The sequence below is a fragment of the Erpetoichthys calabaricus genome, chromosome 1 (genome assembly GCF_900747795.2).
Source record: "Erpetoichthys calabaricus chromosome 1, fErpCal1.3, whole genome shotgun sequence".
Lineage (NCBI taxonomy): Eukaryota > Metazoa > Chordata > Cladistia > Polypteriformes > Polypteridae > Erpetoichthys > Erpetoichthys calabaricus.
In genome coordinates, this window is record NC_041394.2 from 32206446 (window position 1) to 32336469 (window position 130024).

General features: G+C 41.4%; 1 protein-coding gene across 2 annotated transcripts; it reads left to right on the plus strand.

The window, feature by feature from the left end:
- Window positions 1–30014: 30014 nt before the first annotated feature.
- On the plus strand, window positions 30015–120668 carry xgb (x globin). Of its 2 annotated transcripts, none has more exons than XM_028797398.2 (5): window positions 30015–30943; window positions 91641–91748; window positions 95874–95994; window positions 98670–98750; window positions 119268–120668. In XM_028797398.2, exons 1-5 carry the CDS (start codon window positions 30684–30686, stop codon window positions 119412–119414), a joined length of 717 nt encoding a protein of 238 aa, XP_028653231.2. In that variant the 5' UTR covers window positions 30015–30683; the 3' UTR covers window positions 119415–120668. The 2 variants fall into 2 exon arrangements, with proteins under 2 accessions (XP_028653231.2, XP_028653241.2); XM_028797408.2 differs by lacking the exon at window positions 30015–30943 and adding an exon at window positions 56933–57008.
- Window positions 120669–130024: the final 9356 nt, after the last annotated feature.

Genomic DNA, 130024 nt, shown 5'->3' on the forward strand with positions numbered 1-130024 from the left:
AAAAGAGTGACGACAGAAGGACAACAACAGACGGAGTGATGTCTGAGATCAAAACAAGTGTGACCATTTCATCTGGATGTTTGAGAACGTAAGTTATGAAGAAACCAATCACTAAATCAAAAGCCACCAAGGACAACATCCACACTTTGACATTTATGATGTTTAGTAAGCTTTTCCAAGACTGTTTATATCCAGATTTTGTTATCTATTTTATTTTCTAATATATTTCTTTATTTGTTATTGGTATACATTAATAAATACCATGTTGGTTTTTTTTATATATATTCTATATTTTGAATTTTATCTAGAGTGGTACAAAACACTTGAGCAACTGTGGTAAAAGAAAGACATTGTTTGGCTGATAAGTGACATGTGACCAAAAGAGTTGCACTTTTATTTGTGTCACGAAGACCCTTGCATGTTTGTTATTAATTGTGATAGTGAGTCCCTATGTAAAGACTCTAATGCAGAATATTGGGGGATGACTGGCAATTGGTGCCACTTGAGACTTTGTCAGGATAGGACTGCTGTGTGTTTGTGTGTGTATCTGTGTGTGCGTTAATCTTCAAGAGCAAGAGTAGAAGAACCTAGTAAACATACCTAGTGCAAGTGCTGTGCTGGACCCCTTCCCAGCCAGGATGCTGCAATGGAAGGACAGAATGGAAGAAGGCACAACCCGGCTAGCAGGAGACTGAAGTAAAAAGGATAAATTAATGGATAATGTTGGGGAGTTGGTACATCAAGGACAGTTCCTCCCTCAGTACAGTAGATGGCAGTGCTCCGCTGACATGGACCCAGTAAGGACACCCACAGGGAAGTATGGGAGTCATGGTCCTGAGGGACAAACTTGTCAGTGTCCTTGGGGGTGCTGCAGGGAGAGCGACTCCCTGCTTTAGGAGGCTTCTATCTGACCAGAAAGTGTTTCCATCAGGCTATTGAAAGCACTCCCAGGTTTGACATACAGTAAAAGCAAGTCGTCTGTCTGGTCAGGAGGTAGAAGGCAAAGCTCACCTGGAGGAGGAGGAAAAGGAGGAGTATCTATTGGAAGATTGTGGAAATGGTTTGTATACAAGGTATTTTAATAATAATAATAATAATTAATTACATTTATATAGCGCTTTTCTCAGTACTCAAAGCAATTTCCACACAGGGAGGAACCGGGAAGCGAACCCACAATCTTCCACAGTCTCTTTACTGCAAAGCAGCAGCACTACCACTGCGCTTTTGTGAAAATAAAACCGTTATTGTGCACTTGGGACTGTTTAGTGTGGTGTGTTTGGGGTTTTGGGGCTCAGGGGTGCCCCCTGTCTTTTACACTAGTAAGTTTCACAGATTTCATGATAATAGACAGCCAAAGCCTAATAGACTTGTCAAACTAAATAGGAGTGAAGTGTATTCTGGGAATGCTGAAAGGTAAAGAAAGACTGTAGAAGGTTTTATATATCCAAAATTTGCAGCTTTGTGCAGTTATTGGTATCCTTGGGAATGAACTTTGAACTGTCTTCTGTTTTGAGAAACTGTAAAAGAGCCGGCCGCTTAGCTAGTGGACAGTAAGCCAGGTGTGTGTGTTTAATTTGGGCAAGAAGGAGGACAAAGAGTGGCTATCTTTTTATTAGAACATTTTTCAGTAAAACTCTCAGTTAAGTTTACAGTTCAGCCTTTAGGTTAGTTTTAGTTCAGTTTGTACTTTGTTGCAAGAATGGAGTGTTTGGTTGCTGCCTTTCTGAGACTGATAGAAGAGTCACGAACATTTAAACAGAGCTTGCTTTCTACTTCACTGGTAGACACTTTTTGAGGAGCTCTGTCTCCATCATGAAACCTTTCATTTCGCTTTTCGAATACGCATAGATAGTCAATAGCTAAGGAAATAAGCCACTTGGGATATGTCATCTGGGCCTGAATTAAGATTGCATGAACCCATCTAGGTAATTTGTGTATTGTTTATATTTGCTTTTATTGGTTATTATGCAAATAAAAATCATTTTTAAGTAAACTCAGTCTCTCTCACTGATTAATGACTACTAACGTAGCTGAGTGCCGTTGACCACTATTTGCCTGGCTGCACTCTCTTAAGACCTCATAGGATGCTTTGTAAATTCCTCAGTTGGTAGTAAGCTTGGCTGAAGTAAAGATGTAATAATAAAAGACAGCCCCAGTCAGCAAGCAGTCTGCCATTAGAGGTCCCTAGGGTTGAATATGTGGGGTACAATAAGGACAGTGAAACAGGTTTATGGTTACAGATAACAATTACATGGTTGATTTTGACATTTTCTCTTATCCCTCATTATGAAAACAACCTAAGTGGTCATATTGGTACCTTTTCTGTTAGGTGCACATCAGAGATGATCTGAAAATATGATAAAACACTTCTGGACAAGGAGTCCCCAGCAGGAAAGGGCAGCAGAAGACTTGGAGTGACCCCAGTAAGGCCAGTGGATGTGCTGGCAGTAAGCTGACATGGAGTTAAGATGAAAGGTTACCACCAGAATGGAGCAAGTCTTGCAAACAGAGAGGGGCCCCAGAAAGGCCAGAGAAAGACCAACACTAGACAAATATCCACAGAGAACGTGTCTGAAATTCTCAGAGGGTTGGTGACATTTCAGTTAAAGCTGAGCTGTTTGATCTACCCAGGTGACACTTCATTTAGAGTCCCAATACAGCCATGGGTTAGATGATATGTACAGTAGGTGAGCTCAATAACTTTCTGGTTATCCAAGTTTGTGGATAGAAACCTTAATTAGTTCAAATGCATTTTTGTTCATTGATTTCCTGGTTAAAAACTCTGTGCTTCATTTTTTTGACTTTTGATGTTTTAGGCTTGAAAACAGATCCATCCATCCATCCATTTTCCAACCCGCTGAATCCGAACACAGGGTCACGGGGGTCTGCTGGAGCCAATCCCAGCCAACACAGGGCACAAGGCAGGGAACCAATCCCGGGCAGGGTGCCAACCCACCGCAGGACAACAGATCGAATTGGGTTTTTGGTTTACAAACCTTGCATGACTTTTGATAAAATGTCTTCTCCTGATCCTTGTTCATAAAAATCTGCTTCAATTCTCTCTGAAGCAAAATATTAAAATGGTGGTGCATGGCAGCTGTTACAATCTCCAATATTTACATTTTTGATGCTCGGTCTAGCGACTGCTCACAACTATTCTGCATTTATTATGGGGTTTTGATATACAGAGAATTTGATTTCTGTTTTTGTGTTTATTTCCAGAATATTTGCCTATATTCTAATTTTATTTTTGTCACAGGTAACACCATTTTAAGAACATTTTGTTGACCATTTTCATGGAAACCCATCCCAGAATTCCTAAGACATACTCATTAGTGACATCAAATAAGTGATGGTGTAGAGATCAGTCCTTTCAGTACTGGGTTATCCCACCTTGATGGTGTGATGGGGGGGCTTGGCTATTACCTGGCCAGGACACCAGCTGAATGGAAGGAATGAGGGAGAGAGCACTGGCATGGCACTACCTTACCCTGTGATGCTAGAGGGCAGCCCTTCTGGGCAGCTGTGCCACCATGGATTCCTGCAGGGCACACTGGGAGTTGGAGTGTGGCAAAGCCCTGTTGGGTATTGTGGGGGCTGCCAGGGGGAGCTGCAGAGCCCTATAAGGGCCTTTCACCACACCTGGGAGTGATTCCAGGTTTGATTAATGAGTTACCTGGAACACTCCCAGGGTCTCCCTAAAAGGAGCTGCCTCACTCCATTTGGAAAGCAAGAGTCGGGAGGAAGAGGGACGAAACTTGCCAAGAGGAGGAGAGGAGGTGGACGACAAGGATAGAAGAAGAAGAAGAAGAAGAAGAAGAAGAAGAAGAAGAAGAAGAAGAAGAAGAAGAAGGACTTTGCATTTGGTGCTTATATACTGTGCTGTTGTGGGGAGGGAGGGAGACGCGCTTCCCTTTCGTAAATAAAGGTGTGCTGTGCTGTACTCATGTCGCTGCCTGTCTGTGTTGGGGTTGTAAGTAGCTGGAGTACCCCTGGTTTCCACAACGAATAATAAACCATTACTTAGTGACAATCTTAACTGTCATTTTGGATCTCTGGTCTCGAATCCTCACTTTCATCCTTTGACTTTGAAATTCTAGTCGTGTTTAGGCCTCCCTTTGATTTGTGGTTCTGAGCTCAGCCCATTCTGGTCATTTTCATGGTTTCTCCTCTGCCTCTCTTTGGGCTGAAGAGTAGCTCGTTATGTGAACATTTAACTGATTCGCAAAGAAACCAAGAACATTACAGGAAAGGTCTCTAATAAGAGTAGACTTTGTGCTATATTTCCTGACTATGACTTCTGTTTTTGTGTTTCAGCTTTGATGATAATAACTTTTCTGGTAACAAACTCTTGACTCTTTCTGACTATTTTACCTTTCCCATTTACTCTCTCCATTTATGTACTGCCTGAACCAAACAGAATGATTTGTTGTAAAGGACCAGAAGACAAAATATAGTCAAGACACGCAATGTTCGTTAATCTGAAACCAATCCTATTTTTCACCAAAACAAAAGGATAAAACCAAAATCATGTTCAAAAGTCAGAAAGAAAGATGCCTTTTTAAACGATTTTATTTAACTTGACTCCTCTGTCTGTTTGTCTGGGTCAAATAATACAATAATCCGTCATTACCGATGTAATTATGAAACAAATTTCGATGTAATCAATGGTTATGCGATTCTAATTAACACATACACACAGAGAATTATAGTGCGATATAGGAGCATACAAGTGAGTGACACATCGGATTGCAACCATTTGCCTCTTCCAGTGAGTGGAGTGGGTAAATATACGTGCCGGCTGTACTTGTTTACTCTTAGCTACTCTTAGGAGTAGCCTTGATGATCACGGTGGCAAGTTTTGCCATAAGCCTGCCATTCTGTCGTCAATGTTGTTTTTTGCAGCAACCGAGTGCTAAGAGCCTGAACAGAAAAAAAGAGACCAAATTAAATTCTTTTTAGTATTCAAATAGTTCTTCAAAGAAGATATGTTATGTAATACTTTTAAAGAAGCTTCCCGATCATGAAAAATGATTAAAGAAAAATCATTTGCAAAATGCTCAAAAACTAAAAAGTAAAAATTTGAATATATAAAAGAAATTTGTAAGTAAAACAATTTTATTTACTTTAGTTATAAATGCACTAAAAAGAAAGAAGGGGTAATTATTGACTCTGACCTAAATTTTAACTCACATATTAATCAGATTACTAGGACAGCATTTTTCACTTAAGAAATATAGCAAAAGTTAGACCTCTTATAACATTGCAAATGCTGAGAAATTAGCTCACACTTTTGTTTTCAGTTGACTAGATTACTGTAACTCACTCCTCTCAGGACGACCCAAAAAAGACATCAATCGAGTGCAACGAGTGCAGAATGGAGCTGCTAGAATCTTAACTAGGAAAAGAAAATCCGATCACATCTCTCCAGTTTTGATGTCATTTCATTGGTTACCTGTGTCATTTAGAATTGACTTTAAAATCCTGCTTATAGTTTACAAAGCCTTAAATAATCTCACTCCATCTTATATTTTGGAATGTCTTACACCTTACACTCCATATTGTAACCTTAGATCAGTGAAAGGCAACCTTTTTCGAGTTGCGGCGCACTAAGTCCAAAAATTTTCTTTCGCGGCGTACCTGGGGGACTGCCCATTAATAAAGTCATGACGACACAATCTTTGAACAATCGCCAATAAAAAAAGTTAATTTTACAAAGTTTGAAAGACATTTTATTAATAAAGGAATCAAAGGATAAATCTTAAATTTAATTAATGTGAACATTGAGATTGTTTTTCAGCACATATGAGATTGATGCGAGGATCGATTTTCGAAAGACAGACGCGCATTTCCTTGTCGATCATTTGAAGTCTCTCACGTTTCTTAGACTTCTTTTCTGTAAGTGTTGAAAAACCTTGCTCACAGAGATAAGAGCTTCCAAAAGTTCAAAAACACTAGCAATTTAAATATTTTACAAAAATTTTCACAGCGCCCCAAGAAAATTCCACGGTGCACCAATGCGCCGCAGCGCACCAGTTGCCCAACAGTGCCTTAGATCTTCAAATGAGTGTCTGCTTAGAATTCCAAGAGCTAAACTTAAAAGAAGTGGTGAGGCGGCCTTCTGCTGTTATGCACCTAAAATCTGGAATAGCAAACCAATAGAAACTTGTTAGGCTAATACAGTGGCGAGTTTTGCCGTAAGCTGTCGTCAATATTATTTTTTTCGCAATGACCGAGCACTAATCCCATAAGAGCCCGAACAGAAACATAGAGAAACATAGAGACCAAAATATAATTCTTCTTAGTGTTCAAATAATTCTGCAGAAAAGATATATTATGTAATACTTTTAAAGAAGCTTGAAAATGCGTGAAAAATGATTAAAGAAAAATCATTTGCAAAATACTTAAAAATTAAAAAGTAAAAAATAAAATATATAAAAAAAGTTTGTAATTAAAATGATTTTGTTTACTTTAGTTAAAAAATCAAAATATAATTCTTTCTTTTATCACAATTTTCATGGTTATATGTGACTAAATAAAATCGTTAATTACTTCAATCAATTAATAGAATAGCTACTTTCATCATAAAATATATAAAAAAACAACCACATTGTAATTCCCCACCAAGCTAAGCAAGTTTCAAAAATTGTTTGAATCAATTAATTTATGTGCGCCCCACGATTTTATTTAGTCACATATAACCATGAAAATTATGGTTAAAGAAAAAAATTATTTTTTGCTTTTTAGTGCATTTATAACTGTAACTAAAGTAAATAAAATAGATTTACTTACAAAAATGTTTTTACATATTTTATTTTTTTAAGCCAGAAAATTTAAAGTAATTATCAACAATAAGTTCACTGGTTTTCATCCAATCTTGTGTGAATCAGAAGTTAAAACAGCAATCTTTAAATTGTCGCATCGACTACATCATCATCATCATCATGCCATCTGATGAATTGGGTGAAACATTGTCTAGGCAATGAACAATTCAAAATCCACAAAGTAGCTATTCCTGTTGCCCACTCAAAATAGTGTTAAAAGATAATGTAAATAACAGTGAACTTTTGATTGAAGTCTTTGGGTAAAAACCAAACTGCAGAAATTGATTTCTTGGGTCTGGAAAGCCCCGAAAAAAACATCCATTATCATTTTATAAACGTGCACAGAAAATTTGAAGAAAGAGTCTAATCATAATGCTTTACTGGCCATCACATTTGCTTTCATAAATTCTTCACTTGCGACCTTCCAGTATTGATTACAACCCTGAAGGCACACTGGAGGGATGGCCTGTTGCTCCTCACATGGTGTCAGGTCATGCCAGCCATCTTATTTAGAAGCGAACTGCCTTACCCTTTGTTTTAAATTTAAACTGATTTACAGGCAAATGAGTTTTGGTTATAGGTTTTGATTTCTCTAATTTCTTTGTTTCAGATGCTAATTTCTTACACCTTGGTGAACTGACCCCCTTCTCTGCTAAGACTCTTGTTCTTGATTTGCCCATAAAAGACCCCCATCCAACTCTATTTACATATACTGTCTAACTCAGTCCCGTTTAATGGAATAATTGCCTTGATCTCAACATCTGCAAATTATTCTGGGCACTCAACACACATCCAGTGTTTATTGTCCCCTAGAGACCCCTGCATTCCCATACTGGCACATCCAGGACCCTTTGTATTGGGCATTGTGGTTCTTTCTCTTTATTTTGTAATCTCCTGTCTGACGTGTGGCTGCGCTAAGCCACCCTGCCCCACAAACCTTTTGCCAGGTGGCACCCACTTTTTTGTTCCCTCTTTATTTTACATTGAGTGTCATGTATCTGCAAGCCTAACTCTTTGAATTCTCTCCAGGGTTAGGATCTCCGGCCCTATTTTCATATCCAAACTGGCTGTGGACATATCTCAATTGCAATGAGACAGCTGAAGTTTTCCATTTAACACATCTTAGTAGAGTGCAATTGTAAGCACAGAAGAAAGGACAAAGTGTTTCATAATGTGAAAAGAAATAAATTAAAGTTGGAATTGGAACAGTGAAAGTGTGGCATTTGTGAAAATAAGATGTCAAGTCCTTCGTGTGGGCATTGGCCTAGCTGTTTGTACAAGCTGTGAATTAAAGCAAGATGTGGTAGACTTGGTAGAGTAATTAACTTGTTGAATGAATTTGATTTGCTATGAAGCCACAGTGCAACACACCAACCCTTTCTTACACACACAAACACATCTGCTTCATTTATTACTGTAGATGGCAGAATGCCTGAAAGTTCCTGTTGCATATAACAGTATGTTCTTGATCTCCATCATATTCTGCACCTAGTCTGACTTTCTGAGGACATAAATAGATTGTCAGGTGTGAGGCGTCTTTTCATTTTCTTAACACATATTTTTAGTTGGGTTGCTGAAAGGCAACACAAATACTAACCATGGATGGAGTTTCAACACATTACACTCAAATACTTACTCACAGCAGTTAATTTGAACCTGCCTTTCAACACTTGAACATGGAGAGAACATACAAACTGCACAAGGAAAGCTTGGCTAGAAAGGTTGTGTGAAGAATTCAGGAGTAATTATTGACTCTGACCTAAATTTTAAATCACATATCAAACAGATCACTAGGACAGCATTTTTCACTTAAGAAATATAGCGAAAATTAGACCTCTTATAACATTGCAAGATGCTGAGAAATTAGTTCACACTTTGTTTTCAGTCGACTAGATTACTGTAACACACTCCTCTCAGGACCAACGAAAAAAAAGACATCAATCGATTGTAACAAGTGCAGAGTGGAGCTACTAGAATCTTAACTAAATCTGAGCACATCTCTCCAGTTCTGATGTCACTACACTGGTTACCTGTGTCATTTAGAATTGACTTTAAAATACTGCTGATGGTTTATAAAGCTTGAAATAATCTCACTCCATCTTATATTTCAGAATGACTTTCACCTTACACTCCAAATCGTAACCTTAGATCTTCAAATGAGTGTCTGCTTATAATTCCAAGAGCTAAACTTAAAAGAAGTGCTGAGGTGGCCTTCTGCTGTTATGCACCTAAAATCTGGAAAAGTTTACCGATAGAAATTTGCCAGGCTAATACAGTGGAGCATTTTAAAAAACTGCTAAATTCATTACAACACATTTAACATGGCTTTCTTACAGCTTCATTTTAGTGTAACCCTGATATTCTGTATATGCATTTAATTATCATTATCATTCATGGTGGCTCTGTAATCCGTACTAACCCCTACTTTCTCTGCTGTTCTTTTTTAGATTAGATGACTTTTAATATGAAATTATCTAAAGGCAGCTTACGCACACCTTATAGTAAAATGAATCCATATCTGAGCCCACATGATCCACATTTGGGCATCTCATCTATGTTTGTTCCACCTGATGTTGATGTTGCTCCTAAACAGGCTGACAGAAGACCATCAGGGACTTGATTAGATTGGGCGTAACAGAAAGTGAATTTTGCTTTGATGAATTCACATATTTGTCTCTACATGATTTAACAAATGCTAGCTTGCTATTGCCAAATGCGTGAACAGTGATGTATGTGCAGACACATGTGTCACTTTCGTTATTCATCGTCCTCGATGAGCACGCTAGGAGTCATCCCTTAGCACAGGGGTGGGCAAAGTCATTCCTGGAGGGCTGCAGTGGCTGCGGGTTTTTGTTCCAACCCAGTTGCTTAATTAGAAAACAATCCTTGCCAATAATTACATTTCATGGCTTATTAGTGCTTTAACTCTGCTATGTCAAGTCATTCTCATATCCTAGATTTTTTTTCCATTCTGAGGATATCATCCAAATACTTAGAAGTGTAAAACGGATGGGTAATTCTCAATCCTTCACTTTTTTCTCTTCTCTTTCCTTCCAAGTATTTAATTAAACCAAATAGTGCACGATAAATACACACAGGTGTAAAGGGTAACAAGCAAAATGGAGAACTGCTGGTTTCTTTTGTCATTTGCATCTTATTGCAAATTAAAAACAGAGAATGCAGCTGTTTAAGACTTAAATAAGCAATAAGGGTTCAAAATCTTAATGAGGGAGACAACTAAAATGAAGCAGAAGTGTTTCTAGAGCAATAAGTGCTTCTTATTAATCAACTGGGTTGGAACAAAAACCTGCAGCCACTGTGGCCCTCCAGGAATGACTTTGCCCACCCCTGCCTTAGCAGGAGGCTGGCTTGGAGATGGATACAGAATGACAGCTCACAAAATCGTCTTCATATCAATGGACTATGTGTCACTTTCCTGACAAATGAGGCTCCATTCTTCATCACTGATTTCCCATCAGCAGCATCAAAATGTTATTAGCAGGTGGAGATGTGTAAAGACAGCTGTTGCAATGCTGACAACGTTATGTCAATCAGGTTATTGAAGAAATGGCGAAAAAAAGTTCAGTGTTATTGAGACTATCAGGTATGAAAAACGACCCTCTCACTCCCACCATCCAGATGCTTAGGGGGCTTTGTTGTCCTCAGTGCAGCACAGATAAATGGTGGCTACCCTCAACTGTGGCTTCAGAATCAAGTGGCTGGAGCTGTTTAGATCTGTTCTGCAAAATCAAAATTGGAACAAAATCCAAAGAGCAGGAGACAAGTAGATGATGCAAAATGGGCAAGTCTTGTTGAGCGCTGTGCAGCCCATAGATATAACTCAAAAATGTCATATTAACCGCTGTTCCTATTAGCAGTGGCACATCTTTGTGCCTGCCATATTGGAGCAGTCCAGTTCCTTTTTAAACTCATGGTCATGTGTGATAACAGATGGAGCAATGATGTAACTTTATTATTTCTTAATCGATTTTCACAAAATTTGTTTTGTCATTATGATTAGACATACCAACATGTGTAAGAAAGAGATATAGCCAACAGCCGAAAATATAGCCTATAGCAAATTTTATAATTTACGTTGGATATTATTACAAGGTTTTATTATTAATACCTGAAAGAACCAGTCATCATGTCAGATATAATAAATACTAGGAGGCTTTGCCCCCTGCTCACTTCACTTGCCCACCCTCTACCTCCTCAGCCCCCTGGGGCGCCCTACACACCACCACATCGCATCTCTGCCTCTCGCGTTGTGAGGAGGGGGGCTGAACGCACGCTAAGAAGATGTGGTCGCTCCTCCGAAACCCCCTCTTAAACGGTGATACAATGGGAAGCAAATGCATTTTTTTTTCACCTCCTCTTTGTTCGATCACCTGGCTTGCTGCTGCTGCCGTGCTGCGTGTTCTGCATGTCGCGCTGTGCGTCGATCATTTAAAAGCCTGTACAGCAGCTGTCCTTTTGTCTCACTGTCTTGTTTCGCAGGATGTTAAAGTGTCTCTGAGAAAATCACGTCTCGTCTCATTCCAAGCCTTCCAAGATTTTTTTTAATAATAGAGAGAAATAAATAAATACTAATACTATTGTTTATCAAAAGACACACACAGATAATAGTGTGATCCCTCTTCAGCCTTTCAAAACAGGTAGCTCTAATACATAGTACACATTATAATGATAATAACAATAATAATTCAAAGATAGTGGCAGATCATAAAAAAAATGTTACAAAAGTAATTAAAATGAACATTGGTTGAAATAAAATCCTGATCTGCCATTTGGAGAAAACTCTTTTTAATAATTGTCTTTCAGGTTACATGAAGTGATTTCACTATCCATGCTATGACCTGTGCTAGTTTATGTACTGCTTCTTATTAATTTTAGCACGATAAGCCTAAAATGGAATAATGCCAAATTGTATAAAACAGTATCACATAACTATAATACATGTTGTTCTTGATCTGTGTCCAATAAATAAATAAATAAATAAAAATGTTGTATGTACAGGTACTGTCATGCTTGTGCACCAGAGAATTGCCCTTCAGGCTCACCTGAGGTATGTAATACCACTCTGGGACAAGAAGGGGCGCTGTCGCTAACAGCATTGTCTCTTATCTCCCTCCAAGTGCCAAGAAGATGTCCAATGAGGACAATTAAGAGAAGCCACGCCCCTTCCAGCCCAGACACCCCAGGAATGTGGTGTCACTTTTTGGACTAAAGCAACTAGGGGTACAAAACTCTGCCAAAAGCCTGACCCTAGACTTACAAAGCCCAAGTGAGACATTAACATAGGAGACTGACTATTCCTTTTGTTTTGTAATATGCCAAAGAGCACTTCATTCCTTTTGTGTTTTGTTTTTTTTTGTCAGTATTAAATGACAAATGGCAAGGCTGGAATCCCAGCATTCTGTGGGACTCATCATAGTACCAAAGCATTAAAATAGCATAATGTCATAAAACCCATGCTCCCAAATTCAAAATGTTATTTTCTTTTATTGGAAACTCGAGCATTAGATCAGCAGGGCAGAGACATACTTTCATAAGTTTGGGATGAGTTGTTGCTAAACCCTCAGAGATAGATAGATAGATAGATAGATAGATAGATAGATAGATAGATAGATAGATAGATAGATAGATAGATAGATAGATAGATAGATAGATAGATAGATAGATAGATAGATAGATAGATAGATAGATAGATGAACTCCTGGGGTCAGTTGATGTGGCCTGCAAAACTTCAAGTCCTTCTGATGATTTTTGCTGAAAACATCTATTGGTTTACTCTTCATCATGAAGGTGTCACTTTCTACACAAAATATGGTCCCAAAATGGCCTCCAAACGAGGACCAAAAACAGGAGGAACTTCAAAAGGCTTAATATCTTCCATAACTGGACATTAACTCAAGTCAAACAGAATACTTTATAACAGAATTGTTGGCATCACCTTCCTGCCTAGGGTTGTCTCCAGGCCTGTGTTTTAGTTTGCCCAGGTAGGTTGTGACTTTCCTAGATCTTAAAATGACATTAAGCTGGTTTAATAATTTTAAGTCAAACAGAATACTTTATAACGTTTTTTTTTTGTACTGGTGAGTCAGGAGAAAAAAAAGAAAAACATAATTTCAAAACCTGATTTCAGTATCTTACATATATCTTGTCTATTTTATTTAAATGTACAGTTATGGTTGAATGACTTCACAATGACTAACAGTGTTGTGTTGTGCAAGTTCACACTTCACATTAACTAGCTCAAAGTTCAGTTTACACAGATTAAAATGAATAAATTCATGTTCCTAGTTCATCATTTTAGTTTTGAACTAGTTCATGTTCAGTTCATTTTATATTTTTTAAGGAGTGAGAATAAATAACCCATGAATTTACTTTTTCAATGTTGCACGGCTTATATTAGGCTATTAAAGTGTTCTTGAATAAAATACAGTAATTATGAAGACTTTTTTATTTAAATACACTTTATTGAGTTATATCCAACAACAAACATCCATCCATTTTCCAACCCGCTGAATCCAAACACAGGGTCACGGGGGTCTGCTGGAGCCAATCCCAGCCAACACAGGGCACAAGGCAGGAACCAATCCCAGGCAGGGTGCCAACCCACCGCAGGACACACATAAACACACCCACACACCAAGCACACACTAGGGCCAATTTAGAATCGCCAATCCACCTAACCTGCATGTCTTTGGACTGTGGGAGGAAACCGGAGCGCCCGGAGGAAACCCACGCAGACACGGGGAGAACATGCAAACTCCATGCAGGGTGGACCCGGGAAGCGAACCCGGGTCTCCTAACTGCGAGGCAACAACAAACACATATAACCATATATTCTAATATCCTCCCGGTCAAAAAAGAAATTAAATAGATGCAAGTATACGTATAAATTACCGCTCTATTTCCAACCGTGTGACACAAATGATGACGGTAGAACCAGCGTGTAGGTGAACTAACTCATTACACCGCCGGTCAAAATTCACATCACATATTGCATGTGCAACGGGGAAAAATATAAAGTGGCCTCGAAAAGTGCAACGTTTTCCTAAAAGCGAAAGCAGAGCATCATCGCGTGCTCTTGTCAGTGGGGGTGCAGCTTAAGTACAAGCAGGCAGACACAGACAGAGCCTATTTGATTTTACATTATTTTTTCCGAATACAAATAAATGGCAAACAATTCATAAGAAATAAATATTCGTAAAAATCCACTATTTGTGCTTATCGGATTCGGCTCCACCCCGACATTACAGGGTAAGGTAAAACGTTTAATCTGGACCTAAACCAGATGCTGAATGTCACATAAACTGAACTCATTCATGTTCAAGTTCTTCACTTGCCAATACGTTACGTTAAGTTCACAGTTCTTAGAAAATTGAGCTTGATCAATGAACGCACTCTTTTGAACTCGTTTATGCACAACGCTGATGACCAATAGAAATGTTGATTAGAAAGTCTGAGCAGGTAGTCTAAACATAACCCCATCAAATATCCTAGAAACAAGATGTTTTGTTAATATTATGTCATAATAATGAGACATCACACTGATAAAGGGTTGGAGCAGCCACCCGTATAATATGGTATCCTGGCTGCTAAGTTATTTCTTCAAATAAAGAACACAGTTGTGCATAATACAGAGTCCAAAACAAGACTGACACATAGGGGAAACGGTTAGACTTTTAAAGGGGAAGACAGGAAGTGAGGTCGTATGGGTCTGCCTCAGGATCATCGGCCATTGGTTCAAGCCCGGAGGTGACATCACAGGGGCCGGAGCCGGTAAGGTCTTCTTCCATTGGCTCGGTCCCGGAAGTGACGTCATGAGATCCAGGTGAGATCTCCCGGGAATGGTCTACAGGCAAGGGAAAAAAAGAATCAGTGCACTCTGCCACATCCCGGCATGCCTCAGAACTTCCTTCCCTCGAGCCCTTTAGCTGCCTCCCATGCACACGTGTGTGACAATTAATAATATGTAATTATACTTGATAGAGATAAAACGGCGCACACAACTGTATCAGAAATGCAAAAAAATTTTACTTACATCCACACAACAAATAATGAATCTTATATATAATTCACCAGCCTCCTCACTCACTCACTCACTCACTCACTCACTCACTCACTCACTCACTCACTCACTCACATCCGTCCGAAGCTGAAGGCGCAGTCGCCTTCTGCGCAGCTGCCTGAAAAACCTTACGAGACCGACCGGATTTACAGCCCGAAAATTCAAAGAGAAAGGCGACTTCAATTAAAGCTCTAGAGGCCTGAAAGCTGATTTCGACTACAGCTCGAGGCCTAATTACGCATTCATTCAATACACCTATATCAGGTTTGTGGTGCTTATATTTATTACTATTCCACTCGTGCCTGTTTCATCTTACGTTGTCGAAACGGGCTCTTTAACTAGTCTTTAATAAATATTATCTTATTTATAAATTTATAAAAGCTAAGATATCAATATATTGTTGATTTTGCCTTTATTATAGGATGACACAGTTAACTAGGCAGTGCTGGTAACAGAAAAAAACAACTTGTAATAATCTTTAAACACACATAAAAGAGCTCTCAGCGGTTTGAACAGATCCTTTCCTGTCATGTCTTCAGGTTTCTCCTCACCTTGCATTTACTGGCTGTGCAGTTTGAAGATTGATGCGCCTTTAAAATGAGATGTCAATTGCTCCAAGATGTCCAGTCTACTATCGTGCCTGCCTGAAGCATCTGTGTGTGTGTGTGTGTGTGTGTCTATAGTTGTTTTACAAATCTACTGCAGTAGCAGAACCACAATATGCAGCCATTTTTCAATTTAAAATGAATTCACAGCCAGGTCACTAGTGGCTTGGTGGCCTGATGGTTAGCACTGCTACTTCACAGCTCCTTAAGCCCATGTTTGAGTCCCAGCTTGGTCTCTAGCTGTGTTGTGTTTGCACCTTCGCCCTGCCTCCTTGTGGCCGGTTTCTCTCATTTTTCACTTTCATATATCATAAGCATGTTTGCTGGATTGACTATTAACTTATTTATGAATGATTGTTGGCATCATCCCTACTGCCCAGGGTTGTCTCCAGACCTGTGTTTTAGTTTGCCCAGGTAGGTTGTAACTTTCCTAGATCTTAAAATGACATTAAGCTGGTTTAATAATTTTAAATAGATCACAGTTGTCCAATATATTGCAAACCCACACATTTCCATTTGTAAGACTCTGGCATACAATTCCAATTTTTAAATGAATTTATAAGGTTCTTAGTGTCAGGTGCACAGAATACACTGAAATTCTCAACCAATGTGTTGCCACTCTCCATCTCCATGATCAGGGAGTATGACCATCTCATCTTGAAATTTCTGTCTTCCTTACTTGAAAAATCTCAGATCACACTTCTCATTAAAAGACAAACAGAAATTGGAAATCTGACATTTCAGATGTTGAAACTGCTGCTCATGAACAGTCTTTGACAGAGACGTCAGTGCCAACATCTGCCTCTGTACTCAGTGACCTTCAAAGGGTCAAAAAACTTCTTTATTTAATAAGTTGTAAGCACAGAGCATTAAAAATGTTGCTTTTAGATTGTTTAATTTAGCTCAAGGTCATGCATGACTCGGATTGTTTCCATTCTGAAATTATAATCATGTCCTCTCATTCCCCCAGTGGCCCATTTAGTGCCCTGGCTTTACTGCACTGCCATCTTTAAATATATTTCAAGTAGATTTTTATTTGATTTGTATTCCAAGGACATCCAATGAACAGAAATTCCTCCCATCCATCTAAATTTAAGCATACTTACTGCTATTCAGCGTGTCCTGTAGTGGTGAGAGACAAGAGAAAGAGCCAGGCTTGATGGGTCATCAGTCCATTGCAGTCAAAGGAAACTAATAGGACAGAACTGCATGGAATTCTATTAAGGCAACCATCTGAAAGTCACTACACAACATAACTGTCATGCTAAGCTGGAGGTCACGTTAACATTTATTAATTATAAGGAGGAAAAGACATAACCAAAGGGCAGGAAAAGATTAAATACCAGAGGATCACAAGCACAGCAACCAAAACCAAAAGAGGAGACAAGAATCAGAGCCAAAAGGCCAGCAATGACATGGAAAGTGGTAAGCGCACAAGTTTTTCAAAATAAAGGTTTTAGGAATCCCCTCCTTTAACCACCACCTTATTGTGGTGGAGGGGTTTGCGTGTCCCAATGATCCTAGGAGCTCTGTTGTCCGGGGCTTTATGCCCCTGGTAGGGCCACCCAAGGCAAACTGGTCCTAGGTGAGGGATGAGACAAAGAGCGGTTAAACAAAACCTCCTATGATGAAAAACAATTTTGGACGGCGTTTTCCCTTGCCTGGACGCGGGTCACCGGGGCCACACTCTGGAGCCAGGCCTGGAGGTGGGGCTCGATGGCGAGCGCCTGGTGGCCGGGCCTGCACCCATGGGGCTCGGCCGGGCACAGCCCGAAGAGGCAACGTGGGTCCCCCTTCCCATGGGCTCACCACCTATGGGAGGGGCCAAGGAGGTCGGGTGCAGTGTGAGTTGGGTGGTGGCCGAAGGCGGGGACCTTGGCGGTCCGATCCTCGGCTACAGAAGCTGGCTCTTGGGACGTGGAATGTCACCTCTCTGAAGGGGAAGGAGCCTGAGCTAGTGCGCGAAGTTGAGAGGTTCCGGCTAGATATAGTCGGACTCACATCGACACACAGCTTGGACTCTGGAACCAATCTCCTTGAGAGGGGCTGGACTCTGTACCACTCTGGAGTTGCCCCCGGTGAGAGGCGCCGAGCGGGTGTGGGTATACTTATTGCCCCCCAACTTGGAGCCTGTACACTGGGGTTTACCCCGGTGGACAAGAGGGTAGCCTCCCTTCACCTTCGGGTGGGAGGACGGGTCCTAACTGTTGTTTGTGCGTATGCACCGAACAGCAGTTCAGAGTACCCACCCTTTTTGGAGTCCCTGGAGGGGGGTGCTAGAGGGCATACCTTCTGGGGACTCCCTCGTTCTGCTGGGAGACTTCAATGCTCACGTGGGGCAATGACAGTGAGACCTGGAAGGGCGTGATTGGGAGGAATGGCCCCCCCCGATCTGAACCCGAGCGGTGTTTTGTTATTGGACTTCTGTGCTCATCACGGATTGTCCATAACGAACACCATGTTCAAGCATAGGGGTGTTCATATGTGCACTTGGCACCAGGACACCCTAGGCCTCAGTTCGATGATTGACTTTGTGGTCATGTCGTCGGACTTGCGGCCACATGTCTTGGACACTCGGGTGAAGAGAGGGGCGGAGCTGTCAACTGATCACCACCTGGTGGTGAGTTGGCTTCGATGGTGGGGGAGGATGCCGGTCAGGCGTGGTAGGCCCAAACATGTTGTGAGGGTCTGCTGGGAACGTCTGGCAGAGCCCCCTGTCAGAAGTAGCTTCAACTCCCACCTCCGGCAGAATTTCGACCACATGCCGAGGGAGGTGGGGGACATTGAGTCCGAATGGGCCATGTTCCGTGCCTCTATTGTTGAGGCAGCTGACTGGACTGGTCGGTGCCTGTCGTGGCGGCAATCCCCGAACCCGTTGGTGGACACCGGCGGTGAAGGATGCCGTCAAGCTGAAGAAGGAGTCCTACAGGACCCTTTTGTCCTGTGGGACCCTGGAGGCAGCTGATAGGTACCGGCAGGCCAAGCGGAATGCGGCTTTGGTGGTTACTGAGGCAAAAACTCGGGCGTGGGAGGAGTTTGGGGAGGCCATGGAGAACGACTTTCGGACGGCTTCGAGGAGATTCTGGTCCACTATCCGGCGTCTCAGGAAGGGGAAGCAGTGCAGTGTCAACACTGTATATGGTGGGGATGGTGCGCTGCTGACCTCGACTCGGGACGTTGTGGGTCGGTGGGGGGAGTACTTCGAAGACCTCCTCAATCCCATTAACATGCCTTCCAATGTGGAAGCAGAGCCTGGGGACTCAGAGGTGGGCTCCCCCATCTCTGGGACTGAGGTCACTGAGGTGGTCAAAAAACTCCTTGGTGGCAGGGCCCCGGGGGTGGATGAGATACGCCCGGAGTTCCTCAAGGCTCTGGATGTTGTAGGACTGTCTTGGTTGACACGCCTCTGCAACATCGCATGGACATCAGGGACAGTGCCTCTGGATTGGCAGACTGGGGTGGTAGTCCCCCTCTTTAAGAAGGGGGATCGGAGGGTGTGTTCCAACTACAGAGGGATCACACTCCTCAGCCTCCCTGGAAAAGTCTATTCAGGGGTCCTGGAGAGGAGGGTCCGTCGGATAGTCGAGCCTCGGATTCAGGAGGAACAGTGTGGTTTTCATCCTGGTCGCGGAACAGTGGACCAGCTCTATACCCTTAGCAGGGTTCTGGAGGGTGTATGGGAGTTTGCCCAACCAGTCTACATGTGTTTTGTGGACTTGGAAAAGGCATTCGACCGTGTCCCTCGGGGAATCCTGTGGGGGGTACTCCGAGAGTATGGGGTACAGGCCCCCCTGATAAGGGCTGTTCGGTCCCTGTACGATCAGTGCCAGAGCTTGGTCCGCATTGCCGGCAGTAAGTCGAACCCATTTCCAGTGAGAGTTGGACTCCGCCAGGGCTGCCCTTTGTCACTGATTCTGTTCATAACTTTTATGGACAGAATTTCTAGGCGCAGCCAGGGCGTTGAGGGGGTCCGGTTTGGTGGGCTCAGGATTGGGTCACTGCTTTTTGCAGATGATGTTGTCCTGTTTGCTTCATCAGGCCGTGATCTTCAACTCTCTCTGGATCGGTTCGTAGCCGAGTGTGAAGCGGCTGGGATGAGAATCAGCACCTCCAAATCCGAGACCATGGTCCTCAGCCGGAAAAGGGTGGAGTGCCCTGTCAGGGTTGGTAGCGAGATCCTGCCTCAAGTGGAGGAGTTCAAGTATCTCGGGGTCTTGTTCACGAGTGAGGGAAGAATGGAGCGTGAGATCGACAGGCGGATCGGTGCGGCATCCTCAGTAATGCGGGCTCTGCATCGGTCTGTCGTGGTGAAAAAGGAGCTGAGCCGCAAGGCGAAGCTCTCAATTTACCAGTCGATCTATGTTCCTACCCTCACCTATGGTCATGAGCTATGGGTAGTGACCGAAAGAACGAGATCGCGAATACAAGCAGCTGAAATGAGTTTCCTCCGCAGGGTGTCTGGGCTTTCCCTTAAAGATAGGGTGAGAAGCTCAGTCATCCGGGAGGGGCTCAGAGTAGAGCCGCTGCTCCTCCTCATCGAGAGGAGTCAGATGAGGTGGCTCGGGCATCTGATCAGGATGCCTCCTGGACGCCTCCCTGGTGAGGTGTTCCGGGCACGTCTAACTGGGAGGAGGCCCCCGGGGAAGACCCAGGACACGTTGGAGGGACTATGTCTCTCGACTGGCCTGGGAACGCCTTGGCATTCTCCCGGAAGAGCTAGAAGAAGTGGCCGGGGAGAGGGAAGTCTGGGCATCTCTGCTCAAGCTGCTGCCCCCGCGACCTGACCTCGGATAAGCGGGAGACAATGGATGGATGGATGGATGGTTTTAGGAATCCATGAACTTGGATAAAGAAGTCAGCAAAAGGTGACTTTCTTATTCTGTCACATCGTAAGCAATGTGTCATGACCGTCCAGGGCATGCCCTTTACAATGTGGAAGCGGTCCTACTGAAGGGACTACAAAATGGCACCTCCCGAGAATAAGCAAACATGACAGCGAAAATGGCCCAAATATGAAATGAAATTGAAATTACATTCTGTCAGGCACTTGTGCCTAGAGGACAATTTAAGGGCTCTGATGATGGTAATTCTCTGCTGCTCCAGGGGTTGGCGCTCTATAATAATGCATTTTCTTTTCCTCCCTTTGCAAGCCAGAAGATTGAAGGCTTTTCCACTGCTAACATCACTTCCAGTGTCCATCCGCCTGGACCCGCCTCTTCCTGTTGGAAACAATCATAACGGCAGTCAGAACTCCAAATCTCAGAAAAGACATTTCTGCAATGCTTGTTAATCAAGTTTTTTTTTTTATTTCAATTATACAGGGTGTTTCAAGAATGAGTCAAAGACATCATGAAGGTTTGGGACAACCACCCGTGTATTGTTCCAAGGCTGCAAAATAGGTGTAAATTAGAACAGAGATGTTCAGAGATATGAGTCCAAACCAGGACTGAGAGTATGGCAGCAAAGATGGTGTCATTATTAGGCAGTACAGGAAGTGACGTCATCGGCACCGGAACCAGAAGTGATGCCATCAGAGGCATAGACATAGAATTACTAGATGCCGCATGACCAGCAGCATCGTATGTCAACGTTGCCGTGATATTGCGAGTGGCACTGCTGTAGAGTGAAGTAACAGATAAAGGTGCCTCACACATGTGCTTTTTGGGATTGTACAAACCGCTGTACTCTCCAAACCAGATCCCGGGGGATTACATTTCATAGGTAGGGCTGAACAATTATTTTGGTTATATTTGGCCATTAGAAAATCCCATTTTATAATCTTAACTTTAGCTACGGCAGGTTAAGCTAGCAAAGCTATGTATTTATGTGCTCAAGTGAGCCTCCAAACAACGTTTTGGCTAAACGTATTTAGTCACTAACTATGTAGATTGTTGTTAGCTGTTAACATTTCTCAAACGTTGAAGGTTTCCCAAAGAAATCCACCTAAGGAAGCAGTGGGAGGTAGCCCTTAGACATTTTGAGAAAGCTGTCCTATGATGTGTGCCGTGCTAGTTTGGTAACAGATGCTGTACCGGCCTCATATGATGAAAGCTACCACCTCCTCACATTAAAAAATAAAGGAGATTTGATGATTCCTTCTGAGGGTCCAGTCAAGGTGGTCAAAGTAGCTAAGCGTGTTATCTGACAGTCGACATTAAGACAAGCTGTCAGTGGATCTTTGATCAATCAGTTTGTTCGGGCTGAGATTGGTTCAGATGACGTGTTTTTTCTCAAGGAGCACATTGAGGAAACACAGTTTGAAATTGACAACCTTCATTTTATGCTCATGTCTTTAGTTGTGTCTGTCTTCCACAAACTAAGGCTGCACCATATTGCCAGACTGAATACTCTCAAATTACAGAGTGGCAACACACGGAAACAGTTCTGTTTCAAGGATTGAAGATCCTATCCTGTATATATTTAAGTAACCACATTGTGTGTGTGTGTGAGAGAGAGAGAGATTGAGAGAGGAATGAGTGAAATGTTTTCAAAAATTATTAAGTCAATTTGTATACAATAAAATTGTTTCTTTTTGTTACTGAGTGTATCATTTCACTGATAAAAGAAAGACCAGACTGTCAGTTGCAGTCTTACTATTTTGACTTTCAGACATTGGTCAAGTTTTTGTCTCAATAATAATAATAATAATAATAATAATAATAATAATAATGGGCGGCATAGTGGCGCAGTGGGTAGCGTTGCTGCCTCTCAGTTGGGTGTTCTGGGGACCTGGGTTCGCTTTCCGGGTACTCCCTGCGTGGGTTTCCTCCGGGTGCTCCGGTTTCCTCCCACAGTCCAAAGACATGCAGGTTAGGTGGATTGGTGATTCTAAATTGGCCTTGGTGTGTGGGTGTGTTTGTGTGTGTCCTGTGGTGGGTTGGCACCCTGCCCGGGATTGGTTCCTGCCTTGTGCCCTGTGTTGGCTGGGATTGGCTCCAGCAGACCCCCGTGACCCTGTGTTCGGATTCAGCGGGTTGGAAGATGGATGGATAATAATAATAATAATACATTTTATTTAATAGGTGCCTTTATTAGCATCCAAGGTCACCTTACAATAAAATTAAAAAACATTAATAAAATTAAAACAAGAGAATGATAAATCAAAAAGCAATAATTAGCAAACAAACAAAGATAACTGGCAGTAACAGTGCAAAATTCATAATTGTTATGCCAGTTTGAAAAGATAAGTTTTGAGGGTAGTTTTAAATTGTGTTATTGAATTGAGCTGACGAATATGAAAGGGAAGAGAATTCCCGAGTTGAGGAGCACAACGAGAGATACTCGAGCTCCCATAGAACTGAGTTTGATGTGCGGTACAGAAAGTCGAGCTGCAGATGAGGATCTGAGTGAGCGAGAGGAGTGCAAGTCTGGAGGAGATCAGTGAGGTTGTGGAGAGCTTTAAATGTTAAGAGCGGTATTTTATATTGTATTCAGTACTGAACAGGGAGCCAGTGAAGTTGAGAGAGAAGAGGTGTAATGTGTTCAGTGGATTTAGAACAGCAGGATATTATTCTGGCGGCAGAATTTTGAAGAAGTTGTAAGCAATGGATAAGTTTTTGTGGGATGCCAGATAGAATTGCATTACAGTAATCTATACATGAGGTGACTCGGGCATTAACCAATACTTCAGTACTGTGTTGTGTAAGAAAAGGACGAAGTCTAGAAATGTTTCCGAGATGGAAGAAGACAGTCTGAGCAATGTTACTTATATGGGAGGAATTATTTAATAATAATATTAATTATTATTATTTAATAATTGCCATTATTAGTGTATAAATTGATATAAATAATTGCATTTAAATGAATCACCAAAATCTGTTGTATGTAAACGATACTGTTTTAAATGTTATTGTTTCTTCCTCAGAGAGCCCGGTTTCCACATCTACCTGTATTAGTTTAAATGGCACTTTTGCCACTCGCAATATGGAGGATGCGCTGACGTATCGCGTCGACTGGGCAACACAGTGAATGTGGCGTCTATCTATATATGTCTATGATCGGAGGTGCCAAATCTGGAAGTGACGTTATCATCGATGCCAGAAATGGAAGTAATGTCATTGGAGGCACAAACACCAGAAGTGATGTCATCGTAGGCGCTGGAGCCAGAAGTGATGTCATCAGAGGTGCCGGAAGTGGAAGTGACGTCATCAGAGACGCAGGAAGCGAGTGGGATTTCCTGAGAAAGATCTGCAAGTAACTGAGAGAGACGGTCAATGCACCCTGCCGCCCCCTGGCTGGCATAGAATTATTATTACTCAGGCCCTTTAGCTGCTCCTACTCGCACATGTGTGACAAGGGTTTGCCTATTAGTGGCCCAACCCTTCATATTGTTTCTGTCTTGTTCTTACAATACATAATGAAAGACTGATATCAAAAATGGATTCTTTTAAAAAAGAAAATGCTAACTTTTACAAGTAGCAAAAGTTTACACCGGGTGTTACAGACTCAAATCAAATGCATGTTTTTATTATATAGTAGTAATAATAATAATAATAGCAGCTCACTACTCAAAATGAGGAGAACCCCCACTCAAACCCACAACCTTTTGATTAGGGGGCAGCAGTTCTTACCTCTGCACCAGCCAAGCAGACACGTCAATTTTGTGTAAATTGATATCTGGGCTTGAGTTTTTACTCATTGACAGCAACATGTAAATTGAATGATTTCTTCTTCTTTGGTTATATTCTTGAATAAAAGTGCAATTGTTTTGTTATATCTTTTGTAAACGTGTTTATTTGATATTTGGACTTCTGTCTTCACACATTATACACTTCACATCAGCATTTTGTCATTATTACTATAACATGATAAAAGTTTCTGTTTTAGTTAAGTGTTCGACATTTCCTGTCATCCTACATTTACTCAAATCATTGTAGACACGCAACACACATGAAACGGATGTATTCCAAATAATCATAGTATTTACCCTTTTCAATTCCAGACACCTCACGCCCAGATTAACAGACTTGAGCTGCGTCGGTTGCAGATGGGATAGCAGGCTGCTTGCTGCCAGTGTGATTGACACACTTGCAAAACAAAGATGCTGATGAAGTGTTGCAAAGGAATTTAAGGTGGCCCAGCACTACGACTTTTGTCATAGGCTTCATGGATTCTAGTGTTAAAGTTATGACATCCTTAACAAATTATTTTAAAAAACTAACAGGAATAGCATAAAAGCCTTAAAAATAATAATTGAAACATAACATTTGTAGAAATAAAAAGGGGAAAATAGGGTCACCATAGGACTAAGTAGTAAGCAAACATTAATTAACAGATCTATGTATAAACCCTCCATGGTAAGCTTATGTTTTGCTGGCTAGTTCCGAACAAGGCCACTAGATTCACCCCAAGGTGTTTTCTTCACCTCAGTTATGTCCGACATTAACGAGTAACTCACTACTTCGTGCTGGCAACACAAGCTCTTTTTTTCTGTAAGCGTATGTTAATCTTAGCTGCAGTGAGCTGAAACTCTCTTAAGCTATCCAGAGGTGGTCTCTTGTTTGTGATTCATGTATTTAATTATATAATGTAGAATCTTGAATAACAAGAGTTTGTAAGTAATGGCAACAGACAAGTTTTACAATCCCCCTGCGTATCACCACCAACAATATAATCAAAGTGGCAGCTTTCACAAATCAAAAAAAAAATGTAACAATCTTGTCCCACAAGTGCATCACACAATTCCAATAACCACACAAGCAATAAAGAAAACACCTTAAATGGAGGAGCACCCGCAGTAGGGTAGCATAGCATGGTGCCACACAAGATTGGGCAAAAGAGACGGGCACTCTTCCTAAAAATCAAACCTGTCTGAATAAATCCAGCAAAAGGGTAAAAAAAGACTGCAATAGGCAAGACAGCCAAAGTGGAGGCAGACGCATGTTCCTCGGCTCACAAATTTTGAAGTAATGGCCTGCTTTTTGGAATCAAAATGCACACAAAATGTAAAGAATTTTAATGGTTCAGGTGATTGATAGCTGAGCTGCCAATCTTTTAACTGTCAAAAGACCACTGAACTGTTCAGATCAGTAAAAGAGAACATTTTTGTGAAGTGGGTGGTTTTCTTTTTTCTCTCAGGCAAAAAACAGGTTTTGGTGGAGAGCTTGGGGTTATGCCCAGCCGGGACGCCTGGAAGGACCGGGAGAGGGACCATATCTCCCCTGGGCCACGAGAGGGCAGTCACCCTGATCTGTTTGGGGGCCACGGGACCCGAGCATGGAAGTTCAACCTTATGGGGCCCGTGGCCACCAAAAGGGGGAGCCCAGAGGATTGTGGAGCCCTGGATGGCAGCACTTCTGCCACACCCGGACGTGCTGCCAGAAGGAATTCCAGGTACAACCAAAGTGCTTCCAGGTGCTCATGCGGCACTTCCACCACACCAGGAAGTGCCACCAGAAGATCGTTACAGAGCACCTGGAGCACATCTGGGTGGATATAAAAGAGGCCGCCTCCCTCTAGTAGACAAGTTGGAGTCGGGAGGAAGGAGACGGAGCTTGTGAGGAGGGGAGTAGAGGCGAGAGAAGATAAGGAGAAGGAGAAGAAGAAGAGAGACTATTGGGGTTTGTGCACTACATTGTGAGTGCAGGTGTGTTCAGAGAAATAAACGTGTGTGTTTTTGGACATTTGATTTCTGTGCCCAGGGGCTGTCTTTCTACAAGGTAAAAAATAAATGTCAAAGCCAATAGATGAGGGGCAATAGGCACTCTTTGTGGAGATCAGGGCGATAAATAAAAAGGCAAATTTTGTGAATAATTCTATTACAGGTTATTGTGAAGGCTGTCAAAAGGACGTTGATGTTTACCTGTTTTGCAGAAGCGTCACCTGCTTTGAAGATTAAACTGCTTTGTATCTCATCAACACACAATATTGTGATAACAAAAATGTCTGCTTCCTTGGAAAATGTTTGTGTCTGCCTCATTTAAAAATTAACGTGTTCTGGGGAAACTGGTTTCTAATCAGCATATACTGTAGTGGTATATGCACTTCTTCATAGCTGACAACAATACTCTTTTTAACCAACGGAAATGTGTTTACACTATTGATATGCAAAGGAAGTTGATATTTACCATTGTTTAATCAATTGTCATGTAGGCCGAGATTAAGCAGTTATATATTACTGAGCAGTGGGTGGTGTTCGGATGGTGTGAAGAGAGAAAGAGCACGAGCAGAAGGGATGGAGCAAATCCAGAGGATGGTATGAGGGCGCAGATGGTGTAGGAGAAAGGTGGTCCACCAAGAATGTTGTCAAGGTCACACTCACTGACCGCTGGGGCTTGCAGGCAGATGTACCTGATAAGACACGAGGTACATGGACGGTGACACCTGCCTCCAGGGAGGAAGAGACCAGAGAGACGCATGGTCCAGCGAGAGAGGGAAGACTCATGAGAGACTGAGCGAAGCTGGCAGACAAGAAGCAAGACTTCTGTTGGGAAACAAGCATTCAGTGAATAGAATGTGACACAGTATGGAAGACCAAGTGCTGTGTTAACACAGTGTGCAACTTGGACTTCGCACCACCAAAGGTTATATCCTCCATTGTTATCTTTTAAAGGACTTTTAAAATGTGGACTGTGTGTTCTTTTTTTAAAGGTTTTTCCGCCTGATATATTTAAATTCTTACGTACTTTTATCTTCTTGGTGGATTTTAGACTGTCTGGTGTAATACAAGTTACTGTTGTTTTTCCTAAATTTGCTGCCGTGTCTTTCATTGTGTGTTTCCTCACCGCCCAATTTAAAGAAACCTGTATACTATTATCTTTAAAGTTCAAGAGTTCTCAGACTCTTAGTAAAAATGGAGGGCATACTCGGATATTTAAACTGTGTTAGGTTAGATTACCTATAAGTGTGACACAGACACCCGTTACACAAAGAATGAAGTGGACTATTCAAATATTTTACTCAGAACAACATAAGAAGTCTGAGAAGCAAAACAAGCTTTGTTCTTCTTACCTAGCACTTGGGTGGAACATACCTTTAAAAATCCACGTCTTACACTCTCATTTATATTTTTTTCCCATTAAAACATGAGAACAGTCTCTGCTGAACATGAGGAGTGACTCCATTAGGACATTACTGAAACGGGAAGATGTTACAGTGGAAAGTGGAGTGAGTCTATGTAAGTAGACATCAGTTGGTCATTCCATCTTCAAAGGATCATAACAGAGTAATTATAATAGGGCTCCAATATTGATTAAACAACAGATTGACAGGTATAAGTTATGTCCCCTTATGCATTACTTGTACTCCATGATGTAGCCTAGTTAGCAGAAGTTGCACCCTAGAGTCTGTACCTGATGTGTGTGGTTTGAGAGGCAGCAGGAATTATGGCTGTCATCCGAATGAAAGTGGAGAGCCTTCTTGGCCATAGTCTGACAGGAGCAGCCATCTTAGTCATAGTCCCAAAAGGGCTGGCCAGCTTTGGAAGCCAAGGCCGAACTTGGGCTGTAAGCTTAAGTCAGCTATGGGGTGGATCAGACATCCTTGTTCTAGGTGACTACAGCGTGTGCATGGACAGACAGTACAGAGAGCATGAGTGACCCACCCAGAAGGAGGATGTAAAAGAAGACTTGAAAGAGAATCTACTACACTCCCAAGGAGCCTGGCAGTTTTGGTGGTGCAGCTCACATACACCTGCATCCTTTTCCCACATAAGAAAGTCCACCCGTACCCATCTACGTGAACCATCCCACTTCTAAAATGATTCACAAGGAGAAAAGATAGCAAGGTGCCATAAAACACAGGTGACTGTGTGCAGAGGGTGCAGACCTATAAACATCTGGGAGTGCAGCTGGGTGATAAATTAGACTGGACTGCCAATACTGACGCTCTGTGCAAGACAAGACAGAGCCGACTATACTTCCTTAGAAGGCTGGAGTCCTTCAACATCTGCAATAAGATGCTGCAGATGTTCTATCAGACGGTTGTGGCGAGCGCCCTCTTCTACGCGGTGGTGTGCTGGGGAGACAGCATTAAGAAGAGGGACACCTCACGCCTGGACAAACTGGTGAGGAAGGCAGGCTCTATTGTAGGCATGGAGCTAGACAGTTTGACATCTGTGGCAGAGCGACGGGCGCTGAGCAGGCTCCTGTCAATTATGGAGAATCCACTGCATCCACTTAAACAGTATCATCTCCAGACAGAGGAGCAGCTTCAGCGACAGGGGGGTAAACGTTGACATTATATAAAGTTATTGTCTGTTATACCTGCATTGTCATCACTCTTTAATTTAATATTTTCTTTATCAGTATGCTGCTGCTGGAGTATGTGAATTTCCCCTTGGGATTAATAAAGTATCTATCTATCTATCTATCTATCTATCTATCTATCTATCTATCTATCTATCTATCTATCTATCTATCTATCTATCTATCTATCTATCTATCTATCTATCTATCTATCTATCTATCTATCTATCTAAAAACAACAACTTTATTGAAAGATTCAAGGACACATGCCTACATCCCCCCCCCCCCCCCCCCCCCCTTCATAGGAAAGCCCACCCATACTCACCTACCCAAACCATACTATTCATAAAACGATTCAAGAGAAATAAAACTACTAAGTGTTTTTGTAAGTAATAATTATATTGAAAACAAATACAGTACATGTGGAGTTTGCATGTTATCCCCATGTCTGTGTGGGCTTCCTCCGGGTGCTCCGGTTTCCTCGCACAGTCCAAAGACGTGTAGGTTAGGTGCATTGGCGATCCTAACTTTTCCCTAGTGTGTGCTTGGTGTGTGTGTGTGTGTGTGTGTATGTACTGCGGGGGCTAGCGCCCTGCCCGGGATTTGTTCCTGCCTTGTGCCCTGTGCTGGCTGGGATTGGCTCCAGCCAATCCCCGTGACCCTGTAGTTAGGATATAGCGGGTTGGAAGATGACTGACTGGCTGATGATGACTGACAATTACACGTGTAATTTATCATTTTTACAACTCTAAATATTTTTTCTCTGTTTTTTTAACCTTCACTTCTCAAAAACTGGAAACTGAATGTGACAGAGCAAATATGTTGTTAGATTTGCATTCAACACCCTTAAATCTATAAAGAACAGTTAATATCTTTGATGAGAAAATGAAGAGAAGCATGTGTAAATTATTTAAGAAGGGCATGGAAGCATTTCCCTGAACCCCTTATTGCAGTCAAGGCCGGGGGAGCAGGCGCCTATCATGACAACTTAAAGAACTCAATAGGTGTCAATCCTCGCTAGCAACCAGCCCAGACCAAACACACACCTACAGGGCCAACTTAGATTTATTAAACTACACAAGTCTTGGAAAACCACGCATTAAGGAAAATTTTAAATGAGAGCAGAGAGGACGTGCCAACTCCACGCAGACCTGGATCAGTGAGGGATAAGCGCTAATGGCTGAGTCACCCTGCCATCAATAAGCTCCATAAATCCACATAAAAGTTCTCAAGTATGCAGTCTTTTTTAACAAAGCAAATATTTCTAAATCAAATGCTTTGAACCAAAGATATGTGAGAGCAGAATTTGTAGATAATGTCAGTCTGGAGCTTCTGCATTGCGCTTACAAAGCCTTGAGCGGTCCAAGAGGTTTTTCTCCAATCCATCGGGCTTTAGAGTGTGCTGATGGGATACATGTGCTCTTTAAAAGTGAATCACCGAGGAGATTCATCTTTACTTTTATCACCAGAAGCGAGTGTCACCGAAAGTAAAACAATCCTATGAGATGAGAAAAAGAGGAGCGATTTGAACTTCCAACGAAAACGAAAAGCGTTGTCAACAATCTCCGGCAGAAAGCTGCGCCCTCCTTCCCAAGCGGAGTTCGTGTGTGCCTTTAAAAGTGTGGATTGATGGTTTAATATCTGCGAGACTGGCACAGCCTCCTGGGTGTGTGCGTGTGTTCCATGGGGGGTGTCGAGGCAATGGAGTAAAACGTGCGCTCTCTCTTCACGTCCGCGTCCGTCTTCTCCTGCAGTCGACTTCGCGGTCGCATTTGGATTCTTAATTAATTAAAGGTTACAGAAAGAAAAGAAAAATACATCTTAACGTGATTCTAAATAGGAATATTACTACTGTTTTCCTTCGAATAGTCAAGGTGCTGTTTGGACGAATGTCTCGTTGCTTTCATTGGCGTCCATAGAGGATCGATATCTCTTTCTTAATTATTTTTGATAAATTCCGACTCGATTTCTTCTCCTCGTTGGATTGGTCATGGGCTGTGCGCTCTCTGGGACTGGAGTGAATCTGAGTAAAGCTGCGCCAGAATCGAATGCAGCAGGAGTAGCTGGTAGTCACTGCGATTCAGAACCCGCACTCGTCTCCGGGACCGAGTCTGAAAGCGTGGACGGGACGATGGCTCGTTCCAAACAGGAACCTTTCCCCTTGTCGGAGGCTCAGAAGGAGCTGATCCGGGAATCCTGGACAATATTACACCAAGATATAGCCCGAGTCGGAATCATCATGTTTATACGGTAAGACGAGTGATTATTCGAGCGTGGGGAAAAACAACAGTTTTGCAAGTGAACGTGTATTCTGTAGGATCAGATGTAACGGCTGAAATGTTATCAAAGAAGTGATTATAACCGTTATTTTATAAAATCAACTATATATGATTTTGTTATTTAATAAAGGTGTATAATGTTTAAAATGTCCTCACAGGTGGCGCAGTGGTAGTGCTGCTGCTTTACAGTGGAAGATTGTGGGTTCGCTTCCCGGTTCCTCCCTGTGTGGATAGCGCTTTGAGTACTAAGAAAAGTGCTATATAAATGTAATGAATTATTATTATTAAAGAATGCTTACGGTATTAGGCATTTTCAAGCTCATCCAAATTAAAGGTGGCGGCTTGGGACCCGGCAGGAATCGGGACAAGGCAGGGACCATCCCATGTTAGGGCGAAATCTCCAGTTAGACCCCAATGGTGTATTCTCTTGCTCGAAGCTAATTTAGAACCTCCAGTATAGGTTTTATTATCCATTTGTCGTTGCAAATTAAAGCAGGCACGCGTTATCACCTGCTTTCTGGTTTGATTCTCTTTTCGTAAAAGCACTTCACATATCGACATTGCATAGTGTGACAACTCAACCGTTCAATGGCTCAACAATTTCGTCTGTTGTGTGAAATGGAACATTTGACAGTTATACCGAAAGCTGTTTTGATCTACGTGACGCTGCAGACGAAAATTCTAGTTATTTCCTGCGCTGCATCCTCCAAATATCATTTTTAAAATCTGCTTTTTGTAAAGGTTTTGGGGATTCGGAGCATATCCAGGCAGCATTGGCTATAAGGCGTGGACGGACGCAAGGCGCACAAACCCACTCACATCTTCAGTACGAATTGGAACCGGCAATTGGAGTTCGAAGAAAAGGAGTTTGAACAGTGGGAAGAAGCCCATGCAAACATCTGGAAGACCCTATAGATTTGTACTGCTGCTGGGGTTTTAAGCGCCACCGCTCGCTCCCTATTCAGCAAATGCTTTATATGTCAGCGCAGAGCGCGAGATTTGAGACCACCCATCAGCAAAATTCTCAAAACATTCATTGCTAGTTTACAGTCACGGAAGTGAGACCCTCCCCCTAACCGCCCCCCACCTTTGGAAATGCCAGCTTGAACATACAGCGTCAACCCCGGCAGGTTTATGTATCGTTTTATTTCTTTTTTAACAGCTGAAGTTTACTATAAGTGTACATCCATTCACTCAGCGAAGCATTGACTAATCTGCGGTGCTCAGTGCGCGAAACGAAAATTTAAGGAGCACACCGCGGCCGCGAGTCAGGAACGAAGTCTGTCAGGGGTTTAGCAGGAGCGACAGGGGCAGCTAGGGTGTCACTTGGGGAAATTGTATTTACATGCATGTGTATACACGTGTGTATTTATTTGAAAATGAGAATAATGATGTTCACTTGCTCAGCCGAGGGGGCGTGTAGCTGCCCTGCAGTGGAAAGTGAGGAAGCGGAAACTTTGACCAGCTTAAAACAAACTGATCGCATTGTGCGAGTGCCTCACTTCTAGCTTTTTTTTGTCTTCAGGTGGTTCCTGTTGGGCAGAATCGCTTAAATGTGGAAGCTCTTTGTCACTTTGAGTTGTTGAGATCGATATTTAGGCCTACAGATACCGTCCATTGACAACTCGTGCTGCCTCTCGATTTACAGCATCTTCGATCCATTAGGCGACTCAGGCAGCAGCTTAGGGTGCCTTTTATGAAAGTTAAGGACAATGAGCGGCATCGCTCCTCGAAGTGGAATGGTGAACGCGCGCGCTATGAACACCGAGGGGCGCCGTTTTGGTAACAAAAAGGACGCGCGACAGCCTACGTCTCCATCCCCCCGAAACCTTCTTCCTTCCAAAGTGGGCTTCGACCGGCACATTGGTTCCTGCTTTGCAGCCAATGCTGCCGAAATAGGCTGCGACTTCCTGCGACGCTGCTGTGGAGTGCACGAATTTGAAAATGAACGAATGGCTTTACCTTTCTAATCTATCTATCTATCTATCTATCTATCTATCTATCTATCTATCTATCTATCTATCTATCTATCTATCTATCTATCTATTGGCTCAAAAATGTAAAAAAGTTTCCTTCCTTTTGAGTGACAAGATAACCGTGACTTTTAGGGTGCTTGTATTACTGATACTTAACAATAGCTTAACAAATTATTTGTTTGATCCTAATAAACCTGATTTTCAAAACTGAGTTGCTTTCCAATCGGCCCGTTTGAATTTGGGGCGTATCCGTCAGTGTCTCCTCCACTAGACAGGCACAGTGCTGCTCACAGTTTACTTCGCAGCATGTTTTGAACCTGTTGACTGCATTCTTTAATTAAAACAGCGTATACGTTCCATTCTTCTTTTATTTTCTGGTTGGTAACACCAAAGGCTATGCATAGGTGGCTTATTAAAAAACAGACATCTTTAACCTCTTTCCCTCTGCAAGCTGCTGGCTCCATGGTTGCACCGCTGCGGGAACTGAAACTTCACGAGAAACTGAAACTCCAAAAGATGTAGATAAGCCTACACAATCCTGCACCTCTGCACCCGTGTCAGGTACTCCAAACCTCTGCCTTCAACAAAATATACAGTCCGGTCTGCCTGACTTAAATATGGATAGCCCATCCCGGCCCATTTTAATTAATTATCCCAAGCGCGTATTTCGGAAAGACACTCAGATGTTTTAGTGCAAGCTGGTATCAGTCTCGACCATGGCTTGAATTTTCTGTTGTCCGTGATGGCAGCTTTTGCTTTGCCTGCCACATATTTAGTGTTTCCAATTCGGACCGTGAGGACATATTCACCAAACAACATCCATCCATTTTCCAACCCGCTGAATCCAAACACAGGGTCACAGGGGTCTGCTGGAGCCAATCCCAGCCAACACAGGGCACAAGGCAGGAACCAATCCTGGGCAGGGTGCCAACCCACCGCAGGACACACACAAACACACCCACACACCAAGCACACACTAGCGCCAATTTAGAATCACCAATCCACCTAACCGGCATGTCTTTGGACTGTGGGAGGAAACCGGAGCGCCCGGAGGAAACCCACGCAGACACGGGGAGAACATGCAAACTCCACACAGGGAGGACCCGTGAAGCAAACCCAGGTCTCCTAACTGCGAGGCAGCAACACCACCGTGCCGCCCTCACCAAACACGGCTACACTAATTGGAAAAAAGCTCTAGAAAAAGACGGTGGCGACTTCCACAAACATGCGTCTAGTATCCCGCACGTCAGAGCCATGTCTGCATCACAGCACTCATCATTGGTGTGTCTCCAGCTGCATGCGAAAGCTCTTTCTCTACTTTGAACCGCATTCATATTCCACTCCGCCGAACAATGCTGCATTCAAGGAAGAGAAATTTAGTCATTCTGGCACATGAGAAAAACATCACAGAAAATCTAGACATGAATGAATTTATTTCAGAATTTGCCAAGAGTAACTGCAGACTGGTCCTCAGGGCCGGATTTTCCTATTGGCTAACTAGGCTTCAGCCTAGGGCCTCAAGATCAAGAGGGGCCTAGATTCAAATTGTTAGCAAAATTAAAATTACACTATTGTAAAAACAGTGAACACTAAAACACTGAACCGAAAATACGGAGAAATTCTACGCATATGACTAATAAACAAACATAAAAATGTATTGGTTAAGATCAACGCGTTAATTTTCCACACAGGTTAGTACCAATCACAACATGTTTCATTTAACATATTGATATATATCACAGTAATGATGTATTTTATTATCTCTCATGTAATTTACAAACTTAAAAATGGAAGGTGAAAGGGCCTCATAAGTGGAATAGCCTAGGGCCTCTTTTCATATAAATCCGGCCCTGCTAGTCCTGTAGATAATATCCAGGTTAAACACTGGAAACTGATGTCCTATAGCCTCCCATGACTACAATAAGCCACATTTCTGTTCTTGCTCTCATATGTTGTATACATTTGACTTTATTGATATTTACCTTGTAGATGTAGTTCTATATTTGTTCACAAAAAATAATAATACAAGTTCCATTGCCTCTGTTAATTTTATTGAACAATAGGTTATGATTTATGCCACAATGTTTGCTTTTATATGTTATATAAAACTATGTTGTTATTATTATTTGACCCCCCTACAAAAATTGGGATGGATGGATATTTTTTTGCCAATGCCCCCCCATGACAAGCCAAATGCCCACCCACACATGATGTTCTGGTCACACCTCTGATATGTATCCTCACAATCTTGTTGCAGGGCGGTTTATAGTTCCTCACAAAAGTGTCCTGATTACTATAATTAACTGGGCCCTGTCCGTTCTCAGTAATATAAATAACATTTTGAGAAATGACACGTTGCTGCATCCTTTTTGGCGCACATGAAGGACTGTACAGTAGGACGATGTCAGCGGCCACCGGGTGATTTTAGATAGCATTGCCGAAGGCCCCTCGGGGAGTTGTATCGGCCACCGCCCGTTCGTTTCTTCAGGAGGCGCTTGTTTGTTGCCGCGGGTTTGGAGGCGGCAACATAGGGACGTGCAATAAAAGTTTTAAAGACTGCTTTTTAAAAAAAATTTGGCTGCTTTTCTTGTCGGCTGAGATGCAGTTGATCAGGCATAGGAAGCCATGAGCAGGAGTCGGGAGGTGTACGTGAGCGTATAATAACGGCGTCTAGGTGAACAGGTGAGAGTTCACGCACGTGCGGTTAACTCCCTGGTTTAAAGGGGCACGGGACGCGTGACAGGGGAATGGATGACCAGTTCCTTTGTCAGCTGGTTGCTAGAGGAACTTATAAAAGAAGTAGAACCTGTCAGAGATTGAATGTGCTGGGAGTGCAGCAGCCAGATGGAACAATAATCGGGCGGGAGCTTTTTCACATTTTTTTTTTTTTTTTGCTTGAGATTGTGCAATTTTAGTATGTTTTATAAGCTACTGGGTTTATCTTTCATCGTTTTGCCAAATGTACTTTTTGGGACTATTTTAGCAATTTATTGCACAATAAAATGCATCTTTTTCGTCAAATTGCACCTCTGCATTTGCCTCTCTTATTGTTCTACTGGCCTCTGGCCCTCCATCAAGGACCTGGGGTCTGTCAGTTTTATCTGTTAAGGATCTGACAGGCGCACAGCCTTACACCTCCTGACGTAAATCTTCATCTGGTGTTTGTAAAGTATAAAAAAAAATGTATGAAACTTCATTTCAAGCTGAAAAATGAAATGAATGCTGGAAAGTCAGTGTTTCAGCATTTCCCATCGTGTATGTGAGGTGAGGAACTGGTGAGGAAAAGGAAGAAAGAAAAAAAAAGGCGCACCTGCAGTCCAAATCAATTTAGTCTGGCCTGGCAACAAGTCTCCAGCTGTAATGAAATGACAAAGAAGTAAACCACACCATCACCTACATAACTGAACACATGCATTTGGTTGAACACACAGTAGAATGGAACAATTTCAAAGTGATTAATACAGGAAAATCATGATGGCAGGTTCAGGCTTCCGAGATGGATATTGTTTCCGTACTCGACCAAGGGGCCATCATAAGAGGCAAATGGTTGGAGATGGCCTCCTGGTGACATGGTTTCCCCCTGTATGTTGGGTGGCATCATCCATTGGGTGGAGCTTCCACTTGTGCACTCAAAGGGCAGTATGGGAGCTGTTGGAATACTTGCGTACTGTCATGGTGAGCTGCCAGACTGGTGGCAGTCTGAATTGTTATGTATTTTATATTAAATTGCTGTTTTTGTTAGTTTTGACTTATCATTTTTCTTATTTTAATGTTACCTGTCCTCTTTAGTTAAAGGACAAGTATCTGTGTGTCCATCCAGTTGCCATGGATCTGTCATTCCAACAGGTGGCACATCACACATATTTGTAGTAAAATATGCATTGCAGTTGTCATTCCACTATCAGCACATCAAAAACATTAACATTGCTTTTATTAATCCCAGGTCAAAGGACATATAACAGAGGCACTGCATTTGTCATTCCAACAGATGGTGCATCATAAACATTTGTAGTAATAAAATGCATTGCATTTGTCATTCCAATAGACAGCACATCAAAACATTAGCATTGCTTTTATTAATCCCAGTTCAAAGGACATATAACAGTGGCACTGCATTTGTCATTCCAACAGATGGTGCATCATAAACATTTAAAGTACAAAATGCACTGCATTTGTCATTCCAACAGATGGTGCATCATAAACATTTGTAGTAATAAAATGTATTGCATTTGTCATTCCAATAGACAGCACATCAAAAACATTAGCATTGCTTTTATTAATCCTAGGTCAAAGGACATATAACAGTGGCACTGCATTTATCATTTCAACAGATGGTGCATCATAAACATTTGTAGTAATAAAATGCATTGCATTTGTCATTCCAATAGACAGAACATCAAAAACATTAGCATTGCTTTTATTAATCCTAGGTCAAAGGACATATAACAGTGGCACTGCATTTGTCATTCCAACAGATGGTGCATCATAAACATTTGTAGTAATAAAATGCATTGCATTTGTCATTCCAATAGACAGCACATCAAAAACATTCGCATTGCTGTTATTAATCCCAGGTCAAAGGACATATAACAGTGGCACTGCATTTGTCTTTCCAACAGATGGTGCATCATAAACATTTGTAGTAAAAAATGCACTGCATTTGTCATTCCAACAGATGGTGCATCATTAACATTTGTAGTAATAAAATGTATTGCATTTGTCAATCCAATAGACAGCACATCAAAAACATTAGCGTTGCTTTTATGAATCTCAGGCCAAATGGCATATAACAGAGACACTGCGTTTGTCATTCCAACTCATGGCATATCACAAACATTTTTAAAAATGTATTTTCATTTTTATGATGTGCCATCTGTTAGAATGACAAATGCAATGCATTTTATTACTCTATGCATTACAAAAAACATTCCAATAGCTGTTGGACTATAAATGTTAACACTTAGGTACATTGATTATTTAGATTTCAACCCATTTTAGACAGATAGCACAGCTAGTATACAGGGGTGGGCAAAAGTAGTGTTGTGAGTATGCGAAACACAGAGTTTATTCTTGTATTATTGTTTATTTATGAATGATTGTATTATTTATTTGTATTATTTGTCATCTTCTTCTTCTTAATAATAATAACAATAATAATATTGTTATTATTATGTATTCTTTCTTATGATTTATCTTTTAGATAATGATGGCTGGTAATAACCATTTACAAGATTGTACCTAATTGCACTGTGCCATTGTGAGATTCTTTTGAGTTAATAAAGTTAATAAAGGTATTTGTAATAATCATAGCCTGCATGTCTTTTTCCATACAAACAAGTGTAAACCTGCTATTGCCCACCCCTGAATATAAAATGTTATTTGTTTGGCTGACTCCTTTATCCAAGGTGACTAACAACATTTTTAATACAATTGGTTGCATTTCTTTTTGCTTTTCCAATTGGAGCACAACAGGCAGGTCAAGTGACTTGCTCACAGTCACATAGAGGCGTGACATAGTGGTCACGCCTCTGGCAAACATGAGGCAAACTGCAGTATCTGATTACGTGATAGGAAGAAGGAGTAAGACAGCCCTGGCATCTGCTGAGTGTCAAGCCGCTGGCAGCAAAGCAATCTGCTGGTATTCATGAACTACTGGTGCTGGGACCTCAATCTTGGGAGGTCCAAGTGTTTTTTAGTTTCTGTTGATTTTCTTCATCATTTGCTATTTGTGCGCTGTCCTTTTACATTTGTGTATGTTCCATGTTCTTAGTGGGGGAGTTCCTCCCCAGCAGGTGGGGCCGCCCTGACATAATTGTACCCGAGCCCTCCGTTTGGCTATTAAAGTCAGAGAAACAGGAGCTTGAGCAGCTGTTTTGAGTGTTTTGTATGAGTAATGGCTATTTTATTAGTTTGCATTTGCCAATTGTATTTTGATATTTGGACTAGTAGATTAGGACCACTTAGGGAACTCCTATTGCCTCCCTTTTGCTTTGTGCATTCTTTTTAAACTCTGATTTTTCACAAATAAATATCTTTAATTTATTAAGATCCTTTGTTGTCTACTTGGTCACAAGCTGGAGTTTTTGCTCGGTTCTTCCTCTTGTGAGGCATTTCGCGACATTAAGTATTTTTTTAAATTTTGTTACTCGGTTTCCCTAACTTGGTGCCTAGTCAGGCAGATGCCTAAAATGGTAGTTGGGAGTAAGCTGGACTGAGTGAGCCCCTTCTGAGCAGACCATGGAACGTCCAGACCTACTCTTCTGGAGCGTTTTGCAGGTCTAGACTCATTTTATGACTGATCAACTCTACTAGAGAAGTTCCAATGTTGCTGTAGCAGCAGTAATGTCAGATTTTAAAAAAGAACTGATCCATCTTCCCCAGGTGAGTCAGAGTCACAAGACAAATGGGTGAAAAGTGTCCGGGTCTATGGTGGATCAGAGTAGGTGAGTAGTATGGCTCAGACCTTGAGAGTGTATGTATGCGAGAGGAAAACCATGCAGCTGTGGAGTATGCAATGGAGGAATTGGCTCATTGCTTGGTCACCTGTGGGAGAGCAGTCGGCACAGCCATCCATCATGGGTGCTCCACAGATCATTTAGTGCACTTTTCCTCTCACAAAGTGTATATAAGGTTTGAGTGGGTTAGAAGGAAGGGTGGAAAGAAAGATGGCAGAAGATAAAACTGAGGAAGAAGCAAGAAAAAAAGAGAGAGCAGGATCAGGTGATTGGGTCAGTGGAACAAAGAGCAGGCAAAGCTGCTAGAATGTCCCATGGTGGAGTGAGGGGCAGATCACTCCTGCTGAATATAAGAGCAGGTGCAATCTGAGAGTCCTGTGCTGACCAAGGTGGCAGAAGGATGGAGACAGACTGAGTGTGTCCCAACGGGTACCAAAGGAGGTGACTGGAACAAAAGTGAAATGGTGGGCCGCGTTCAACAGTGTCTCCATCCTGCTGTGAGACCCAGAGTGTGGGCAGTGGAGATGAGAGTGAGAGAAAGAGAACTGGGATTAGAAAGAAGGAGCAAATGCTGATTTTTTTTCTGATTTTAAATATTTATCGCATTTCTTTATTGGTTTTATCTTCACTGCGCTATTTTATGGTCTATTTATTGAACCGATTCTTACTGGGCACCATTTTCATTTAATAAACACACGTTGCACTATTTGTACCTTAAGACTTGTGCTGTGTGTTGTCATTTGTCCTAGCCCATCCTCAGTTATGGCTATCGACGGCCCAGGAAGTGGAACAAGCCATGGCTGTGGGCACTGGGAGAAAGAAAGAAAGAAAGAAAGAAAGAAAGAAAGAAAGAAAGAAAGAAAGAAAGAAAGAAAGAAAGAAAGAAAGAAAGAAAGAAAGAAAGAAAGAAAGAAAGAAAGAAAGAAAGAAAGAAACTTTGTATTTAATGTGGAGAAACCTGTATCAAGGTATTTCTTAAAATGGGTTTCCTGAACTAAAAAATTGTGTATTTGTAGTTGAGTCAAGACTTTTAGGCTTTGAGGCGCCCCTTAGTGGCCACAGAAGATATGTCCATTGATATTACAGTAATCCCTCACTTATCGCGGGAGATAGGTTCCAAGGCCGACCGCGATAACTGAATTTCCGCGAAGTAGGGACACCATATTTATTTAATTATTTAACGTGTATTTGGACATTTTTAAACCCTCCCTGTATTGTTTACAACCCACCCTTTACTCTATTAATAACAGGGACAACTGCTAAGCAATATGAAATCGGTAGATAAGTTTACACTTACTGTATAGCGAAGTACACGTAGCTATATATGACGTGATGATGGTGATGAATATGCTGCGCAGTAAAAATGATGACGATTGAAGGTGATAATCCCCTGAATGCAGTAGCAAGAGCACGTTAATGTTGAATGAGTGAGATGAGACTTCCTGGTTGGTTAATGCAGCACTCCGTCGCTGAGCCAATCAGCAGCACACAGGAACTTAACTGCGTGCTCTGATTGGATAGCTTCTCAGCCATCCGCCAATAGCATCTCTTGTATGAAATCAACTGGGCAAACCAACTGAGGAAGCAAATACCAGAAGTAAAAAGACGCATTGTCTGCAGAAACCCGGGAAGCAGCGAAAAGTCCGCGTTATATATTTAGATATGCTTACATATAAAATCCGCAAAGTCGTGAATCCGCGAAAAGTGAACCGTGAAGTAGCGAGGGATTACTGTATAACTTGAGATCTGGACAGCTAAGCATGGAGGTGAGGTAAAGAAAAACCTGAGTCAGTGGCATTCCTGACAAAAATAAAACTCTGGAGGATTCAAAGTTAGTCAGAGAAAAGTCATAGGCCATATCACTCTTCTGATGACCCTGGCAAACCGGTCAGCCACCCTATCATGGGCATTTTACAACAGTGTAAGTGTGTGATGTAAAGACTAAAGCGCCTGTCAAATGACACGGCATTTCCAGTGATTTTCAGTCGTAGCCTTCATTTACATAACCTTTGTGACCATCGGTTGTAGAGTGTGACATTCCCAGTGGCTCAGTCATAGCCTTCTGTGACTCAGCATGACAAAAACCAAGCTAAGTCATAAGAGTGAGCTCTTGTAACAACCAGTGAGTGCTCAGGCAGAAGCACAATGCAGGAAGTAAAGCGTCTTTTTCGGATTACGTGCGATTTATACCTCAAAAGAAAAGGCAGAAAGACTTGTCAAGACATCACCTGAAGTCATTATACCAGGAAAATGTTGTAGGTCCACTGGCACCATCAGGCAGCATATTAATTGACTGCCAAAATGCAGAGACTGAAAGTAACACAGCACTCATGTAATTTATTATTTCTTAGTCGTGAGATTTGATGTCTTCAAGGCAACGAGATTAATCAGCTGCAATCACTAAGTTTGCCGAGCTTTCCAACTCAAATTCATGCAGTGTGCCAGCCTAATAGGAAGATTAAATCCTTGGATCCCAAGACACCCACCATCAGTTGTATCGTTTGTGGTTTTCTGAAAACAGCTAAGAAACTGTTGCGCGGTGAATAGTGCAGTCTATTTACGTTTCCTAAAAGTTTAAAAGTTTAACTTTTAAATCCAAGTATGCATCCAATTTCTGTGCCCATTTTTTTTTTCACGAAAGCCAAAGCTGTCTTAGCAGCATTGTGTAAAGAGTAGGAATTCATGTTTGCCAGTCTCTGCATATAAATGAATGTCCTGGAGGACATGGAATAGCAGCCATCCCGGCCAGGATGAATGGTTTTATTACCTAGTCAAGAGGCCCTCATAATAGATGGTACCCACGGATGGATGGGCATTCTGGGCTGGAATTGTGTGTGTACCCTTTCCCAGTCAGGATAATATAATGGATGGACAGAAGGAGACCACCTTCCACGGCCATGAGCTCCCCTAGCATAATGCGTGGTATCATCCTTCAAGTGAATCACAATTTCCCGGTCAAGATGTTATAATGGATGGACAGGATGAAACCACTTTCTGCGGCCATGTGTTCCCCTTGCCTGATGGGTGGCAGCATCCTTCTGGTGAACCACAATTTCCCTGTTGGGATATCATAATGGATGGACAGGAGGAGACCACCTCCCATGGCCATGTGCTCTCCTAACATGATGTGTGTTAGCATCCCTCTGGTGGATGTCCCATGTGTACAAAAGCAAGACAACTGCAGTCCTGATGGGTGGCCCTGCTGTGTTTCTTGGGAGCCACCAGGGGGAGTTGTGGAAAGGAGGATTTTTGATTTTAGTAGGGTTCTGGACATGCTTCCAGATTGCAATATGGTGGCACTAGAAGCCCTTCCAGACCTGGTTTAAAAGAAGCTGCTCCGTCTCACCCAAGCAAGTTGGAATCATGAGAGGAGAAGGAAAAGAAATAAAGGAAGTATCATTTATAGTGGAAGATCCTGTGTAAGGTATTTCTTTAAAATAAACAGTTGTTTGAACCTGGGACTTGAGTCTGTGTAGCTGTTTTGGGGGTTTAGGGGTATGAGATGCCCCCAACAGGTTACACTATAGTTCTGTTGAACATAAGAAACTTTACATACTGTATATTAGGAGTCCATTTAGCCCATCATGATTGTTTGTTCAGGTATGAGCGACACTGTCCCCAATATCTCATCCAGATTCTTCTAATAAGTTGTCAGGTTTCTGCTTCAGCTGCATGCCTTGGTCATTTCTTCTAGATTTCCATAACTCTTTGCATAAAGAAATGCTTCCTGGTTTCGATCCAAAATGCACTTCTCCTTAATGTCCACTGGCGTCCTCAAATACGTGATTCACAATTTAGATGAAAGAAATCTGCTGGATCTACTTTATCGATGCCTTTGAAGATTTTGTAGACCTGGATTAGATCCCCATACTGTCTGCTCTGCTTGAGGATAAACAGATTTAATTCTCTGAGCCAATCAGAGTAGGACATGCCCATATAGTCCTGGGATGAACCTGTTCGCTCTCCTTGGGGTGGTGCTCAGTAAAGAAAGGATGCTTGTTCATTTTATTTATCCATCTGATTTCTGAACCTATTTTACTCAATACAAGTTGGTAGGGAGCAGGGGTTCTGTTTCCTGTGTAAGAAAACCAGATTGGACAAGATAAAGAGTTGGGACACCAGCCTGATGAACTCCATTTAATAGGCCAGCCTAATAGATGTAACAACACCAGCAAATTAGATGTTACACGGCCCTCTGCTGTACCACTGCCTACACTTGAAGAAGATAAAGTTGTTTGCCCATAGACTGGATGAGGGTTGCTAGGTCAGTCAGTTCTATTATGGATCCAGCCCAATTTCCTCCCGACTACACCAATGCAAGAGAACCAGACTGGACAAGATGAAGGGTTTGGGCAGCACCCTGGTGAACCCCATTTAACAGGCAAGCCTATTAGATGAAGTAAAACCAGAAAACAGTAAATAAGATGATGTGGGGCATCATAGGTCTGTTGTTCTCAAATAAATCACACCTGGACTAAGAGTCCAATTTCACCAGCTGTGACTCCCGGTGGTTGCTGTTTTTATATTCTGTTCGAGGAAGAAGCTTTAAAACATTAGAGCAAATGCTGTCAATGTTCTTTCATATGATCATCCTCTCTTCTGAGGGTAAAAAGGAAGAAGGAGTTATTAACAGCACAGACCCATGGTGAAGAGGTGAATACATTCTATATAAGACCTCTGAAGATGCCCCCTAAAAGCATGTGACAGACACCTGAAATATATAGCTAGGTTAAGTCATAAATCGAATGGGATGTCAGCCCACCAGAAGGCACAGCTATATACACAAACATACTCGTCCCATACCCTGCCAGTTCAGTGCCAATGACCAATCTGAAATCCCATCCTGTAAATTTGGAACACCCCAAGAAAACCTAAATGAAAAATGGAGGGAGAATCGACTCGTGCTGTCAAGATAATGTAAAGAATTGTCATGTCAAACCCTGTCTAAAAGTGCCTCTGCCTAAACCTGTCAGGGGTATTGCAGTTGTTAGAACTTTTATCGCATAGTTCCTGAGTCCTGGGTCCAAATCCTGATGCACACATTTCCTGTATGAAGATTGCACAGTCTCTTTGTGCTCTTCATTGCCTCCCACATGGATTTAAACACATGAATAACAGGTTGATTGTTAAGTTTGAGTTGCCTATTATGACTGAAATGTGTGTGAATGTGCCCTATGATGGGCAAGTGCTCCAACAGATGTAGTAATAAAATGCATTATTACAAATGTTTCTGATGCGGCATCTGTTGGAATTATGAAAGCAATGAATATGTCTCTGTTATATGCCATTTGGTATGGGATTCGTAAAAGCAGTATTAATGTTTGTGACCCACCATCTGTTAGAATGATAAATGCAATGCATTTTATCACTACAAATGTTTGTAATGTGCCATCTGTTGGAATGACAGAGATAAAGCAACTGGATGGACACACATATTCACAGGCACTTATCCTTTCATTAGCCACAGTATGTGTTGAAGACAGGTAATAGAAAATAATATATATATATATATATATATATATATATATATATATATATATATATATATATATATATATATATATTTGCCATCTCTTGTCCAACATGTACCTTCAGCATTGTACCTTTCCTTTGTATTTGTGAGCATGTGAAAGTCTCTTCACCGGCGCTCCCTTTCTCGAGCGCGTTCCCATACAGCCTGCTTCTCAGACTCATTATTTTCAAGACACTTTTCTCACCTCCTGTCTGGCTTTATACGTGCCATCTTTGAAGGTGACAAACTTAGCATGACATTACAGGCTTGCATTTATAGTAGTTTTAATCACGTTGAAGTTTAGAAAGTTTAGTATGGATATTACAGTGGTAACACAGAACTGTCATTCATATCTATCTATCTATCTATCTATCTATCTATCTATCTATCTATCTATCTATCTATCTATCTATCTATCTATCTATCTATCTATCTATCTATCTATCTATCTATCTATCTATCTATCTATCTATCTATCTATCTATCTATCTATCTATCTATCTGATAAGTATTTATGTAACCTTAATAGACAACAGATAACAATCAAGCTATTCCTGCTGCTTTACCTTCTTGTATCCATTTGCTAAGCCCATCCAATACAATGTTTAAGGCTTCAGGAGACCTAAGCCTGTCTAAACAACATAGGAGATCCATTGGGGTGCCAGTTCCCCCAAAGAGACTACCTCACTGGGTCAGTGTAAATCTGCCTCCAAATCTAGCAGGGTGGCATGATGTCACATTGATTAGCAGTATTGTCTCATAGAGCCACCATCTTGGATTCATGATCTGTGTGCAGCTGTCACGTGTGTGCCATTTGCAAGCTCTCCTTGTCTCTGTGTGGGCTTGTTTGGTTTTCTTAGTAACAATTCTGATTTAACAGGATGCAATGATTTTACAAGACATGACAAGTCCATTATGTTGTGTGTAGGCCTTTGGAGACTCCAATGTCCACCCACAGCCTGAAGACATGCTGTCAAATTGATTGGCAAATCTAAAACAGTCCAATGTGCGTGGGTGTGCACTATTTATGATGCATTGACATTTTGTTTTGACTTGCTTCCAAGATGGAAGGATGTATTTAGGCCAACCACCCATCCACTTGTCTGCTGCTTTGCTTCTTCTTTATTTGAGAGCACATGGCCTGATGCTGGGGATGAGGCACATGCATGTTCTTCCTTCTTTCCGGTGGGTTTGTTTGCAGACACTCACATTCCTCCTACAGCCTAACACTCATTTATTTGGGATAACTTGCGCTTTTGTCCTCGTCCCACATGAGCCTAACGGTTAATGGACTGGCAGCTCATCCAGGGCTGGCTCCTGACTGGTAGTGCCAATGTTAGAGGAAATGTCTCCAGAATTCTTTAACCATGTAAGATGCAAAGGAAAAATTGATGGATATGTATAACGATGGGTAATTTTATTTCTTTGTCAAATAGATACTTATTGTATATATTTATTGAGAAACGAATATTACAAATAAATGATCCTGTGTGCCGGATAACATACTGATAAACTTAACATTCTTGAACTCATTATAATGGCCTCCTGACTGGGAAAGGTACCAATAACCGACATTGGATGCCAATCCACCCAAATAAGAGACCATCTGTCCCGGCGAGGATGCCAGCCAATCTGTGTTGTCTATGACAATAGGTATATAATAAAACGTGTAACAATAGTAACATTGCAGTTGGAATATTTATTTATATAGTTAGTTAGTTAATGAGCCTCTGAAGAAGCCAGATTTTCCTGTGGGGACAAATACAGTTGTATCCAAATCTAAATCTAAATGAGCACTGCTATGGGTGTCTGATTAATGCCCATTTAATTCTTTGATGTTAACCCTTGGTTCTGAAGAAAAGAATATTCTTAAAGTTGATGATTTGCATATATTTAAAGAGACCATAAAGCATGTATGAGAACATTATAAATTCTGATGCGCATTAGTATAGTAAGGATTAAACAATAAAAAGCCCTCGCTTGCCTATTTTATTATTTTTTTTCTTTGCAACTGCTAAGCTTAAAAACTTCAGTCAAAGACATTGTATACTTTTAGAGGACGAAACTGGCCATTGTTTTAAGAAATGCAGCCATTGAGGTTTTGGCCATGAGAGAAAACCAGATAAGCCGTTTGCTTCCATTTGCAGCGGCTGGGCCTCTGCCTCCCTGTCTGTTTGCCTGGACAGGTGATGACAAGTCAAGGAAAATGCGTTATTGTTTTAGGGGCACAACTGCCCCAACTTCTAGCCTAATATCTCATGTGTGGGTCTGCCTGATTCCGACTTAATGGTAGGAATCGATTGATAAATAAGTTTTTGACACCTGCACAGGGTATGAAGTAGTGATGGCAGTTTCAGTCAGGTGATGGTCATTAAGTAATGATGGGAAAAGTCAGAAGGAGGAGAGTGTTTTGCATAAGTGATCATAATTGTAATAAATGTAAGTTTCCTGAGTTTGCTAATTGCTCATTTCATTTCATTTCGGTCTGTGTATGCATCACACAATAAAACTGGATTTTGCTACCTTCATGAAACTCCATGCGCCTTCTTTGAGCAGCAACAGTTCCAGGAATTGAAAGTCTCAAAGAATCCTTTACTTGCAGCCCTTGCTGAATAAACTGTAGGTTGTTATTTTCAGGAAAACAGTCTTATAAATGTAAAGAAGACAGGTGTCATGGATGAGCTGGTGTCCGAGCTGGAATGGACTGTGTTTCCTTACCTGGCTCGGGAACCAGTATAATGGATGATCCAAGGGGATGGAAGAGCATTCTGATGATGGTGCCTTGCATTTCCTTCCTCAATTGAGTACGGCCAATGCAAAGGATGGTTTTGAAGGACGGGTGAGGGAGGCAATAATCAAGGATGGACAACCATAGGGGTGGGTAAGCATCCCGAGCAGGATGGGTCCGGTTCCCTGCAGTAGTTGAAAATCAGGGATAACTGATGGACAGAGAGAGACTGCGCCCCAAGACTGGGTGTTCCCCCAATATGTTAGATGGCAGCTTTTCCTGTAATACTGAAGTTGTAGTTTTGGAGGACAGATCTATAGGGGTCCCTGAGGGCCACCAGAGGGTGCTGCTGGAAGAGGATGCCCTTGTTTTATGGAGGTGCAATATTGTGGTAATGGAAGTACTCCTGGATAACCCGTTCAAGTAGGAGTCAGGAGATGAGGAGGGTAATGTTTCCCCGAGGAGGACTGAAGAAGGAAAAGGTGATTTGTGCTTGTGATGGGACTGTGGTAGGAGGAAGACTGGAAAGGTATTTTTGTGAAATAAAGAATATGTCATTTGACCACAGGACTTGTGTATTGTGTAGTAGGGTCTGCGGTTTGAGGTCTGAGATCGACCCTACTGGCCACAAAGGTCAGAGATATGAGGATTTTGTGTTAACTCTTTAAAGAAACCAAAAGGCCAAAAATGCATTTACGTGGAGTGTTCTTTGATTCATTCATCGAGCGCACCATTTTTGTGTCTTCCTATTGTTTGCCTGGATGTCTTCTGTTGATTCTGGTTATTCCTATTATGTCTGGTGAAAATGGAAGTGTTGGTCAATGTGGCTCTTTTCTGTCTACAGATTGATGCCAAGAATCCTGACACACATGAACTAGAATGAATGACTTGAGGACGAGCTTGAGGCTTAAATCACCAAAGTCTATCGGGTTTTCTCCTTGTAATTCACAGCACTGTTAACAAGACAGAGATATCTCAACAACTGGCCCCCATGGACATTTGTGTTCAGCTCATCTTTCCTTTTTCTTTTTTATTTAATGATGGTGATTCTGAGCGAGGCCAGTAACGCACATCTGCGTGTGGGGGTTTGATGACTGGAATTGTAGCACAACAAGCAAATCTGCATTTCATCAACAGATGTCTGATTATTTTTAAAGTGAGGAATAAAAATCTTTCAGCGTATTCTGCAGCACTTACATGTTCTAAGCTATTTTAGGCCTTGCTAGTGCAGTTAGAAAGTTTATTGTCGAAAATAAATTAAGAATTTAAATAAACCAACATTAAACCACATTTTGCTTTTAGCGGAACAAAGATGAAGATGATAAAGGATAAGGGAAGATGATAACACGAGCTGATAGCAGGCTTAGTGTAAACACACGCTGTTTGCTGTTTGATTTAAGCAGGAAGGTCTTGTTTGCAGTAAACTGTCTGCATGCATGACTTGTTGAAGGTACGTGAGAATATGGACCCAAATGTTCAAGTAGGAAGCAGCCAAACGGCAACAGAATATCCTCAGTGAGGTCTTCAGGGCGGATTTCCTTCGACATGTCGACGGCACTCGAGAGTAAGAGAGAGAAAGAGTCAGGAATAAAGAAAGGGAGGTGGGTAAGAAATAAAAGAAATGATATCTGGGGAATTAATTTCCACATATGGCCTTGGGAAAGAGAGAGACATAACGTTCTAGGAAGAGGGAGAGAAACAGAGAGACAGAGGCTGCGTCCACATTACTACATTTTTATTTTAAAACGAAGATATTAGTCTCAGTTTTCACTTTTCATCCGATTTATCCCAGCATTTTTAACCCCTGAAAATGTAGACTCTTGAAATGCTAATTGGTTTGTTACTTTTACATAGCCCTTCACTAATTAGATCCTCCTCCTTACATTTCCTCAGTTGCTTTGTTCGCCTTTGTGAGTGTGTGTGTGTGTTTGTGTTACTGTTTTTTCTTGGTAGAGTAATATTTTACTCTACTTTCCCCTTTTGTATTATTATTATGTAGCCTGGAGAAAGCATATGACAGGGTGCCTCGAGAGGAGTTGTGGTATTATATGAGGAAGTTGGGAGTGGCAGAGAAGTATGTAAGAGTTGTACAAGATATGTACGAGGGAAGTGTGACAGAGGTGAGGTCTGCGGTGGGAGAGACGGATGCATTCAAGGTGGAGGTGGGATTACATCAGGGATCGGCTCTGAGCCCTTTCTTATTTGCAATGGTGATGGACAGGTTGACAGACGAGATTAAACAGGAGTCCCCGTGGACTATGATGTTTGCTGATGACATTGTGATCTGTAGCGATAGTAGGGAGCAGGTTGAGGAGACCCTGGAGAGGTGGAGATATGCTCTAGAGAGGAGAGGAATGAAGGTCAGTAGGAACAAGACAGAATGCATGTGTGTAAATGAGAGGGAGGTCAGTGGAATGGTGGGGATGCAGGGAGTAGAGTTGGCGAAGGTGGATGAGTTTAAATACTTGGGATCAACAGTACAGAGTAATGGGAATTGTGGAAGAGAGGTGAAAAGGAGTTCAGGCAGGGTAGAATGGGTGGAGAAAAGTGTCAGGAGTAATTTGTGACAGACGGATATCAGCAAGAGTGAAAGGGAAGGTCTACAGGACGGTAGTGAGACCAGTTATGTTATATGGGTTGGAGACGGTGGCACTGACCAGAAAGCAGGAGACAGAGCTGGAGGTGGCAGAGTTAAAGATGCTAAGATTTGCATTGGGTGTGACGAGGATGGATAGGATTAGAAATGAGGACATTAGAGGGTCAGCTCAAGTTGGACGGTTAGGAGACAAAGTCAGAGAGGCGAGATTGCGTTGGTTTGGACATGTGCAGAGGAGAGATGCTGGGTATATTGGGAGAAGGATGCTAAGGATAGAGCTGCCAGGGAAGAGGAAAAGAGGAAGGCCTAAGAGAAGGTTTATGGATGTGGTGAGAGAGGATATGCAGGTGATGGGTGTAACAGAGCAAGATGCAGAGGACAGAAAGATATGGAAGAAGATGATCCACTGTGGCAACCCCTAACGGGAGCAGCCGAAAGAAGAAGAGTATATAGCCTTTGTCAAATCTCCCAGACTTACCACTGTTTCTAAGATATTGTACCATATAACTTCTCCCCACCTTACCTTCTACATTTATAACATCAGGCAATTAGGTGTAGTAAAAGACAAGCAGGGGTTAAGTTACAATTTACTATTATTGATAATCTTCAAAAATAATAACAATATGCAAAGTATATTTGAATATTGGCAACCATACAACATGATAAATGGTGATGTGTAGTTTCAGGCGGCCCACAGACTTCTCATTTTTGATCAGCTTTCTTCAGAACAGGCCGCATGCCTGTCTCAATATGGCTGCCGAGCTGTGCTCTTCATTGTGTTGTCCTTTTCAGTTCATGGTGTGTGAGATGCTCTTTCATCAGATGTTTGTAAGAGAGAGATGGGGGTAAAGCAAGCAAATTTATAGATTTTCTGTCCACACCCTACAGCCCTTATGGCGTCATGGTACTTAAAGGCTTCTGATAAGAGCCAATTCCAAACAGCCATACTTCAGACCAATGGAGAGACAGAATACCGTCACACCTGCCCTCAAAACCATGTGTTAAGGTGAAGCCTGCCAGCTTGACAGTCCTGTGGGGGTTGATTGAGAGAATCTTGCAGAGAATCACTTGCTAAACTTGTTTGAGGCACTTCATAAAATTCACTATCCTGACTTAGTCCTAGGGGGGTAAACATGAATGCTTTTCACTAATGTAACACTAATATTATGTTGCTTTGCCTAAGTTACAAATAACAACATACAAAACATTTATCAACTTGTATGCAAAATTTCACACCACAACACTTACTCTCAATAACAATTCCACTGCATTATCTGTCCAAACAAAATCTTTCTTTCTTTCTTTCTTTCTTTCTTTCTTTCTTTCTTTCTTTCTTTCTTTCTTTCTTTCTTTCTTTCTTTCTTTCTTTCTTTCTTTCTTTCTTTCTTTCTTTCTTTCTTTCTTTCTTTCTTTCTTTCTTTATTGTATCTGCTATTGCTGCCAACCAGCACTTCAGAAGAAGTCATCCACCTGCAGCTAAGCATGTTCAGGTCCCACCAATACTTGGATGGGAGACCATCTAGGAAAAGCTTGGGTTGCTGTTGGAAGAGGTACTGGTGAGGCCAATGGGGGGCGCTTATCCTTTTGTTTGTGCAGTGATGGGAACACTGTGCTGTAAAAACTGCCAATATCCTGCGGATGAGACATAAAACTGAGCTCCTGACTGTCAGGTTTCATCCAGCATTTTCTCCCTGGCTGGCGTTCACAGTTGTGTTTTTTGTTTGTGGTGTCTGTAGTACTAGCGTGTTGTATCGTGTTAGCCATTATGGATGCAATGAGAAGTCAAGCAAAATGACAACCTGTCATTGGCTAACTGAACAGATTACAATAAGCGAGGTTTCGAGGCAGCTTAGGCCCCTTCTTCAGGCAACTTGATTACAACCTGATTGCAAGTTGATTACAAACTTACTCGAGACTTTGCATATTGTAATCTGTTCAGTTAGCCAATGACAGGTGTCATTTTGCTTGACTTCTCATTGTTTGTAGTGTGTAATTTCATATCATTTATTTGTATTGATATTTCTTTTATTTATAATGTACATTTTAGTTTGGGTTCGTTTGTAAGTGAAAGTGGCCGTGATTATGCCCCTTGTGTTTTGTGGGTGGTTCCCCAAGGGGTGGGGCCACCTGCCAATCACCATCAGGAACGGCAGTCCACCCTATTTTATGGGAGGGCGTTCCATTGTTACTGATGGTTCCTTTCAGACACACGAGGGAATGGAGTGTTTCTTGTGTTTACTGTGCCTTTTGCCTTGCTTTGTGCTCTGGTATATGACAACAGTTATGGATTCTGTATTGGAACTGTGTATATTGTTTTTAAACCTCTGCTCTGTCTTGACAATGATTTCTGGATTCTGTTTTAGGTCTTTGTTTACTGTGTAGATTCTTGCCTCTCTGTAGTGTGCAATTTTTGAAAGCGTTTTGGGACTTGTGCTTGTGGGACTCCCACAGTCACGACACTGACTCTCTATGGCCCATGGGTATCTTTCGTAAAGAGTAGGGTGTTTCCTGATGTCCTGGCAAAATTACCCACAACAGCCTAGTCATTCTGGCCTCCTCACCACCTCCCATTTCTAATTGGCTAACTATCTCTTAACTCTTCATCACCTAATAACTAAGGTGTGGTGAGCATACTGGAGCAAAATGGCTGCCAACACATCATCCAAGTGTACGCTGTACATTGGTGGTGGTTGAAGAGGCTCCGCTCCTCTATGTGTAGCACTAAGAGTTTCTTGAAAAGCAGTATATGGATGCAATGTCTTCTTCTGTTTTCTGTTTTCAAGCTAAAAATGAATTGCTTTTATGGAGGACACTTCCTCTTTCCATTTCCACCGATGCACACATGCCTAGTGTACGTGAACATCTATCTGATGTTCATGTTCAGTCATTTTAGATACTTTGTAAACAACAAGGCTAGCGTGGAGAGAGTCTGTTTTATTTTAAAATGTCATCTATATATATACAATTCTTTTCGCGTTTGAAACGGAAATTACATATGACCACAGAGGAACAGGAAAAACATTCTTAATAAACCTGATTCTTGCCTAGAGAGCGAATGGTGACATAGCTCTGGCTGTAGCGTTATGGGGAATCGCTTCTACATTATTAGATGGAGGCCGTACAGCACATTCGGCATTGCAATTACCATTAAACCTCGCTCATGACGAAAATCCAATTTGCAACATACGCAAGGGCTCTGGAAAGGCAAAAGTCTTGCAACATTCAAAGATAATAGTTTGGGATGAGTGCACCATGGCACATAAAAGAGCTTATGAAGCCTTGAACCGAACAATGCAAGATCTCAGAGCTCCTAGCAAAATAATAAACTGTTGTTTTACTCGCAGGAGGGTTACTCCACGAGGGACACCAGCGTATGAACTCAACGCATGTTTAAAATCTATGCTTCTCCCACAGTCAGTTATATGTCGCGTGTTCTGCATCCTGAGCAGCTCTTATTTACTCCACCCTAGCGGCCCGCTGCTTCTCTTTCGTCGGCATCTTTTCGCGTTAAAACTGATTAAGTTAGTTTTTGTGTTGCAATTACTTAGTACATTTTCTTTAACCTTTCACTTAATCTGGCACTTAAGTCTTCAATCTGCCTCAAGAATGATTAGCGAAGGTGGTAGGGAATGAGAACAGCGCCCGTACACATGCGCCGCACGGCCGCCCTGCTGCACGCTGCCGAGAGTTGATTCTACAATAAAATAAAATTAAAATAAAAATAATAATAAAAAACATTACCCCGAAAGTGGATAGTAGACATGACGTAGTATATGTGTACCAAATTTCAGGACAATAGGTGAAACGGTTTGCCAGCTACAGGTGATTTAAAATCCTGGACAGACAAACGAATAGCCACAGTAGCGTATTATAGAAGAAGATTTTACTGTTTAATAATTTATATTTATATGCAATGTGCTTCTTATTTATTACTTCATATTCTCATATGATAATGATGTTAATAATGTTGTTTAAATTGATTTCTGTGTTAATGTAAGTGCTCTTTATTTGTTGAAAAATAAAATTGGCAATTAACAAACTTATTTTATAAATACTACACTTTATTTTTTTCCCTTGCACTCAGTGAGTGAAGCCACTGGGTAATCAGCTAGTCATTAAATAAAAACGTAGTAGTGTGGACATGGCCAGCAAGATAAACAAAGAGAAAGAGAGACACAAAATAAGAGGGTCAAAAAGACTCGAACTGAAAGTGCTTCCGTGTAAACATACAACACGTGTTGAAGTTGAAACAGAAACCTTGACAACCTTTGAGAAGGATCAGGATGAAGTATTGGGACAACTTAGGAATTAGCAGAACAAACAGGCTTAATGGATTAAACGGTCTTCTTTCATTTGTCAATTTTTTTATATTTCTAGTTACTTGTGCAATTTCTGTGGTAATCATAGACTTGAAAGCATGTAGAAAGACAACCATCTTCTACCATCACAGTTCATGTGGTGTACACACATGGGTGCTTAATGCCCATTTAGTTATGTGGGAGCCCAAGGCAGTCTGACTGAAGAATATTACAACAACAGTTTATTTCTTGTGTAGCACAAAATCACACAGGGAACGCCACAATGGGCTTTAATTTGCCCTGTTTTTTGACAGCCCCCCAGCCTTGAATCCCTAGACCAGGGGGGTCAAACTCCAGTCCTGGAGGGCCACAGTGGATGCAAGTTTTCATTCTAACCCTTTTCCTAATCAGTGACTAGTTTTCACTGCTAATTCACTTGTTTTCATTTTAGTAGTCCTGGTTTTAAGGATTCAGCCCTCTGAACTGATTCTGTTCTTCATTAAATGACAGCCAATCAGAAATGAGATGTGAAATGAGCCAACAGATGACCAGCTAAACTAGGGCTTCAAAATCCAACCAATTTCACTCCAACCAGTTTCTAAATGAGAAGCTGATTCTTGCTGTTAATTAAACCCATTATTTAATTACTTCACTTGTTCCTGTTCTTATTTTGGCACAGCAGACATTTCCAAAAGTGTTGATTTTCGGTAGTGCATTTACATATCTATCTACCTATTGTGGACACTAGGGGGCACTTTTGCTCCTCAAACCCAGCACACAGGCACTGAGAATACCAGGGGTGTCCAACTCCAGTCCTGGAGTGCCACAGTGGCTGCAGGTTTTCATTCTCTTTTCTTAATCAGTGACCAGTTTTCACAGCTAATTAAATAATTCTTCCCTTTATTTTAATAGTGCTAGTTTTAAAGATTCAGCCCTCTGAACTGATTCATTTCTTCATTAAATGACAGCCAATCAGAAATGAGATGTGAAACGAGCCACCAAATGACCAACTAAATTGGGATTTCAAACTCCAAGCAGTTTCACTCTCACCAGTTTCTTAATGAGAAGCCACAACTCACAGGTGGCACAGAGGTAGTGCTGCTGCTTTGCAGTAAGGAGATTGTGGGTTTGCTTCCCGGTTCCTCCCTGTGTGGATAGCGCTTTGAGTACTGAGAAAAGCGCTATATAAATGTAATGAATTATTATTAAGCCAAATCTTGCTGTTAATTAAACCCGCTATTTATTTCCATGGCTTGCTTCTGCTCTCATTCTGCCACAGCAGACATTTCCAAAACTGTTGATTTTTCATTTTTTTCTAAAAATATTGTCACAATGTTTCAGTGACCTGATAGACCAACTTTATTGAGACCTTCATCTTTCTTTATTTTCAGATATTGTGTGATGGGCACGGGTGAGCTGGTCATGTGGCGGCTTGTTTGGTGTCTCATTATTGTTTGGCTGATAATTAGGGAAAGAGAAACAACAAAGAGGCCCCAGTAAAGTTAATTAAAATTAAGGCAAAAGAAATTAATTAGCAATAAAAACTGGTCACTAATGAAAAAGATGTTTAGAATGGAAAACCTACAGCCACTATGGCCCTCCAGGACTGGAGTTTGACACCCCTGGCCTAAACCATTAAAACACACCCTGGCTTTTAGGTCCTAATTTGGGTACCAAGCCAATAAAAGATTCTCTGTTGTTGTCATCTCTATCCTTCAGAATTCATCGGTGCATTAATTGAAGTCACACTTTTCATACCCTGCAGCGGCGGGATGTATGTTACCAGTATGCTTTAAACATGCCACATTAGCTCCAGGCTTAATTTAAAATGGAGGTAATTTACTGTCATCTGGAAAGGGGGTGGGGGGGTTAAGGGGAAAGAGACAAGATGTGATTTAACAGTCTCGTTGTCGTTGAAGCATTTACTTATAATAACTTTCATGCAAATTGATCCACTTTACTTGTACCAGGGCTGTAATCAGTGGAAAGATTAGGAAAGATGAATAGAAGCAATTTGTGTTATGAAGCAATTGTCGGCAACTGTGTGAAGTACCAGAAACTGCTTATCAAGTTACCTGAGGTGCAAGTCTGCCATCCCATGCTGATGTTCCAAAGTGTACGATGGAAATGTCACATATCAGACCTACATTTCATTCCGCCTTTAGCATTTCAGTGTCTTGAATGGGGCTGGAAGAACAGCTGGAGGTCTGTCGTGTCATGTTCACTACAATCTAAGCACATTGAAAGTCACATGGAGGGAAACAGGGTTAAGAAATCAATGTAGTTGTGGCATGCTGTCTGTCTGCCTGTTCAGGGGTTGTCTCTGCTTTGCTCCAGATGCTGGCTTAGATGGACTCCAGCTTGCCCCATGACCTTGCTCGGTGAATGGAATAGATGGATGGACAAGATGTTTGTCTTGTGCTCACAGACAATAAAATGGATGAACAGATGGTGTCAGGCAGACATGTACTGTAAGTAATGCAGTTCTTAGAGATTTTCACCAAAAAACTGCTTTACATTTTCACATTCCATTTTGACATCTGGTTACGTAGACTGGACAAAAGAAAGATGAAAGCAGCTGGCAGCATGGTTTAAAGTGGACCTGGAGACGGCAGACAAGCAACTGTAGTATAAAAGTGTGACTGGAATTGATGGACACTAATAAGGAAAAAAAAATCGGGAGTGGTCTCCCCTAGACTTTCTCGTATACTCAGATATGGGCATGGATATGTGAGGAGTAAACCACAAGACAATGATTATATTTTTATATTATGCACATTAAAGAACCATCAACAACAAATCAAATCAAAATTAATAATATATTGAACAATTATTATAAAAGTAAAGTTGCAGCGGCATGAAAAAAAGGTAAAGAACCACTTCCGGTATACAGAAATAGCCCAAAAGTTGATAGAAATCTATGTTTTGTAACTAATACTTGCAAAATTTGGTTGATCTAAGTGAAAGTGTACTCAAGTTATAATGTTTACATACACACACATACACACACACACACACACACGCACACACACAGACTTGATTCCAAAAATGTGAGGTCTAAAACATCAAGATTCATTAAAATCTCGAAGTGGAATTTTTGGGGGATTCCAATACTTTCCCTATACGTCGTACATATGGGGTACAAAATCTGTACATTTTGGTTTATATTTCCATTATAGTTTGCTCAAGACAAAACAAGAGATGAACAGAATTCAGAACACATCAAAGCATATCGTCTTCCCAGTTGCACCTCACTTTTAAAACAGTTGATCCAACAAAGAAAGGAAGACATACTGGTGCCTAATGCTATTGATTAGTTTATAACCTGGGCATCTGGGACAACAAGTAGCTAAATTGGTTTACAGCCTGGGAAAGGAAGACATGCCAGTAGGTATTAAGCAACATCAAAAAAAAGTTTTATTGTTTGGGAAAACAGACAGTGAATTCATTTATCATATTGACAACCAGCCAATCAGAATATCCAACAATCACATCTTGCAAAACCCCCCAGTATAATTTTATAATAGATATGCCTCGTCTGAAAAGTGACATAGGAGGGAGGAAGAAGAAGGAACGAAGAAGTCAGGAGAAGGGAACAGAGCGACGTCAGAAGAGGACGCCGGCATCATGCAGCTGTTTCCATCTGATCATCAGTAAAGCATATAATGAACAACCACAGGTGCTAGATCACGGGCCACCTGTGACATCTTTACTTTTTCGTAAGCTTTTTCTAAAGACTATATATATCCAGACTTTACTACCAGTCCTATTTTCTATTATTCTTTGTTCTACTGGTATTATTATTCCTGTAATAAATACCACACTGATTTTAACTTTCTATTCTTTGTTTTAATGTCTAAAGTGATTGAAGTAATAAGGTAGATTTCTTTGAGCACCTGGTGCAGCTGGAGGCTTGCCATTACCTCTGTGCTGCGAGATTTATTAAGGCTGTGGGTGAGAGCTCCACCTAATAGTAGGGAACATTATGTAAAGTAAGGCATTCTTGGCTAATAAATGGCCTATAGTCAAGGATGATGAGCCTTTGTATGTTAAAATGTATTCTTGGAGGCCAAAAGTAATATTTAGGTCGGAGGTATCTTTAAAACATTGAATGTTGTTCGTGCCGATAATAAGTAAGTCTCTTGAAGTGCTGAGGGAGTGACAGGCTGTGTTATTGCAAAGGTACTTGTGTGGTTTAAAGTGCTAGAGGTTAACCAGCTGTGTGTGTGTCATTCATAGGGCACTGTTGAGTTTCTGTGTGTATGCGTATAGTTATGTATGCGTGTGTTAATCTTAAGGACCAACCCGGTAATGAATCTGATGAGTACACTTACCCCTAGGTAAAGGGTAAATAGAGGGAAATATCATGATAATACAGTATACAAGAAAGTAACAAGATCACAGATTGACAAGGTGAAAAAGCAAAATGCAAAGCAAGAGTGGCACAAAAACCCACAAAATAAAATCAGAAAAATGCTAACATGATAGCCTTCTGAGAGACATTTTTGATGATCGACATCAAAATGGTTGCTTTTACCATTGTGTATTAGCTAAGTGCTTGTCAGATGATATTAAAGGACCATAGCCAAGCATGACTGAGCTCAAAATGCACCCCAGCAACTGTCACACTCACTTCTTCATCCCGGCCCTTTTAACCACTTGCTACACACAGTTCATCATGCCCAGTGCATGTGCAACACTCTTAGTCGCCCTGTCTTTAATTTAGCAAGTTATTCATTCTAACTCATCAGGTGATGAAGAGTTAGAAATAAACACAAAGCAAATGTAAAAAAAGCGTTGGGGCCCCAGCCAAGAAATTCATTTTAGCATGGTGCATTTGAGAGTCGATCATCAAAACCAGTAATAAAACACACTTGCAAAGCAAGATAAGCAAAACATAAAGTAATTATAGATGCTCATTTGCACATTTTGCTTTGTTTTCAGAATATCTTAACACATGCATTCATGCAGATTTTATATGAAGACAAATAAAGTCACAGGTTGGAGTGGATGGACCTGTGATGTGTTCCCACCAGTGATTCCTTTATTCCAATTGTGTTAATGAGAAGTCAAGCAAAATGATACCTTTTATTGGCTAACTAAAAAGATTACAATATGCAAGCTTTCGAGGCAACTCAGGCCCCTTCTTCAGGCAAGATGTAATCAATAAGAAAATGAAGTAGGGGCCTGAGTTGCCTCGAAAGCTTGCATATTGTAATCTTTTTAGTTAGCCAATAAAAGGTGTCATTTTGCTTGACTTCTCATTACATCCATAATGGCTAACACAGTACAACACCCTAGTACTCCTAATCGTGTTAGAAGGCCCAACGTTTGCTCTATCTAAAGTGATTTCTTTGATTTCATTAGCCCCAGAACAGCATACTGACTAACAAAATCATATCTTTATTAATTTTTTTGTTTATTTGCCACTGAAATGATCCTCTCTGCACTTCCCCTCCCAAACAGACACCCACATCCATGTCTGTATTTAAAACTGGGCACCTGCTGTATGAGTCATTTCTTGGTGTTTGCAAATAGTCTGTTTATAAAAAATAATATAAAAATTGGAATGACAATGAAGGCAAGTGATATTGTGCACACCATACACACATTCTAGGAATTTAGGTTGATAATTTGAATAGACTTATTTAGGAACATTTCCATATATACTGTGTATATATATATATATATATATATATATATATATATATATATATATATATACTATATATATATATATATATATATATATGGTTGAAATAGTTTACTGTCAAATAAATGCAAAGAGTCCGCGACACGTGTTTCGCCCTCATTCTGGGCTCCTCAGGCGTACAAACTCCACTGCACTCCCTCTCGGGAATCGAACCTCGGAGCCAGAGGCGATGCCCCTAACGTTGCGCCACGGCGTGTGGTTTGTTTATTTGACAGCATGTAGATCGGGGTAATTACATTATATATATATATTATAATATATGTGTATATATATATATATATATATGTATATATATACCTATATATATAATATATTATATATATATATATATAAATATATCCATCCATCCATCCATTCATTTTCCAACCCGCTATATCCTAAGTACAGGGTCACAGGGGTCTGCTGGAGCCAATCCCAGCCAACATAGGGCACAAGGCAAGAAACAAACCCCGGGTAGGGTGCCAGCCCACTGCAGGACACACACAAACACACCCACACACCAAGCACACACTAGGGCCAATTCAGAATCGCCAATCCACCTAACCTGCATGTCTTTGGACTGTGTTACAGCCTTATTCCAAAATGGATTAAATTTATTTTTTACCTCAGAATTTTACACACAACACCCCATAATGACAACGTGAAAAAGTTTACTTGAGATTTTTGCAAATTTATTAAAAATAAAAAAAATTGAGAAAGCACACGTACATAAGTATTCACAGCCTTTGCCATGAAGCTCAAAATTGAGCTCAGGTACATACTGTTTCCCCTGATCATCCTTGAGATGTTTCTGGAGCTTCATTGGAGTCCACCTGTGGTAAATTCAGTTGATTGGACATGATTTGGAAAGGCACACGCCTGTCTATATAAGGTCCCACAGTTGACAGTTCATGTCAGAGCACAAACCAAGCATAAAGTCAAAGGAATTGTCTGTAGACCTCTGAGACAGGATTGTCTCGAGGCACAAATCTGGGGAAGGTTACAGAAAAATTTCTGCTGCTATGAAGGTCCCAATGAACACAGTGGCCTCCATCATCCGTAAGTGGAAGAAGTTTGAAACCACCAGGACTCTTCCTAGAGCTGGCCGGCCATCTAAACTGAGCGATCGGGGGAGAAGGGCCTTAGTCAGGGAGGTCACTAAGAACCCGATGGTCACTCTGTCAGAGCTCCAGAGGTCCTCTGTGGTGAGAGGAGAACCTTCCAGAAGGACAACCATCTCTGCAGCAATCCACCAATCAGGCCTGTATGGTAGAGTGGCCAGACGGAAGCCACTCCTTAGTAAAAGGCACATGGCAGCCCACCTGGAGTTTGCCAAAAGGCACCTGAAGGACTCTCAGACCATGAGAAAGAAAATTCTCTGGTCTGATGAGACAAAGATTGAACTCTTTGGTGTGAATGTCAGGCATCACGTTTGGAGGAAACCAGGTACCGCTCATCACCAGGCCAATACCATCCCTACAATGAAGCATGGTGGTGGCAGCATCATGCTGTGGGGATGTTTTTCAGCGGCAGGAACTGGGAGACTAGTCAGGATAAAGGGAAAGATGACTGCAGCAATGTACAGAGACATCCTGGATGAAAACCTGCTCCAGAGCACTCTTGACCTCAGACTGGGGCGACGGTTCATCTTTCAGCAGGACAACGACCCTAAGCACACAGCCAAGATATCAAAGGAGTGGCTTCAGGACAACTCTGTGAATGTCCTTGAGTGGCCCAGCCAGAGCCTAGACTTGAATCTGATTGAACATCTCTGGAGAGATCTTAAAATGGCTGTGCACCGACGCTTCCCATCCAACCTGATGGAGCTTGAGAGGTGCTGCAAAGAGGAATGGGTGAAACTGGCCAAGGATAGGTGTGCCAAGCTTGTGGCATCATATTCAAAAAGACTTGAGGCTGTAATTGCTGCAAAGGTGCATCGACAAAGTATTGAGCAAAGGCTGTGAATACTTATGTACATGGGATTTCTCAGTTTTTTTATTTTTAATAAATTTGCAAAAACCTCAAATAAACTTTTTCATGTTGTCATTATGGGGTGTTGTGTGTAGAATTCTGAGGAAAAAAATGAATTTAATCCATTTTGGAATAAGGCTGTAACATAACAAAAGGTGGAAAAAGTGATGCGCTGTGAATACTTTCCGGATGCACTGTATATGTATATATCACATCTGTTTGCCAAACCAAATCTTAAGCCAGACATTTGCATTTGAGTGAGAAGGCTCTGAACAATACGAATTCCCAATATAAAGTCAAACTAATTATTAACCCTTCGCTACTCGCACCATTTCACATCTCACATGGACTCACAAGGGTGTATTTTATGCACCACTGTTAAAATGGCTATTTATATGCACTCTGTAAGATTATAATATAGAATATTGCAATCATTTTAAATTGTACACATTTTAAATGTAATTTAATACCATATTACTTAACAGTATGACACAGTCAGGACTATCTTAAAATAAATCTGATCCATTTCTCCACTGCTCATTCGTCACCGGTCACACTTTCGTCCACTGCAGGATTTGTAAATATATCACATTTTACTTCAGTTGTTGAATGTTCTCTGTAGAGAAAGCCATTACAAAAAGACCATCTCATCGTTATCTTACATTCCTAAGTACCCGTGCGGTGTATCAAATGTACCGTATGGAACTTGCGACTGTGCATCCACTCATAAAACCAACTGGGGGCACGCTGGATAGAAACCACTGCAACGCTGTACTTGTAGCGAAATAAGCTGAGGATAGATGGCAGATGCTGCCGGTAGGTTCAAGTAAAAGGACATTGGACAAAAATAACTGAGATAGTAGTTAAGGGTTTATTAAGTCTTGGTTATTTAATGAAGCATTAATGTCAAAAGAGTGTACATTAAACAAATGACTGGGACACTGATGCTGTAAGTTACTGAGTTAGTGCCTAATGAGAAGTCAGTGCTGCTATGGGCAGACATCCGGCAATACAAGAGACAAACTAACATCAGCAGAACAAGGAACAGCACAAAAACACCACCAGACAATAAACACATTAAACGCTTTGAACTAGGGCTGCAGCTAACAATTACTTAGATAATCGATTAATCTGGTGATTATTTTGTTGATCATTTGATTAGTTTGATTTTTTTTAAAATTGAACTTTCACCCAATAAAGAGGTTTGTATAAAATTTTCAGAAATATATTTTTTAAAAATGAACTACTGGTAGATATTAATAAAATAGATATAGGTTTTATATAACATTTATATAATAATACATTAAAAATAAACAGTAATAAATAGAAATAAAATACTTCGTAGCCTTTCTGGCTCTGGTTGTGCAATGAACACACACTCAAAATTTCCTTAAAAACACAACAGCTTTCAAAGATGTAACTAAACTTGCAGTTTGGCTTATGTATTCAGAATCAGAAAAAAACAACACTTCATAATTAAACATTTAATTTACGTTTTTTTTTTCAGTTTCTGTGAAAGTGATGGTTTACTGGCAAAGCATACTGTATATACACACACAGAGTTTTAGAACACCTCAGATTTTCCTGTTTTTCATCAAATGTACTCAGATGAAATAAAATGAATTTAAAGTTTAGGTTAGCAAAAACTGAAAAAGGAGAATACTGCAGATGGGCCTTCTTCTTCAGGGAACAACTAATAGGTTACAACCTACAGATGTTCTGCAGCTATTATAATAAATTAAACCTTGCAAGTTGAAGGACACAATTTGCACAGGTGTCCAGACTTCTGTTGATTACTTAAAATCTCTCAGTCTGTCTTAAAGCAGAGTTGGAACAGACTGTGTTAGTACACCCTCTGAAGTACCATATTACACTGTATAATGGCAAGAAAATGGCAATTAAGAAATTAACTGAGACAGAGAATTATTACCCTTAAAAGTGTAGCCTTTCATTTAAAGAATCTGCAAAAAACTATCAAGTGTCAGTGAGGACAGCAGTGTCTTGCACAATCTAAAGGCAATTGGAAACTGAATGAAACTCTGATAGAAAGATCTGGCAGACCCAATGTCACAACCCAATTAGAAGACCAGTTTCTGAGGGTCACCAGCTTGTGTTATAACAGGCCCTTCACAACATAACAGCTTCAAGCACAGCTTGCACAGTGCAGGTCGAAAACAGTAAGCCTCAGTTTCTAATGTGAAGAGGAGATTCTGTGCTGCAGGTTTGACAGGACGAGTGGCAGTAAGAAAGCCATTCCTCAAAGGACAAAACAGGGTCTTGAAATACCGGCTGTGGACTACTGCTGACTGGACAAACTGAGGTACTGTATATACTCGCAGATACGTTCTCCCGCGAATAAGTCGGGACTTGATTTTATTGTATAATTTCTGGTATTTTATAATGTCAGTCGTATAAGTCGAATGCAGAAAACTCACACTACTGATCCAAGAGATTATGATATGCTAACGCCCACCTGAGAGAGTAACTTTTTCCATGTGGGTGCGGCAATGCAATTTATCAACGTGTGCTCCTAACCTCTCGCTCTCTGCCTCTATTGTGCCCAAACTTTTCCAAAGCAGTGTTTGCACTGATTTGTGTTTTTTGTATCTCACACCTTCACAGACCTTAATCATAAGAGCATCCCTTATCTACGATGAAGCGTTTCATCAGAAGACAATATAAAGCTGGTGTTAAATTAAACGTCACTGAAGTAGAGAAAGAAATTGGTAACTGCGCTGCTGCAACAAAATTCAATTCGTCTGAGAAACTGATGTGAGATTGGAGGAAGCAAGAAGATGTAAAAAAAAAAGTGCTGCATTTTTGATCAGGCGTATAAGTCAGGGTCTGATTTTATGATCGATTTTTCAGGTTTCAAGACCCGAGTTATATGTGAGCATATATGGTATTCTAAAACTTCTGAATGGTAGTGTTTCTGTATATATATACTGTATATACTTCTCAAAATAATTAAAGGAACACTTTGAAAACACATCAGATCTCAATGGGAAAAAAAATCCTGCTGGATATCTCTACTGATATGGACTGATATGGTAATGTGTTAGGAATGAAAGGAAGCCACATCTTTTGATGAAATGAAAATGATCAACTTACAGAGGGCTGAATTCAAACACACCCCTTAAATCAAAGTGAAAAAATGATGCGTCAAGCTAGTCCATTTTGCCGAAATTTCATTGCTGCAACTCCAAATTGTACTCAGTAGTTTGTATGGCCCCCATATGCTTGTATGCATGCCTGACATCATCGGGAGTGCATGCTCCTAATGAGAAGACAGATGGTGTCCTGAAGTATCTCCTCCCAAATCTGGACCAGGGCATCACTGAGCTCCTGGACAGTCTGAGGTGCAACCTGGTGGCGTCAGACTGACCAAAACATAATGTCCCAGAGGTGTCCTATTGGATTTAGGTCAGGCAAGCAGAGCGTGGTAGCCAGTCAATGGTATCAGTTCCTTGGCCCTCCAGGAACTGCCTGCATATTCTCACCACATGAGGCTGGGCATTGTCGTGCACCAGGACCCAGGACACACTGCACAAGTATAGGGTATGACAATGGGTTCAAGTGATATTCATCCCTAATGGCAGTAAAGATGCTGTTGTCTAGCCTGTAAAGATCTGCGCGTTCCTCCATGGATATGCCTCCCCAGACCATCACTGACCCACCACCAAATAGGTCATGCTGAACGATGTTACAGGCAGCATAACGTTCTCCATGGCTTCTCCAGACCCTTTCAAATCTGTCACATGTGCTCAGAGTGAACCTGCTCTCATCTGTGAGAAGCCCAGGGCTTCTATCTATAGATAGATAGATATATATATGTTTTGGAAAAATGCTATGAGACCTAAAATAAGCTCCAAAGAGCATTAAAGGCACAACCAGGGAGGCCATAAAAGGCAATGGCAGTCCAAGGCAAACAAGGGGCTATCACAAATCCAGGGATAAAGTCAAAGACAGAGCATTAGGTAAAAATATCAAAAAAGAATAATCACAGAAAAACTCACTACTACCATGAGCACAAACAATGAACTGCAAGGGACTGTGGGCTTTCCTCAGCCTTTAAAGAGCTGAGGGCAGTGCAATGTGGTGATGGGCAGGTGGTCTCGCCTTTTGGGGAAACACCCACAAACCACAAGGAATACCGCAGAGGGAACCTTGAAGATAAGAAACTAAATGAACACAATATTAAAATAAAAACGAAAAATCAATGAGTGTTATAGAGTTCAGAACATCTATTGCAAGTAGAAATTGGAAGTTTTTGGTTTTGTGGATTTTGCTCCAGTTTTCTCAATTTTATTTTTGGAAATTCCTCCTTGCCCTGCTTTCCTTCAGGCCAGAAGGTTGTCATTTTCCCTCCCTAGAAGGAATTTTTTTAAGTATTTAAAGTATTTCTGATATGTTAAACCCTGAGCCCTGTTTTGAATCTTGAAGGCCTTGAATTCTGCCTTTTGAGATTGGGGTCAGGCTGCCTTTTTCTAGACAGATGAGTGAAGTAATGGTCAGATATTTGTTGATTCTGAGATCTGTTCATCTCTTTTATGTTGCTGCATCAAAATGTTTCAGACCTGCTGTAGTAGGTCATTTAAGTTCTGTGTATCAACTCTCATCTAAATGAACATGTTCCTGCCTGAGTTTATTTATGTGTTCAGCTATAAAACATCGCTGCTGCCATCCTTCCTTGGCCATTGATTTTGCCAGAACGGCAAATGGCTTGGCAGAAGAATAGGCCAGGAAACTAGCCATCCAGCAATGCACTCACGTATCTGCCTGAAAAGAAGTGTTTATAAAAATAGCCGCCAATTAAAATCATTGTGCTATTTTATGCATATACTGGTGAGTGTGTTTTCAAAATACACTTCCTTCGATCTATTCCCTTTGCTTACTGCCTCCAATTTTTGGTTGCAAGGTTTACTAAAATAAAAGTGCTATTTGGAACTGTTGCTCCTGGATTAATCCTTTGAAGAGAACAGTTCTATGGTATCTCTTGTTTTAGCTGACTTTCACAATATTTCAGATTTTAAGTCCCTTAAAAACCCATACTATTATCTGCCAATACTGCTTCTTTGAGTCGATACTTCCATCTATTCATCCATCCATTCATTTTTCCATTAATACGTAATGCAAGAATATGTAAGTGAGCCCTTGGGAATTACTCTGGATTTCTGTATTGATTACTAATAAAATGTCATCTGATCTTCATCTAAGTCACAATTACAGACAAACACAATCTGACTAAACTAATTCCACACAAATAGGACTAATCATGTGTTTATTGAACACGTTGAGTAAATAAGAATAAAAGTTTAAAAACCTGTGGGTTTCCAAGGCCAAAGACCACCCAGACCCTCTTGGCGATGCTCTCCTTGTTATCTTACATCAAATCTATTTCTTTTCTTGATCAGCCTGGTACATACTGTATGTTAGAGCACTATTTCTGGATTTTTCTTCAGCGTTCAATATCATCTAGCCTCACATACTGATTGGAAAACTGAATAGTATGAATGTAAACCCAATTGTCACATTAATGGATTCACGACTTTCTTTTAATTAATTCACATACAGTCAAGGTACAGGACGCTTTTCAAAAGTCATTCATTCGAATACAGAGAGCCCGCAGGGGTGTGTCTTATCACCATTACTCTGTACACAAGTGACCTGAGACAGAACAGTGACGACTGACTGCTCCATTATCAAATATTCTGAAGACATCATGCTTATAGGAGGCATATCTGGGGAGGATGAGTCACTATCTAAATCAAGTGGACTGTATGGTAAACTGGTGCAATAAGAACTGTCTTGTTCTGAATGTACAAAAGACCATCCATCCATCCATCCATCCATTTTCCAACCCGCTGAATCCAGACACAGGGTCACAGGGATCTGCTGGAGCCAATCCCAGCCAACACAGGGCACAAGGCAGGAAACAATCCTGGGCAGGGTGCCAACCCACCGCAGGACACACACAAACACACCCACACACCAAGCACACACTAGGGCAAATTTAGAATCGCCAATCCACCTAACCTGCATGTCTTTGGACTGTGGGATGAAACCGGAGTGCCCGGAGGAAACCCACGCAGACACGGGGAGAACATGCAAACTCCACGCAGGGAGGACCCGGGAATTGAACCCAGGTCCCCAGATCTCCCAACTGCGAGGCAGAAGCGCTACCCACTGCGCCACCGTGCCGCCCACAAAAGACCAAAGAAATGATATTTGATTTTAAGAGACAGAAATCTGTATGGTCACCTATTGTTGTTTTGGGGAGGAGGTAGAAATAGTGATGGAATATAAATACTGCAAGGAATGGCCGGCAGTTTATCCTGGCCAGGACGCCCCAGTAATGGAAGGATGGGGGAAGGCAGCTTATCAAGGACACTGCCTCCCCCAGGACGATAGATGACACCTTCCCTGGGCTGCAGTGGTGCCCCGGATGCCCACAGGGCACTGTGGGACTTGTAGTTTGGCAACACAGCCCTGCTAGGTACCGTGGGTGTCCCCAGTAGACGCTGCAGGGAGACTGTGGATTCCCTACTGTTTACATATCCTGGAATTACTTCAGAGTCACGGAGATGGAAGCACAGAATGAAGAAATTACAAGTTCTCCATTTGACCTGAAAGTGTTGGCAAGTGATGTGGATGGAAGGACAGAAGCTCTTCCGGGTCAAGGACTATTTAAAGGACTTCTGTGAACCCAGCAAGCGAGCCGGAGTTGGGAGGTAGATGACAGAGCTTGCTGGGAGGTGTGGAGGAGAGAGAAAATTGTATACTTATTATTGTAATTATTATTACTACTTGCCTGTGTATGGTGGTTGGGGTGCTATTACAGAAAAGGAACAAATTATAAACCTTTTTGTGCTTTTACCTGGTGTCCTGGACGTTTGTCTGTTGGGTTAGAGGAGCAACAGCACCCTCTAGTGTCACAATACTTAGGAACTAAGTTAGATAACAATCTTGACTGGAATGCAAATACAGTGGAACCTCGGTTTGCGAGCATAATTTATTCTGGAAACGTGCTTGCAATCCAAAGCACTCGTATATCAAAGCGAATTTCCCCATAAGAAATAATGGAAACTCAGATGATTCGTTCCACAACCCAAAACTATTCATATAAAAATGATTAATACAAAATATAAAGTAAAAATACATAAAACAAATTAACCTGCACTTTACCTTTGAAAAGAATCATGGCTGGTGTGAGTGAGTTTCTAAACTCTTGTGTGATTCCACCCAATGGGCCTCACAAGTGGCGCAGTGGTAGTGCTGCTGCTTTGCAGTAAGGAGACTGTGGAAGATTGTGGGTTTGCTTCCCGGTTCCTCCCTGTGTGGATAGTGCTTTGAGTACTGAGAAAAGTGCTATATAAATGTAATGAATTATTATTATTATTAACGGGACGACACGCGGAATAGCGTCCCGAAGCAACCGCAGGCTCCCAGCGCTGTAGCAGTTCGCCGTGAAATGCGAATCCGAAAAGATCACGGACATGCTATAAGCGCCTGCCATTGATGGGCGATACAAGGAACAAGGAACATTATAAATGCGCAGGGCACAGTACTACTTGGCCACGACCCTGCCTGACTGCTGTGTCTGTGTATAGGTTAGTGGCAGATCCCGCTACAATAAATAACCGCGCTGTTGCTGTTTCAAGCTGAAAAAACCTGGTGTCACCAAAGACATGCAGGTTAGGTGCATTGGCAATCCTAAATTGTCCCTAGTGTGTGCTTGATGTGTGTGTGTGTATGTGTGTGTGTGTGTGTGCCCTGCAGGATTTGTTCCTGCCTTGCACCCTGTGTTGGCTGGGATTAGCTCCAGCAGACCCCCGTGACCCTGTGGTAGGATATAGCAGGTTGGAAGATGACTGAGTGACTGACTCACCTTCGTGTTTTGGGGTGCAAGACTCACACGTTACAACACACACACGTGGTCACAATGCTATAGTAAACAGTATACGCTCGTACGGATGTTGACTATATGAGTGAGGCACGTTGACTGAGCCCGAGAATGGGAGACGATTGCCCACAGAGAGAGAAAAACCATCATCTCAGTTATGATCACGTGACACTCGGCAGACAAAGTGTATATGTATTACTCGTATTGCAAGACCTCGCTCGTTTATCAAGTCAAAATTTATTAAAAATTTTAGCTCGTCTTGCAAAACACTTTCAAACCAAGTTACTCGCAATCCAAGGTTCCACTGTATTTTAAAAAAATATTCTCTAAATGCAATCATCGTTTATTTCTCCTCCGTAAACTCAAACTATTTAAAGTAGACAAGGACCACATGTTGTCTGTTATCACTTTCTGTTTCATTGCCTGGTTTAGTGGTCTAACAAACCAAAATTTTAAAAAGCTCCAGCAGATTACTAAGCCTGCAGTTAAAGTTATTGGGACTGATGGAGATGCTCTGGCAAGTGTGTGTCAGAGGGCAATGCTAAAGAAACTGGAAATCATCTCAATTGACGACAGACAATCATTAACTTCAGTAAATCGGGAAGGATAGTCGCTTTGAAAACTCACACAAATCGCTCCAGAAATTCCTTTCTTCCCAGCACCATGCGACTTTTTAATAAGGAATATCGGAGAAAATAATTGTGGATTGATATGTATCTGTGACGATGTGAGTTCAGCTCCATGCTTCCACTTCACTTTTGGGAGCCCTTGAACCCGACACCGTCGGTAATGTCACCGGATGAGCAGGACAATGAATACATCACAATGAAGCAAGGGGAAGGTGCAAAGTGCATAAGTGTTTTTATTAAAAACAACAAAACCAAATCAGTGTCCAAAACAGTGCAGTGCTACTAAAAGCCAATAAATAAATAATACATTAAAAACTGGGTGAAACAGTGGAGGTTAAAATCCAATAAATATTTCCATTAAAAGCAAGGTTAAAACAATAGCTGCAAGCAGTCATTTAAAAGCAAGACCCGGTGCCTTCTTCTACTGGTGGCTCCCCTGCTTCTCTCATCCGGGCTGTGCACCAGGGGAGTCATCCTACCTGCAGCTGACCTTCTTCCTCTACTGGTCTGGAGGCCTTTCGGTCTCTGGCTCCGTAGGGCTCTACCAGGCCGAGACTTGGGTTCCCCAGCGACCAGGGTGCTCACGCTGGGGCTTCCATCTCTTAAGCCTCCGACTCTCACTGCCTTCTGCGGCCTTACGTGGTGAGCTAACCTCCTTTCGGTCACTCCTGCTCCTCACAAGCGCTCAGCAGGAGTGACCACTACTTCCTGCCCCCGAGTGCCGGCCAAACACTCTACTAGGGCTCTTCTCCCAGCTGCCTGTTATTATACAGCGAGCCCGCTTTCACTCACTCTCTCTCTCTCGTGCACCGGCTTTCAGCTTCCAGCTTTCTACTTCTGCTTCTGTCCCTAACCTCTGTTCTCTTTCTCGTTTTTATCTCCCTCCTCCAAGCTCACGCTCCTACTAAATATAATGGGGATGTGGCTCAGGTGTGGCAATTAGCAGCTCCAGGCAGCAATTGCGGATGTGGACGATTCCTCACCTGTGCACATAAGTGAGGAAATGCCTGCAGCACGTCGTGTCCAACAACCGCTCTGGCCACACTACCATGACCCTCTATAAGCCGTGAGTGTGGCGATTATCTATTTAAAACTGGCCTTTTTTCTAAGCTGCGGACCCGCTATACCACAGTATCCTGTAACAATTTGTGGTATGTTTTTCTTGTGTACTGTGACTATATTCTAGCTTCATCCAACTTCCAAAAGACATGCATGTCTGATTGATGAAGTCCTAACCTTCTTAGCTCCTCTTAGGACCATCTCTGGCACCTTATTACTTGAACATGGATAACTAACAGTGCAAGTAATGCCTAGCAGCCCAAACCTGGCCGGGCTTAACAAGAGAAGGAAGGATGAGGAAAGAAAGCTTCCTTAGGGTACTGCCTCCCCCAGAATGCTAGGTGGCAGCTCTCCTGGATTGCAGTGGTGCTCTGGATTGCAACAGGGAATCTTGGGACTTGCAGTTCTTTACCTCAGCCCTGTTTGGATGCCATGGGTGCCAGAAGGGGGATCTGCAAAGAATGAGAAGCCAGGATTTCTGCCTTACCCAGAAGTGTCTACAGACCATGTGGGCGAAAGAGCAGAAGCACTTTGGCCAACATAAAAGGACTTGCTGACCTCAGAGACAAGAGCCAGATTTTTGTGGAAGGTGGACAAAACCTGCTGGGACGAGCGGAGGAGGCAAAGACCAGAAGTGAAAGAAAGAAGAGTCATTGTGTGCTGTACTATTCTTGTTCCTGTGGCTGTGGTGGTGGGAAACGCTGGTGTGAAGAGTTTCCCACACAATAAAAAGGCTCTTGTGTGCTTTTAACTTGTGCCCTGTGTCTGTTGCGGTGGGTTTGAGGAGCTGGAGCCCCCCAAGTTCCATTGCCTCTGTAAGTTCCATTTTCTTGTTTTGTTTTCCATTTCCATTTGTCTCATCAATTGGCAGAACTGATCAATACACAGGGAAAGAGGGGAACATTTATTTCAGACCACCTTAAAAATTAAATAAAGACACTGCTATGTCAGATAACCTCAAGTTCCAGGCTGTACAAACTGGCAGGAGGTACAGGTAGTGGTTTCTTTAAAAGGTGGTCTTCATTTTATTTTCATGATTCAAACGAAAAAAAGACACATGCCTACCAGGTCAGCTTTTTGACATGCAAATGTACTTTTTGATGTGCACAAAGCTGAATCAAAAGCCAAAGATGCTTTTGTGAAGAGGCCTATTTTTATCCCACGCATTTCATTTCTTCTCTCGATCGGGGCTGAGAAGATTGCAAATAATGGCAACCGTTTGCTGCTGTTCCCTTGAAGATCTGTGCATAATTCACTTTTTTTTCACTCCCTTTTCTTTTTATTTTTTCAAGTCGTTGGAAATGATCCCACTGTGCCATCCTGAGGCTCCCTCTGCACAACAAAAGCATTTCTTTGCCTAAATGATGGCGTGTTCACTTAAGGAAATCTGTATAATGGGGTCGCTTCTACTTCAGCAATTGCAAGATACAGCAGGACACTGTGGTGTGTGTGTAGACTAGCACACTTGTCAAATTATAAACTTGGAAAGGAGCTAAAGAGAGGAAATTCTCTAGTGTGCCTCCTCTGTTCTTAGTTTCTGACTCAAATAGTAATCTGTGAAATGCCATGATACGCCAATCTGTGGTACAAAACCAAGAAAAGCACTTTAGAGTCACTCCAAGCACAACACGTGTGCTATTCAATGTTCTCTTATTTCTGAAGGGAGTGATGAATCCCCTCAAAATGATTTGGTGTGTGGCAGTACTCAGGGGTCTTCGATGGAGTGGCGTCCTAACCAAGTCTGTTTCCTACTGTGTGATTAGTGCTGTCCAGATAGGCTTCAGCTTACCATTGATGCTGAATTGATGTAAGATGGCTTAATAATCTATTAAGGGATGTATTGTGCCTTAAGTGATAAATACTTGACCTAACTGCCTTATACTGTTCAAAATCTCCTTATTATTGTGTGGTGGACATATTTCTCTAAAACTGCATGGTGGCCAGCACTATTTGACAATATGGACCTATGAACCTATGATAGAGAAAACGCTGTCTGTCCTCCTTAACCAAGATAGGGCCTTAGTGGTTCTTTCCCAGATCGCCATATTTCCTCTTAGAAGCCAGGGTGAGCATTTTAGTGCCTTATGAAGTTGTTTCTCCAATTTACCATTCCCAAGCACCGATTACACTTAATAGGATCACCACCAGAGCTGGGTCTAGGATTTCTGCTGCCCTAGGCAAAGTTGTAAATGGCACTCCATCAACCCCTTTGCTTTGAGAGGAATCATCACTGCCAGTCCTGCACACTGAGACCTGGAGACAGGACTGGGGACAGCAAAAGTATTTATGACATCAAATTCACAATTTGAGAATGCTGAGTTATAGCAATGTCTGTTTATAAGACTGTCTCAGAAAAATACAATCTTGATGGGTGCCATTTCAGAAAACAAGTAGGGTTTAGGATATATTTGGGGTCTGTACTTATTTCTTTAAACATACCGTATCTGTAAAGAAACTTTATAGTTACTGCTGAACCTATTTGTTACTCTCTACAGTTAAATATTTAAACCACTAGAAAAACGTGTGCCATTTGATGATGGTGACATTCTACATTTTTTTTTTATTAAGATATTACCATAAAATATATCCATCCATCTTCCAAGACGCTGAATCTGAACACAGGGGTCTGCTGGAGCCAACCCCAGCCAGCAAGGCAGGGAACCAGTCCCGGGCAGGGCACCAACCCACCGCAGGACACACACACCAAGCACACACCAGGGATAATTTAGAATCACCAATGCACCTAACCTGCATGTGTTTGGACTGTGGGAGGAAACCCACGCAGACACGGGGAGAACATGCAAACTCCACGCAGGCAGGACCCAGGAAGTGAACCCAGGTCTCCTAACTGCAAGGCAGCAGCGCTACCCACTGCGCCACCCACCATAAAATATATGTCATTTAAATTAATAAAATAAATTGAAAACTTAGCATAATTGCAGTATAGCAGATCCACAGCTCAGATTAAAAAGGCCAGTTTTTAAATAGATAATCACCACACTCGTGGCTTAAAGAGGGGGAGTTGTAGTGTGGTTCCTGGATGCTGCGTGATGCGGGTGTTTCCTTGCTTGTAATTGAAGCTGGGAGCAGCTAATCACCACACCTGAACCATGTCCCCATTATATATAGTAGAAGCATGAGTGCGGAAGGGGGAGAAAGAAAAAGTGAACAGTGGTTAAGGGAAAAGAAAGCAGCTGGAAGCAAAGGAGCCCGTGTGTGAGGGAATAAATGAGTGAGCGAGCAAGAGTGGGCTCACTGTAAGAAAGAAGGCAGCTGGGCAGTGAGCCTTAGTGGGGTGTTTGGCCGGCACCTGGGGTAGTGGTCAATCCCGCCGAGCATTAGTGAAGAGCGGGAGTGACCGGAAGGAGGATGGCTCGCCGTATTTGGCCCCAGCGTGAGCGCCCTGGTCACTGGAGAGCCCAAGTCACGGTCTGGTGGAGCCCACTGGAGCCAGGGATCGGAAAGGCAAACAGACCAGCAGAAGGCAGAGAAGGTCAGCTGCAGGTAGAGTGACTCCCCAGGTCCATACCCTGGATGGGAGTAGCAGGGGAGTCGCCAGCAGAAAGAAGGCACCGGGCTTTGTTTTTAAAAGGACTGCTTCCAGACATTGTTTTAAACACTTTTTTAACTGGATTTATTTATTGGATTTTAACCTCCACATTTTTCAATTGTTTTTAATGGATTATTTATTTATTGCACTTATGCACTGCACTTGTTTTTGAACACATTGTTTTTGGTTTTGTTTTAAATAAAAGCACTTTGCACATTTTGCACCATCCCATTGCTTCGTTGTTGATGTCTTCACTGTCCAGCTCATCCGGTTACATTACCGACGGTGTCGGGTTCAAGAGCTACCCAGAAGCCAGATGGGAGCATGGAGGTGAACCTGCATCGTCACAATAATGGCAACATTCAGTAAAACTGAGAATATAATGATTATGTTTAAATAGGAATCTTTACCCACAATTCCTATTTACTGTATGCTCATGGGGCGGCACGGTGGCGCAGTGGTCCTCCCTGCGTGGAGTTTGCATGTTCTCCCCGTGTCTGCGTGGGTTTCTTCTGGACACTCCGGTTTCATCCCACAGTCCAAAGACATGCAGGTTAGGTGCATTGGCGATTCTAAATTGGCCCTAGTGTGTGCTTGGTGTGTTTGTGTGTGTCCTGTGGTAGGTTGGCACCCTGCCCGGGATTGGTTCCTGCCTTGTGCCCTGTGTTGGCTGGGATTGGCTCCAGCAGACCCCCGTGACCCTGTGTTCGGATTCAGCGGGTTGGAAAATGGATGGATGGATGTATGCTCATGTATGCACATAATGCAATCTTCCTATCCAAAAACACAGAGCCCAGAGTGAATCTCACAAATAATGGTGAGCAACAGAGGAAGATATTTGCTAAGTTTTAACACAAGTTTTAACGTTTGTCCATTTGTGAGACAATCATAGTTTGGGTTAAATCAGCTTTTAGCAATTTACGCAAGAGCTACAGTCCTGTTCCTGTTTTGATCGTTTAATTTTATTTCACCAAATCTCTTCTATGCTACAGTTTAAGAATTATTATTGGCATCATCATCATTGTTGTTGTTTTTCATGTTATTGTTGGACTCTGTAGGTCATCAGATGTTAAGACCGGATATCTCTAATATGCAAAAATAATAAACAATATAATCGAATATTCGCTTTGAGTTCAAGTGTTCATAGGTTTGTATTGTTTAAAAAAATGTTGCGTTGCCCAGAGCCGTTTCTGGGCAACAGATTGTGGTGTGCATAGAACAGACAGTGCAAGTGCTGCTGAGGTGCACAAAATAAACATTTCTTTGTGTTCTGGTCCAGTCCAGACAAATATTTCTAAACAAAATAAAGATAGGAATCTCTACATGGAGTTGCAGTAATGTGTCCTGACCCTAGACACTTGCCTAGACTGCCTATGCCCTGACAACCACCATCTAGTGGTAGTACATATACTCCATACTCACTTGGTCTGACACATACGCTATAATGGAGAATAACCACTAGTAGCTGAGGTTCTCTTTTGTGTTCATATGAAATACTTATGAATGCTTTGAAATCACTTTGGTCCGTAGCCTCCTGTCTCAGGTTTTTAGAGTTCAAAATACACAAATATGAGAGGATTGTCAAGAACTAGGAGTCCCAAAACATGTAAGTCCTAAACACACTTCTGAAAATAGGGGGATGAATCCTGTCAAAAACCCTGTCTAGATACAAAAAGGGCTACACAGAATTGTTATAAAATAAAAAGGCTTATTTCCAGAAACTGCCCGCTGATGAAGAGATACAAATGAATTTTAAGGTGGGCCAGGATTACGAGTTTTTTCGTAGGCTTCAGGGATTCTAGTGTTAAAGTTCTTCATTCTTCTTGCACTGTGCTAATTAAGCCTCAGTCACAGCAGAAGACTGCCTTTGCGCCATCCTCTATACAAAAAATGCCTTCAGTGGTATGTAACATCAGGAGCATATTGTTCAATGGCTTGTCGGCATATTCTCCATTTCAATTAAAATCTTCTGGAACCGACTTCCAAATCCAGTCAAAATATTTCCTTGGCTCCATCTCTTACAAACACCCATTTCACATATCTTAAGAGCTTGCTAGCACTTACACTAGTGCCAAAGTGATGAGAATGCCCAAAACAAATAGACGAGAGTCTGTCACTGGAGCCAGGGTGTAAGCAATGTCTCTGGCAGAGTTCAGCTGCAGCTGTGCTTCATACACTTGTTGCCTCTTCACTTCTATACAATTGGCTGTGTGATGCCAGAAGAAATCTCAGTTCAAATCCAGCCCAGGGACCTCCATTTAGATCAGTGTTTCTCAATCTTTTTGGTTGTCACATCCCACTTTTCTTCCATATCAATTTCTTTGTGACCCATCAAGGTGGCGTATGATCGTTAGAAGTATTCCTTGGTGAATTGAGCATGATTGTCAGAATGATTGGTCATCCTAGGTGATTTGAGGGGTTTGAGGTTGAGCTAATAGTTGGAATCTCAGTTCAAATTCTGCTAAGGGGCCTCTATTTAGATCAGTGTTTCTCAACCATGTCTTTTATGTCAGTATCTTTGTGACCCATCAAGGAGGGGTGTGAACCTCAGAAGCACCTCATGGTGAATTGAGCATGATCGTCAAAGCAATTGGTCCCCCTTGGTGATTTGAGTATGATCATCAGAGCAAGGTTGAGAAAAGTTTGAGGGTGAGTCAATTGTTGGAATCTCACTTCAAATTCTGCCCCAGGGCCTCCACTTACGTATACTGTGTCAGAGTTTCTCAACCTTTCTGATGTTGTGACCCATGCTCTTCTGTGTTGGTTTCTTCATGATCCATGAAGGAGGGGTGTGATCATCAGAAGGGTGAACTGAGCACAAGTGGTTTGTTACCCTTGGTGAATTGAGTGTGATCATCAGAAAAGGGGGGTCGAACTAATTGTTGGAGCAGCGACCCACAATGACGTAACAAGGTGGAGGAATGGGCAATGCAGAATTAACTAAATCGTTACTGAGGGATTTGGTCAACATACAGGCTCGGTATATTTCTGGCAGATGAAATGTAATGTAAGTAAACGTAAAATATTACATGTGGAAAAAACTTTCATTTATGGCGGGCAGATGAGAAAGCAGAACAATTCTTTATTTGCACACAAGTATGCACAAATGTCTCAATCTATGGAGTGAGCAATCAATAATACAATTCATTTGCTTTTCTGCTTTTCTACTACCATTACCTCATCTAATACATCACATCATCTGACTCATAATATGCATAGCTTTATTATTTCATCCAATTAACTAGTGCCACCAATTTCCATCAATCTTCTCCAGATATTTGTGTTTCTTCTTGTAGTCTAAAGTAACGCTGATGGTCAACTGTAACACAGTACTTTTTTGAGTGTGTCTTTTAGGGAGCCCTGCCACTGACTGATTTTCTTCTGAAGTAAGAACTCTGCTGTCGGGCAAAGCAGACAGCCATGAAGTTATTAAAACAAAGTTTATAGCCAGGTTACAGTCAAGTGCCAAACAATGGCACAGTTCACTAACCAAAAGCAAATTCAAAAATAACATGCTGCCGAATATCAAAGAAAAAACCCTCATAATATTAATGCAAATCTGGAAACTTGGGCAATGAAAGATGGGCAATGCTGACCTTTATACTGTCACACTAGTCGCCTCACTGGCTATCACCTCCCATTGTCATGGGGTAGCAACGTGCAGTAGCTCAAAACTGCAGTGCCGATAAGGAGAACAAATCAATGGTGCTCCGAGACTCCAAATATTTTTAAGATACAAAAAATTACACAACCTGGAGATGCAATACATCCATGTTTCCCTGAACATGTCCTCTTTATAGGTGCCTGTCCAGGCATCCAGATGGATTTTACAAAATTCTCAGTTTGTCTGGAATTTGCAGCCGATCGTTCCCAACCAGGCTGACTTTTTTTCACCTACCATATTATTTGTAATGAATATCAGATAAACCTGCAATGGACATGCCACTCTTATATGGAGAAAAACTGCAGGGGGTACAGTCTTTTTTTATTTCTGTATCCTCTTCTTTTGGCTCAGGAAATATAGTAAGCCTAGAAAACCTATTGCAGAAACAAAATGAACATACACAGAAATTCAAAAATTGAAGAAAAAAAAAGTAATGGAAATATGTGCAATAATGATGGAGAAAATTAAAAGCTGTTTATATGCATGACAACAATCCGATGTACAGTACTGATGGGTAGCATGCTGGGTTGGTGGTGTCCATGTAAGTGTAACTTATTGTTGTGCTACCATCTTCACTTGTAATTCATTTCATTTTCCCATGCACACCGTTGTGATGCATTGATTGTCTGATTATTTCATATCTTGAGCTCCTATTTTCAGTTTTATAAGAAATGTAATGCTCCCATAAATACTGTGGGTGTTTTATCTTAGCAAGATAGGAAGGAGTTTTATGAAAAGGTCTGGGAGATGAAGACATGGTCAAAAATAACAAGCTGGGTTCAAAATATCAAAATGTCTTTCCAATCTTTCATCAATCCAGTTCATTAACCAAAAATCAAAGTTCCAAAATACAAAGCAGAGGATCAAAAAGCCAGTAAATGCAGAAACAAAAATAATAGTACAAAAAATGGGTTTAGTTTGTCCAATGTTGATTAAAGTGCATTCTTATGTGGTGTGGAAAGCATACCCCCGGTCACAGACAGACAGACACCAGAATGTCCAAAACACACTTCTTTTATTTCTTTCCGCACCACAATGCCTTCCTCCTCACACTCTTTCTCTTTCTCACCGCCTCTCCCTTCCTCACAAGCTTCGTCTCCTTCCTCCCAACTCTGGCTCTTCTTCTGGAGGGAGGCGCTCCCTTAAATACTGACCCGGATGAGCTCCAGGTGCTCCCCTTGATGACACTTCCTGGTGTGGCGGAAGAGTCCAGAGAGTCCCTGGAAGCACTCTGGGAATTCTTCCGGCAGCACTTCCTGGTGTGGCGGAAGTGCTGCCATCCAGGACTTCACGACTGTCTGGGCACCCCCTGGCGGTGACCACATCCTCCGGTAGGGATGAATGTACCAACTCCGGTCCAGTGGCCCATAAGCAGACCCGGGCGGCTGCCCCCTCGTGGCCCAGGGGAGGTATTGTCCTTCACGGGGACCATCCAGGCGTCCCGGCTGGGTAGGGTCTTCATCCATCTGGGACAGTGGTAATTAAAATACCATTTCAGATTGTGATGTCAAATGTCCAGAGTCTCATGCGAGAATCACCAGACTTAGAATATGGTAGCACCTATACAAAAACAAAACAGAGTTATAAAATAACAAAAATGAAAAACTTAATAAAAGGACTATAAAACCAAAATGAAAGCAGAAATTAATTCCTCAGATTAAAACACCCTGAAAAAGATATAATGATTGTAAAGACTCACGGAAAGAAGTAATAAATTAACAAAAATCATAAATCATAACAGTGTATCCCAATTAGGCGGCACGGTGGCGCAGTGGGTAGCGCTGCTGCCTCGCAGTTGGGAGACCTGGGGACCTGGGTTCGCTTCCCGGGTCCTCCCTGCGTGGAGTTTGCATGTTCTCCCCGTGTCTGCGTGGGTTTCCTCCGGGCGCTCCGGTTTCCTCCCACAGTCCAAAGACATGCTGGTTAGGTGGATTGGCGATTCTACATTGGCCCTAGTGTGTGCTTGGTGTGTAGGTGTGTGTGTCCTGCGGTGGGTTGGCACCCTGCCCGGGATTGGTTCCTGCCTTGTGCCCTGTGTTGGCTGGGATTGGCTCCAGCAGACCCCCGTGACCCTGTGTTCGGATTCAGCGGGTTGGAAAATGGATGGATGGATGTATCCCAATTAGAAGTTGTAAAAAAATGCACAGAGAGATCATAAAGGTTAGGGGCACTAAAGTGATCCCCGTATATTTTGATGGAAAAACAAATTTAAGCAAAAACATGTCTTCTTCAGATGGTTCTCCTCTTACTCCCAAGATGGTGGTTTAAGCAGGACCCTCATATTGTAGAAAGAGGAGGTTTCAGTACACTGGATAACAGAAGTGACATCACCGGCGGCCAGTCCATCAATCATTCTTTCCCTAGAGGAAGGTAGAAGAGAGGCATTAGGTGACAGCGCCAACCTCTGGTTCGGAGGGTAATTACTATCAAGTGAGCCCTGAGGTTGTCTCCCAATCCCAAACATGTTTGACAAAGTACTTGAATCTCACAAGTGTGCTGGTCCAGCCGTTGGCTCTACCCTTTTCCTCTCTTTTTTTTAACCTTCCTTAATGTTATGTAATTTGTCGATTGTTTTTTAATTAGAACAGTGTCCTGTTGCTGTTAGTTCCTGAGGTGTATTGTTAATTACGGCAGCCACCCGTGGTTCTGATAAAAGTGCTAATCCAGATGTCTCTCTCTGCTGAGCCATTGAGCGTTTCTGATCCTCTTCTAGAGTTTTGAGTGTTGATCTTTCGAGTCTCGGTTGTTTTGGTTTCTCTGATTTTTGAATTTTTTAGCTTTGTCTTTCAGACTTTTTTGTTTTTTGTTTTTTGTTTTTTTAGGTGTTCATATTCTTTATTAATCCTGGTGAGGAAATTTTTTTTTCCATGAGTCTTGTTAACAGTTTATGCATTTCAAGCATTTTATCTTAACTCTATTTATTTTCTATAACTATATAATTATTCAGATTTAGATTTTCTGTTGGCCTTGCATGTTTTAATAAATATTATTTCTTTATTTATTAGATTTTTAGTGTTTAGTGTTCAGGACGGTAGTGAGACCAGCTATGTTATATGGGTTGGAGACGGTGGCACTGACCAGAAAGCAGGAGACAGAGCTGGAGGTGGCAGAGTTAAAGATGCTAAGATTTGCATTGAGTGTGACGAGGATGGATAGGATTAGATATGAGGACATTAGAGGGTCAGGTCAGGTTGGAAGGTTGGGAGACAAAGTCAGAGAGGAGAGATTGCATTGGTTTGGACATGTGCAGAGGAGAGATGCTGGGTATATTGGGAGAAGGATGTTAAGGATAGAGCTGCCAGGGAAGAGGAAAAGAGGAAGGCCTAAGAGAAGGTTTATGGATGTGGTGAGAGAGGACATGCAGGTGATGGGTGTAACAGAACAAGATGCAGAGGACAGGATGATATGGAAGAAGATGATCTGCTGTGGCAACCCCTAATGGGAGCAGCCAAAAGAAGAACAGGAAGGGTTTGATTAGTTCTTCTGTGATTGTCTCCTCTTTTTGTAGTTTCCCTACAGTTTTCTAGTTGGATTATTTTATTATTTCTGACTTCTTTTTCTTTTATTCCATTAACTAATTTTATCTTAATGAATTATATTGCTAATTAAATAGTTATTATTTTCTTTAGCAAATTAATATTAAGAAGTTATTATAGCATTGGGTAGTTGGTAAGATCAAGCTGAGGATTCAAACTGTGGGTCTAGCTAAGTGAGAATTTGAATCTTTGCGGAAAATCTAGGAGGCAGAAATTGTGACATTGACAAGAACTCATGAAATTATTCAGAAATATTTTGAATGCTTGATTTTATCATTCATAAGAATTAATTATGAATGCATTACAATCACTTCAGTTACTTGGTCTGGTGTGTCCTGACTCACGTTATGAGAAAAACCCCATTCATGATACACTGTTTAACTCGTCCCAATGTGTAGTAATGCGATGCGAACAAGAGCAATTATTCTTGTTTATTATATACTTTTACCTCAGGACATAAATCATTACATTTCTTAAGAACACCCTGAATTAGGAAAGCTTGCGCCAATTCAGACTTTTTGTACCTGAACACTAAGCAATCACGTTTGTTTTATCCTTTGGTTTTAAGAATTGGCTAGATTGCCACTGGTTGTGGTGTGAAATTTTGTATACAAGTTGATAAATATTTTATATGTCTTTATTTGTAATTTAGACATTAGTGTTATATCATTGATGAGAACAACAATGTTTTGAAGGTTAAGAACCCCACCCCCCCCCAAAACACACAAACACACGCAGAGTCTTTGTAATTTTACGCCAGGGTCAGGGAAAGTGCCTAAAACCAGTGTTTTTGTGCAGGAGTCTCTCAATCAACCCGTGCATGGAGACCAACTACATGGCTGGCAAGCTTCACCTTAACACAATGGTTCTCAAACTGTAACAAAAAGGGGGGGCGCGAAGATATGAAAAATACATCTATTGAAACCAAAACAAATTAACTTAAACTACATTCTGATACTAGAAAAATAAATATCCATCCATCCATTATCCAACCCGCTGAATCCAAACACAGGGTCACGGGCGTCTGCTGGAGCCAATCCCAGCCAACACAGGGCACAAGGCAGGGAACCAATCCCGGGCAGGGTGCCAACCCACCGCAGGAAAAATAAATATAGAATTAGATAAATGTTGATAAAAGTTAAGTAGGTATAATAAAATATGCATTTATGATATATCATTAATTAAAAAAGAACAAATTGTTATTAGTGGGCTCCTTTCAAAAAAACGTTAGGGGGGGTGCGATTAAAACTGTTATGAAAAATCACAAATACTTAAAAGTTGAGAAACACTGCCTTAACAAATGGTATTGGGGTCCAGTGTGAAACCATTGTGTCACACCAGAATTGTATTGGTCTTAAGTTGCCAGTTTGGTTTTAAATCAGACGCCATTAAGTACCACAACACCCTATTGGCTGTAGCGTTTGGACAGAGAGTCTATAAATTTGCTCGCTTTACCCCTCCCTCTCTCTCTTACACCATCATCATGAAGGAGCATCTCACACACCATGAACTGAAAAAGACCACACTGAGAAGCACAACTCGGCAGCCGTATTGAGACAGGCATGTGGCCTTGTTTTGAAGAAAGCTGATCAAAACTGAAGACTCAACTAGAAACATTTTAAGTAACAAACAAGTCTGTGTGCTGCCTGAAACTACATATCAGCATTTATCAGGTTGTATGGTTGGCCAATGTTCACTTGTACTTTGCTTATTGTTATTATTCATGAATATTATCAATAATACATTATTTAAAGTGTAACTTAACTCCTGCTTGTCTTTTACTGCACCTAATTGCCTGAGGTTATAAATGTAGAAGGGAAGGTAGGGAGAAGTTATATGGTACAATACTTTCTGAACAGTGGTAAGTCTGTGAGATATGAGGCATTCTGACAAAGGCTACACATTAATAATACAAAAGGGGAAAGGAGGGTAATATCTTACTCTACCAAGGCAAAGCAACTGCTTTACCAGGCGGTATGATAATGATCAAAAAAATAACCAGAAACCAGCAATTGCAATGGAGTCTGGCCATGGAAATCATGCATTTGATGTTACCATCATGATACTATAAAAATCACTGTGTCGGATTTGTCTTGATGTAAGTTTGCGGATATCCCAAGATGAAAATCATCATTTAGTGCTCTTTGGAATTCCAAGATTGCTGGCCTTTATTTCTGTATTTAGGCTATGAATTTCATGCTTGGTTGCACGTTTCTGCTCCAGGTCAGCACCACTAATTAAATATTGTAGCTGTTCCTCGTGCAATGCATAACACTCGTTTGCTATTGCTGGCAGTACACCCACTGTGGCTCTGTGGCACATCTTGAGTGAGAAGGCATCAAAATGTCTTCCAAGTATAGCTACAGAGACAGGCGGATGCATCTGTGTTAACTTTGTCAGACTTGATTGAGCTGCCCTACATCTTGGAAATTCATCTTGCAATGATTATGTGCCTCCTGCAGAGAAGCTAAATGATGTGCTCATCAAGTCTCCTGCCCCCTGTGATCCACCACATGTTCCAAAGCTGCTGATTAGTGGGCTTCAGTAGCAGGGTCATGGACTTCTCCGAGACACCACACAATGGGGGACATCAGGCATTGTGGAGAAGAAAAACTGAAAAGGTTTGTGACATTTTAATTGTCACTGTAAGAGACTAAAGGGCAGACTTAGTGCAGCGCACCGGCCTGTCATTTCTTTCTCATTAAAGTGTAAAGGCTGACAGGCTCCTTGCATATTAGAGCCCTCTGAGCATCAGCAACAAGATCCAAGTGACACAAACCCACGGCATGTCAGCCTTCCAGCCAGCATACCCCAAAAGGATGTGGGACATATTTATCTGTTCTGGTAACACTAAGCCCAGGGCTGTTGTAACGTAAGGGCACAATGTTTTTGATGCTTACATACGTTTCTGTTTTGCTATCAAAACAGGGGCTTCAGCGCACTACTTTGCCTGGGGGCCTGTGATGCTGATGGTAAGCCCTCTGACCTCTCACTTTTGCTTACAGTAACGTTTTGCTGGCATTTTCAGTGAAGTCAATGCTTATAAAGTCAACACAGATAAGCTTCAGATTTCTTCAACAAGCAATTTTCTTCCCATTCTGCTGATTCACATATTTTCTTTTATAAAAATACAGCACACAGAATAATGTGATTTATCATCCTCATTGATGCCCAGGCCTTGGACATTCAAAGCCTTGGACTTATTCAATGACCTACAAATTCAGTATAAATTCCAGCTTCACTCACATCTCTGTAATTCATCAGTACACTTTGTCCCACAATGCTAAGCTTTAAAACAACATTCTCTGTCCTCTTAATCACAGTGTGCTGGAGCCTATCATGGTAGTAGTGGAACAAGACAAGAACCAGCCTTGGACAGACACCAGACCATCACTGGGCCCACTCAGACACACTCATGGTGCCAGTTTAGACTAGCTAATTAACTTAAGTCATTGTAGTGTGCATAAATCAAAGTATCTGTTGAAAAACCCACCCAAAACACAAAGAGAACAGTCAGCAGGAGAAACATTCAATCTCAACATTACAGCTCCAGCTTCTGAACTACCCTGCAACTCTCCAAGCTTTAACATCTTAAGAGATGTAACGTGCTGCGAATGGGCAGCTCTTTGAAAGGGTTAAATCTTTAACACTTTGAATACTGGATCATTTATTACCAGGATGCTGCAGTATTGGTCTATGCATATACAGTATGATAAATAATGAACTGATAAAAAATGTAAAGAAATGCATTAGAAAGTGCCAGAGTGCCAGGCTCACCTCAAGTAAGTAGTACCACCCCAGGACCACAGGGGGTGATGTCGCTCACAGTCTTGTCTCCTTTACCGTCACAGCCTCGAGAAACCGCCCCCGAGGGCAATGAAGCCAAGGAAGCCCCACCTCTTCCACTCGGCCCAGTATATAAGGAAGATGCACTTGGAAGGACCAGAATCTCCTCGAAGCCGTCCGAAATCTTCAGCTGTCTCTGGATCGGTTTGCAGCTGAGTGTGAAGCAGCTGGGATGGGAATCAGCACTTCCAAATCCGAGACCATGGTCCACAGCCGAAAAACTGTGGAGTGCCCTCTCAGGGTTGGGAGTGAGATCCTGCCCCAAGTGGAGGAGTTCAAGTATCTCGGGGTCTTGTTCACAAGTGAGGGAAGAATGGAGCGTGAGATCGACAGGCGGATCAGTGCGGCGTCCGCAGTGATGCGGGCTCTGCATCGGTCTGTCGTGGTGAAAAAGGAGCTGAGCCATAAGGGAAAGCTCTCAATTTACGAGTCGATCTATGTTCCTGCTCTCACCTATGGTCATGAGTTATGGGTAGTGACCAAAAGAACGAGATCGCAAATGCAAGCGGCTGAAATGAGTTTCCTCCGCACAGGGTGTCTGGGCTCTCCCTTAAAGATAGGGTGAGAAGCTCAGTCATCCGGGAGGGGCTCAGAGTACAGCCGCTGCTCCTCCGCATCGAGAGGAGTCAGATGAGGTGGCTCGGGCATCTGATCAGGATGCATCCTGGACACGTCCCTGGTGAAGTGTTCCAGGCACGTCCAACCGGGAGGAGGCTCCGGGGAAGACCCAGGACACGCTGGAGGGACTATGTCTCCCGGCTGGCCTGGGAATGCCTCGAGATTCTCCCGGAAGAGCTAGAAGAAGTGGCCGGCGAGAGGGAAGTCTGGGCATCTCTGCTCAAGCTGCTGCCCCCGCAACCCGACCTCGGATAAGTGGAAGAGGATGGATAGATGGATAGATGGATGCACTTGGAAGGTGGGGTCTCATTTCGGAGCTAACCACAGTAACATGCAGACTGAGACTAGAGTGTGTTGTCAATTGATAGCTAAATGAGATTGTCCCTCACAAAGAGCTCACTCAACTGCATCCATTGTTTTGTTTCTTTGTTTATCTTTAGATCAAATTAAATGGGGTTTTTCCCAGTTGGCACCCCAAGCATTTGGCTTTTGCCCTGCCTCATCATTCGCCTGCTACAAAAGCAACAGTATATTTATCTAGAGTAACTCTGTCAAAAATGTAAAGAACCTGTCAATTACTTTATTTTCACCAGCAACGTGACTATAAGTCTACATATGAGTAAGAGTCCAGAAGCATGGCACCTCGCAGAGTGCAGGCTTAGAAGTACATGTAACACGTTTCTTTGTGCTGTCCGTGCCTGTTGCACACAACACATTTGGTAGCTGATGAATGTTTGCAATCGTTCGGTGGCAGAATGTCCATGAAGTGCTGTCCTGAAACCTGTCAAATGCCTTGTGATGAAGAAACGTCTTTCAGGCAGCTTTCCACATCTAAACCAGAGCCTACAGGTTCCATGTCATCTAATTGATTGTCAATATCTCGATCACTGTCACTATTGTCAAAGTATTCATGTTGCAACAATTGTTTCAAAACATCAGCAGTCTTCTATGTATTTCGTGACAACATAACTATGGACTTAGAACACTATTTTCCTTAAGCTGTTACGACCAAATAAAATCAATGGCTGTCGACTAGATGGCATCACTGTAGTAGGTAACTGAGACATGGCAGCAAAGCTTCCAACAAGTTGGCTGTATTTATAGTGGCTGTATACTGAGATTTGACTTCTGTTGTATGTGACGTCATGACAGGCTCAATGACATACGACGTAACTCATACCTCACATTCAAAGTGTTTCCCAGGAAACTTCTTCCCAGATTTAAAAGATGCAACATGTACAGTATGTGTTATACCAGGTACCCCTTTCCCAGTTGTTGAACTTTTAACAAATATAACAAATTCACAGTAGATACTTCTTTATAAGGTTTCACCTCATTCATTGTTTTCATATCTCCACGCTTGGCACCACTTCTTTGAGCTCTGTGCCCTTTAATAGATGACATGTATGGTGGGCATTTCTTCATCCCAACCTTGGACTCTCATCTAAAAATGTTGTCTCTGTGCTTGAACTATCGTTTCTCAATTTTGTATTGATAAATAAAACGATTTTCGTAAAACTGAAGAAAGGAAAACAAATTGCGTTCCACTTCAAACAAACTTTGTTTCACCGATGATTCAAGAAGAACAGTGTTTAGTCTTGTCTGAAAGTATTTACATGCTGTCATTTCACATGCATCTGCCTGTGATTTAATATCAATATTTATATCTATAATGTACTAAAGGTTGAACACTGGTCCTTGAATCTTGATCTTGGTCTCACTCAAGAACTTGAGCCATGACACACGTAATGCAATGCATGAATTGGTATCACAGGCTACCTGGGCTTCGGGTGCTTCTCATCATAAGTAGTGACATGGCCAAAAGAACAGCCATGAAAGCACACAGCATCTCTGTCAGGAAAAGAACCGTTACGACTTCAGATGGCAGTGAAGGACATTGCAGTAACCTCTTCATTGTGACCTAGGGTGCTGACAGGAAAATAAGAGCTGCGATTGAGAGACATAAATAGAATTGATCTTCTAGTTGTGTGACAAATTACACGCATTACGCAGCTGCTGAGAGGTACACACTGAAGTGTGAACAAGGACTTAGGGACCAGTATTACTTGTTTTTTAGTCCCTAAACAAAAAACTTAATAACTCCAAAAAATATTAGAATCCTCACATTTCAAAAATGCAAAATCAATTACAAAATTAATTTTAGTGTCACTTTCACATAACCATATTAAAATCGAAACTTGCTGTTTTGTTCATCACCAGCAAATAGAGACTGATGAGGATAGTTAGTTGGTTAGAATGGTCTAATCTCATCCAGATTAGTCTGATATTCTTCAATGCTTTGAAAGTGAGTCAGATGTGAAGACTGGACTGACCTGTCCAAAGCCTTAGATCTCCAACACTTCTCTTATAATAACGAAATGTAGAACAATCAGAATATCCTACAGTTCAGGAGATGAACACCAAATTTGAAGAAAGCTCTCATAGAAAGTAAAACTCTGGCAGACTGGAGTCAGTCGGCTAATCAAATAACATACAGGGTGAGACTGGCCAGCCAAGTATCCATTTCAGAGGGGGTTCCACTGTCCCACGGTTTATTGGGGTCACCTAGATGACAGTTACAGAAATTTCATGCATGAGTCAGAAGCTCATGAGGATGAAAAGCTCCACCTATATATCTGTGGATTAGCAGATAATTTGGAATCCGTTCTATCATTACAGAAGGCTTTGGATAGCATACAGGCTTGGGCAGATTTGTGGCAGATGAAATTTAATGTCAGTAAATGTAAAGTATTGCACATTGGAAGTAAAAATGTTAGGTTTGAATACACAATGGGTGGTCGGAAAATCGAGAGTACACCTTATGAGAAGGATTTAGGAGTCATAGTGGACTCTAAGCTATCGACTTCCCGACAGTGTGCAAAAGCCATTAAGAAGGCTAACAGAATGTTAGGATATATAGCACGATGTGTGGAATACAAGTCCAAGGAGGTTCTGCTCAACCTTTATAACTCACTGGTGAGGCCTCAGCTTGAGTACTGTGTGCAGTTTTGGTCTCCAGGCTACAAAAAGGACATAGCAGCGCTAGAAAAGGTCCAGAGAAGAGAGACGAGGCTGATTCCAGGACTACAGGGGTTGAATTATGAGGAAAGATTAAAAGAGCTGAGCCTTTACAGTTTAAGCAAAAGAAGATTAAGAGGTGACATGATTGAAGTGTTTAAAATTATGAAGGGAATTAGTGCAGTGGATCGAGACTGTTATTTTAAAATGAGTTCATCAAGAACATGGGGACACAGTTGGAAACTTGTTAAGGGTAAATTTCGCACAAACATTAGGAAGTTTTTCTTTACACAAAAAATGATAGAAACTTGGAATAAGCTACCAAGTAGTGTGGTAGACAGTAAGACGTTAGGGTCCTTCAAAACTCAACTTGATGTTGTCTTGGAAGAAATAAGTGGATAGTACTGGTGAGCTTTGTTGGGCTGAATGGCCTTTACTCAATAAAAAGTGATGTCCATAGCAACAACTCCAGCAAAATGTGGTAAATTGCTGTCCCGTTTTTTCTTTAATAATTGGATACAAGCCACTCTCCATTGTTTCTCAGTAATTTGAAATTGAATGTGATACGTGTTGTTTTGTTACATCTTGTTACTCCCTTACTCTGATCATTTAAAGCTCATATGGCAGTCTTCTGGTGGTCAAACTTGATATTACGCCACTGGATCACAAATGTCATAGAGATGGCAGTAAACAAGTTAATGGTACAATTATGGTCCTCTAGAAAGACTGAAGTCTACGCTGGTAATTAGTGTTTTCAAACCAGTGCAGACAAGCACATGCTGGCAGAGGAAATATAACTTAGCACTGCAAACATAAACTGTCTAAACAAAAATTAGTAGTAAGACTATTGGTTTTGGGGTACTGTGCTGTAATCACAAACAAGTATGAATGAAGGCTGACTCAGTTTTGTCACACGGTAGCCATCCTCTTCTTAAAGTTTCATTTGTTGCCATCAGGCTGCAGTTTTTGGTTCTCAAAGGTAAGGAGCAGATTTAAGTTGTCTTCATTCCACAAGCATTTTGAATTCTAGGAGTTGTAGGGATCCTGTTGGTTTCTGAATAAGCACTGTGCACTCTTAAAGTTAATTATTCTTATTTGTACAAATCCTGTAGGTGTGAGTACTGCTTTTGAATGATTTCTGTCATATACTGTGTCTTGGTTTATTTTCTTGTATCTGTGTAACAGTGTCCTGTGTTTTTGTACTTTTCCTGCTGATAACAAAGTTCAGTCTGGGATGATAAAGTCTACCTAACCAAACCAATGGTAGAGGGAATCCCCCCAGAAATATGAAAAGATGACCAAGAAAGAAAAAGGCACAGGTGACAACTACTGGCATCCAGCTAAACATTTCACAGATGGCAGTAGAAGAAGCTCAAAAGCTTACAATGCCCTTAAAAAAGGACAAGGGGTAATGACTCTAGTTGACCTCTAGACAGAGACCAAAGTAATGGAGATACACTTTTACAAGCAAGCCAACCAGAGCCACTACCAGAATCGTAACCACTACAGAGTACTGGGCCTGAATGGCTTTGCTGTAGTCTTTTTGTATTTGCTGACATTAATGTTGTAAAAAAGCAAAGAGTCTAATTTTTCTATTTTACTTTTTTTAATCTTTAGGCTCTTTGAGACTCATCCTGAGTGTAAAGACGTCTTCTTCATCTTTCGTGAGATTGATGATCTGCAGGAGCTGAAGATGAGCAAGGAACTCCAAGCACATGGCCTGAGGTACTGTAAACAATGGTATTGAAAATAAAGCAAGGAGAATCGATAAGGACCAATCTGTCCTTGTACAATAGCATGATATCAGACCAAAGCAAGCCAGACTACTCTTTTGTGAAATAATTATCAGACAATGGGGGCATATATTATTGTGATTCAACAATACAATACAATTTATTTTTGTATAGCCCAAAATCACACAAGAAGTGCTGGAATGGGCTTTAACAGGCCCTGCCTCTTGACAGCCCCCCAGCCTTGACTCTTTAAGAAGACAAGGAAAAACTCCAAAAAAAAAAACCTTGTAGGGAAAAAAATGGAAGAAACCTTGGTAAAGGCAGTTCAAAGAGAGACCCCTTTCCAGGTAGGTTGGGCGTGCAGTGGGTGTCAAAAAAAAGGGGGTCAATACAATACAATACAATACAATACAATACAATACACAGAACAGAACAAATCCTCAATACAGTATAAAAATAAAAATTTTAGAAGTACGGATTAGAATTTAACAGTAGATGATATCCCATAATATGATTTGGATTTGTTTAGAGTCCTGGAGACCTCAGCCATCATGCCTCCCCCATTTGGCCATTCCACAGCTGAAACAGCGCTGGGCCAGCCAATCCGATGAAAGGACCCCTCTTTCCCAAGATTCCTGCGATCCTCCATCAGGGATGACTTTACCTTAGGCAGGCAAAACAACTTGGCAGGTGGGCAGTGACACCAAGTGCCACATTTGAGTACTGAGAAGAGAAACAGAGTAGGTGAGGATTAGTAACAAACTATAACTATCATGTTACTTATGTTTTAGTGCTAATGACTAACAACAGAGATGCAGTCTGTACAGTTAATCGGCAGCTCTAGTCAGGGTGTACTAAACTGAAGTAGTGAGTCTTCAGCTGGAATTTAAAAGCTGAGACCGAAGGGGCATCTCTTTTAGTAGCAGGCAGACCATTTCACAGTTTAGGGGCCCTGTAACTAAAAGCTTGACCTCCCATTGTTATTTTATTAATTCTTGGAATCATAAGCAGACCGGCATCTTGAGATCTTAATGTGCGCTCAGGTTTGTAAGTCATGATAAGTTCAGACAAGTAAGCCGGACCTTGGCCATTTAATGCTTTATATGTTAAAAGGAGGATTTTGAAATCTGCCCTAAACTTAACCGGGAGTCACTGTAAGGATTTAAGAACTGGAATTATGTGTTCGTATTTTCTTGTTCTTGTAATAATTCTTGCAGCTGCATTTTGGATTAACTGGAGGCTGTATAAAGAACAGATTGAACATCCAGTGAACACCACATTGCAGTAGTCAATCCTTCTAGAAATAAATGCATGAATTAATTTCTCAGAATCCTGTTTATTTAGAAAGCACTTTAATTTCCCAACATTTTTATGATGGAAGAAACATGATTTGGACAACTTTGTAATATGCGCTTTAAATGACATGCTAGAGTCAAAGATAACTCCTAGATTGCGGGCTGATTCAGTAAAATTAATGCTGATTCCAACTGAGTTAAATGATGACAGAATATTTTTGTGATCAGCGTCATTCCCTCCAACAATTAACATCTCTGTTTTATCTGTGTTTAAAGACAAGTAGTTCTCATCCATCCACTCCTTTAATTCACTAACACAACTAATTAAAGACAACATTGGAGAAACTTCATTTGATCTATATAAAAGGTATAACTAGTTGTCATCTGCATACGAGTGAAAATTAACATTATGTTTCCTAATGATAGATCCCAGTGGAAGCATGTAAATTGAGAATACTAAAGGTCCCAGTACTGAGCCCTGCGGGGCACCATATTGAACTTCTGTGTATAATGATGGAGTGCTGTCAGCACATTTCTGTACGTATTGGAATCGATTTGATAAATAAGAACTAAACCAAGCGAGCACAGTGCCTGTAACCCCAACATCATTTTCTAGCCTGTGCAGTAAAATAGAATGGTCAATGGTGTCAAATGCTGCACTTAAGTCCAACAACATAATTACAGTGGAGTTTCCTTCATCAGAGGATATCAGAATTCAACAACACCAAAGTAGCAAAAAAAGGCTCAGCAGGCCTCAAAATGAAGAAAAACTGGACCAGTCTCTATCAGGTAATGGTCACACCCCAGACAGCCTAGCCCTAAACTCAAATGGCAGGCATTTAAGGTTCAGCAATTTCAAAAATACTCAAAAATGTCATTCAGCGGAGAGGATAATCGAAAATATCAAACTTAAAATGAAACAATGTTCCTTATATTTCAATTGCTTATCAAATAAAGAAAAAAGAACAGCAAAAGGCCAATCTAAGGAATAAAGAAGCACAAAAAATAATCACAATAAGTAATTTCATAATTACCCAAAAATGTCATCATAAGGATAAAAATCTTACTGTGTCTCCATTTGTACCAGCACATTTAAATTAGAGATGAGATCATATATTTTCACTTTATATTTTCTTCTCTGATAAACAAACACACATAAGATGTTGCATTTCTATGAACTATATATTCATGTAAGACTTTTTTAAATCTTTTTATCTATATTGAGATATTTAAGCGGTGGTTCTGAGGCTGTGCTGGTATCCAGAAGGTTACCAGTTCGAATCCCCGTCACTGCCAAAAGAGATCCTACTCTGCTGGGCCCTTGAGCAAGACCCTTAACCTGTAATTGTTCCAGGGGTGCTGTACAATGGCTGACCCTGCGCTCTGACCCCAAGGGGTATGCGAAAACTAACAAATTCCTAATATAAGAAATTGTATAAGGCGAAATAAAGAACAAAAAAATAAATAAATAATTTTAAGAGACATAGGTATGCTATTGGAAAATACTATTTATGTGTGTGCTGAGTGGCATAAATTAAATTATATTTGACTATGTTATGTAAATGACCATGACAGATAACAGAAGCTACTCTATTAGATTCATTTAGTCTTGCCATAGAGAGGTCAGTGGCTCATATGGTGAGCCTCAAGCCAATTGTTGTAATAAAAAGGCATCCTTCTTGAATTTTATTTGTAATGTTAACTCATGACAGTTGTGATGGATGGCCGGCGAGAGTTTCCGGCCCTCACCCCCAGGCCGCCAGGAGGAGCTCTCCAGACAGCATGGACGTGCCCCGAATTCCAGCAGGGTCTCATGGACTTTGTAGTTTTTATACACAGCCCTGCTGGATACCTTGGGGACCACCGGGAGTCGCTGTAGGGAGGCTCGTGGACTCTTATGTGCCCTATAACCTGGAAGTATGTCCTGGTCATGTGAACAGGAGAAATGACAAACTTCCAGGATGATGAAAAGGACTTTTACCCTGACCCGGAAGTAATAAGGACTTGTGGACTGTTGGGCAGGAACACCTCCGGGTCAGGGGGTATAAAAGGACTCTGGGAAAGCCCAGACACTGAGCTGAGCTCGGAGGTAGGATGGCGAAGTGTCTGGGAGAGGAGGAGTGATTATTGTAGTAGTGATTGGTGTTTATATGAGTAGTGTGGAGTGGAGGGTGCTTTGTGCACGTGATTATTCCAAAATAAAGAAGTCTTGTACTTTTACCTGGTGTTTGGAGTGGTACCTGAGGGTTCAAGAGGTTGATAAACGCCTCTACTGCTACACAGTACATCAAGGAAGAGGCCCTAAACTCAAACGGCAGGCATTTAAGGCTCAGAATTTCAGATACTCAAAAATGTCATTCAGGGGAGAGGATAACTGAAAACCTCTGGCCTTTCAAACAAAAAATGAAACACTGCTCATTATATTTCAATAATTTATTAAATAATGAAAATAAACAGGCAAGGCAGGGGATAAGGAGACAAAAAAAAATCAAAAATTGTTTTGCCTAATTAGACAACCCCAAGCAAACAAATCCAGTTGTAATCAAAATGTGAAAGCCAGAAACAGTAATAAGAAAAAGAACAAACAGAAAACATAAATCTGAACAGTACTGATGAACTGCACACTGCAGCACTTAATGACTCTCTGAAGGACTTTAGCTTTCAACGAGAAAAATTAGGCAGAGGGTGGTCTTTAATCAGTGATGTCATGGTGGATCTGCCTCTTGGGGTTCCATTCACATAACACAACACATAGCACAAGTAATAGACCTTTCCTTTTCTTTCTCTCTCTCATTTTATGATTCTGGATGTCCATATTTCAGGGTGATGTCCTTCATTGAGAAGAGTGTGGCGAGGCTGTCCCAAGAAGACAAACTGGAGCAGATTGCTTTTGATCTGGGAAGAAGTCATTGCCGTTACAATGCTCCACCTAAATACTATGAGGTACTGTATGATTAACATCAGATGTAAGGTGGGTGTTTACCCTGTTGGCAGAAATTATGGCAAACTTCATTTGGCCCTAAGGACAAAATGGTCTTGTGACTTACTGACAAAGGCTTTTCCGTCATTATTTCATGTAAGTCTGGTAATAAATCAGGAACAACACTGCCTATCCATTGTGTGGCAGTGTTACTACCATGTGTGCCACCATAGTGTGAGCTATTATTGTTTGGCTGTATTAACATGAGGTTAGTGGAACTTACCAAGTTGGTTATGGGTTGGTCTACTGTCAAAGCCTAATGCAAGGCCTATTATAACACTTCGCCCTTTCCCAGACGATGCCACTATAAATCACCATGTTTTTGGTGATGTGTTTGATCCAGATAGCAGGTCAACCTCCCCTTCCTGCAGTACTGATAGATTAAATAATATAATTAAAATAATATTAATAAAACGAGAAGGAGCAAAAGACAAAGTGGAAAATACATGTATTAAATTAATTATATAAAAACACACAAACATAAATGGCAAACACGAGCAGAAAAAAACTCTTCAACCACAGGTAACACACAAAGTTCACGTAGTTCTGTCACTTTTTAAGTGAAATTGTAGTTCTTTTTTCTCTTTTACTTTTTGGCAGAGTCTCCAAAACATGCTAACCCAGAAAAATGAAGATTGCTTTCAACTCACCAAATCAAAATCCTCAAATCTAAACCCCCAGAAGTTGATTGACAGCCTGCCACGGCGAGTTGCAGAGGTCTTGAAAAGGAAATAAGGACCAACACTGCAAATATCGACTCTTTGCATAAACTTAATGTAATTGTTAATAAAAGCCTTTGAAACTTATGAAATACAAGTAATTCTACTTCAGTACACCATAGAAACATCTGACAAAAAGATCTAAAAGCACTGAAGCAACAAACTTTGTGGAAACCAACACTTGTGTTATTCTCAAAACCTTTGGCCACAACTGTACGGATACAGAGGCTCACTAACTTTGACATATGTAGTAACTGTTAACCAAACATTCCAATATTCAGTTACTTAACAGTTGAGACAGTAGCTGTGTGGTTTGAGATGAACTCAATTGTGGTTACATTCATATGGCTACTGGACAGTAAAGCTGCAACATCATGCAGTGAAATGAAACTCATTAGAAACGTCTACTGTCACAAAAGTGAAGGCCGTCTCTGTATGCCTTCAACCTATTTGGAACACGTCCTTTACGTAACATGCTGTGGTATAATTTTCAATTAGTGCTTCAGGTGTTTTGCTCATAAAGCTCTATTTGGTAAATAACATTTCATCTCTCCCTGAAGAAGAGGACTGAGTTTCCTCAAAAGCTTGCATATTGTAATCTTTTTTGTTAGCCAATAAACTGAGTCATTTTGCTTGACTTCTCACTACATAAATAAACTAAATAATTTATGGAAAATATGTGTGCAAAAAATAGACAAACAGAATTGTTGTTGACCCTCTACAATGTTTTTGTTTTCCCAGGAGAAAATGTTTCTGCCGAATGAAAAAGTCCAGTTCATGAAAGAGAGACAATTGTGGTTATTATTATTTTGATTACTTGCCTGTTGATTGGTGGCTGTGGTGCTTGCAGGGCACTGTACAAGAAGAAAAGTTAAATAAATATCTTCTTAGTGCTTTTACCCAGTGTCCTGCATGTCTGTCTGTTGGGTTGAAGGGGCAACAGTGACCCCTAGCGATTACAACAAGGAGCAGCAGTCAGTCCATGAACAGCATCTTCAACACCCTAGTGGGTGGACTATCTCAGATGTCTCAGTTGTCTCTCAGTTTTTGGGCTGGGCTGTTCTTTATGCCAAAAGTCACACATGGGGCTCTGTACCTCGTGATGTCACACACAGGTAACTGGCTACCAGCTCTGGTGATGGATAGCTCTGTCTACAAGCTTTGATCATCAAGGTATGCACAGAAGAGTTCATCTTGTTGAGAAAAACAGACACCCAATTTAAACTATGGCATAGATTTTCTGGTAGATAACATAAAAAGGAAAATATGCATAGTGTGTAGGATTAAATAAAAACAGAAGCCATTCTCACAGTGTCACTAATAACATTGCTGTTGTCAGAGCTGCACAGACCTGTTTTATATTCAGAGAGATCATTTATTGGTCCATCTGAGGACAAACTTTCAAATGATGCAGGTTGCTCCTTGCTTTTAATATGGTGCCCGTAGTCCCAAAATGATGACTGCCCACTCCATACCATCACCCTACATAAACTGGCCTTCACTGCACTGTGAGAATCAGAACTTCTTTGCCATCCAGTTAATTACCCAATACCACCATCGCTCCCCTCTACCACCAGCCTCATAATGTGTGGTACAATTTCACTGGATCATGAATTTCAAGAATCATTGCATATTACCAGCTGTGCCCTTTAAACAACTTAACGCCCATTATATTTGGCATTCCTGACAGGAGTTTAGTGCGCATCGTGGCCTACAGGCGAAGGCTGAATGACTACGGTGATCTAAAGAGAGGATTTTACAGCCTCTGCCTCATGGTGACGGCCTTTACAGACTAACAAGAGGAACTAAAAGCAGTTTTGCTGTAACTTCTGTCACCTTTGTGCATCCCCAGAGTCCCTAAGCAGTGTAGTCTTGGGACAGTTCTTAGCTAATAATTTATTCTTTTCTCTCTTTGGCAGTATGTTGGGGTTCAGTTCATCAGTGCAGTAAAACCCATTCTGCGGGACCACTGGACACAAGATGTGGAGGAGGCCTGGGAGGTGGGTGCCTTTTGTCTGTTTCCTTACACAGTGATGGTAGTCTTTGAACACCTGGCATTTATGCACAAACTCCATAGATGGTGCAAGGCAATTTAATCACAAGCTGGCTTCTGACAAGAAAAGGCAAACTTTACTAAGAAAATTTCCATCCATCCGCTCATCTGTTTTCCTAAACTGTTCAGCCCAGTTCATCATGTCAGTTTTTATGTATTGTAATAAGGGGGCAGGATTGCTAGCAAGACAAGGTGGTACAGAACGTGACAGAACCATACAAGCAAAACAGGAAAACACCAGTAATGGAAATGCAAGAGGTACAGTATGCCTTAGGTGTGGGCAGGGTGCCCTGGAAGCAGCGTTGTGTAAATAGGCCAGTCGGGAACGAGCTGCAGGGGCACCATGGACCACTAGAGGGAACTCTAAACCTGCTATCCTCTTAGTGCTCTGCACCCCAGTGATTCTGGGAATGAGAATGGCAAAGAATGCCAAGAGAACTAGGCAGGAGGAAAAGAGGCTACAGTCAAAGAAAGAGACGTGGAAGGTGAAAGGGGATGTGGGAACTTGAGCAAAATATGTTTGTTATTTTGTGCCCTCCACTGTAATTCTGACTTTCCCATTTTTATCCTTTCCTGTTATTATTTAATAATAAAACTTTCATTATTATTATTATTATCCATCCATCCATTTTCCAACCCGCTGAATCCGAACACAGGGTCACGGGGGTCTGCTGGAGCCAATCCCAGCCAACACAGGGCACAAGGCAGGAAACAATCCCGGGCAGGGTGCCAACCCACCGCAGGACACACACAAACACACCCACACACCAAGCACACACTAGGGCCAATTTAGAATCGCCAATCCACCTAACCTGCATGTCTTTGGACTGTGGGAGGAAACCGAAGCGGCCGGAGGAAACCCACGCAGACACGGGGAGAACATGCAAACTCCACTCAGGGAGGACCCGAGAGGTGAACCCGGGTCCCCAGGTCTCCTAGCAGTGCTACCCAATGCGCTACCCAATGCGCCACCGTGCCGCCCATTATTATTATTATTGTTATTATTATTATTATTCATAACAAAATAGACAGTAGAAAGGAAAAGGTTTGGGGATGGCCACCCTGTATACTTTAAAAACAGGCAGTCAAAATGAAAAAATGTCTTCCCAAACACAAGTTCAAGACAGAACTGACTAACATGATGAAAAAGGGTTATAAATATGGTGGAAGACAAGAAAAGTTGGAGTCAGGGATGCCGGAACAGGAACTGATGTGGCAGGTAGATGGATTCTGAGTACTGGAAGTGATGTCAGCACATGGGGCAAGAACTGATGTCATCAGTAGTGATGTCACTGAGAGGCATGGTCTTCGGCTGGGCTGTAGAGGGATGCGTTAAGATGGCCCTGGTTGGTGCTGTTATCTTATCCTTTCTCCTTTTTTCCCTCTGCAGTCCAGCTGAAGAGCATAGAGGCCCCTTGCTAATCTACGTAAGCTGTGACTTGCTGAGTGGCTGTATAGGTAGGGACCCCAGTGCACTGCATTGCCAGGGGGCCTATAATGCTGTTAAGACGGCCCTGGCACCAACCCCTGGTTCGACTAAGAAATGTGCATGTGTGTGACATATTATTATTATTATTATTATTATTATTATTATTATTATTATTAAGCACACTATAATGCATACAAGAATGATTAGGAGGTGGACGCATCAATAGGAACAAAGAACAAGATAAAAAATGAGCATGAGGAGGGAGTACTACTGCTACATATGTTATACTTACATCTAGATTAAGAGTAAAATCAGTAATCTAAACTCTTTGTCAGTACAACATCAGCTGTCCTGCTGAAGAGACACTAAGCAGTTCCAGAACATTTCATGAAAAGGTGCAAAAGATGCCTAAACCTGAGTAAACTGGGTGTATTTTAACTAGACAAAGAGAGATCATTCCAAAGCTCTGGAGCAACAATAGAAAAGTATTGTCCAATCTTGGCTAATCTAGAAAGAAAAGGTATGGTTAGCAGAGAGGCAGAGGAGGACTGGAGACTTGAAGGGACATACTGTATGGGGAGGCCAAAGACTGGAGATACAGAGGAACATAATCATTCAGAGAACTAAGACAAGACAAGAGTTTTTAACTTGATCCTTACAGAAACAGGAACGCAGTGGAAAGTCCAAAGCAGAGTAGGAGTAGTTGAGGAGTAGGTGAAGTCTGATTTAAGTTAGAGGAAGCCCAGCCAGGAAAATTGTAATAGTCCAACCAAGAGAGAACCAGTGTCTGAACAAGGAGTTGCAAGGCATACAAACTGAGAAAGGGTCAAATCCTGTTCAGTTTGTTTAATTGGACAAGGTGTTACAATCCCTGATGATTTAGCACAGCACTTGCCTTGAGTGGGATTGGAGAAGTCTTCATTTGTTAGAATGACTTTGGTGATGACAACTTAATATTGTTTCCACCATTATAACACATTATCTGTTCTGTACCCTGCCTCATAGGGTGTTTCAGCCTTTTACCACAAGACATCCTCAGCTGAGCCAGGCCCACCACAGGCTGATCAGACCTGGGTGTACAGTATGTCACATGATTACTAATCAGTCATTTAGTAACCCATACTGTCTCCTTTTGCTTCAGCCACAACCAGTGACTGCTTCTTTCAGTGACAGTGGCGAGTTCTATAATTGCCCTCCACTGGGCCCTGCCCTCGAATGCCCATTTCCTTCAGCAGCCTCATAGTGGAACTGGCTGCAAAGCCCCAGCAGCCCACCTCCATTGGGCACACCTTAACCTTCCAGCTTCACTCCTCTGCCTCAGCTGCGATATTGGCATACTGTAACGATTTCTTTCATATGCCTCATCAATGGCATCATCCCAAGGGACTGTCAGCTCAAGAATGAAAGCACAACGCAGGAGTTAGACCAGAGGACCAAATCTGGGTGCAGATGGATGATGAATGCTATTTCAGATGGTAAGGTGAGTTTCTAATTTAGGTCGACACACATTTCCAGTCTATGGCTATGTGCAGGGAACATGATTGGGTAATTGAAGAAGTATATTGAATGAATGAAAGTGAGGAGTCCAGAGTCACACTGAGATTGCTGAAAATGACTGATGGGGAAAGAGAGACATCCTCAAGAGCTATGCTTAGAGACAAATCAGTGAATGGAAAATTAGAAGGCAAGTGACTTTGAAAGGCTGAATTTAAGGTGATGAGCATCCATCCAGAATGAGGTGGCAGAGAGGCAGCTGGAGATCTGGGCTGAAACCTGTGGGTTGAATATTGGAAATGAGAGGAAGATCTGTGCATCATCAGCATAGAGTTGGTAGGAGAAGACATGCAAAGAAATAACATTGCCTAAGGAACCATTGTTGAGAGAGAAGGGAATGTAGACCCAACACTGTGGAGAGTTTCTGTGGAGAAGACAAGGAATTAGACACAAAAGGCTGGACTTAAACCTGTTCAGAGCAGAACCATGAATTCCAAGTTTATTGAAGGAAGAGAAGAGCAAGCAGTGGTTAAGAGAATCAAAAGCTGATGAGAGGTCAAGAAGGATAAGGACTAAGAGGAGAGAGAAGCTGCTTGAGCAGATCTAAGAGCATTTGTGACTGAAAACAGTGCAGTCTCAGTAGAGTGGTCTTTGCAGAATCCAGAGCGGAGAGGTTCTAGTAGATTGCTTGTCATTTGTTAAACCTTTTGGCTGCTCCAGCATTTACTGCTTATACTGGGTGCTTTCAGGATGCTGCCTATCTTTTCCAGTTATCTACTATTGTTACAGTATGTAGGAATAAACATTCGGCCTTCCATCTCAGGAATTTTAGGAATTTTAGGAATTTCAATGCTTACTTTTCAAACATTGAAATATTAATTTGGTATTTATATCACGGATTTGTATACATATATACAGCAGCTGTTCATATGACATTCAATTTCATGTACTTGGTGTATACAGTGACACTTTGCATGTGTCTGTGTGGTGCCCACTGGTTGCTTATAGTCCTTTAAACACACTATCAGTGTTTGATTACGCTGGGTGACGATTAGCATTTTGTGTTGAAAACAGAAACTCCATGGAAGCCCTGTGTCCAAGAGCCACTTCAGATAAGCAGTTGGTTTGAGAAACAGCCTGCAGAATGAACGTTTGGCTTTAACACTCAGCGGCCCCTGTAAACTAAACATTAGAACATTAGAACACTCTAGACGAGAACAGGCCATTCAGCCCAACAAAGCTCGCCAGTCCTATCCACTTATTTCTTCCAAAAAAACATCAAGTTGAGTTTTGAAATTCCCTAAAGTCTTACTGTCTACCACACTACTTGGTAGCTTATTCCAAGTGTCTATCATTCTTTGTGTTAAGAAAAACTTCCGAATGTTTATGCAAAATTTACCCTTAACAAGTTTCCAACTGTGTCCATGTGTTCTTGTTGAACTCATTTTAAAATAACAATCTCAATCCACTGGACTAATTCCCTTCATAATTTTAAACACTTCAGTCATGTCACCTCTTAATCTTCTTTTGCTTAAACTGTAAACGCTCAGCTCTTTTAATCTTACCTCATAACTGAACTCCTGTAACCCTGGAATCAGCCTAGTTGCTCTTCTAAGGAACTTTTCTACTGCTGCTATGTCCTTTTTGTAGCCTGGAGACTAAAACTGCACACAGTACTAAAGATGAGGCCTCACCGGTGTGTTATAAAGGTTGAGCAGAACCTCCTTGGACTTGTACTCCACACATCAAGGCGCTATATAACCTGACATTCTGTTAGCCTTCTTAATGGCTTCTGAACACTGTCGGGAAGTTGATAGCTTAGAGTTCACTACAACTCCTAAATCCTTCTCATAAGGTGTACTCTTGATTTTCCCACCACCCATTGTGTATTCAAACCTAACATTTTTACTTCCTATGTGTAATACTTTACATTTACTGACATTAAATTTCATCTGCCACAAATCTGCCCAAGCCTGTATGCTATCCAGGTCCTTCTGTAGTGATATAACGGATTCCAAATTATCTGCTAATCCACCTCTCTTGGTATCATCTGAAAACTTAACCAGCTTGTTACTTATATTCCTATCTAAATCATTTATATATTTTAAAAATAGCAGCTGCCCCAGCACTGACCCCTGCTGGTCACCACTCTTAACATCAGCCAATTCTGATTTGGTTCCTCACACCATCACCCTCTGCTTCCTGTGTCTGAGCCAATTCTGCACCCATCTAAAAACATCACCCTGAACTCCCACTTCTTTTAGTTTGATACCCAACCTCTCATGTGGCACCTTATCAAATGCTTTCTGAAAGTCAACATAAATAATATCATAAGCTCCACTTTGATCGTATCCTTTTGTTGCCTCCTCATAGAATTCCAGCATGTTAGTAAAACACGACCTCCCTCTTCTGAACCCATGCTGACTGTTCAGAATAACTCCTGTCCTTGCCAGGTGTTGCTCCATCAATAAAATTATCCCAGGAGTCACAGGAGAAGCAGACTTGCAGCAGCAAAGCATTTAAAGTAGTTTGTATTGACCAAATTTAATTTATAAGACATTCAGCTGCAGTTAAAATTCTCATCATATTCTCCAACGCCAACTGTGTCTGTGTTGCCAGGCTCAGAAAACACAATTTACTCTGATCACATGGCTCTGCCTAATTGAGTTGAATGGAGTCAGTCTGTTTCTTCTAAAAATTGGCTTTAAATGGGTACACAAAAGCCAAAAAAAAACTGACGTAGGAAGTCCAGATCTTTTTCATTAGATATAATGGGCGTGCTTAATATCTTTGCTTGAATTTCTAAAAATGCCATTCTAGGCTCTGATTTGGTTCCTGTTCTGGCTGGTGCTGAACTTCTCCGATCACATCATCAACCAATACTATTAATGTGATGATGATTATTATAATAGGGAGGGCATGGTGCCACGGCAGTCAGTGCTGCTTCCTCCGAGTTTGCTACTCAGGTCTGCATGGATTTTCCTCCCATATTGGTAACAGTGCAGGTCAGCCCCATGCTACAGGGTCTTTCCAGGGAGCCTCTTGAACCTGCTACTGCCGATCATGTGCCCGAGGGATGAGCCAGCAGATGAGTGCCAAGTGCTTTTATTAAAACCATCCAAAAATCAAAACAGTGTGCAAAAAGTTCAAGTTCAATAAACAAATAATCTGTGGTTAGGTGGTGGAAGGACAAACTGCAATCATTCAGAAGTTTGGGATGCCAACCAGACAAAATGAAGAAAACAAATAAAAAAGAAAAATGCTCTGCTCCCTGGTCCAGGGTTTCTTCTTCTCTGGAGTTTAATTTCATTCTCCGTTGTGCAGCTTACTCATGTCTTCCAGCAAAAGACGCTTTTCTTTAGGCTGTGTGTCTTTTATGGCAAAACGCCCGGAAGGAGCCGGGCTAAGTGCCTTTACTGGGCAGTCTCTCGGTGGTGATACCCCCAATAACAATCTCGGTGGGTTATTACGTACCTGAGTGTTGCTTGATGAGGGAGAAAATAAATTTAAGTGATTTTAGCACAATGCAACGACATTGTGAAGGGGGCTGGATGCTTTCTGAAGGTGCTGTATATGTTGGATGCTATGTATATTTTTATTTATACATTTTCTTTCTATTGTATTCTGTTTTTATCAACTGTTCTGAGACATGCAAGTAAGAATTTCATTGCACGACTATAAACTTGACTTGACTTAAGAAGACTCCATAGATCACACACACAAGATGAACGAGTTGCCTTCTGCGTAAGAGAGTTAATGTGATCATTCTTTTTGTTTCCTGTGCAGTATTAGTGAGCTAAAGCTTCCAACAAGCACTTTATTTTACATGGTGCTTCTCCATAGTGGACATTATCACCAGAGACAATGTACCTGGCCTTACTTAGCAAGTGAAGTGACTTGGTCAGGGCACACAGTGAGGCACGAGTGGGGACTAAAGTGGCTTACAGGCCATCATCTGAACCAGTGGGCCAAGTGGGTTACTGGACTGGATGGCAGATTCTGACCAAGCTTGTGCTCCATTTGTTATAGATGTCAAGAACCAGTTAACAGTTTTGCAATTGTTAGTCACATTGGGATGATGGTGTCACAGGTGTCTGGTCACACTTATAGGTAATCTAACTTAGACACCATTAAAATATCCGACTACGCCACCCAGTTTTATTAAGAGACTGGGAACTCCTGAAATTTACCAATAATAGCACACAGGTTTCTTTAAATTGGGCGGTGAGTAAATACACAATGAAAGACACAACAGTAATTTTAGAAAAAAACAACAGTAAGTTCTATTACACAAGACAATATAAGGTACATTAAAAAGATAAACGAACATAACAAAAACTAAACATATCAGGAATTAATTTCCTTTTTTCAAAAGGAAAATACACAGTCCACACTCCAAAAGTCCATTAAAAACAAGAATCATAGGATACAACCTTTAGTGGTGCAGAGTCCAAGTTGCTCACTGTGTTACCCCAACACTTAATCGTTCAACTGTCCATGGATGCACTCTGTTCCCCGGACACTCGTTCCCCTACAGAAGTTGTGTCAAATTGTTGACTCCCTGTCAGCGTCTCTTCGTTGTTCCTTTTTCTTCCACTCTGGGCTCCTTGTGTTGCTGGGACCTAGGCACGCCTCATTTCTCATCTGTCAGCTTTGCTGGGTCCTTTCATGCAGATTCCCTCTCTCGCTGAACCCACATCCGGTGTCTCTTTGTGGAGCTGTCTCTTCCTCCCTGGAAGTAAATGTTGCCGTCCTTGTGCCTCACGTCGTGCCAGCCAGGTACCCTTGTCTGCCTACGAGCCCCTGTGCCCTGTCCGAGTGTCTTGGCAGCGTTTCCTGTGGACTGTCCCTCCTGCCTTCTGCTGGCCAGGAGTTTATATTTACTTCAGCCCCTGCTGTTGTCAGTCCTGGACAAACAGTTTAATCAATGGCACATCTAAATTGCCTGGGTTTAAAAATTAATGAAAACACAAGTTAACAAAATGTATGGTTACCAAACATTAATAAGTACAGATATGCTGATTAGGAACCAATATTTCCAAGCCAGGTAAATACAAACATTCTCTAAGGCCAGACTTCAAAGCAGTGACTCCCTTGCAAGACAGCAAATACCATTAATAAGTACAGACAGCCTTTTAACTTCTCACCCCCCAGTCCCAACAGTGGGTGCCTAATGGAACCACCCAGTGCACAAAAAAATGTAAAAGTGTCCCCCTCTGACAATGGCCCTTGTAAAAATGTCCTATGTGCAGTAAAAGGAGGTATAGTTGCCCGTTATTGATTTGTTTCCTACTGTCTCACATATTAAGTACTCATTTACCCCCATTTCATGGTGTGGGCTATTGTAAGGCACTTTATATACACACATATATGTTCTCAAACCTGCTGAATCCAGTTCAGAGTCATTGGGCAGAACTCTGTCCCATCAGCAATGCAAGAAACAACACTTGTATCCATCTTATGGCATACGCAGGCTAATTTATTCACCAACTAACATGATGCTCCTGTCTTTGTGAGGAAAACCCAAAAGCTGCGGCATGAACTTTAAGTCCAGGATGCTGAATCTGTGAGACAGCAGCACTAACCTCTGCACAACTTAGCACTTCTGGTGTCCAATATAAAATATTTGTTTTCACATTTCTGTAATATGAACACTTCATGAGGACCATAAAAATAAATCAGAAGAACGGATCCATCGCCTGTAGTCTAATTCACTGACTAAGCCACCTGCATACACAGCCTTGTATACCAAACAAAAATGTGTGCACGGAAGGGCTTTACCAGACTAGGCCAAGCATGGCATGGGGTTATTCCACCACCTTGTGGACATAAGTGGAACTGCAGGATTCCCTGAACTACTTTCTGAATGGGAAGTTGTATTGAGGGGGGCTATTCTCTGAAAGGAATATAAAGTCTTGTAATTATTAAATCCTCTGTGCATAGTACTGAATCTATAAATAATAATAGTATGAATCTGCTGTGTACAGTAAAAGAAAACAATGGAATGGCAAGAATAAAAGCATTAGAAACATTGGTAAAACCTTAGGATTGCCCAATTCAACTGTTTGGAATATAATTAAGAAGAAAGAATGCACTGGTGAGTTCAGTTATCACAAAGTGACTGGTAGGCCAAGGAGGACCACCACTGCTGATGACAGAAGAATCCTCACTATGGTAAAGAAAAAGCCCCAAACACCTGTCCGACAGATCAGAAACAGTCTTCAGGAGACAGATGTGGATATGTCAGAGACGACTATCTTCAGAAGACTTCATGCAAGATGCAAACCACTAGTTAGCCACAAAAACAGGATGGCCATATTACAGTTTGCAAAAAAGGACTTAAAAGAGCCTGCAGAGATGTGGAAATAGGTCTTGTGGACAGACAAGACAAAGATTAATTTGCATCATATTGATGGCAAGAGCAAAGCGTGGAGATGAAAAGGAGCTGACCGAGATCCAAAGCAGACCACCTCATCTGTTAAATGTGGTGCTTGGGGGTGTTATGGCTTGGGCATGTATGGTTGCCCCTGGTCCTGGCACATTTCTCTTGATTGATGATGGAACTGCTGACGGCAGTGGAACAATGAATTCTGAGGTGTATAGAAACATCTGATCTGCTCAAGTTCCAGTGAATACCTCCAAACTCATTAGACGGCGTTTTAGACAGACACACAAACACTAAATGAGAGTTTAGGCCTCACAAGATACCAATTACTGAAACTAGCCACGGCTATTCTTTCTGAAGTCACGTTCAATCTTCCAGTATCCCAGATCATCTTCCAGTACCTGTCTATCTCTGTGATCCCCCTTATTGTTACAGTGGTGTGAAAAACTATTTGCCCCCTTCCTGATTTCTTATTCTTTTGCATGTTTGTCACACAAAATGTTTCTGATCATCAAACACATTTAACCGTTAGTGAAATATAACACAAGTAAACACAAAATGCAGTTTGCAAATGGTGGTTTTTATTATTTAGGGAGAAAAAAAAATCCAAACCTACATGGCCCTGTGTGAAAAAGTAATTGCCCCCTGAACCTAATAACTGGTTGGGCCACCCTTAGCAGCAATAACTGCAATCAAGCGTTTGCGATAACTTGCAATGAGTCTTTTACAGCGCTCTGGAGGAATTTTGGCCCACTCATCTTTGCAAAATTGTTGTAATTCAGCTTTATTTGAGGGTTTTCTAGCATGAACTGCCTTTTTAAGGTCATGCCATAGCATCTCAATTGGATTCAGGTCAGGACTTTGACTAGGCCACTCCAAAGTCTTCATTTTGTTTTTCTTCAGCCATTCAGAGGTGGATTTGCTGGTGTGTTTTGGGTCATTGTCCTGTTGCAGCACCCAAGATCGCTTCAGCTTGAGTTGACGAACAGATGGCCGGACATTCTCCTTCAGGATTTTTTGGTAGACAGTAGAATTCATGGTTCCATCTATCACAGCAAGCCTTCCAGGTCCTGAAGCAGCAAAACAACCCCAGACCATCACACTACCACCACCATATTTTACTGTTGGTATGATGTTCTTTTTCTGAAATGCTGTGTTCCTTTTACGCCAGATGTAACGGGACATTTGCCTTCCAAAAAGTTCAACTTTTGACTCATCAGTCCACAAGGTATTTTCCCAAAAGTCTTGGCAATCATTGAGATGTTTCTTAGCAAAATTGAGACGAGCCCTAATGTTCTTTTTGCTTAACAGTGGTTTGCGTCTTGGAAATCTGCCATGCAGGCCGTTTTTGCCCAGTCTCTTTCTTATGGTGGAGTCGTGAACACTGACCTTAATTGAGGCAAGTGAGGCCTGCAGTTCTTTAGACGTTGTCCTGGGGTCTTTTGTGACCTCTCGGATGAGTCGTCTCTGCGCTCTTGGGGTAATTTTGGTCGGCCGGCCACTCCTGGGAAGGTTCACCACTGTTCCATGTTTTTGCCATTTGTGGATAATGGCTCTCACTGTGGTTCGCTGGAGTCCCAGAGCTTTAGAAATGGCTTTATAACCTTTACCAGACTGATAGATCTCAATTACTTCTGTTCTCATTTGTTCCTGAATTTCTTTGGATCTTGGCATGATGTCTAGCTTTTGAGGTGCTTTTGGTCTACTTCTCTGTGTCAGGCAGCTCCTATTTAAGTGATTTCTTGATTGAAACAGGTGTGGCAGTAATCAGGCCTGGGGGTGGCTACGGAAATTGAACTCAGGTGTGATACACCACAGTTAGGTTATTTTTTAACAAGGGGGCAATTACTTTTTCACACAGGGCCATGTAGGTTTGGATTTTTTTTCTCCCTAAATAATAAACACCATCATTGAAAAACTGCATTTTGTGTTTACTTGTGTTATATTTGACTAATGGTTAAATGTGTTTGATGATCAGAAACATTTTGTGTGACAAACATGCAAAAGAATAAGAAATCAGGAAGGGGGCAAATAGTTTTTCACACCACTGTATATCACAGCCGACGTTCAAAGTCTCATTTTATGTCTTGTTTGTTCAATTGTTCATCAGAAGGTCTTCCACAGTTATATTCATCTTGAAAGTGTTAGGGAGTGGTAAGTTACAGCGATCTTCAATGTTTATTATAAATTTTGGATTTTGGCTTCATGCTTTGTTTATGACTTCATTTTGGCTTTCTCTATTTGGTCTTTGGTTGCATTGGATGGCCTTTATTTTGGCCAAATCCTATTGTTTTTATACACTCCACAGGGTTAGTTTTGTATTGAGGAACATTTTTGCAAAGAATAAATCTTTTATTTTGTAACTAGCCAGGGTTTTGGATGGGATTTCCTCTTCAAGTGAGCTTTTTTGGAAGTGCTTTGGAGACTTTTGTGTTCTGGGACTCCCAGTCCTTACACTTATCTTCTGCTAGGCTCCATTTTTTCAATGCCTCAGTAGTCTCTACCAGTCTTCTTGAAATTTCCAGGGCTTGTAAAGTGTAACACAGATGCTCCACGGCTTTGTGGAATGCAGAATGCAGCGTACCTGTGTGACATTTCATTGTCATTCACCCATCCTGCCCTGCCTGTCTTCAAGGTAATATGTTGGCTACTAGAGTACGGGTTGCACCCCGGACCTCCTGAGTGTTGACACGGTGACATCACTTGAGAGTCACGTATGCCTGCTCATCCACTCTTCAGACAATGGTCTCTGTGCACACGCCGATATGCATGACAACAACAACAACAACAACATTTATTTATATAGCACATTTTCATACAAAAAGTAGCTCAACGTGCTTTACATAATGAAGAGAAGAAAAATAAAAGACAAAATAGAAATTAAAATAAGACAACATTAGTTAACATAGAAAGGAGTAAGGTCCGATGGCCAGGGTGGACAGAAAAAACAAAAAAAAAACTCCAGAAGGCTGGAGAAAAAAATGAAATCTGTAGGGGTTCCAGGCCACGAGACCGCCCAGTCCCCTCTAGGCATTCTACCTAACATAAATGAAATAGTCCTCTTTGTAGTTCGGGTTTTTCATGGAATGACTGCAGCATGCTTTAGCATTACCTCACTTGAAGTGGTGGGGAAATGTATAAATCTCTGTATCACCTCAAACATTATAAGGGCATTCAGAGTTTAGTGAAAAATATGAGAAATGGTTGGTTGTGACATACCGAGATTATCGCCATTGTAAAGCTGAATTCTCCCTGTGGCCGAATGACACAACAGTAACACTAACACTTTCATTTTGGTTGACTGCACATATGTTCTTCATGCTGATTGAATGACAACATGATTTAGAAGTTTTGTTACAAATATTATTCCACCTCTGTCAAATCTGAGATGATTTGTCGTGTGGTGGTGCAGCAATGTGCTGTATCAGTGCAAGCTCCCAACCTCCTCCTCCTCTTCTGTCAAATTGACATCCTTTTACAAATTCATTGTTCAAAACATTCCACCTTTCTGGCTTGCTGATCTCTCCTGAATGCCATCTTCTGGCAGCTCCTAGTAAGGGACAGCTCACAAGTTCTTGCTGAAGATAGGATTAGTCTGCTATATTAACAAAACTGATAAAGTGCTTTGAGTATCCTAAGAGCAGGACCAAATTTGCACCACTCTGAGATCTTTGAACCAGTTCACACTGTTTTCCTACTTGATAAATACGGGCACAGGTGTCTTTTCATCTCACGGTGCACGTTGGAGTAACAGCATAGACTCATTCTGTCTGATTTGGGCTCTCAGTTGAAAGCTTAAATTAAGACTAAAGACTGACAAAAATGAAATCAGTACAACTTCATAAATCATCAGTACTTGAAGCCTGGGTGTTAGGTAAGCTTGTGGGTGATTGTTGGGAATTCTATAGATCAGGGGTGTCCAGCTCCGATCATGAAGGGCCACAGTAGCTGCAGGCTTTTATTCTAACCCTTTTCTTAATTAGTGACCAGTTTCTGCAGCTAATTAACTTCTTTTGCCGTATTGCCTTAGTGTGCAGGTGGCACAGTGGTAGTGCTTCTGTTTTACAGTAAGGAGATTGTGGATTTGCTTCCCGGTCCTCCCTGCAAGAAGAGTTCTTTGAGTAGTGAGAAATTATTATTATTATTATTAGAATTATTATTATTCTACTTGGGCGGCACGGTGGCACAGTGGGTAGCGCTGCTGCCTTGCAGTAAGGAGACCTGGGTTCGCTTCCCGGGTCCTCCCTGCGTGGAGTTTGCATGTTCTCCCCGTGTCTGAATGGATTTCCTCCGGGTGCTCCGGTTTCCTCCCACAGTCCAAAGACATGTAGGTTAGGTGCATTGGCGATTCTAAATTGTCCCTAGTGTGTGCTGTGTGTGTGTGTGTGTGCCCTGCGGTGGGTTGGCGTCCTGCCCGGGATTTGTTCCTGTCTTGCGCCCTATGTTGGCTGGAATTGGCTCCAGCAGAACCACGTGACCCTGTAGTAAGGATATAGCGGGTTGGATAATGGATGGATGGATGAATTATTCCACTTAACTTGCTATTTAAGACGCAGACCCACTTAATTCTTTAATTTTACTTTAATTAGCTGTCAAACAATAATGAGACAGAAAGTGAGCCAACACATGGCCAGGTAACCAGTGTCCATCATACAACATCTGAAAATAAAGAAAGGAGAAGGTCTCAGCAATGCTGAAATGCTCAGGTCCACTACACATTGTGATGGTTCCCATAGAAAAAATTGGGAGTGGTCTCCCCTAGACTTCCTCGTATACTCAGGTATGGGGATGGATATTTGGGCAGTAAACCACAAGACAATGATTGTATTTTTATATTATGTACATTGTCTGACTGAGAAGTTGAGGCCATTATGAGGTCTGTCCCAAGAGTATTTCCAGTGCCCCTCCAGCTTAATGGAATTAAGAATTAATTGTTCCCACAGAGACAAAAAGCAAACACTAAATTTCCCAATAAGTTTCAGCTTTGTGAATTTAAGCATAGAGAGAGAGAGAGGATAGGCGCAGGCGCTGATACAGCGCATTGCTTCACCCACCACATGACAAACCAACTCAGGATCCCAGATTAGGACACAAGTGCAGCCATGCAATGGGTGACACCTCAGCACCACACTAGTGCAGGTAGAATGGAACCAATGTGAGGTTTTTTATGGTGGCTGGAGTGCCAATTCTGCCACCAACCCCCAGGTTTTGCCCTGCAGGTTGCAGGGCCTACACGCAGGGCTGGATGCAGATTAACGTCATACGCAGGACGGAGCAATTGCAGGTTAAGGGCCTTGCTCAGGGGCCCAACGGAGTAGAGTCACTAGCAGGAGAAAAAGTCTGCTGCCCACTAGTGGTCATGAGCAATAAATCACCCTTAGTACCAACACCTCACAGCACAGTATTATTGTACATTTTTCTTCACCTGCCCTTTTCCTTTCACATAAGATTAAAAAAGGATAAAATCAATTCAGTCTCCTGGACTGGACAGCATTACACGAATTTAAGATAATGATTACATAAATAAATCTTTGATTACATAAATTAACTTAGAGAAAAGCCAAGCAAAATGACACCTTTTATTGGCTAACTAGAAAGATTACAATATGCAAGCTTTCGAGGCAACTCAGGCCCCTTCTTCAGGCAAGATGTAATCAATAAATTAACTTTTAACACATTTTTCAGAAGTCACTGTGCATTGGGAATTGCAAATAGATCGAAAGCTTGCAAACTGTTCCTCATTATGTGTAAAGATTGATCCTGGTATCTACAGTATAGAAGAGGAATCTTAAAATGTATCATAAGTAAATTAATGGAGGAAGTTATTAAGGAAATAATTGAGCCACGCATGCCAAGTCTGGGTGTGTCAGTGAAAAGTCACTGTGCATTAGATAGGAGAGACTATGTGTATTTTGCAGAAGGCACACATTTCCAGAAATCTCAGTTTGTCTCAGACCTAACGCTTGCCCAATAAAACACCCAGCCACACCTCGAAACGGACAACAGAGTATTAAACACTCAGATGTTACAGGAATAAGTAGCACTTAACTTGGATTAAACAGCTGTGAAGCCACCACATCAACGTCATCAATCAAGAGTATCTGCCACAGGTCAAAAATGGGCGGCTTTCTTGGGCTAGGCTCAAATTTGACTCTCCAGCTGTGTTAAGGTGGCTTGGTTTGGAAACAAGAAACAAAGTTTGGGTGTCAGAATTTAGATGTTTACTCACAAAGACAAAAAGGCAGCACCAGGGATCATCATCTTATGCAAACTTTATTTACAAGTTTCCTCAGTAAGCACTATAACTCTGTACACTGTAGGACTTTCTTTCCCTCTGTAACAAGACATTTTTTACTAATTTTTATTCCTTCAGCCATAATTTTGTTTTCTTGTTTCTCTCTGGATATTTATATTCAAAACACTTTGTTCTGATGCTCATATAGTAACTCATATTCCCACTTTATTTAAATTACCATTATAAGTATATGTGCAAGTGCAGGCTAAATGTATGTGTGAAATATGGAAATTTAGTAAAGGGTCACATATATGTTAGCATAACAAATTTAAAGATAAACCACAGTGATGTAGTAATTATTGATTTTGTCAAAGTCAAATTCACAAAGCAAGCTCATAATGGCAAGAATTCCCCTGATTTGACACACGCATCGAGGCACCCAGTACCACAAAAGAGATGAGTGAACTTCAGAATTTGATTACACTACTTAAAAATGTCGTAACTATGTGGTTAATTTTGTTTCTCATGTCCTTGCAATTTACTGATAAACAGACCCTCGGAGTCAGAATTCTGCTACATTAGAGTACACTGATTCTCTTAACCTTGTTGAGAAATAGCAGCAGGATTGGGTCACACATCAAGAGGCTACAATTAAAAGGCTTTCTAAGAATGCAAAATGTAACTGTTAACAACAATATAAGTCATTCAATATCATAATCAAATAGTGAAAACTATATTTAACAGTTGTGAGACTTGCCCGGACACCACCAGTCGGAACACACATCTTTATAAAATGATCACGTTTATTATGCATGAATACACAGTCCTGCACAACACACAGTACTCCCAAACACCAATCACCCCTGATTTCGACTCTCTCAATGTCTTTGGCCGCCTTTCGTCTCCTCCTGGAAGCTTCATCCTGCTCCCGCTCCCGACTCTAGCTCCCCGATTGTGGGAAGGCGGCCCCTTTTATTCCCGCCCGGATGTGCTCCAGGTGTCTGATGATGTCCTTCCGGCAGCACTTCTTGGTGTGGCGGAAGTGCTGCCCTTTGCACCGAAGCACTCCAGGCGTCCCTGGCAGGTTCTTCCGCCATCTTGCCGAGTGTGGCGAAAGTAACTATTTCTGGGTTCCACAAGGCTTAAAGCGCCCCCTGGCGGTGGCCACGGGTCCCAACGAGTTGGAATGTGTCTCCTCCTCTCCCATGGACCTCTCCTGCTCCAGGGCGGTTGCCCCTTCATGACTCGGAAGACATAAGGGTCACCTTCCGGTCCTTCTAGGAGTCCCAGCCGGGTCGAAACCCCAGCCATCTGTGACACAGTAAAAATCAACTCTAACAGTTACTAGCAGCATCACCCAGGTAATTAATTTTAAGCTCTGGTTCTTTTGTCTGCTAGTCTGGCTTTGGTCTTTCTGATGTTTCACTTGCTCTGAGCCACTGGGTGGCACTGTCCTTAAAATCTCACTGTAGTGGAAAGGACAACCCTCCTTAACCCCACCAAAATATACCCACAGGGTCAAAATGTCATGTTCCAAAGTACTCTATGGCCTCCTCTTGAGACCACAGAACATATGTGTATGCATATAGTATATGGAATATGTGTGCAAAGATTTAACCAAGGATTTGGAATTGCATAAAGAACAATCACACAGACATTGAGCTTTAATATCTGCTGCATGCTACGAAATATACAAGAATTCTGTGAGGAAATCCAGAATCTTTCAGTCAGAGGTGCACATTTGATATTGTGTACCTTGATTATCAAAAGCATTCATTAAATATGAATTTACACATAGAATTGAGCAAAGCATATACCTGGAAATAAGATGAATCTGGTTGTGGTCAGATCTGCTCAAAGATTTACACTTAAAGGCATCTTTAACACTTGGTAAAACAAGTCCAAGCTTGTTATTTCCTGAAGCTGAGAGAAACCTGTCATGGCTCCTTCCAAAGTCAGATGGTTGAAGTCACCACATATTATAACTGCAGAGTCAGAGTGAGTCATCATTAAAGTGTTGGTGACAGAATAAATCATCTCCATTTTGGAGTTCCCATTTGCAGGGTTATGAATATAAACAATAACTCTTTTAGGACAGATGTTGAACATTTGTCGACATGTAGCCTTGAGAGTTGATATCAACTAAAGTTGACATTCAGAGGTAGAGGGTGATAAAAAGCTGTAAACATCGATAAAACTCGCTGTTACATTAATAGTAGATCCTCTTTGCTAGGAGGCCTGTTAGATTTGTTGACTTGATGTCAAATCCCTGCATGTTTGTGAGTAGCATAGAGTAAATAAGGTCCAGAATGGCATAAACATTGGAAGAGAGAGTGAAGCGATTGCACAAAGCAAATACTCTGGGGGTATTATTTATTTCCATCCATCCATCCATTCATCTATTATCCAACCCACTATATCCTAACACAGGGTCACGGGGTCTGCTGGAGCCAATCCCAACCAACACAGGGCGCAAGGCAGAAAACAAACCCTGGGCAGGGTGCCAGCCCACCGCTGGACACACACACTAATGACAATTTAGGATCGCCAATGCACCTAACCTGCAAGTCTTTGGACTGTGGGAGGAAACCCACACAGACATAGGGAGAACATGCAAACTCCGTGCAGGGAGGACCCGGGAAGTGAACCCAGGTCTCCTTACTGTGAGGTAGCAGCACTACCACTGTGCCACCGTGCCACCCCTATTATTTCTTTATTTTATTTTATTTATTTTTTCTTTTGCATATTATTGCTGAATTGGACTCTGACTTATTGAACTCCAATTTTGATGCAAGTGATCTGGAGTATTAAAAACAAAAGTCAAGTACATGCATTAGCTGATCTTACAGCTGACGTGCCTACAGCAATGTTCACCTGGAAGGACTACACAGACATTTATCAATCTCTGATTTTGATGCAAACGATATTGGAATTGAAAATGAAAGACAGGTACCTTCATCAGCTGATCGGTCCCCTGGTGATCGTAGTGATGGACACAAATTAGAGATTCCAAACATAAGCATGTGAGGTGGTGTTTTGGACTATTTCAGGGTCAGCGATTATGAATATGATATTATTTTTGATTTTTGATCCTTTACTAAGGATCTAGTTCTCTGTGGACCTTTATGAGTGGGTGAAATTGGCAAATGTCTGTTAATATTGAGAATATTTAGACTTCATATATTTTAATTGAAGCACACATTTTAATATTTCAAATATCTTAAGCAACTATTCTTGTTTATATTATGTACTTCAACCTCATGAAGTAAATCATTGCATTTCTTATTAATACCTTATTATTAGTATAAGGTTGGCTTTCCCTATTTCTGACTAATTTTAGTTATTGTTGTCTAGGTGTTTTGTGCAATACCAGAGAACAGGTAGTGGAGAGGGAGTCAGAAGAATGGAGAAGGGCTTTGGAAGATAGAGGACTGAGGATAAATAGGAAGAAGACAGAATATCTGAGGTTTAACAATGATCAGGATTCAGAAGTTAGCCCACAGGGAGAACTATTGAAAAGAGAGGATAACTTTGAATATCTAGGATCAATGGTAGCCCAAGATGGAGCATTAGATACAGAGATGACCCATAGTGTGCAGTGTGAATGGAACAATTGGAAAAAGGTATAAGGAGAATTGTATGATGGAATAATTAAGGTGAAGGTTAAAGGTAAGGTTTTCAAGAAAGTGGTGAGACCAGCAATGATGTATGGAGTTGAGACATTAAAGGGCATGCAGGAGAAGAAGTTGCATGTGGCAGAAATAAGAATGTGGAGATAAATGTGTGGACATACAAAAAGAACAGAATAAAAAATGAGACAATCAGAGGAACCACAGAAGTCAAAGAGATATCTAAGAAAGTGCAGGAAAGTAGGCTCAGGTGGTATGGACATGTGATGAGGAGAGACAAAAAATATGTTGGCAAAAGAGTGATAGGAATGGAAGTACAGGTGAAGAGAAAGTGAGGGAAGCCAAAGTGGAGGTGGATGGATAAATAAAAGAAGGTTTGAATGAGAAGGGACTGGCTGGCAAGGAGGTACAGGATAAGCTGTTTGGAGAAGTTTGATCAAGCACATCAGCACCGCATTTAAGTGGGAAAAGATGAAGAGGAAGAATAAGAATTATCTAGTTGTCTACAGAAGTAAGACGACAGTTCACATCTGGGCACCCATATTGAATGTCAATAATGAGCACTTGGTGATGACTTTCTGAGGAGACTCCACTGCCGACTGGTGGGTGCCAAGCAAGGGTAGTAAAGTGCACATTCTCCTTTAAAAATGGATGAACCTCACAATGTTGGTTTGCTTATCCTTTAATTTCTGCCTGGTTGTCTCACAGGGTCAGCATCGTTGGTTTGGGAGTGAGAACCTAAGGGTGGATTTGGAATAGGACACGAGTAAGATGGTTAAGTCTCCACAGTCTAGAGCTGCATTTGATGTTGAAGTGGCAAAACATGGGGTCGGTTAATCTTTTCAATGTTTTTCACTGTTTCGCATGTCTAAGTGTAGGTGTGTTCCAAGAACCTACTGTGGCTCAATTATTGGTCATCAACTAAATTAACTTAATATGAATTAAATTAAATTAACTTAGCTTGTTTCAAAGTTCAATAAAAGATGTTCAGAATAAAACAGGGGTGGATCAAAATGGCAAATGCTATCCATGTTGACAGTAAACATGCCCCATATTTATGTCTTCTTTGTCCATCCACACTCAAAAGCTGTAAATGTTTTCAACCTCTCCGATCACAGAAAATATGTAAAGACAGCTTGGGAAACTGATTAGAGATGTATGCTGACTTACCCTGACCTGAGCGATACCAGTGGCTTAGAAGGGTGTTAGAGGCACCCCTCATGCCACATTTGAGAAAGTCAAACCAGGGATCATTTCCTGACACACTTTGATTTTTCTCTTTTGTCCTGCAGAGTTTGTTTTCCTACTTAACACGAGTGATGAAAAGGGGTTACTATGAGGAAGAGAAGAAGAACGGTGTGAACAAAACCAACTACCAAAAAAAGCAAGTCACCATGCGGCCTGACAGCAGCACTACACAGAACAACGTCCGTCTGTGAGGTCCAGTGAAGACATGACATCATATATGTGTGTCAGTGGGGTGGGGGATTAGGGAATGGGTTATGTTTTTATCACTTGCATTTTGTGGGTCTTGGACAGATGGGTAATGTTGACCATTAGTCCTTAGATGTTGGGTGACACCCCTGAATCACCAGACTGTACCAATGAACTGCAGTTCCAGTTTATGGTGTGAGGTTACCAAAAGTGCACAGCCTAGGCTTAAATGAAGACATAAGTGGTCTCTCTAAGGTAAACAGACTTTCCGTAGATTGTACTCCTTTATATGGTTCCTTTCAAAGAAGGGACATCAGCACAAAACTAACACTATAGTCAAAAATGGAGACCACATAGAAATGAGAAGGAAATGTCCATCCGTCCATTTTATGTCATGGTGTGTTTAAAGCAGTGGAAGCTGAAGACTATCTGGATACAGTAGCATGAGACACAAGGCAAGAACCAACCCAAGATGAGACACAAGACCTTTGTGATTAAGGAAGGTGTTAATAGTCATGTGCAAAAGTATGTACCCCCTTTTCTATGACTTTACAAATTAGGACATAACTAATAATCATCTAGTCTTCAATATGGTCCACAAGTAGAGCAAATCAAAACTTAGATAACAAATACAGAGAATAAATTATATTTTGGAACTTTTCATTAGTCAATTCTCAGTAAAATTACAGAAGGGAAAAGGTGATGTACTTTCACTTCTACATGACTGTATTTTGTATTTAAAATTTCAACATCATAAGACCATCAGAAATTTTACAAACTAGAGATAACTAACCAGACCGTTTAACTCATTAGTATCATGGTCATTTTAGGTCACCTCTTTCTCCTCCTGACTCGATCTCTGTCCTCTGACAAGATACTCATCCCCATCAGACCTCCATCCACTTTCCACCATCTGAGAACACTCCATCCTCCCTCTTATCTCCGACCTTCATCAAAATCTATCACCCCCGTCCTACCTCTGATACAAAAATGAGAAAAATACTAGTGGCCATCATTTTTACAATTGGACCATCCTTACAATGCAGAAAATGCATCTGTCGATCCTCATTAAATTGTCCGCATTCTCTCTAGATGTTTACGTCGTTGGCAAACAATCCAGTTTTGTGTACTTCCATTCTAATGATTAGCAGGTAGTAAAAAGTTGGGTTAATTAACCACCTACCTTGTAAAAATGATTGGCAGCTTCTTCTCCTCCCTCTGAAGCCTTTCCCTTCAGTTCTACTAGGTGTCCTCAAGTTTGTGATTCACTATTTAACTGGTAAAATTCTGCTTTATAAGTTTTTACGATCTCTGTGAATTTTAAATGAATGAGTTTGGTCTTCTCTATTCACGTTCCTTGGCCTGTTAAAGGATAACATGTCCTTTCGGTCAAAGAGGCTCTCTGGTTCACACTTTTAAGTCTCATGTGTATTGTGGTGGACACTGTTCTCTGCATGCACTCTTAACAGCACTTACAGACTTTGAACATGATGTTCCTTGACTTATGTCAACCATTTTTCAATGTAATCTAATGTGATACTTACCTTTTGGGTGCAGAATGGGAATTTTGTGTGTAAAGCAAAGGCATAAATGTGACTATACAGTGACTATAAAAAGTATTTACCTCCTTGAAGTTTTCACATTTTATTGCTATTCGGCATTGAATCACAATGGGTTTAGTTTGACGTTTTTGACAATAATCAACGGAAAAAAACAACTCTTTAATGGCAAAGTGAAAACAGAGCCCTGTAACATATAATGGGCTAGAGCTACCAACATGTCATCTGTCCTCATCCTGCTCAATTTCTCCTCTGCCTTTGACAGGGGCAACCACTACATCCTCCATGCCACCTTGTCTGACCTTGGCATCACTGAGACTGCCATCAGGTGGCTTGAATCCTACCTGTTGAGTAGATCATACTGTGTGTCCTGGAGTGAAGAGATGTCAAGGGTGCACCAGACTATCACTGGGGTATCTCAAGGATTAGTGCTGGGTCCTCTCCTCTGTAACAACAACATTCATTTCTATAGCACAGGGGTCTCCAACTCCAGTCCTGGAGAACTACTGTGGCTGCAGGTTTTCATTCTAATCCTTTTCTTAATTAGTGACCAGATTTTGCTGATAATTAACTCTTTGTCTTAATTTTAATTGATGCGCAACTTAAGTCTCAGGCCCCTTAATTATTTGTATTTTCCTTAATTAGCAACCAAACAATATTAAGATACAAAATGAACCAACACATAAACAACAATCTGCGTCCATCACACAATAACTGAAAATAAAGAAAGGTGAAGGCCTCAGTAATGTTGATCTGCTCAGGTCCACAAAACATTTTGACACCTCTCTTAAAAAAGAAAATCAACAGTTTTGGAAATGTCTGCCATGGCAGAATGAGCTCCATGGAGTTAAATCACAGGTTTAATTAACAACGAGAAATGGCTTTAAATTAAAAAACTTAATGAAGTGAAGTTGGTTGGAGTTTGAGGCGCCAACTTAGTTGGTCATCTGTTGGCTCACTTCACATAAAATTTATGTTTAGAAGCCATTTAAGGAAAAAAGAATCAAATCAGAGATCAGAGTCTCAAGAAATGTCAATTAAAATAAAGGGAAATAGTAAATTAGCAGCAAAAACTGGTCACTAATTAAGAAAAGAGTTAGAATGAAAACTTGCAACTACAGTAGCTCTCCAGGACTGGAGTTGGAGATCGCTGCTATAGCACATTTTTATACAAACGATGTAGCTCAAAGAGCTTTACAAGATCTCAAAGAGAAACAGGAAAAGAAGTGCAAAGAAGATTAGGCAATAATATTAAAGGATAAGTGACAAAGATAAAACAAATAAATCTATATGATCTTAAAAAACAGATAAATATCAAGTAGAAGAATAGTGTCGTTATATACAGTGTCATGATGTAAGTCTCTAATATTGAGTCTGTTTATAAGGTCAGATGGCCCGGAGGACAGCAACAACAAAACAAACAAAAAAAAAACACTCCAGTTACACTAAAGAAAAAACAAAATCTGCAGGGGTCCCAAGGCCAAAAGACCTCCCATCCCTCACTAAGCATTCTACCTAACTTAAATGTTCTTAATTCATTCCTCTTTTTTTCCTGGTTTCAAATGAGAGGATTTGATGACGTTGGTCTCATGGACAGCTGAGATCCTCACCTTCATTCCAGCATCTCATGGTGCTTTGATTAGGTGGTGATGGCGCAAATCACCACCACTGAAGAACTGGAAAAGACAGCAGAGAAAAACTGAGCTTAGTAAAGACCGCAAATTCCTGAAGAATAAAATAATTCTATGCCCATATAGTCTATTAGGAGTACAACTAAAATTTAAGCACGAAAAAGTTACATTTAAATAATGGGGTTTTAGCAGTTTTTTAATTGTTTCACAGTATTAGCTTGCTGCATTTCTATCGGTAAACTATTCCAGATTTTAGGTGCATAACAGCAGAATGCCCCCTCACCACTTCTTTTAAGATTGGCTCTTGGAATTACAAGCAGACCACCATTAGAAGATCTAAGGTTACAACTTGGAGTGTAGGAGACAGGAATTCCAAAATAGAGGCTTTGTACACCATTAGTAGTATTTTTAAGTCGATTCTAAATGACACAGGTAACCAATGTAATGATGCTTAAACTGGTGAGAAAACTGTGCACCATCTTACTAGGCCCCATCGTCCTGTTGCATGGACTCTCCTGTCAGTGCTATGCTGATGATATGCAGCTGTACCTGTCGTTCCCTCCAGGGGACCAGCTAGAGTCCAGTATCAACAAGAGTTTCTGCCTGTCTCATAGATATTGCAATCTGGATGATGGACCACCATCTCCAGTTCAACCTGGCATCCTTTTATCCCAGCTCATCCATCTGCTCAGCATCCCATTTTTGTTCAGCTTGGCTCATTATTGCTAACACCCACCAAGTCGGTACACATTCTTGAGGTGGGGACTGATGACCAGTTGTCCTTCAGGGAACATGATGCTATGGTCTCTCTGTTTTGCCGATTCTCTCTATACGACATCCACAAGATCAGATTGTATCTTACAGAATATGCAGCACAACTCCTGATCCAGGCTTTAGTCTTGTTACATCTGGACTACTGAAACTCTCTTCAAACAGGAGTACCATCATGTGACATCAAGCCGCAGGAGAGGTGGGCACAATCCACTACTCTTTTCATATCACTACATTGGCTCCCTCCAGTGACACATGTTAAGTACAAATCCTTGACGATGGCCCACAGAATGCTCAATGGGTCAGAACCTACTGTTTATAAGGAGACATTGCTGAGAGTCCTGTGCTCCTTTTTGACCACTCAGGCCTGCTACTGAATAGAGGTTAGTAATGACCCCTATATGGCATCGATCTCAATACTGACTCTTTTCTTGTGCAGCTCCTAGCTGGTGGAACCAGGTGCCCACCAACAGTTGAAATTCTGACTTCCTTAATGTGTGCATGAAGCGTTTTGAAGACTCTCTTGTTTGGTGAATTTCTGTCCAACGAATATTAATAATAACCAGTAATGGCATACTGCACGATAATGTACAGTGAAGACACTTGACTTGAGCATTCCTAGTTTTCATCCTCTTTCTCTGTACGTTTAGCATTCATTTGCTCAGATGTTGATGCGCTTGCTGCTTCCTGAGCAGCTCTTCTTTTCTCCACCCTAGTGGCCCGCTTCTTCTCTTCTTTCGTTGGCATCTTTTCGAGTTAAAACTGATTAAGTCAGTGTCTGTGTTGCAATTACTTAGTACATTTTCCTTAATTTTTCACTTAAGCTGGCACTTAAGTCTTCAATCTGCCTCAAGAATGATTTAAGATATGAAGAGGTAGGGGAAGTGACGGCGAAGATGGTAGGGAATGAGATACTGTCCGCTGCTGAGAGCTGATTCTACAATAAAATAAATTAAATAAAATTAAAAAGAGGAATAACCTTGGAGGTCAATCATCACCCTGAAAGTGGATAGTAGACGTCAAATAGTTTATATGTGCCAAGTATCAGGTCAATAGTTCAAAAAGTCTGCGAGCTACAGGTGATTTAAAGTCCTGGACAGACAAACGGACAGCCATGGTAGTGTATTATATAAGAAGATAATAATAATAGTTCCATTTATAGAGCGCCTTTCACAAATCCAAGGTCGCTTTACATACAGAGGGAAAAAAATTACACAGATGACAAAAGTTTGGCGAATAGGAAAGTTTTAAGTTGAGATTTAATGGTGGAGAAAGAGGGGCAATCTCGGAGAGACTGAGGAAGAGAGTTCCAGAGTTAAGGGGCCATAACACTGAAGGACCTGCCTGCCAGGGTGGAGAGTCTGGTGCATGGGACAATAAGGAGATTGAGAGTGTATGGAGCTGTGACATGAATGAGATAGAGAGGTTATGTTGGGCTTTGAAGGTGAGAAGCAGAATCTTGAATTTAATCCTTGATGGAACTGGTAACCAATGAAGCTGGGAGAGAACAGGGGAGATGTGAGCAGAACGCTTTCTGTGGGTGAGGACTCTGGCTGCGGAGTTCTAAATATACTGTAGCCTCTGTATAGATTTTGCAGGGAGGCCGATGAAAAGGGAATTACAGTAATCAATACGAGACATTATGAAACAATGAAGCTAAGTTTGAGCATCATTAAAGGACAAAAATAGACGGAGGCAGGCAATGTTACAGAGATGATAAAATGAAATTTTGGAAAGAGACCTACATTAATGTGTAGCTCAAAATTAAGTGATGAATCAAACAAAACACCAAGATTTCTGACAGCAGGAGCAGGTAATATTAGCTGTTAAGTTTTATTATCTTGGAAGTGTAACTCGCTTGTATTTCATTCTGAGCACTTCACTTGTGGTGATCAACTTTGTACCCTTGTCCTGTCACACTTGTTCCCAAACAGCCCCCAGACTGATGTTGACCCCTTGTGTAAGTCACTTTAGATAAAAGCATCTGCTAAGAAAATAAATCTGAATGTAACTGTAAAGTTTTAAACATAAAGCACTAATTGACCATATAAGTATTCCCCCACTTCAAGTCAAGGTTCCGCAGATGCACCTTTGTCAGCCATGCCAGCCTTGAGTCTATGTGCTCAGGTCTCTCTCTCTCTGTTATATGGACACTGCCAATTTTCTTCATTCTTCTTTCTAAAACTGCTCACGTTCTGTCAAGATACATGTTGATCCAGAGTGCACAGACTTTTTCATGACCAGCCACAAATTCTGAATTGGATTGACATCTGGACTCTGACTCAGTCACTCCAGGACATTCACATTGTTGTTTTGAAGCCATTCCTGTGTAGTTTTAGCTTGATGCTTGGTGTAGTTGTCTTGCTAGAAACAAATCTTCCAAGGCACAGATTTCTTGAAGAATGCATCAGGATTCCTCCATATTTTGCTGCATTCATTTTACCCTCTCAAGCCTTCCAGGGCCTGCCACAGAAAAGCATCCCCAGAGCCCAATGCTGTCGCCACCATACTTGACGGTGACAATTGGGTGTTTATGATAGCGTGCAGTGTTCAGCTTATGCCAAACATAGTCTTTAGTCTGATGGCCACAAAGTTCAGTTTGACTCTTATCAAACTATGGAACCTTCTTCCAGTTCACCTCAGAGTCTCCATGTGCCTTCTTTCAAGATGTCCTGTATGTGCGCTTTTTTAACAATAGCTTTGTGTTTGCCACCCAACCAAGAAGCTGTGACTGGTGAGCACCCGGTTAACAGCCATTGTCTGGATAGTCTCTCCATTCTGAGCCACTATAGCTTGTGATTCCTTCAAGGTTCTCAGAGATCTTTTGGTGGTGTCCCTCATTAGTCTTCTTCTCACACAATAGTGTTATTTCAAATAGCCTGCAGATTTACAACTGTGCCATATTCTTTCCATTTCTTTGTGAATAATTTAACCGGATATTCAGTTACTTGCATATTTTCTTGTCTCTGTCCCCCCAGGTTGTGTTTTTTATCACCATTTCATGAAGTTACTGTTCTTTTGTCTTCATTGTGTAGGACAGGCCACCATACTGACTCACCTCAAGTTGACCCCTCCACATTCAAGTCCATTTATAGAACAATCAAGTGAAATCCTTGACAAGTGGTCTCAATTTAACTAATTCTGTGACTTCTAAAACCATTTGGCAGCAGCGATGGTGATTTAGGGGTGTCATATTAAAATGAGTGAATAATTAGGAAAGCAGTTATTTTGTATATTGTTTTTGGAATTAATTTAGACCACTTTGTAGAGACTTCTTTTCGCTCTAACATTATAGAGTCTTTTTCCTGTTGTGGTATCTCAAAAAAGTCAAGTGATACCTACTGTGATTCAATGTCATATAACAATAAAATGTGAAATCTTCCAAGAGATGAATACTTTTGATAGGCACTGTACAACACCATGTTGGTCCTACTTAATGACACAAATGACTGAAGAGCTCAGGATTTTAAGGCCTGAGTATTTTAAACCACTGAGGCCATCTGTCCCCTGTAATAGTGGAAATGACAACAGCAGAATTATATTTGGGCACCTGAGGAAGAAAAAGAACATCATAAATCAGGCAGAGTGTGCAAAATGTCCAGACTCAGACTGCAGCCTATTACAGTTTGAAAGTGAGGCAAGTGTTTGGAAACTTAAGGTCATTACGTAGAGATCCAACTTTTACAGAAAAACAAATGTGCATCATTTATGTGTAAATGGTGCCAAAATATTCCTTTTTAAGCAGAGGAAGGCAGAGTGATTTTTAAAAACTTAAAAACTTCATACAGCTGACAGAAAAACATCAGCCAGAGAAAAATGGTGCTGTAAAAAAAACAACAAAATCAAGAAATTGTTAGATTTTGTATCATAATGTGTAAACATAAGTGACCCGTTCACACCAACATATTCACCTCATTATACAGTGGTGTGCAAAAGTATTCAATCCCCTCACCATCATCTTCTGCACCACACAAGATTCGACTCAGAGTCATGGAAAGATTTGGGGCAGCCACCCGTATAATTGATTTCCTGGCTGCAAAGTTGAGCAAGTAAATACAGCACTGCTGTGCACAGAACTGAGGGAATAGGGAAAAGGTGGAGGCTTTTAAAGGGGAAGACAGGAAGTGAGATCATAGGGGTCGGGCTCATGAAGGTCTTCAGCCATTGGTTCGAGCCCAGACATGACATCAAGAGAGCCAGGTGGAATCTCCTGTCAATGGTCTACAGGAAAGGGAGGAAAACAGTCAGTGCACTCTGCCACATCCCGGTATGTCTCGGAACTGCCCTTACTCAAGCCCTTTAGCTGCCTCCCATGCGCACGTGTGTGACAACACATACTGTATTTAGCTGTTCAGTATTTTTAATGTGAACTCTTATGCTGTAACAATTCATTTCTGTTGTCAAAATAAAACAGTTTTCTGTAGAGAATTAACTGAAGAAGAAAAACTCAAAATGTAGTGTTTGCAAAGTACATTGCTCAAAAAATTGAGGGAGCACTTAATCATCCCAGTCTAACACCAAGTCAACAAAGCTTCAGTTAGGAAGTCCAGTTAGGAAACCCAAGTGATTGTGAATCAACTTAACCTGCTTTAGTGCAAATGAAAGTGACAACTGGTATACTGGAGAGGTGACAGCAAGGCACCCCCAAAAAGGAAATGGTTTTGCAGGTGGTGGCCACAGACAGTTGCTCTCTCCTTATCCTTCTTGATGGATTCTTCTCTAGCTTTGTGTTTTGCTAGTGTCCTTGTCATTACTGAGGCATGAGGCAGTGCTTGCAGCCAATTCAGGTTATACAAGCAGGTAGTCCAGCTCCTCCAAGATGGCACATCCATATGTGCTGTCAGTCTGAAGAGCATGTAGGAAATAGCAGGAGATGGTATGAACCTAAAGCTGGTGAGAAGATTCATCTTTCACCATGACAATAACCCTAAGCATAAGGCCAAAGTGTAACTGGAATGTTTCAAAACCAGAAAGGTGAATGTTTTGGATTAGTCAAGTCAAAGCCCTGATCTTAATCCTACTGCAGAATCTGTGGCAATATTTGAAAACTGCTGTCCAGAGGTGCCATCCCACCAACCTAGAGGATCTCGATCAATTTTGCCAAGAAGAAAGGGGAAGAATCATTTCATACTTACCCCAAAAGAATTAAGGTTGTTATTGCAGCAAAAGAGTTCCTATAAAGTATTAATGTGTCAGGCTTGAATACTTATACAAATGCTAACTTTTGGAGCTTTTCTTCTTCGGTTAAATGTCTAGAGAAAATGGTTTTATTTTGACATTGGAAATGTATTGTTACAGCAAAAGAGTTCACATTAAAAATACTGAATGGATAAATATGTAATAATAATAATAATTCTTTGCATTTATAATTATGTGCACACATCTTATGTCATGCAGAAAACGATGATGACTTTGAAGGGGATGGAATACTTTTGCACGCCGCCGTATGTCTATTAGAGCTATTTAGATGGAGTGGAAATCAGAATGTGTGATGACTGCAACTCTGCCTTCCCTCAATCGGACCTAACAGTCACTTAAAACCAAAAAGCCCTCAACCTGGCTGGGACGCTACAATACTTTCGAATTTTACTGCTTTCATATTCTGTACCTTTGTCTGCATGTGTATCACGTCACCGTTTGTTTGAGCCTTTCGAATTCCACTGTTTTCATAATCTCTTATCTGCCTTTTTTTCTCTCCAATGCCTTTGGGTCTCTATTCTCCGTATTGTCCTTATACGCTTTCTATGCACTGAGAGCACATGATTTGTGTGTACTATGTGCTTTTACACGATTGATTTTTTTTTGATCGGTGTGCTCTTATATATTCCGTACTATCTTTGTGGACCTTTGCGGACCCCGTAGTGTCTTAACCCATGCCTGCTGTGCTTCCACAGTTTCTGACGCTTGTTGTAAGCGCCTGCGTTCATTGATCTTATCCAGTTGGGCTCGAGTGTGCATCGTTGAGCTGTATTGTGTTTGAATTTGGTGTAAAGCGTTCAGCGGTTTGTACAATCCCAAGCAGCACATTATTCCTAACTTCACTGCGCAGTAGTGCCACTCACAATATGGCGGTTGTTTTATTTGCTGTTTCCGTTAGTTGAGCTGTACGCGCCTGTGCAGTACGTCTCATGGTCCCATCGCCGTGTACCTGCGTCCATGCCATCCAGTTTACCATTCTCGGTTAGTAATATGGATATGTCGTTCTCTTGTATTTATGATTTTCAATGTAAGACAAATTATTTGTGAATGAAATTAATCCCAAACACTTTAGGATGGAAGAGCTGGGAGAGCTATGCACATGGAGTTTGTGTGGATGCATAAGGATGAAGTCGTAGTGCTGCAATGCTTTGCTATTATTGTAGCGCCGCTACTCTATGATCCAATTTGCTCTTCAGGTAGCTCTCTGTCCATAATGACTGCTCACTGTTGCCGGATTAGATGGAATTCATATACGACTGTGCAGGCTTGTTGTTTTTATAGGGTTTCCTGCAGTGGCTCTGAAGCTGCTCATTTACAGTACATGATGTATAGAATACTATATTCTTAAAATTGGTAATTTACACATACTAGAAAAGTATTATAAGCACATGGGAAAGTAAGCATTGTTTCATACTAAGCATTAAGATGTAAGAGTTGGGATTAAAAAGACATGCC

Coding starts and splice junctions, on each gene's coding strand:
- xgb (XM_028797398.2), top strand. CDS start 30,684: ATGGGCTGTGCGCTCTCTGGGACTGGAGTGAATCTGAGTAAAGCTGCG. Junction 95,995..98,669: donor CTCCACCTAAATACTATGAG/GTACTGTATGAT, acceptor TCTCTTTGGCAG/TATGTTGGGGTTCAGTTCAT. Junction 98,751..119,267: donor ATGTGGAGGAGGCCTGGGAG/GTGGGTGCCTTT, acceptor TTTGTCCTGCAG/AGTTTGTTTTCCTACTTAAC.